Below are 121,896 nucleotides of genomic sequence, written 5' to 3'. Positions count from 1 at the left end.
TATATACAAGGAGATTTGTTTCTATGCAACCACATTGCAAAATGTACAGAATTTTTTTTCCAGCCAGTTAAAATAATATTTTTTATATGTTTTTAAAAACACTATTGAAAAATCAGTCAAAAAAATTTAACCAATGTGTATCAAAATAATTTGCTAATTACAGGAAAGATTATTGCTAGTTGAGCTCCAATATTTTTGTATTCTCTATAACTAATACTTAAATAATAGCCTCATGAACAAATGAACGATCAAACAAACAAACAAATTTTATTAATCAACCTTTTTCTCATCAGGAGTGAATTGGATCCTGAATGTGGTTGGAAGTCCTGGTCCAACTTTGTTCCCCACATCATGTGGACTGATAATTTTGAAGTATGGTGAATTTGCCTGTGTTACTTTCATCAGTCGAGGAACCTATAACATACAATTATTGCATGTTATTAAATACATGTTTTGTATTGAAGACTCTCTAGTAAATGAGACTGATAAAATTATTTTATAATGAAAAATTTGAAAGAAGGAAAAATAAAATAAAATATGGTTAAAAACAAAAAAGCAGTTAATTTCATTAATTTGGCAGTTTAAAGCAAACATTTAAAAAAAGAAAAAAAAAGGTTTCCCTTATTATTCAGTGTTTACACTTTCTTATTAAACAGTCTATGACTTTTCATTAAGTTTTAAGACATCTTCAATTACATTTTTAGAATTTTCTACGATTTTTCAGTGATCATCAGCATTGGTAATGTAATAATATTACAACTTTGTTTATTGTGTCTTCTGTTGTTTTAAATGTGGAAAAAGTAATTATCAACCAACTGGGTTTTTTCCAATTTAAAATTCCATTTCTCTTAGGCCTGAAATTTCCAGTGGAAAATAAAATTGCAAATTCCATGACTGTGTAGGATTTCCAAGACACCTATGAACCTTGTTATTTCTCTGAAAAATGAAATTCAAATTTCATACCTGCCCAGATTTTCAAACTGTCCAGATTTCCAAAACTTGTATGAACTGTTATTTTTCTAACAGACATCATCAAATTTACCGTATTTTCCCATGTATTATGCACACTTTTGTCCAAACAATACAGGTTAAAAATGGGGGTGCACATTATATATAACAATAATAAAAAAAAAAAATTTTAAAAATGTCCAGCCATCACCCATAAAAAATCGTTGATCGGTAGTTACAGGTTATTGACAGTGTTCATATGCCAAAACACCGTAAAAATTCGCTTTTCACTTGTGATGGTTGTAATAAATGTAAAATAAATGTACAAAAGCATCCATACCTCGCCAAAAAGTGCATAAACATAAACCATAAATATTTTTCATTTCCATGAGATTTAATTTGGCCATTTCCGTCAAACTAGGTTTCATGAATATACCGCTGCTTTCGCGTTTAGTTAATTTTGGTGACAGGTGGAAAACGGTACATCTTGCATTCACCGTTGATTTTGTGGTTTAAAAAAACAGTGCGCATTATATTGTGGTTCATGTTTTTTTCTTGGAATAAACGTTCAAAGTGGGGGGTGCACATTATACATCGGTGTTCATAATACATGGGAAAATACGGTAACACATTTTTGTGTGAACCTGATGTTAAAGAAAAAAGGTAAACAAATATATATAAAAAATACATATAATTTACTTTGTCATTATTTCGTAGAACCAGTGGTACTTCGTAAGTCTCATACGGCTCAAAGTTCTGGAAGAAGATCTCGGACGGGAAAGGCTGGAACATGGGCTCATCAATGTTGACTTGAGAGAACTAAAACACAATCAATGTACAGTCTGTATGAAATACAGTGAAACTAATCAAAACGGTACCCTCTGTAAACTGGAATTCACACAAAACCGGACCTTTTTCATGCTAATGATGTTTTCGTTGTTGCTTAGATCCCGGAAAGACTCTCTGTGTGTGTGTGTGTGTGTTTGTGTGTGCATGCACACGTGTGTGCATGCGTGTGTGTATGTTTTAGGGTGAGTGAATGAGAGTGTGAATGTATGCATGTGCACATGACAAGAATATTAAATAATTTTAGTAGTGGGGTGTGTGTGTGTGGATTTAAAAAACCAATTTAGAAGGGGAAGGGGGTACATAATTGTTGAATGGCGCAATTTCACAGCATTTCCAGTTTACTACATGAAAATGAAATCAGGGCCATAGCTAGTGGGGGTGGTGTGGGTAAATCCGGAAAACATTATAGAAACTTGAAGAAAATTCTCTTCTTAACCGTTTAAGGTGTTTTAGACTATTAACTACTCAGTTGCCTCCCCCCCCCCCCCAAAAAAAAACAACAACAACCCAACAACAACAACAAAAAACCCCACAAAAAAACCCATCCTAGCCAAGGCCCTGGAAATCAGTTGAACAATAATTGCATTCCTGATGTGCAGACTGAAGCAAGGTACAGTTGAACATGTTATAAAAACACATGCATGAACAAGACAAAACTAATACTGTGTGTATTTTAATGTACTTTCTTTCTTTTTCTTTTTTTTCTTTTTTGACTTTTTTAAAAGTTTCACTTTTTACTTTCATGTAGCACATTTATTTTCATAGTATACTTGTACTTAAATTAAATGTTCTCCACCTCCTTCCCATAAATATGAAGCTAAACAGTAATACATTGTTTGTTTGTTTTTGACTTTCAATAATTTAGTACAAATAATTGCTTCGTTTTGCTCTGGCTTTATAAATTTAAGACAGATTAAACATATATTATATTTCAAAACCTCAACTAAAATATAAGATATTCCTAAAATAAGTTAATATTCAGTTGGAATTTAACTAGCAAGTGCTTAGTGACATCAAAACAAAACAAAATACTGGCAATTCAAGGGAAATTTCCTCCCATTAATAACAGGTAAATGCATGCACCACAAAATCACATCACTAATAACCAGTTAAAAATATATATTCAGTTATTAATTTTCTACACGGCCATACCTGTATTTTATGGAGTGGGGTGAAGGTAGGGTGTAGGAGGGGCAGTATAAAATTAAAATTCATGGTACAATAATACCAGCTCTTCTCCAGTTAGACCCCCTCCCCCAACCTGCACAAAAAAAGAAAGAAAGAAAAAAGACAACAGATGCATCTGTTCATTGTGTTTTTTGGAGGGGAAAGCAAATGCCCCCCCCCCCCCCCCCACCCTGTGTATGGCCCTGTTCTAAAGAGATTTACCTTCTGAAGCGATGTCTCTGCCATGTCCAAAAGCGCCACTTTTCGCGGTATTCGCATCACGTGAGTGTTGGCCAGTTTCTGCTCCGTGTTCATTTGCATATCAAACAGAAACTTGCTCGGCGTCATCTAAAGAACAGCATGAATATAAAGTAAAAATCAGATGACCCACCACTCCTAATTTCTGCCAAGCACTTTTAACGTACTTAGGGGTTTTGCTGGTAAAGAACTGAGTTTTTCTAACTCAAGACTGTGTAATGTAGTTTATAATAGCAGATAATTTAGTCGGTATCTAATAAAAACTTAATATTATTATATAAAGAACAGGAACATGAATTGAGTATAACTCTTTTCGGGGGCGGGGGTGGGTGGGGGTGTTTGGTTTATTTTTAAATATACACTTACATGCAACTGTTCACTGTTAATCAATTTTCAAATTGTGTGCAAAAAGAAGAGGGTAGTTTGTTTCATTAGTAGAACATGGCAGACCAGAAGAAAGATATAAGGTTTAATAGTAAGGCCTGATAATGTAGTCCATTTCAAAAGAAACTGTCTTGGTGTCCTTGTAAAAAACATGAATATATTAATTTAATTTAATTTGATAAAATAGTCTTACGTCAGATAAAAAACAAAATATTCTTGGTGTTTGTCATTAAATACTATTTTGGTTCTTTTCTTCAACATCTTTTGTCATTTGTTTGTAAAATATAACTAATCTAGAAGTCCCCTTTACATATGCAAATATTTTGTAATATGCATAACAGGGTACACAAACGTTTTATCAAGAGAACTGTCACTTTCAATACTGGTTTCACAGAATGAACCTACAGTAGTTTGCTCTACTTTTGCCCATAACCAAAGCAATTAACTGTATACTGTGCCTACAGTTAACTTACCCGGTAATGGTACTTATAACAACCTACAATTAACTATTAATAATATTCTAATCGTTGATACCATACATTGTATGTTAAGCAAAACATGGCAATATGATTGTTTCGATGAAACTAAAATTGTACTAGGCAATAAACTAAAAGTAAGACCAATAAAAAGCATTCAACACTAAATATTCAACTAACATTTACAGAAAAAAGCATTATTGTATTGTTATTATAACTGAAGGCCTACTATCGACATGAAAGCTGGGATTACTTAGAAACTACTTTAAATATGCTGAAAATCAAATCATTAATTATTATCCATGTTGTTTTCAAAATGTATAAATTATAATTACACCCAGACTTAAAAGACTGGCAATTTTACATACAGGTTCCATTTACAGAACGGTTTCTGCAAGAGGGTATGAAGGTTAAATTTACATACCCTAAAGTCTTGGAAATTAATGTAAATATTTTTTTTATAATTTCAAGAAAGATTACAGTAAGAGAATTGCTGTTTATAATTTGACATAGTAAATGAAATGCAGAGTCTAATTATTTTAAAAGATTTCAAATCCATAACCATATAAATGGGGTACCTACATGTATATGACCTTTTTTTAAAAATGATGTGCCCTCAATTTTCCTGGCCAAAAGTCTTCAGACTGGTACTTTACATAAGTTTGTGTCTCAGACAAAAGGACTAGTTTGTTGAATAACATCCTAGCACACTGTTTATCCAGTGGATACGAATAACATAATTAAAGGGATGAATTTACAAAACCTGGGTTTTTTGTCTTACATGCTTGTATATTCATATGTAGAGGCAGGTATATAGTTTATTAGCTTTAAACCTTCCGGCTCATAGGCATTACATTTTATATACAAATCAACAACATTTGACAAGTGGTGCATAATTGGAGGATAGGCAATTAAATATGTTGAGAACGTAAACATAATGCATTTTTAAGATATTTACCAATATTACATAATTCTTTTCTGTTTTGAACAGACAATAATTGCACAAGTTTAGACATAGATGATTTGCTCCAGTAGTATTTCTTAATATATATTGAACATAACTGCATGTACAATGGACAAATCAAAATAAACTGACAAGTAACTACATGCATGTACATTTATAATGCTTACATACCTGTAATCAAGAAAAACAGACTTACTAAATTGACATGTAACTACATGCATGTACATTTATAATGCTTACATACCTGTAATCAAGAAAAACAGGCTTACTAAATTCAGCCCATGGTAATTGCGATACTCTGTCTAAAGAATAAAATAAAAGCCCAATGCCACTACATATTAATCTTTATAAATACAACATTTCAAATCTGAAATTAATTTTTGTTTGTCAATACTGGGTACTACATTATTTAATTAGTAATGTTACTAATTTCTAAAATAATTTAACTAAAGCATTAAAGGTCAGTGATCCTCTTACAAACTGTAAGGTATTTACGACTAAAATTTAGTAAATATAAATTTCTTCAAATCTGGTTACGTGGATTCCTGACAGGGCTATATATAGCTCCTGGTGAGAAAAAACATTGCTCCAAATTATCTATTAAACTTAAAACAATTAGGAAAAACTAGCTGTTTAATATTATTTTACCAAATTAAAACAAAATTCACCAATTGTTTATAAAATTTGCAAATGGCAATAAGTAGGCCTGTCTGGGTGCACAGTCAATCTATAAATTTGTCTAGTATCACCCCCCCTGCCCCCCACCACCACCACCCCCTGCTCCAATATAAGATTCTCACATCTCATCTGGAAATGATTAAAAGATGCTTATGTTTGTGATTTGTAAACATGTTGAACAGCTAAACATGTTGAACAGCTAAACATTTTGACATTTCAATAAGATGTTACATGTATATTTTTATTTTTACAAAACCTTAGCATAATTCAAAATATTGTCTTGAGCTCTGACAAACATTCAGCCAATTAAGCATACAGTGGAGAGTACAACAGATGTACAGAACTGAATATTCTCTGCAGTTAAAAAGGTAAGTTTGAACCCAAAACACCATATACTGTTGCAAGACGACTATGGACCTTTCACCAACAAGCACTAAACTGAGCATACCTTGTGTTCCTCTGCAACCTGTAACAAGACACTCAACACTGACATATAGGTATTGATCAAATTGACAGCTTCCATTGGATTATTACTTACATTATTATTTACAGTAAAATAAATACCCACTGCATATATACTTAAAAAACTAACTATGATTCACTCATTCATTCATACATTCATTCCAACTTATATTCGTGCTTATATCCAATTAAGGTTCAAGCACACTGTTCTGGACACATACCTCAGGTATCCGAGCTGTCTGTCCAGGACAGTGTGTTGGGGTTAGTGAGAAAGACATCGGTGTAGTGGTCTTAGATCTACTCATGGAGTCATTAAAACACGCTCTGGATGGGAGCCGGTACCGGGCTGTGAACCAAGTACTTATGGCTTAACCACAACACCACCAAGGCCAATAATGATTCCCAAGACATGGCCTTTGAAGGATGTGTTTTGTTTAAAGACACCACTAAAGCACATTGATTAATTAATTATTGGATGTCAAACATTTGGTCATTAATTCTGACACATAATCAGAGGAAACCTACTAAATGCTTCTTAATGCAGCAAGGGATTTTTTATATGCACTTTCCCACAGACAGAAAAGCACATACCACAGCCTTTGACCAGTTGTGGTGCCCTGGTTGGAATGAGAAAAAAACCAATCAGCTGAATGGATCCATAGAGGTGGTTCAATCATGCGACGCAAGCACCTCAAGTAAGTGAGCTAATTAAGTCCCACCCCTGGTTTAATAAAGAGATGTACCTTATGCAGTGGATCATCGTCTCTGAGCACCTTGGGATTCCTTGGAGCAATCACTCTGCTCTTGTAGTTCTGGGTGGCAGGACTCAGGGCATCCAGTGTGCCCGTGGTTCCCACCACCTCACCAAATGGCCCCAGGGGCATTTTCAATTATCCTGAAAAAAAAGTTTTCTTTAATGGCATGACTATAACAGTAACACATTGATTAATTAATCATCTGTTATTGGATGTCAAACATTTCATACGGTCACCCCTCTTGAAAAATATTAAATATTGCCCCCCACCCCCCCAATATAAAATCCTGGCTACGCCAATGGTGCAGATATGCATGTCTTGTATAAGCAGGTAGAGCACATTGATTTATTAATCATCAGCTATTGGATGTCAATCATTTGGTAATTTCGACATATAGTCTTAATGAGAAAACCTGCTACATTTTTCCATTAGTAGCAAGGGATATTTTATATGCACCACCCATAGACAGGATAACACATACCACAGCCAGTCGTGGTGCACTGTCTGGGACGAGAAATAGCCCAATGGACCCACCAATGGGGATAGATCCCAGACTGACCGCGCATAAAACGAGGGCTTTACCACTCGTCTAAAATATTCATAATCAAATCATTTTAAAAGTTGATTTATGTGTATATATAGTACTTTGTATTCTGGGACTAATGTAGACTAATCACTGTTAACCAGCCAAAAGAAGACAAAAGAATGCTGCTCCTCACATCCGATATTAAAATGTCCACTTCTATGGAACATTAGTTTCCCTTATGGGGCCTCTTTGTCAGTTGTTCAGACACTTGCATAGTATCCATTCTGGAAAGTCAGCTGTAACAAGATGACGTTAAGAGGGAATTTCCTTGATGACATCATCGAGAAATACCCCAACTTTTCTATCTCCATTTAATGAGAATTCCCATTTTTTGTTTACGACAAATATCATAAATCATGACACACTAAGAGAACTTTATGATACTTTCTTAAATCTACGACATTCATATTTTGCTCGTAAATAGCTATGATATGTCGTAGCTACGATGGCTCCGAAAATACGGGCCCTGATTGTCAACTCACCCTACACACATTAACACTTTGACTATTTATATTTGGGTTATAGTCTGAACGGACATAGAAAGTGTGATTCTTTCTACATCCGAAAATGGTTACATTATATAAAGCTGGTATTCAAAACTGTTTCTCAACTGAAATAGTGCAACAAATGGACATACAAACCAAAAATACTAAATACTAAATCACAACTGAAATAATTACATCATTATTAACAAAATAAATCTTCCGACATCCTTCAAAAAGTTCCCCAATCATTTCAAATTTATTAAATAGAGGGAAGCAACTCACCCTGCACACTATAAAAAGTGTTGCGAAAGAGTTCGAAACTACCCCTCTATATCAAAGTCTCTAAGACTAACCCTAACCTTAAAACTAACACTAACAATTGAAAGGGGGTATGGGTCGAACCGGAGCCTGGCGATCTCGCCCCGTGTCGATCTCGCCCTGGTGAACTCACCCGGGGCGACTTCGCCAGGACTTATTTTCATCGTTAGGCGAAGTTATCATACATATTAGACTTGCTAGAAGACATATATTACAACATATATTATAGTATATATCTACTGTCATTATCAGCATGTTTTTGTGCCAAAACTACAGGGTTATACCACTTATACTACTAGTTTTGTGTTGGGACACGCTGTGGCGAGATCGCCATATTTACTTCCGTGTTGCATGTCTGTTTAGCGAAGTCGCCAGTACATTATAACTCAACAATATTCAAGTTACAAGCTGTTTTATGTTTACTTCATTAAGTAAATACATGTGCAGTAGTCATGTTTTGATTTTCTTGTTGTAAAATGTAATACATTGGTAGTTTACATTTCTGACGATTTCACTTGCAAGCCGGGGCGAGATCGCCAGGATTTTCCAACGGAGCCTGGCGATCTCGCCCTGTGTCGATTTTGTTTTTTCTTGTTTAAGTTTACAGTTTACAGTTTATTATAATAAATACACGTAAAGTACACATTTATGGTTTGTTTCATCATGTAATGTAACATTATTATTTCACTTTTTCAGGCTGTGGCGAGATCGCCAGGATTTTCTCAGTGTAGCATTTTTATGTTGGTGAAGTTGTCACACGTTACTACGCAACTATTTGTCATAAGTGCACACTTTGATGTTCAATTTGGTATAATAAATATATGAACAAGACAACAAAACAATAAATGAATGTTGTCTTGTTCATATATTTATTATACCAAATTGAACATCAAAGTGTGCACTTATGACAAATAGTTGCGTAGTAACGTGTGACAACTTCACCAACATAAAAATGCTACACTGAGAAAATCCTGGCGATCTCGCCACAGCCTGAAAAAGTGAAATAATAATGTTACATTACATGATGAAACAAACCATAAATGTGTACTTTACGTGTATTTATTATAATAAACTGTAAACTGTAAACTTAAACAAGAAAAAACAAAATCGACACGGGGCGAGATCGCCAGGCTCCGTTGGAAAATCCTGGCGATCTCGCCCCGGCTTGCAAGTGAAATCGTCAGAAATGTAAACTACCAACGTATTACATTTTACAACAAGAAAATCAAAACATGACTACTGCACATGTATTTACTTAATGAAGTAAACATAAAACAGCTTGTAACTTGAATATTGTTGAATTATAATGTACTGGCGACTTCGCTAAACAGACATGCAACACGGAAGTAAATATGGCGATCTCGCCACAGCGTGTCCCAACACAAAACTAGTAGTATAAGTGGTATAACCCTGTAGTTTTGGCACAAAAACATGCTGATAATGACAGTAGATATATACTATAATATATGTTGTAATATATGTCTTCTAGCAAGTCTAATATGTATGATAACTTCGCCTAACGATGAAAATAAGTCCTGGCGAACTCGCCCGGGGCGACTTCGCCAGGGCGAGATCGACACGGGGCGAGATCGCCATACTCCGTCAAACCCATGCCATGTATTGACTTAATGTGTGCCCTGCACTAATTTGGATTATAGGCCGAGACATAATAATAGGGGCATCTAGTCACTCATGATACTGATAGACAAACCCTGTTCATTTATTTTGTAGTACGCCATTAATAGAAAAACATTCAGATTCATTATTTTGACTTATATAATCAACTTGTTTTGGAGCACTCTTTGCAAAAAAACCAAACCGAAAATATGTAATATATCGAAAATATGTTTAGTTATGTTACAAAGAGTAAAAACAATGATTGAAACTAACACTTTCAGCAATATGAAATACGGTGGAAATATAGTGTGCCAAAATAGTGTAATCTCACCTTATCTCACAACAAAGTATGATTGTGTTGATCAATATTTGTTCTGTACAAAATTTACTCGTCTCCAAACTCCATTGTATCGAATTTACCAACTTATCAAAGCTATCCTGTAACCATGGAGTACCGCCAAGTCCTTCAGAAAGCTTAACACACATTGGTTTATTCTAGCCAATCATAATGCGTGTACAACAGATATGACATGAGCGGTCGTGTTGCCTCAACTAAATCGGGAACGTTCGAGGTGCACCGTCACATTTTTATAAAAACGAATAATGTATATATGTTATGCAATTAATATTAGCGGTTTAACAAACACAGTTTAAAATACAATAAAAATAAGAGTAAAACTTGTTGCAGTTACGCGACGCCCCATTTTCTTGCAGATTAAATAATACAATACAATACAATACAATACAATACAATACAATACAATACAATACAATACAATAACCTTATTTCCATGTTCATATATGAATAATAAAAACATAGTCTGGTTGACCAGCAAAAATAAAGTACATAAAATATTAATCGCTAACATCAAAAAACTAAACTACAACTCTATCTAATAAAGTGCATGTAGTGTAACAGATTCTATTGTCTTTTGTCTGATCTTCGATATTCGGTAAATTAAAATAAATATTATTAAAGGAGCTCAATCACGTAAGGTGTACTGTATTGTAACCATTATAACATGTATTGTTTTCTTCTTCTTCTTTTTCTTTTCTTAATGTTGATATTATTATTCATGTCTGTATAAAAAAAGAAAGAAATGTTTTATTTAACGATGCACTCAACACATTGTATTTACAGTTATATGACGTCAGACACAAGTGTTGAAAAGGTTTCTTTGTTCTTGCTGATTGTTAACAAATGACAGGTAGTACAGTCAAAGAGTAATCATGTTAGTTTAATCTGTGGAGCATAAAAAGGATACCGGTACTTTTAGTTTCCGGAAAACATTGTCACCTTGTTAATTAATATTAATGAGCGGTGTAATGCACTGATTGGTTGTTTTCATACTGCAGTCAGTCAATTCAATTCTTTATTGCCATAAGCATTTTCTTATTGGTACAAACAATATACATGTACATGAGCAAACAATCATGACAGAAGTATGGCTAGTGAAGAATATAAATAGACAACTGAAGCATGATATATTAATAAATTATCCAATTACACGATTTCTGCACTTAAAGGCTTTGACCAAATATTTTCCTAGATTACAAAGCATTTTAACATTTACATTTTTACAGTAAAGCAACTCTATAAATTTGAACATTGAAGGTCTAAACCAATAATAGCGTTTAATATTATATATTTCTTATATTACTAAATGCAGAACAACATAACAAAATGATATTCATCTTCAACATTTCCACTATTATATAACAAACTCTCTCAAATCTATTAATATTTCTATATCGGCCAGTTTCAATTGTTAAGTTATGTGCAGATAGTCTTAATTTAGTAATACATACTTTATACACTTTTGGGATTGATTTAATCAAATAATGCTGCATATTTAAACTATCCGTGAAGAATTTGTACAAAGTGGAACATTTCGCAGATATATTCAGCTGATAAAAAAGATTCTGCCTTGCTTGATTAAATATCCTTTGCCTAATTAATTAACTTATATTAGATTTTAGGGTACATACATATATATTCACACTCCTATATAAGGACATTTACGCTTTAAAAATGTATCATGTATACAGAGAAGATTTGATTACAACTAGTTTTAGTATGCCTTTAGAGGTCTATTGTGATTTTGTTTTAGTCAGTATGTGGATGTAACCTATTAATGATACAGATATTGTGTAATATTGCCCAATGAATGGTTCAATACTACCCTGAATACCCATCATATACTACTCAACCTTTATATATACCAAATATATGTCAGCAATTTGTGCACATTTAACATTTATGCAACTATGAGACTATGTTGTTTGGATGGTGCCCACAATTATGCACGACTGATATACAATAAATGCATTTGCTTGATATGTTTTTCCCAATATCCTTAGCGAAATTTGAATCTTTAAAATCATTGGCAGTATATTGTAGTGAAAACAAAACACAGTGCCTACATCCATCCATCCGTCCATCGTTTCGAGCGAGACTTGTGTGGACTACTGAAATTTTGGTTTGGTTTTTCATTTATTTCTAAATTATAATCACTATAGACAACTACACATGAATAATGGGACACACATTGGGTTACGTCGAGGGGCCTTAAGGGCGACATGTGAATATTATTATTAGTGTTTATTTCTCTTCATCTGTACTGGATTCATCATCATCATCAGTGTCGTCGCCATCGTCATCCAGAAATTCGGTGATCCAAGAGCAATACTGGTTCACTTTGGCATAAATTTGCGGTCTCGCGTCCCTTTTAGGGTCCACCGGCACCGACTCCAGAATATTTCTCGATTTTGGGCCCTTATCAAAGTAATACATGTAAGTAAGAAAGTGTGTGTACGTATCCCTAAGCAAATTCCACCGTAGTTTCTGCGCGGTGTTTGCTATGGCATCGTGGCACATGTTCTCGTGATAACGTCTTTTTTTTTTTCTTCAAATAATCCCGGTTGATGTCGAATTCACGTTCGTTCATCAGACGCATGTCTTCGTTTTCCAAATCGTCCGAAGGCTCTTCTTGTTTCTCTTCACACGATTTGAAACGCAGGGCCCGTATTTTCGAAGCCATCTTAGCTACGACATATCGTAGCTAGTTAAAAGCAAAATACGAATGTCGTAGATTTAAGATACGACAGATTTTCGAAAGTATCGTAAAGTTCTCTTTAATAGTGTGTCATGATTTACGATATTTGTCGTAAACAAAAATGGGAATGCTCATTAAGCAAAAATCTATTTTACAGAAATATATATTTTTTCAAAGTGAGATCACCGTGAGAATTGTCCACAGTCATACCTTCGTAAGTTTTGTAGTATTTAGAATATTTAATAAAGGTTTTCCTATGTAAAAGTTACATTTGTATAGGGATACAAAGGCTTGTTATATAGTTGTGTGTGTGTGTGGGGGGGGGGGGGGGGGGGGGGGGGGCTCAGATGTTTAGTTCTTAGGCCAGCAGAAGGAAATGTTTTAATTAATAACGCACTCAACACATTTTATTTACGGTTATATGGCGTCTGACATATGGTTAAGGACCACACAGATACTGAGAGAGAAAACCGCCGTCGCCATTTTATGGGCTACTCTTTTTGATTAGCAGCAAGGGATCTTTTAAATGCACAAGGATAATACATACCACGGCCTTTGATATACCAGTCGCCGTGCACTGGCTGGAACGAGAAATAACCCAACTGTCGATGCATCTCCTCAGTCTCTCTCTCTCTCTCTCTCTCTCTCTCTCTCTCTCTCTCTCTCTCTCTCTCTCTCTCTCTCTCTCTCTCTCTTACACACACACACACACACACACAAATCACACGTGGATTTTATATATATATGCCTGGCATAGACTGAATGAGTCTCTGAATCCAGGCACGTGGAATCCTAGCCCATTCTTCCTGCAGTGCATGTGACAGTTGCTGAAGCGTCTGAGGCTCCGGGTCACGTTGGCCAGTTCGTCCCATAGATGTTCAATTGGGTTGAGATCCGGCTATCTTGATGGCCATGGCAGCACATTAATGTTCTTATTCTGTAGGAAATCCATTGTTACACATGCCGTATGCGGCCTGGCATTGTCCTGCTGAAAGAGTTCTCTCTGTCGATCCAAAATGGGAAGTATGTGACGGCGAAGAATTTCATCCCGGTAGCGTACAGGTTGCCTTCTACGAACAAAAGTTCACGTCTGCCGGTGTATGAGATGGCTCCCTACATCATGACACTCCTTCCACCGAATCTGTCAACTTGGGCGACGCAGTTGTTGGCAAAACGTTCATTGCGGTGTCTGTAAACACGTTGTCGTCCATCACGTCGCTGTAGAAGGAATCGTGACTCGTCACTGACCCATACTCACCGCCGGTTTTCCAAGTTCCACCCCTGTACATTCGTGCACCAGCGAGCACGTAAATGTCGATGTTGACGTCGTAGGACGGGGGCAACATACGGTCTCCTTGTCCGTAAAGCAGCTTCTCGAAATCGGTTCCGAATGGTTTGTGCAGACACCCTTCTCAAACCAGGTATGCGTCCAACAGTGTTCGTTGCTGTGGCAGTTCGGTGACGCTAGTGCAGAACCCGGATGTAGCGATCTTGTGCTGCAGTCATTATGCGAGGTCTTCCACTTCTGCGCCGGTCTTCAGCTGATTGAAACTGCTGGTACCTGTCCCAAAGACGTGAAATGGTGCTCTGATGGACGTTCATGTGGCGTGCGACTGCTGACCGCGATTCACCTAACTGGAGGTGAATGCACCTGTAATAAGCGGTCACCTGTCTAACGCGGTCAGCGGCCACCTAAACTGGATCCCAAATCGCTAAAATACCTGTATTAAGCGGCCACAGGAAAGTTTTACTATTATATAAAATGGGATATTTAAAAACATTGATAAGGTGCAGCAAATAACCGATCTTCACACCTTCAGGAATACTAGTACCCATTCCGTCCCGACATTTCTACTGTGTATCAGTATGACTGGAATGCATCTAATTGCCACTGGGCAGGCTACGCTTGACATTTGTAAGTTCACTTACTATGACAATACACCGATGAAATAGGAATTAAATAATTAAATGGAAAATTAAAGCAAACTTGTTGGGAACGGTTAATTTAATACATTCCATTTGCATTTCCATTTCTAAAGGAGACGACATGTCAAAAGTTGATTTATAGTCAACTGCGAAGCACGTATCCGTTGATTAGCAGTACAGACGGTAAAACAAGAAACAAAAGCAAATGTTTTAAAGACTTTATAATATGTGGCAACCTGTACTCAGCGGCCACCTGGATTAAGCAGTCACTTTTATCTAATCCCTTGTGTGACCGCTTAAGACAGGTTTGACTGTGTGTGTGTATATGTATATATATATATATATATATATATATATATATATATATATATATATATATATACACACACACACACACAAACACACATACATTGACACACAATGAAAACGCAAAAACAACTTTTTATTGCAAATAACGACAAACTATTAATGAATTGATGGATAATGTAATATGACATTAATGACTGGTATTCATGAGATACATTCACATGGAAACATGGCCAGTTATCATCAGTAATCGAGTTGCATTCGTAATCTAAAAGTTCACCCCCCCCCCCCTACCTTCCCACCCCCCATATCAAGGTCAGTATCTGGTATGTCCACCATTGGCCCGTGAGCATACGTGAAGACGACGTGGAAAGGATTGGCACAAACATCTCAAATAAGCCACATGAATGTTCCTCCACTCCTCCTGCAACGCCTGTGCAAGCTCAGCGACGTTACGCGGTGGTGGCTGGCGGTGACGTACACGACGTCCTAACTCATCCCACGTGTTCAAGTGGGTTCAAATCCGGTGAAACGGCGGGCCAGTTCATAACGGTGATACCGGCTTGTTGCAGGAATGCCTGTCTAATTCTTGCAGTATGTGGACGGGTATTGTCTTGTTGAAACAGAAGGGGACCTCCTGGTCTTCGGTGACGGCGCAAAAGTGGCTGGAGAACTGGTCTTAGAATAACGTCAACATAACGCTGGGCTGTAAGGGCATCGTGAACAATGATGAGATCACTCCTGAAATCACAGTTGATTGCCCCCCATACCATCAGACAACCGCCGCCAAACCGATCACGTCCCCTCACAAATCCTTCAGCGTACCGTTCATGGAGTCTCCTGTACACACGTGTTCTTCCATCGGCAATGGAGACTGAGAAACGGGACTCATCTGAGAAAACAATGCTCCGGTAAAAGGCTGGTGGATGATTACCATTCTGGAGAGCAAACTGTAGTCTCGCAGCACGATGTCGCGGTGTCATGGTGTTACCGTTGTACGGGCGTCTGCATCTGAGTCCAGCCATTCTGAGTCGACAGATGACCGTCATCGGATGGATATGCCTTCCATGACGTCCTATCGTGTTGCTTGCTGTCATCGTCGCAGTTCTGAACCGGACACGGACGTGGTGTTGTCGAATCTGCCGATCTTGGCGTGGGGTCGTAACGGGACGTTGACCAGGTCGAGGTCGATCATGGACACTCTCGGTCTGTTGATGACGTTCAACAAGTCGTCCAATAGTTGATGGATGGACTCTGAAGGTCCTAGCAACTTGGCTTTGCGAAGTCCCCCCTTGAACCATGCCCAACGCTCGCTCCCTTTGTTCTTCTCCGAGTCGTGGCATTCTTAATGCGACGAGGAATATGACACCGTTACGTGACTTTTGTGTCCACATACTAACATTTCACGTGCATTGCATGCAGCATGATTGAGCATGTAGTGAACGCATTTCACACCATTTTGTGTGTTTCTGCTATTGTATGTGTAACGAGAACAAAACCAGGATTAAAACCCAGACAAAAGTATCAATCAATGGCTTCCTCTCATAAATTGTTATTTAAGTCCAATAAATATATTTTTCATTAATCACAACAAAATATTGAAAAATATCTGTTTTACGTTTTCATTGTGTCAGTATACACACACACACACACACACACAAATTGTATATATACTCTTCAAAAAAAGTAGGGAAACAAGAATTTACAATTGCCAAAATTGTAAGGTATATTAGCAGTGGGGAATGGTTATGTGATAATAGTGAATTAATTGGGCAAACATTACAACCGGTAGGTTTTATGACCACCAAAGATCTTGAAGGACGATTGGGATCAGAAGTGAAATTTAAAAGTTGACGTTTTTTTATCAGTAAATCGCAAATTCAAACAATAAAAATTACTAAAAATAAAACAATAACAACTGTATGATCAATCGACCTTCCTGGAAATGGTCAAAATCGAGAACGACACCCCACGCACGTGTAAGGGGCAACTGCGTGATACACGTGCAAACTATGGAATGTGTATCGGTGTGTTGATAAACAGACCTGAAAGTTCTTTACTAGGATGTCTGTGGTCAAAATGTATGTTCGGGCTAATAGTTGATATTAACATTGATATTTAAATTCTATTTTCAAAAACAACTACGGGTTTTGGGCCGCCTCTATTAAAAAATCCACATCTGTAACGCCGTTGAATTGTAGAACATCTTTAATTCAAAGTGTATCAATACATAAATGTAATGTAAATATTCTCACCTACACAATATATGGCTATATAAAATACATATACCCTCACCCAAAGAAAAACAAGCATTCTATTCTTAACTCGAGTATATCACTATATAAAATATACATTACATAAATCGTTATATTATTAACTTCGGAGTAGGCCTGTGTGTGTGTGTGTGTGTGTGTGTGTGTGTGTGTGTATACACACACACATGTATACATATACATACCTATATACATGCATATACATATACATATATATATATATATATATACGTGTACACACACACACACACACACCACACACACACACACACACACACACACACACACAGACACACATAGATATATATATATATATATATATATATATATATATATATATATATATATATATATATAAACATTATGTTACTAAATAATATATCAATAAATTAATTTCTGAAAAGTTCGCCCACCATGTAAAATACACTTGTAAAACTCCAACCCAAACAATAAAATAAACAAAAAAGAAAAAAGAATTTTAAAAAGAAAATTAAAAAGAAAAAAAGAAGAAAGACATCGTGAGAGTACACCACGGTAAAATTTGGACTTCAGTGCTGCTCGGAACTGGCCAGCTGAAGCTAAGCAACGAATGTATCTGCCACGTCTGGCATCTTTTTGGGGGTCAAAATGAAGCTAAAAAAGATAAACAGCTCAAAAACCCCACACATCATTGATTCCTTATTATCAAATACATCACAGCATCACTGTATAATTTGGACTTCAGTGCTGCTCGCAACTGGCCAGCTGAAGCAAACCTTTGGCAATAGGGTGTGACGAACGAATCTGCCACGTCATGCATCTGACGCTTCCTCCCATATGTGACAGCTTCCCAGTGTCCACAGAAACCACCTTCTTGCTTGTATTGCTCCGAATAATTGACATAACCTCCTCGTTGTCTTCGCCAAAACGAGGGATGTACACGCAATCGCTGGTGACCAGACAGTTGACGTAGGATCCAACAGCAGACGAAATGCCTTTCCAGGTTTTACCCGTATCTTTACAGGGAAGCCTGACGATCTTCGTATCTGGGAACCTGGATCGTATGATGCATTCTAATTTTTCGTATTCATCCTTGTTGCCATAATCAGCCAGTAAAAGTGTGTCTCTTTCAATGAAAGACACCATCCCATCAGAATGTCCAGTTTTGTCGCCAGGATCTGGGATGAGGCAAACATTTTTCTTCAAAAGGAGCTCTACTTGTTCTTGAAGGGCAACAGCTGTAATTTGTCTATTATCAGCCAATAGTCTTTCGGTTATTACAGCTTTATCATCATCATTATCAACTACATTCCCTCCATCGAGAATTATATTATTTTTGGTCGTGTCAACCGATGCCAGCGTTGCAACTTCAGACAGCAATTTGTCAAAATTCTTAGAAACCCAAGAAGCATCTTTAGCCTTGATGTAATTTGGATTGTACGTGAACTGCACTTGTAAACTTGGAATGACACGCGTGAAGTCTCTCATCCACAGGTCTAGAGGCTGACGTACGGATATACATTTCGCATGGGTGAATGTCACACCTTTCAGGAGTTTTGTGTTCTTCTCATGCACTACGATTAGGTCATCAGTCTCGGCAGTCTTCACATCCAGTTCCTTCACGAATTCCGCAATGCTAGGCAGTTCTTTCTTGTAGTAAGACGCATCTTCTCCGCCTGGGATGGATACTACTATTAGATGTTTGTCTGTCATGTTATTTATCCGCGAAGCTGTGTTTGTAAAGGAAAGGAATGTCTTTCAATGATTCCTTAGCACAGCGGGGTATCTAACATTTGTAGTTGCCAGTCTATTTAAGTGAGAGAAGAAACTTCCACGAGATAAACAGCAGCTGTACTTGGAATCAGTATATTTAGACAGCACAAACGTTTGATCTGCAAATATAAAAATAAATATTATTTGGTGCCACTATGTTATTACATAAAATTTCGGTTATGTTTTTTTATTGTTTTTTTAATAAATAGTTTATTGCCCCAGAAATATGTTATGATAGTGTCAGGGTTGGGGCCCTGAATTCACTACCTTACAAAGTACATAGCAAACAATATACTAATATATAAAAAAAGAGCAGTGACAAAAGTGGAAATAAAAAGAAGATTGAAAAGAGAAAACTTAAAATGACGTTATAGATATACTTCCAAACTGGCGTCATACACATTATACACATAACAAAAGTACTAAGTGTCTCAGTTGTGGCCTTCTACTAGTTCTAGAACTTTTAACCATGGTTCCCAATTGTCGTCGAATTCTGTATGTAAACAGTTTTTGTAATATATGTATTTTTCTATTTGTAAATTATCGTTAATAAAAATTGTTGATACCAGTTTCATTTAGTGTACTCTTTTGTAATTTTGATTTGTATATGTAATATTTTACGTTAACAATTAACTAGTTTACAAATATATGTTTACTATTTATAATTCCAAATAAGACTGTGTTCCTATTCAACTGGGTATAATCACCTTTTTGTAATAACCATTTTTCTATAATACTCCAGAGTTCAACGACTTTAGGACAGTCATAAAATAGACGCTGCAGTGTTTCTGGTTCGTGTGAACAAAAGTTACACATACTAGAATCAATCAGTTTTATTTTATGTAAAAAGGTATTTGTTAGTATAATTCTATGTCAAATCTGGTACTGAAACCACAACAGCGTTGGGTTTTTTAAAGAGCAAAATGGTAAACTATAATATTTCGCCCATAATGAAGAGGTAAAACCACACCCTTCCGCTGAATATTTCATTTGTGATGTAGGAACTATAGATGATTTATTTAGTATTTTGTAAAAGGTTTTACTTCCCAATTGGTCTTTTAGAAAGAATTTAATTTTCGATGGAAATATTGGATTTTTGCCTAAATTGAATGTTTGGTTATTTGTATTTATTATATCATGCATAAAGGATTTGACAGCCATTAATAACGAGGTATATTCTAAAAAAAATTGATCCTTATGTTATATTTTGCTTTAAAGGTATCAAAGTTCATGTATCGTCCTTCGTCATCTAATAAATCTTTTATAAATAATAAACCTTTTTCAATATAGTGTTTATAAAATATTGTTTTTTTGTCTATTAATATGTTATTATTATACCAAATATTAGAACTTAACAAATCATCATTATTAAAGCCGCATTTTTGTTGAAGTATTAGCCAGCTATTTAATACATCTTTCCAAAACAAATTAAGTATGTTCCTTTTCTTAATTTGAATAAAATTATCCCCATATATTATTAATTGTTTAGTTGTTAAGCCTGTTACAGATTGAAAGAGAGTTGTCCAACGTTTAATTTTATCTGGTTTATTTTGCCATATAAAATTAAAAATGATTTTGTTTGTTTCTTTTAACAATTTTAGTGATGGATTTGGTAATGAAATTAATAAATGTGTTATTTTGGAAATAATGAGAGTTTTTACAACAACAATTCTGCCCATAACTGTAAGTTTTCTCGTTAACCACTGTTTTATCGTTTTTTTCATTTCAAGTATTTTTGGTTCAATATTTTAAAAAATCGTTTCGTCCAAGTTTAGCGAAAATTTTACACCTAATAAAGTGAAGTGTTCTTCTCCCCCATTGTAGCTTCCACTTTGCTGGATGGAAAACCTTTGAATTTTTTTTACTTCCTATCCATATAATTTGGGTTATGTATTTTAGGCAATTTACTAATAAGCTTAGCTGTGAGCAAAGCTTCAATAAAATTATTAGCAATTTTTGGTAATTTTGACACAAATCTTTACCCATTTTTAATTCATCAAAAAGCATAAATTTTTTAAATAGATAATAATACACGAGCGGCCGTTAGATACCATTTATCTCACGAGTTGTTTTAAAATGTATCTTTGGGCCCCCACCTGTATGTAGCGGGTTTTCTCATCTAATATCCGATGATTAATTAGTCAATGTACTCCAGTGGTATCGTTAAACGGAACAAACGTCATTTGTTAATTTCAATTAACAGTATTAAAAACAAATAAATATTCTATCACTTATGAATGAGTATATATTTATGTACTTAAGAATGGGAAATCCTCCCCACACCCACCCCCCAAAAAAAAAATGTCCCACCCATTCCCCCCCCCCCCCCCCCCCCCCCCGCAAAAAAACCCATACAAAATTAGTAATTTTTCAGTATAGGTACTTTGTTATATTTACCTATTTCATGATATTGTGTAATTAGTTATTTTTATTATTTATTTATTTCTTGCAATTTATGTGATATTTTATAAATTAAATTAATAATTTACTCCTGGACCGTTTTGCAACATACATGGTGACATGCAACCTTTAAAAACTAATAAAATAATTCGCATTTTACGCTTGCACTGTACTACTATTAACATTAGAGTAACAAATCTTTGGGTACCAGTGCAAATAAGAACATGGCGGCAAGCAATAAAGTTTTTTTTTTTCTTCAGTGTTTACACTTTATAACTTGAATAAAGTTACATCGGTAGGTATACTGATGTCATCAATGGGTCAAAGATTACTGGTTGCCAACTATTTGTTAGTAAAATATCGCATGTGATAGCAAATCGAAAGAAATTACTTGTAGATGTTTTTTTTGTTTTCGTACGAGCCAACTCCAAGCGTTGTACCTTGTAGATTTTTTTTTTATCACTTGCCATCGGGATCTCACAAAGTAACTTTTACTGGCCCGAATCCAAAAACCACTGGCCTCGGGCATCTGGCCACCGTATTCTAGAAGCCCTGGATACAGTTGAACAGTTTGAACTTTACCGACCATCACCGATACTACGACACAGTCCCCCCCCCCCCCCCCCCCCCAAAATCAAACTAAAAAAAAAAAAAAAATGAAATTCAGTTCGACGCTCTGTGATACAGTTGAACAGGTTTGAACTTTACCGACCATCACCGATACTATGACACAGTCGTCCCCAAGTCAAACTTTAAAAAAAAAAAAAAATATTAGATTTTTAAGCCCTCTATTGTTAGAATTTGTTTTCAATTATTATATTCGATCTGTAAAAGGTATGCAGGGTTTCTGCCAGAGGGTAAAACGGGTATGGCGCCATACCCAAATTGTTTTGCAGATTTTATTATTTTTTAACTTGACCTTTTGACAAAATAAATTATTACTGTGTGATTTCCTTAACCCTAACCCTAACCCATTTTGTTTCGGGGGAAGGGGGTACCCCATACCTCCTATCGACTGTGGTTTCATTCAGCACACACATTGTAATATTAAATATATAATATTTCACAGCGCCATACCCAAAATATCTTTCTGGCAGAAAATCCATGGTACAGCTGAGAACATAGTGTGCGTTATTTTTTTGGCCAGTTTATACTTCGGATGCGGCAAGCGTTGCGGAAAACTGTTTGTCGCTGAACGTTGAAGTTAATAATATGACTTCCGCATTTCAGGCAAAAGTTTGACAGGTCACCATTTGTTTATTCTTCCCGTAATTTTCTCCACTGGTTTGGAGCATCAACAACGAACAGAGAATGACTAAGCCTCCAGTCTTTCCCGAGTGCATGCCAACACAATTGTTCAAAGTTTCAACAAGCTATGTCTTGTGTAGGTTTTGATAATTTTGTGTCGCCAGACAGGGAGTGGCAGTCCTACAATCAAAGCAGGATGTATCGTCGTAGCAGTTCATCTAATGACGAAACAAATGACAATGACTCATGAATGGAAGCAATCATATTGTCAAAATGTCTCTCAGTTGCCTGGTCCAGGGATACGGTTTTGAAAATAATGGGCAACTATTTCTCGTTCCAGCCAGTGCATCAATACTGTATGTCTAAGGCCGTCGTATGTGCTATCCTGTCTGTGGGATGGTGCATTTAAAAGATCCCTTGCTACTAATGAAAAAATGTAGCAGGTTTCCTCTAAGACTATGTCAAAATTATCAAATATTTGACATCCAATAGCCAATGATGATTAAATTAATGTTCTCTATTAAACAAAATAAAATAACAGTTTTTTCCGCCCAAATTTTGTTATGTTAAATTGCTATGTAAGTTTTAAAAATTCTAAATTTTAAATATATTTCCATGTTAGTTTCTGGAGTTTAACTTCGAACAATAAAATCTTCTATTTTCATATTTTGTATGTATATATAGATTATTACTATTAGAAATATATTTCATTTTGTATTATTATTATTAGACCTTTTTCGTTTTGATATTGTACATATAAATTTTCTCCTGTAAACCCCATCTTGTCACTGTCATATAATTATTGTTAATGTACCTCATATGCCGCTGAATAGCGGCCTGAGTGAAATAAAGTTCTGTTCTGTTCTGTTCTGTTCAGTAAACGAAACAGGTACCAATCGTAGATATATGTAACCAAGTAATGATTAGACTGACGATGAATGCGCCTTGTTTAATATCTTTAATGATGGGTTTTTTTTTTTTTTTTAATATTTAATGTATGTACGTGTATTTGTTGTTTTTAATAATAATTGCAATACATTAATTATTTAAATGCTATCCAGTCATCAGTTAATATTAATTAGTATTTTTTCTAACAAATATTTTTCCTACATTTATTTTTTTAACATATATAAATGCATCGTGCCAAATATGAACAATGTACACCTGGGCATTAACATTCGTGCTTTGTTTTTGTCACCGGGCTCCGGGCTGCAAATAGGCCTAGGCTGACCGCATTTGGCTCGACGAATCATCGTCGGTGTACTCCGGTTCAAACTGATAGGGAAGTACCCCTAACGGATTTTCTCATTCTTCCTTACCAGTCGAGGTAGCATTAGAATAAATAGACAAATGCGACAAGTCCGAAATGTCCAAACTAACGTCCGATAAGAATGAGCTATTTTCCGAAGAATCACTACTAATGAATGAGTGGAATTCACCTGATGCTACATAACAGGTCAGATGCAGGTTAAATCGACTGGATCAGTGTTTTTTCCCCCGAGCGTTTTACAAAAAGTCGCTTTATTAATAATTGGGGTGGTATTTTTGTTTTTTATGGTTAATAATGTAATCTTTATGTATTTTTTTTTATATACTGTGTATTAATAATGTGCCATGAGTGTTGACCTTTAAGAAGAGTTTGCAATTATTATGCTCCAAATTGCATAGAGACTCATTCTCTCCTCAATTATTACATGAATTCAAAACTACTCGCTCTAAATATAAAAGATTGCTAAATAAAAAGAAGAATTTATATCGACACGGTATACTAAATCAACTTGAAACTTTGCACGACGTAAACCCCCATTATTTCTGGAAATTATTCAGTAAACTAAAAGATTCGAAAACCAGCACTAATTTAAATCCAATTCCTATCGATGAATGGGTTACTCACTTTACTCAACTTATGGAGAAGAAATCAAATCTTGACAGTGACCTTTCTTCACATATGGAGGAATACGTCAATTCAAATAAGAATAAACTATTCAATGAATTAAATAAATCTATATCTATACAGACAATTGTAAAGGCTATTTCAAACTTAAAATACAACAAAGCATGTGGTCCAGATCCTATTTTAAATGAAATGCTAAAAACTGGTCAATCACAAATGGCTCATGTGCTGTGTAAGATCGTCAACCTCATTTTGGTGAACGGCATTTTTCCAAATTCAAGGAGATGTAACTTATTAACACCCCTTCATAAAAAAGGAGATAAATATAACCCAGGTAATTGCAGAGGTATCGCTGTAGGAAGCAATCTTTTTAAAGCTGTTTTGCAGTATCTTACATAATAGGCTCTGTGATTTTGCAGAGTCGCACACTCTAATTCCAACTTCTCAAATTGGTTTCAAAAACCAAAGTCGTACAGCTGATCACATATATGCATTAAATGTACCAAGGGACCAAGTAAATATTTATTCTGTAGCTTTGTTGACTTTAAAGCTGCATTTGATTCTATATCAAGGGACGCGTTGATGTACAAACTTTTACTTGCAGACATAGGTGGTAGTTTTTCAAATACTTTAATAAGTTTGTATTCTGATGTCCAGTACTCTATTAAACTTTATAATTATCACAGCAACAGTTTCCAATCTAACGTAGGAGTTAAACAAGGTTGCGTATTGAGTCCACTACTATTCAACCTGTGTGTTCGTGATCTACCGAATATTTTACACCAAACTGTGACCTGGTGTCTTTATAAGATACGCAATTAAGCAGTCTCATCTTTGCTGATGATTTTGTTTTATTGTCAAAATCTCAGTTAGGATTACAAAACTCTCTCGACTATCTTAGTACCTATTGTACAAAATGGGGGCTTACCGTTAACATGTCAAAACAAAGATTATTGTATTCCACAAAGGTGGCAAGCTCATAAAGAGATTTCGTTTTGCATACGATACAATTGCTATTAACATTGTTCAGTCTTATTGTTACTTAGGTATATTGTTTACTGCCTCCGGTAATTTTAAGAGCGCATGTGACAGACTTTGTGATCAGGCTACCAAAGCCATCTTTAAACTCAAACAAATTGATGTTAGAAACAATATGTCGACAGCCTTAACGTTATTTCAGTGCTTAATTTGTCCCATTTTAATGTATTGCGATGAGGTTTGGTGCCCCTATTATCTCAAAGGAGTAGACCGTTGGGGTTTCAAAAATATATGTGACAATACTTCATTCGAAAGTGTTCAAATAAAATTCTATAAATACCTACTTGGTGTTAACAAAAGAAGCGCCCACGATGCTATACGCGGTGAACTTGGCCAGCACCCACTTCTTATTACATGCTTACCCCTTGCAGCAAAATACTGGTTTAGATTGGGAACACAATAGTGCATACGGCATACTTGGAATCATACTATTATAATAACTCGTCTAATTTAAACTGGTCATTTTATATAAAAATGATGTGGATCAATTTTGGCTTTACTCAAATATGGGACAACCAAGGCTCTTTATACCCTCACAGAGATACACGTACGTTGAAACAAGAACTCGAGTCGAAATATATAAAATTCTGGTCAGTGATTCTAAACTCAGAACATACAATCTATTTAAATCAGAATTTAAATTAGAAAACTACCTGCTCTGCACACCAAACTTCGAACAACGCAGGCAATTTACTAAAATGAGAATCAATGCGCACAATCTTCATATTGAACTTGGAAGATTCTGTAAACCGACAAAACTAATTGAACACAGGATTTGTTTTGTTTGTAATTCTCAAGCTGTGGAAGATGAAAAACATTTTATTTTAGACTGCCCTATTTATTATGTTGAAAGGCAACAACTATTTGATAAGTTAAACTCCTTTTCCGACTTCTCTACTCTAAATAGCAATTTACAATTTATATTTATTATGTCATACAATAATGGTGACATTGAAGTTCTTACCCATGTATTAACATTTATTGACGGCTGTATTTCTAAACGTAAAGTTCTTGTTCCAGCTATCAGTGGGGCAGTAATTTAATTTAATTATTTTCCATGTACTTTAACCATTTATTTTTATAATATACTTTATTCCTACAAATATAATACAAATTTTGTTTCTCCTTCTGGCATGTACATTAATATTGTTATTATTATTAATTGTTGTTGTTGTTATTTCATTCATTTCTTATTATTGATGTTGTATGTTTGTTTGTTTTTATCTATTTGCTGACACCAGCTTGTTTGGTAATATGCAATAAATTGAATATCCAGAACTGACACCTCGACAGCATCAACAATCTGCGTGAATGTATCATAAAACCACATCATGCGTATGTAGAAATCGTCTAGCCCTCGGGTCGGACAGATTTTTCTCCAACCCCTAGCCATGCAAGACGGGCGTATTCCATGACGTCAGCCCATGCGGAATAAATCGGTATTGCATGACTACGTGACTTTTCTTGTTTGAGCTGATATTAACATTGGGTGACGTCACGTAAACGGCAAAATAACGCAAGAAATGCTTTTATATTTGACAAAAACAAGGAAACCTGCTGTCATAATGAAATTATTACACCATTTTCGGTTTATACTTTGAGTATAAACCATTTTTGGGTACGGTCTTTTCAATGGTTATGATTATTTTATTGTAAGATAAAAAATAAAAAATGTAGGTTTTTCACCTTTTCCCCAAATGCTTGTTTTTCATCTACTGGATGGAAGAAAAATAATCCTCCATTATGAATCCATGTGGGACAGGGCTATTCCACCTTCGGGTACATAATATGATGTCCTGGGACTCGGCAAGCCTCATCCCTGACATAGGGAACAACTGGTTACTGTCTTAAGATATCGGCTTTATCCTGCGAATGTTAGAATGGCGAATGCAGCAAGGCTCTGCCAAGCTGCATTCGCCATTCGACCTGAGCAGGATAAAGCCCATATCTAAAGACAGTAACCATTTTTTTTTTTTTTAATCCTTCAGTCCTACAGGGATATTCAGAAAATCATTATTTATTCTAGTTTTGTGTACGCATGTTAAATATTGTCAACCTAGCCAGGCTTTTGCCGTATGACGTCATACAAGGTACATGACGTACGTCATTATTTGTAAGACGCTAGCTACATTCTGTCACATTAAAGCCGCACACCCTAGTTCCATCCAGCGAAAATAAATTATAATTTGGTTAATCTACAAACCTGTAACACACTTAGATCACGTTTTTATCAAATGGAGTGAAAAAGCAGGTTTTATATCGATAAATACCATGGGAATCCTCATGTCCCAATTGCTTGAAATAATTTTGAAAGTTAGTATTCTGATGTCACCGGTAGATGTCGCTCGAAGCACAACAATGCCTACGTCACGACAAATTTCACAGACTTGGGGTGCGTTCGTTTCACCTCTCCTGGACGTGTTCCAACTGTTCTGTCCTGGTTGTATCCCCTCTCCAGATATCGTAAGACTTAGCAAAATTATTGGTTTTAAGGGTTTGTAACGTTTTGTATTGAGACACTCACTTGTCTGAACTTTATTGTTACTGAAAATGTTCACGAACTGTGAAGAAAAATCTCACAAATGAACAACAACAAATCGGATGTTGATTGCGCGAACCGTGCACGAGAAAACAAACCGAACCAAAATGATAACGGTCACGTGGTATACCAACGTCTGTGACACTGAAATGGAAATATCCCCTCTAAAAATAGATTAGACCTTGTCTGCTCAACGGTTTTTTCTCAGAGGCCCGTGCCATTTTATGAAATACGAAAAATGCATTTTGTGGTATTACAAAAACCAGGATTACCAGGATTACCAAAAAACACTTCAGGTGAATGGAAATGTATATTCTAAATAATAAACGGTAAGTAAAGTGCAATTTTATTTGTGAAAAAATGGGTTTAATAGCGAAAAACAACGCCGTAATGGTTAACAACTAGCCGTAACTAGGGTGTGTCCCTTTAAAAAGCGTTTCTAAACTCTAATTCATAAATAAATATATCAGATTTGTATTGTTATCGAAAAACTAAAATATATTTGTATTTACTGTACTTCAACAAATGATTTAAAGAGTATGTTTACTGAAGAGTGCTCCGCAAGGCTCAATGGGTAGGTGTAAACCACTTGCACCGACCAGTGATCCATAACTGCAGGCGCGTGCGCAGGGGGGCGGGTGGAGGGGGGATTGGGGTCGAAACCCCCCACTCCCTGCTCAAGGCGAAACATTTTTTCATATCCCGATTTTTTACATTCCTGTGAAAGCAGCTCGGCTAGCCAGCAGAAAACACCTCAGATTAGCCCTAGAAGGGGTCAATTTTTCAAAATTTTCGGGGGTGGGGGGCCAGACCCCCGCCACGGGCTTCGCCAGACACCTCCACCCCCCCTGCAAAATTTCCTGCGCACGCCCCTGAACTGGTTCAACAAAGGCCATGGTTTGTGCTATCCTGCCTGTGGGAAGCGCAAATAAAAGATCCCATGCTGCTAATCGGAAAGAGTAGCCCATGATGATGTAGTGGCGACAGCGGGTTTCCTCTCAAACTCTGTGTGGTCCTTAACCATATGTCTGACGCCATATAACCGTAAATAAAATGTGTTGAGTGCGTCGTTAAATAAAACATTTCTTTCTTTCTTTGTTTACTGAAACTACTCTGAAATACTCGAGTCGAGTCGGGCTTATGTCACGTGACCTATATTTTTGGCCAGCGACCGAAAATATAGAGATATATCTAGTCATCATATCTTTCCAATATATACAGTGATTGCTGATAAAACAAATTAGGTACCCTCGGGTGGAATACGAATAGCCTTGCCCCACATGGACACATATGAAGGATTCTTTTAATCTAGCCCTAGACTGCCTAGAGTCAGACAGATTTTTCTAGCACCGTGCAAAAGCTGGATAACCTTGTCCAATGGGCAAGAATCTCTAGTGGTGTCGTTAAACAAAACAAACTTCTTCTCTTTTGTTTTTAACTAATTAAAATGTGTTGAGTATTTCTTTTTTCCTTAAAACCTTTGGCCATTAGGTGTATGCGGAAGTTTACACGCATTGATTATTGACAGAAGCGACCTACTAATGCTGCCGCTTATGTCAAGAAGTAATCATTAAGATGGGAATTGTTGACGTGCTTCGGAATTTAATGTTATAATGGATCATTGGGAAATTTAATCACTTTGTTATAACCATACATGATAACGTTTCGTCATGGCTACAAGAAGTCTGACAGAAGTATTCATATTAATGCGAAATAATGCGTTACAGAGCAGGCATATTTTTTCAGAGCAAGTGAGTTTTTACCTTTTAATTTAATTTTTTTTTAAATTATTATTAAAGTCCAAACCACATTGTTAAAAACTACGATAAATTGGAAATATTTCCGCCTGTTATGCCCCCCCCCCCCCATTATATTGATACATGTATAAAGAGGGGACCTCACCCTAATCCCAAAATTAACCCTAAATCATTAGTAAATGACACTAAATGATAAATCTAACTCTAACTCTAACCCTAACCCTAAAACTAACCCTGACCCTAACAATAGAAGGCAACAGTGATATTTTTCCGCTAAATTACTCTCGTACCTTTAATTAGTGTTCGGAGGCTGCATGGTGAGCATAAGAATTTGTTCTAAAGTATATCAATATCAGGGGTCAAAATACTGTCTTCCCTATCCTCAATGTCCCTAACTGCGTTATGCTTCCAACTCCATTCAACTTGTTTTCTCATGCACGGTTCACGTAATCAACATCCGATTTGTTGTCATCTGTTTGTTCATTTGTGAGGTGTTTCTTCACAGGTCTAGAACATTTTCAGCCCTAGCCCGAGTACTCTGACTGTAAGAGAGCTAGACGGACATTTGGACAGTTATACACTCTCATTACAGTCAGAGACCAACCTATGTATATTTTTGGCAATTCCTGACAACCAAAAAGTTGGCAGAGATTCCCACTCTAATACCACACCAATCTTATGTTTGACGTCAAATACCTTTACATCGATCATTTTCGAGTTAAGTGATAGAAAAAAAAGATGGCCCCTGTAACTGCTGCACAAGGCGGAATCGCCCAGTGGGCGATCACATGATCTACGTCTCGAAATAGATCGCCGAGCTTTGTAATTATGGCGATGGAGTGTCACGAAGTGTAGCTGAATGTGGGTGCTGTCGGTTTTCTTTCTGTAGTATGTGTATTAGTGATTAATATGTGGATTTTTTTTATCAGTTAACTCAAAAATGATCGATGTAAAGGTATTTGACGTCAAACATAGGATTGGTGTGGTATTAGAGCGGAAATCTTTGCCAACTTTTTGGTTGTCAGGAATTGCCAAAAAAATACATAGGTTGGTCTCTGACTGTAATGAGAGCGTATAACTGTCCAAATGTCCGTCTAGCTCTCTTAATTACAGTCAGAGTACTCGGGCTATTTCAGCCCATCAGATTTAGAAAAAACTTTGTATTTTAGACGCAGTAGCTTGCCACCATTTGGTTGTTGACGATTGCCAAAGCATTACATAGAGTTTCCTCTAGCCTTACCCTACATATCAATATCAATAAGAGGAGGGCTGGAGGTGACTCGAGCTATAGTTTTGAAAGTTTGTTTTATTTAATGACACCACTAGAGCACATTGATTTATTAATCATCGGCTATTGGATGTCAAACATATGCTCATTTTGACACAGTCATAGAGAGGAAACCTGCTACATTTTCGATTATACACCATTCCATAGACAGGATAGCACATACCATGGCCTTTGATATACCAGTTGTGGTGCACTGGCTGGAACAAGAAATAGCCCTATGAGCCCATCGACGGGGATCGATCCTACATATAGTTTTCAGTATTTATAATATATATCTACATCAAAATATTTGTTAAACTGATTATGCGACAAATGTAAATGATTATAAACTACAATTATTAGAATCAGACATAAGTTTTCAGAAATGGGGTGAGCAGGAGGCTCTGTCTCCCCCCCCAAATTCCTACGCTGGAGGGATTAGCCCCCTCCCCCCCAAGTTATAAGGGGCCGTCCATAATTTTCACGAGCGTACAAACCGTATGCGGGTGGAGGGGGTTAAGGGGCCAGCGTACACTTTTTTTGAAAATGAAAAATTCAATCAACATTTTTCATTTGGGGATGTACACTTTTAGGGGAGGGTGTGTGTGTGTGTGTGTGTGTGTGAAAAGTGTACGGTTTGTACGCTCATGAAAATGTTGAAAATTATGGACGGCCCCTAAGGTGGTCTAGATATATATGACCATGAGTTACTAGCACTAAGGCGGTCTAGATATATATGACCATGAGTTACTAGTACTTTTCAAAAGTTTCACAGACGATGGGTTTGGTGGGCATCACACTGAAAGTCGATACCTTCGATCTCCACCCCTGTGGCTGAACAGGATCAATAGTAAATAGATTTCATACCATATCCGTTTGTAATTAAAGCTTTTGCAGAAACACTGACCACATTGATGAATGTTATAGTATTTATAAATAACTTATATACATGTACCATGACATTGTAAATGTAATAATGATAAATACTGGTAAGTTAGTTTGTTTGTTTTGTTTAATGACACCACTAGAGCACATTGATTTATTAATCATCGGCTATTGGATGTTAAACATCATTTGGTCATGTTAACATATAGTCTTAGAGAGGAAGCCCACTATATTTTTCCATTAGTAGCAAGGGATCTGTTATATGTACCATCCCACAGATAGGATAGTACATACCACAGCCTTTGCATTCATATTTGTCACTAGCTGAACTGAATACACAAATACATTATACATATGTATGTAATACTAAGAGTACAATTTACGTTTCTGATTCACACTAACCAAAACATAATACCAAAACACAATACCGATTTGATTGTTTTGATATGTCCGGACCAGTTTTGTAGTAGATCAAGTACATAGACCAATCCATTTTTATTTAAAGCATTGGACTGGTACCCTACGTGTACCTTTATTTCACTTCTGTCATAAAAACACCCATGATTAATCATTTAAAAAAAAAAAATACTGTTCTTTCTTTCACTTTGATACCATAATGAAAGTGAAAAACTTTTTCACTGTTGTATTCATGGACATGAATATATATATTCATATTCATTACTTTATATTCATGATATGTATCATATTCGCCACCATGTGTATTCGTTATACACCACTAGTTTTAACATAATTTTTATCAACATTTCTATGAATGTGACAGACTTTTGTTTACTTTTCACATGCAAAAGTCAAAGATGTCAGAAATCTTTAAATGTACATACCGGTACTATGTAGCAACACATCCACCTATACAAGTCCTTTACAGAAACAGGGCAGTGGACAGTGCTGTTCTATTTCCCCCACATTTTGTCCAGACACAAATCATGGAAAAAAACATTAAAATAACACAGATTCCACATACTAAAGTCAATGACAGTCACTTTTTGCACAGTTGTTTTGGCTGCGTATAAAATATATATCATATCTTACTATAATTTCATTTCATATATATATTTCTTAAATACATGTAGTATAATTTTTTTAATACAAGGTTTTCTTCAGTCAGGTGAATTAGTAATTTTTGAACAACTTTGAATTGGAATTTTCCAGTGTTCTAAAAATGGAAACATCATGTACCAAGTTTATTGTTATTGTAAGGAGAAGAAAAGTGACGTCATTCAAATTCTATATTAGCTGTATTATTGCAATGCTTCACCATATTAAAATTAAAAACTAGTCTACTTACCTTGACCCCTGTCAAAAAGTTCCTTGTTCTATATTGAGCAGCTGTTTACAGGTCTATATGTTTTTATTTTTAGACAAAATACATACTGTTTTAAGTTTATGTTTTAAAAGATTAAATAAGTAAAAAGTACCATTTGTGAAATACATCATCACAAAATTACAATTGGATATGTTATTTATTGTGTACAAAGCCAAAACAATGTCAAAGACCTGTGGTAAGAGTGTCTGTCAGTGACTTGAGATTGTAACCATGTCACCTATATCGCTGAGATCCCTAGGACGAAAAGCATGCAATTTTTTGCCTGCAGCCATTTTGCTTTGTTATGGAATATACTCTTCAAAAAGGGGTGGAAGGATATGACATAATCTAACAACTAAGATATAAAGCAATCAAGACATTACATAGTACTCTGTGGAAGCCCAAAATCCAATGTTTTTGATTACAGTTATCTCTGATGGCAGAAAGTGATTAAGCATACAAATATCCATCTAGCTCTCGAACTGCAGGCTGACCAGTCCTTGACAGCTGAGATGTACAATTTCATCTCAGGAGTGGGTTTTTTTATCCTCCACCTACATGTAAAATATGGTAACAATGTTCCTTCCACTGGATGTTTTAATAGAAGCTGGTTAACCCCAACCAGTCTGTGTAGACAACTCACCCTCCACCCTCCCTCACAAGTTGTGAACTCATCCCAGTGCTTGCATGGTCAACTCGACTCAATGCTTGGTCATTTCAGTTTAATTTTTAATGTGTTCAAATGTAATCAACACTGGTGGAACTTACTTATTGGTGGTATTATTATAATAATTTAGTGTGATAATGATTACAGAATCTTCTTTTATATATTAAATTACTTTTAATTAATATTAAATATATATCACCTTAGAATGTCCATGACAGAGTTGGAATGGCATGTTATCAATGTAATTAATGTTATATGCACTTAATTCAGTAGAATTCTTGTTAATATGCTGAACACATATCCTAATGAATATATTAGTCATCTGGGAAATTACAAGTACATGTGTATATTTATGTGTTGAAATCTGACCATCATTTTATTGTTTTATTTCTAGACTGCCGATGACAGAGTTGCTCTTATGTCTGGAGCTAATGTCGATCCAGAATTAGGAATTGCTTCTACTCGGTCATCACGTTTACCACCAGATTGGTAAGCTGACAGAGAATTGATCATGAATTAACAACAATGTCTAGATATATACAATTTGTATATATAATATTATGTGTGCAGAAGTATTTGACAAACAAGGGTTTGAACTAATTAAATAATAATATTTGTATCTCTACATGCACATTTATTAATGTCTAAAATTAGCAGTTACAGATCTGATGTACATGTAACTACATGTATATCCCAGTAGATGTATCCATAGATAGAAATAATACATTAAATAAATGATACAGTTTTATGATTTTTAAATATATATATTTATATACATATAGATGTATGTATATATCAGGGCTAGCTCTGGGTGATCACCAAATTTGACAAATTATCTAAAAAATGCCAAACCTATAGCTATTTTCCAACAAAATATAAATTATAACAATATTTTTTCACCAAATTAAAATAAAATTTGCCAATTCTTGTCAAAATTCGCAATTGGCGAATTTGGTGAGTGGCAGAGCTAGCCCTGTATATATATATACTCGCGGAAAAAAGTTCCTGTGCACCAAATAATTGCATATAGAGTATAATTTACTTGAGATCTGGTCATAAAAAATTCAGTAAATAAACGTGTAACCATTTCCTTCCATATCCCAGCAGTGCCCAGTCAATTGCACGAGCTATTCATGCTTTGTAATCATAAGTTGCATTACTAGCATTCTTGGTCACGTGCTCGTCTTTGACGTCATTTTTCTTGTCATTGGACTCTAAAACTATTGTATGTATTCTCATCACTCAGAAAAATACTTTTGTTGGTATCTGATGCCACGCCTCCAAGAAAATGAACTTCTTCGAAAGATGGGCATGATTGCAGTTAGAATGGCACAAACGTTGCTGCTAGTAATTTTGGTGTTCATCAGAACACTATGCAGTGTCTGCAGAGATATTCTTGACAGTTTAGGAATACTAGGGATCTTCCATATTTAGTGAGTTGACACGTGACATCACGTTAACCAATTTTCAGTATCAAGTGGGTACACATGTGGAATCATTTGGAAATGACAAGTTTAACATCCCAGTATATCCCTGTGTTAAGGCCAATCAATGGAAGAACTTTACGCAACCGATTAGGTGATTACAAATGAATGAATAAATGTTTAACGACACCCCAGCACGAAAAACACATCGGCTACCGGGTGTCAAACCATGGTAAATGCAAAAACAACTGTGGTGATGACAAAGTACGACCATGACATGACATCAATATGTTGTTCTGTTATATCGTCACCGACGACGCACCAAGCATTGTGTAAACCGTATTTCAGGTTCAGAAGACAGGAGGGGATCACTGTACTTTTGATAGATAAATAGTACATCTATGTAAAACACAATATTTTAAAAATTTTATAAATATATATGTCTCACTGAAATTTTAATGATGCACAAGAACTTTTTTCCGTGAGTATATATATGTATGCAGGTAAGAAAGTTGAGTAATCTGTTTTTATTATTCATGATTATATAATAAAACGTGTGTGTATGTATATATATATATATATATATATATATATATATATATATATATATATATATATATATACTCTGTCAAATAAGAAATGCATAGGTGATAGGGAAAGAAAAAAAGTGTTTGATTTTACAAAATGTCGGGTTTTTTGTACAGTGTTGCTGAATGACCATGTTTGTTAATGTTTCTGTAATGGGACAGCATACCCAAATGCACCCTAAAACAAATTTAATGCACGTTGTGGCACGTTCTACGACAATTGCAGGAAATCGGTGTGAAATGGTCAGATTTTTGCGAATGCATGTGAAACTTGGAAAAAGATTGGGGTAGTGATGGGTATTTAAAGCTGCAATGCTCGCAATGATGCCTCATTTCCATTTCGATGTAGATGAGTTACAAGATGCCAAGACTAAGCCTGCTGAATCGAAACATTGCAATAGGCCCCTTCCAGTTAGGTGAATCGCAGTCAGCAGTCGCACGCCACATGAACGTCCATCAGAGCACCATTTCATGTCTCTGGGACAGGTACCAGCAGTTTCAATCAGCTGAAGACCGGCCCAGAAGTGGAAGACCTTGCATAACAACTGCAGCACAAGATCGCTACATCCGAGTTCTGCATTTGCATCACCGAACTGCCACAGCAACGAACACTGCTGGACGCATACCTGGTTTGAGAAGGGTGTCTGCACAAACCATTCGGAACCAACTTTGAGAAGCTGGTTTACGGGCTAAGAGACCTTGCGACGTCAACATTGACTTTTACGTGTTCGCTGGTGCACGAATGTACAGGGGTGGAACTTGGGAAACTGGCAGCCAGTATGGTTCAGCGACGAGTCACGTTTCCTTCTACAGCAACGTGTTTACAGACACCGCAGTGAACGTGTTGCCAACAACTGCATCACCCACATTGACAGATTCGGTGGAGGGAGTGTCATGGTGGAGGGAGTGTCATGATGTGCGGAGCCATCTCATACACCAGCAGAAGTGAACTTGTGTTCGTACAAGGCAACCTGACAGCTGTACGCTACCGGGATGAAATTCCTCGCCGTCACATGCTTTCCATTTTGGATCGACAGAGAGGACTCTTTCAGTAGGACAATGCCAGGCCACATACAGCATGTGTAACAATGAATTTCCTACAGAATGAGAACATTAATGTGCTGCCATGGCCATCAAGATCGCCAGATCTCAACCCCATTGAACATCTATGGGACGAACTGGACAGATGTGTACGTCAGCATGACCCGGAGCCTCAGACACTTCCGCAACTGTCACATGCACTGCAGGAAGAATTGGCTAGGATTCCACATGCCCAGATTCAGAGACTCTTTCAGTCTATGCCAAGGAGATGTCGCGCAGTGATTGCTGCTGCTGGTGGCCACACACAGTACTGATTCCAGCACCCTTGTGCTACGCTGTTTGGTGACGAAAAGGCCTCCATTGCCGTCATGTCAAATTTGACTTTGATATGATCATAAATAATGAAATTATGCCACTTTGTATTAAAGAGATGATTCCATGAATATTTCGCCTATGCGTTTCTTTTTTGACAGAGTATATATATATATATATATATATTTATTTATGATTCTTGGTCAGAATGGTAGTTGTTTAATTAATAATGTTCAAACAGTACTACAGTGAAATCACTTTAAACCAGACACTCTCGGGACCTTGTGCAAAATTTGATTTTAAGAGGACGTATTTGCTTTAGAAAGGTTCTGTTCTGTCCTGATATTTGTTTTAAAAGGGACCGTGACAACCATCCTTTTTTTTAGGTGTTTCACTATATTATTATTGGATGACATTTTAGAACAATAAGCTGCCTCTAAGATGTAACACTGCATCAGACATGGCCACATCTGGGAACCATGAAAACAGGTTATGTTTTTATTCATTCAGGTCTGTGTATGATAATCATGACATACAAATATGTTATAACCTTAATCATCCAGCCTGTATATAGCAGTGGTAACCAATCATATCTTTACAGGGTGGATGGTGTGGAAGAAATCCAGTATGACATATCCAGAATAAAACAGAAAAGTAAGTCTTTTTCACTTTCATTATTGCACAATCAAAGCATTTGTCTAACACACACTGGTATAAAAAGAACTACAACTAATACAAAATATTACAATACTTAATTTTAAATACAAATCCAAACCATCTTTATATGTACATGTACTAAGATCACATACATGTATTTGAGAAATTAAAAAGAAAATGGACAAAAGAAATTCCTAAGTGTATTGTGTGACACGTAATATAAATATAGAGATTTATGAATACTGGCACTTAAATTAACTGAAATAAACTGTCTAGAACAACAAAATTGTGTACAAGATAAAGACACTGACCCAAGTTATTAGGAAGTCAAAATTGTGTACAAGATAAAGACACTGACCCAAGTTATTAGGAAGTCAAAACTGTGTACAAGATAAAGACACTGACCCAAGTTATTAGGAAGTCAAAACTGTGTACAAGATAAAGACACTGACCCAAGTTATTAGGAAGTCAAAATTGTGTACAAGATAAAGACACTGACCCAAGTTATTAGGAAGTCAAAATTGTGTACAAGATAAAGACACTGACCCAAGTTATTAGGAAGTCAAAACTGTGTACAAGATAAAGACACTGACCCAAGTTATTAGGAAGTCAAAATTGTGTACAAGATAAAGACACAGACCCAAGTTATTAGGAAGTCAAAATTGTGTACAAGATAAAGACACTGACCCAAGTTATTAGGAAGTCAAAATTGTGTACAAGATAAAGACACAGACCCAAGTTATTAGGAAGTCAAAATTGTGTACAAGATAAAGACACTGACCCAAGTTATTAGGAAGTCAAAACTGTGTACAAGATAAAGACACTGACCCAAGTTATTAGGAAGTCAAAATTGTGTACAAGATAAAGACACTGACCCAAGTTATTAGGAAGTCAAAATTGTGTACAAGATAAAGAACACTGACCCAAGTTATTAGGAAGTCAAAACTGTGTACAAGATAAAGACACTGACCCAAGTTATTAGGAAGTCAAAATTGTGTACAAGATAAAGACACTGACCCAAGTTATTAGGAAGTCAAAATTGTGTACAAGATAAAGACACTGACCCAAGTTATTAGGAAGTCAAAATTGTGTACAAGATAAAGACACAGACCCAAGTTATTAGGAAGTCAAAACTGTGTACAAGATAAAGACACTGACCCAAGTTATTAGGAAGTCAAAATTGTGTACAAGATAAAGACACTGACCCAAGTTATTAGGAAGTCAAAATTGTGTACAAGATAAAGACACTGACCCAAGTTATTAGGGTCAAAATTGTGTACAAGATAAAGACACTGACCCAAGTTATTAGGAAGTGCAAAATATTTTCAACAACATGTATTGCACATTTTTACTATTAATTTAAACATTTAATACTTACAGCTATTTGCTTTTATAATCAATTGTAATAAAACCGTTGTGTTTCTTTTGGTTCCAGTGTTTGTAAGAGCTCCAAATGCATTTTATGTGAAACAAAAGAGGTACACGACTTGGAAACTAGGATTAATGACTTTAATTTAACATATTTTAACATGTACAGTGTGTCCTTTCTAATTCTAGTCATGCCCCCGATCCTATTGAAGGTCGGACTCAGGATGGCATGTTCGAAACCCTAGTGGTATATGAGCACGTTAAACTAGTTACCTATCATGTAATTCTAGTATATGCTGTAAAGAATTTCATTTAATGTAAATTTGTTTATTAAGTCTTTGTTATGTTTTGTTTTTTAAAAAAGTATTTTGATTTGTACAGTGAAGGAATTGTCAGCTTTACACACAAAACACCTCAACAGACCAACTCTGGATGACAGTGTGGACGAAGAACATGCCATTCAGATACAGACTCAAGAAATCACACAGGTGTCATTCAGCTTCACTAAAAACAAACTACAGTGAAACCTGCCTGAACCGGATCACACTGGGGAATAATGTTTATCACATTTAGACAGGATCCAGTGTTTAGACGGTTGCGTTTTAAAATTTAGAAAATGTGTGGCCATGGAACTTTACCTTTTTTGACAGGATTCCGGTTTGTTTATGATTCGGTTTAGACAGGTTTCACTGTATTTACTGCTGCCAAAATAACCATTATGGTAGTGAGGAGGCTGGGAGGTATTTTTATTTCTTAACCTTCTGACTACTTCCCGCGAGATATCTCGCCTGACGTTACGCCAGTCGACATACTGTACACTGTGTACAGTGTATTCCGCAATGCATATTTCCTGCCATTTTACACACGACACTCACAGGAAAAAAAAATTCTTAACAGGACACAGTTTATTTTACACCATGCTAGCTTTTGTTTGTTGTTTTTCAATGGGAAATAGCTTGGAATTTTTAGTTCAAAACGTGGTTTTCGGCAAGTATTTTCACTTGACAACAATGGTGGCAGGTCGAGGTTATTTTCAGTGATCAATAGCTGATTGTGACAGCTAATTTGATAATAAATTGGATCGTTTTACCAACTACGAAAATAACAAAATATTGGGATATGAATCATAGTTCATTTATTAAACAAAATTCTGGTCAGAAAACCACTATCATCAGGAATAATGAACATAAATACTGGACAGCTGGTCACAAGTGCCAGTAACTAAAGGCAACTTTTTCGATATTTTGGCTAATTTTAATCGCCATTAACTGATCTAAAATATAAAAATTACAAAAACCCATGAAAATAATACTTACCGATTCAAAATATGCAAAAATTTGTGTTAAATGTACTGTATTTAGTTTATTCTTTTTTGTATTTTTATAGATGTTTACAAGGTGTCAGCGGCTAGTACACCAAATAAGTTCAAAAAGTTTTCGAGGATCTGACCAGGAAAAAAAACTTTCTCACAACATAGTGTCATCTCTCGCAAGAACGATTCAAGAGATGTCTATCAACTTCAGGAAGAGTCAGTCCAACTACTTGAGACGTGAGTCAGTATGAATTATCGGTTTGCATTTGATTAAGATTTTTCGAGGCAGGGAGTACAACTTAAAAAGGTTACCTACATAATACTAAAGTACACTAATATGCATTATATATAAAACAATCTATACCCAAAACATCGAGCTGACCCAGATGTTAGTCCCCCTGCACCACCCACTCATACTCCAGTTGATAATTTCAGTAACAGCTCTAATATAGTTCTTAAAAACTTCAAGATATTAAATACCTACCGGTCATTCTATGTGTCTGTCTGTCTGTCTGTCTGTCTGTCTAACATATAGTTTTCCAGACTTTTTTTTCGCAATGCCTCAAGATATGGAGCTGTAATTTTGTGTATACACCTTTACCATGTACATGTAGTTACAGATCAGGGGCTGGTTGTTCAAACATTAAGTTAGCTTAACCAGTGGTTAACAGAATGTTTCAAAACCAAGGACTGAGTCAGTTCAAATGACAATTGAAGACATAATGTTGAAACTTGTTTTAGAACAACCAAAGGTATCCACACATAATCAAATCTAATGTTTATTTTGTCTTTGTGCAAACATAATTAACAGGACAATATTAGACTAACCCAAGGTTAATTTAACCTATGCTTTGTACAACCAGGGCCCAGAGTTATGTCCAGATATAGTTTGACTTTCTTAGGAATTATTTCTAGGGCCATAACTCTGTCATAAATGGATTTGATAAATTTATGAAGTTATGACATTTGAACTTAGGAGATATGATATGTTTGGGAACATTTATTGCTTTAGCAGCACTTTTAGGATACTTATTATATCTGGTGCCCTCAATATTTTTTCTTTCTTTTTCCATTATCAGGCCTCCAAAGCCGAGAAGAGAGGTCGAAGCAGTACTTTGATACCAGTATTGGCTCAGATACAGGTCTCATGGAGGAAGTGAATATCGCAGATGATGACATGTACGACAAGGTGAGCAGTATTTTATTAGTACACAACAGGTAGGAAACTGATGAAGCTGTTGTCCGTGATTCAGCGATTTTCAATCATTGATTGTAAGTGTCAGAATAGGGAGCACTGTCTGCCATCTATGAAGCTGAGGAGGCCAGAATATGTGATAGTCTACCCATTTGAAAGACAATTAAACAACTGCCACCACTCCTTAAGTTGCTGCCTATGCTGAACCTAGTTTCTAGGATTACATACTTTGTTGTTTCAGTTAAAATAAAATTTGAGCTTATACGAACACCGAAGTGACCTAAAAACACCAGGGTGACCTAAAAACACCAGGGTGATCTAAAACACCAGGGTGACCTAAAAACACCAGGGTGACCTAAAATACCAGGGGGACCTAAAAACACCAGGGTGATCTAAAACACCAGGGTGACCTAAAAACACCAGGGTGATCTAAAACACCAGGGTGACCTAAAAACACCAGGGTGATCTAAAACACCAGGGTGACCTAAAAACACCAGGGTGACCTAAAATACCAGGGGGACCTAAAAACACCAGGGTGATCTAAAACACCAGGGTGACCTAAAAACACCAGGGTGATCTAAAACACCAGGGTGACCTAAAATACCAGGGGGACCTAAAAACACTAGGGTGACCTAAAAGCTAAAAATAGCAGGCCAAGAGAAATATGTCCTGCTAAGAAAAAATATGGCCTTCTGGAAATAAGACGGCATATGGTTTGGGATGGTACATGAACATTTATGATGTGTTTTAGAGTATTATGAAATTAAATTATAACTGAATCTTGAAAACTGACATGCGATTTTTTGGTGGCTTTTAGCAGGTGAATTTCCATTTTACCTTCTATGTGTAAAAAAAATTTGACTTCTTTTCACTTTTCACAGGCCGCTATTTCAAGACCCACCTTATTAAAAAATCCTAATTAATTGACAAAAATGGAGTGGGTGGCAATGTTAAGCATCTTCGTCAAAAATGCAATTAATCTGTAATGTAATCTGTAAAACAGCCTGCGTGGAAGTTACAAAATAGTAAGTGAAAATTGCCACTTGTCTGAGTGTGCATGCTGAAAAGTGTTTGTGTTTGTCATTTCTTACTCCTACAGTTTCCCATTATGTAATATGTGGACTAACTAAGCCGTAGAGATTCGTGTTATGACTGGCATACCGGTATACCGCAATATAAATTTCAAACAATAAATATTGTGATATTTTTCTAGCATACTGGTGTATTGTGCTTATATTTTGTTCACAGATGGGGTGATTAAGTAATCAATTACAATTATGATTACTTAAGAATGTCATGATTACGATTACAAGAAAATTGAAAGTAATTGATTATGATTGTGATTGTCCAGTAATCATGATTACATTTCCACAAATATGCACAAATAGTGAAATGATGTTACCAACATTAAATTATTCACTTTATTTCACAACCATGCTGATTTCATTCATTGAAAGACATAGTGGATAATTTGGGATTATTTATTCAACGATTTCAAAAATTTATGAAAGTATGTATACTGCAGGGAGGGAATCAGTTTCCAAAACCAGATTTATTATTCCCATAACCATATGAATAATTATTGTATCCAATGCATAAAATATTCTTTTTAATTATTGAACTAAGCCATAATTAGTGATCACTATTATTTTTAGTTTTTTATTGTTTGTAGAACGTATATCATTTAATACCATCCACAAATTAAAATAAATATTTCTTTTTTAAATCTATAAATGAAGAAATAAGGAAAGAGCGAAAGAAAAGAACAAATAAGTAAATAAATAATTAAACTGATATCTGCATACATATACATGTATATGTGCACAAGTTGCTCATTTTATTTAATTGTTGACACTTTAAAAATTATTATGATTAATCAATCGATTTTATTAACACGTTTTTGCAGTCATGCTTTTATTAAATTACACATTTATACCTACATACTTCACGGAAACAGTGTTGCTAGTTTGCTATGTACCATATTATAAGAATCCAATTATATCGGTGAAAATTACAAGTATCTTGGTCTGGGTGTGTTTATGTTGGAATCATTCGAAGTGTCACGTTTCATAGAACAACATGTCTAAAATCAATTAAAATCAGCTTTCATGAATGTTTATTAGAAGTGTTTATATTTTAAACTAATTTAAAGGAAAGTAAACAAAGGTTTATCTTGATGGACTACTTTCATTTCATTTCAACTTTCGTGCTTATATCTAATTAAGGTTCAAGCACGCTCACTGTCCTGGGAACACACCTCTGGGCTGTGTCCACTGCGCCACTGAGGCCAGTGGACTACTTTGAACTGGGTGTTTGTCTAGTTAGTTACGTTATTTGTGGTTGTGTCTGTGACGATGACTACCCATGAAATCAAGCTTAATACGACTGGCTGGCTGCCCGTCTGCAATTGTAACCACTAACAAAAGAAAAGAAAGTTTGCCACTGTACCAGTGGTGGACTTTCACACCTGTGACAAAACGAGATATTGTCAAGCGTTTCTTAGTTGAATTCAGACCCGTGATAACGCTGTATGTGCACTGAGAAGAAGGCAAGTGCTTTAGTATTTCTAAAATTTTTTTTATGGCATTGAATTATGAAACAAAACTGGGGCAGGACGCAGCACCCTGCTATATATTGTGTTAGCTAGAACACTGTATTCATTCAAGTGGTTTTATAGTAAACATAAACAAGATAGATGCCATTATGTGAATGTGTGGATTTATCCCCTGGGTTACATTCATTTGATAACCCAGTCATTATGACCCCCAGTTTCTCAAGGCAAATGATAGTTCTAATACAGTGGAAACATTAATTACTTGCTCACAATGTATAATTGTATTATACTTTACCTCATGGTCTGAGCAAATAAAGAATTTGAATTTCAATAATACTACTAGAGTAGTAGACAATGGGAGATCAGTTCTATTGTCTACACTGAATGACCAGTACTGCTACTAACTATAGGCAATGTTACTGGAGTTGATGCTAACATATCAAAGTTTAGTAAATTATGAGTAATCATGAAAGTAATCGCTGATTACAATTACATTAGCAATGTAATCGATTATGATTGCAATTACATGGCATTCTTAAACATTGTATGCAATTACGATTGCAATTACATGAAAATATGTAATCGATTACAATCGATTATGATTACTGATTACGATTACCCCATCTCTGATTTTGTTTGTGTTTTAGGTCACACGTATTATATTTTCAAACAAAAACTGCTAGTTTAAGAAAAGAAACAATAGCGTCACTTGTTTGGAATGAATCTTGATTGACTGGTGTATCATGTTATTAAGTTAAACAAAATGTACATGAAATTAGAGCACTTTATAAATTCTAGTAATTGAGATTTGTTCTTCTCTATATCGTGGTACGTATCGCAGTTCAGATTCCTGTGTCGCAATATATCGCAGTACGAAAATTTTGGCAGTACCCATCGCTACTAAGCAGCATGTTAAAATCTAGATTATGGTATGAAGTTTCTAATGATTACCCCATCTGTATTGTGTTTTTTATTTTTATTTTACTGCAGGGTTTTACCCAGGCTCAGCTGGAGCTTGTAGAAGACAACACATCAACAATACACCAGCGTAGTAAAGAGATTAACCAGATTGTCAAGTCTATCCTTGACCTTAATGAAATCTTCAAGGATCTCTCCACCATGATTGTAGACCAGGTATAAGAAATATATCCTTGAATATAGATCAGGCTACAGATTTTCAAATCTGTTTTAGAGCCTCGACATCGTAAAATTGTCATAAGCTTCAGGGCTAGCTCTGGCAATCGCCAAATTCGCCAGTTGTTAATTTTAAAAACAACTGGCAAATTTTATTTTCATATGGCGAAAGAATTTTGTGTATTAATTGATATTTTGTTACAAAATAACTGGGTATCTATAAAATTTGGAAGTTCAAAAGATAATTTGGCGAAATTTTCTGCTGACCAAAAGCTAGCCCTGAGCTTTGACGTCAAAATGATGCATGCAATAGCCTACAGTGGTTTTACAATATCGTAGTGCTAAGATAGGTTCTTATAACTGGACACAGTTTTGGAAATATTTTTCTAATATAGTCATGCATTACAAATTGCATGCATGTATGTGATATCATTAAACATTTTAATCTCAACTCAAAGTTTTATAAGCTCGGGCTCAGCTGTAGGTATTGGCAATATTTTCTTTATTAGTCCCCTACCATTCCAACCAGAGGGGACTATAGGTTTCATCTCCGTCCTTCTGTCTGTTTGTCTGTCTGTCTGCCCACCCCACATAGTTTTCCAGATGTGTTTTTCAGAAGGCCTTGAGATATTGACCTGAAATTTTGTGTATAGCTTTGTCATGTACTGTTACAGATCAAGTTTGACTTTCATAGCGATTTACTCATTTTTGACAGAGTTATGGCACTTGAAATTAGGAGATGTGAAAATTAGGGGTTTTTTTACTTTTTTTTCAGAATGCCTCAAGATATTAACCTGAAATGTTGTACTGTTACATGTCAAGTTTGACTGCCATAGCGATTTACCCATATTTGACTGAGTTATGGCCCTTGAACTTAGGAGATGTCAAAATTTGTTTTCTGGAAAACATTTTCACAAAGCCATGACATATTGAGCTGAAATATGTGTATAGCTTTATCATGTACTGTTACAGATCAAGTTTAACTTTTATGACATTTTACCTATTTTCGATGGAGTTAAGGCCCTTGAACTTAGGAGATATAAAAATTTGTTTTCCAGACTTTTGTTTTGCAATGCCTGAAGATAGTGATGTGAAATTTTGTATATACCTTTATCATGTACTGTTACTGATCAAGTTTAACTTTTATAGTGATTTATCCACTTTTCACAGAAGTATGGCCCTTGAATTTAGGAGATACGAAAAACATTTCAGTTCAGTAGGGGACAAGTTTAGCAGTACTCTTATAATGCTTGTTGTAGATCAGGTTTGAAAAATATATTCTTAATTGTAAAACGGGCATGGGTATTGGAAATATATCTTTGATTGTAGGCCAGGTTTGGGAATTAATTATTGAATGACTGTTTTAACGACATCCCAGCACAAAAAAAAAAAACCTTCAGTGTGTCAAACATTGGTTAAAAATCAGGTTTGGAAAATAGAGCCCTGTTTCTAGATTAGATATAAAAAATCTATCATTAATTGTAGATCAAATTTGGGAAATAAATCCTTGGGTGTAAACCGAGTGTAGGTATTGGAAATGTGTCCATGTTTGTAGACCAGGCATGGGAAACATCCTTGATTTTATGGATCTCAGTACCATGATTACAGACTTAGTGTGGGTATGGGAAACACCCTTGATTTTAAGGATCTCAGTACCATGATTACAGACATCGTGTGGGTATGGGAAACATCCTTGATTTTAAGGATCTCAGTACCATGATTACAGACATCGTGTGGGTATGGGAAATACTTCCTTGATTGTTGGTCAAGTTGGAAAACTTAGCCCCAATCTGTTTGTTTTTAAATGAAATTAAAAAAAAATTCAGTCAATATTCTTGATTGAGGATTAAGTATGGGAAATATATACTTGATTCTGCACTGGGCATGGGAAACAATCTTTTGTGATCCAGGTTTGGGAAATACAGCCAAACTTCATTATCTTGATGTTGAAAGCACTGAACCAATAAGCTTGACATATTGGTGGTTCAAGACAAACATAATAGCTTTTAAAGTCATGCCATAGGACAACTTCTTGACTTTGAGATACTCTGGGCATATGAAATAACAAGAAGTTGAAATAACTAAAAGAAATTAACTGTACATCCAAGGACAATTTTAATGATACTCTCTACAATGATTGTAATTCAGGTTTAGCACTATGCACATGTAATGGAGACACATTCATATTTTCTTATGTGTGTGATTTTTTTCTTTCTGTTAACAGGGCACAATCCTGGACAGGATAGACTACAATATTGAGCATGCCAGTGTCCAGGTGGAGAAAGGCCTGCAGCAGCTACAGAAGGCACAGAAATACCAGAAAAAGAACCGGAAAATGCTCATCGTCGTTGTTCTGGCATGTGTGATTATATTACTGATCATAATATTAGTCGCTGTGAAAAGCTAGCGTTAGCTATGTTTAGTTCTCTGTACATATATATGTATATCGTTGTGTAATATTTATGACAGTCTTAGCATCATCATTTCCATCTGAAGTAATCGCAGGTCTTGTGTTTTGAAATATGCAGGCAAGTTAAGAAAAGCCTCCCTGGGCTAGACATGATGTCCGGAAGTGATCGGTCAGTTAAAAACACATGACCTGTAATAAATGGCTTCTAGTAAACACTTCACTGGGACCAGAGCGGAAACAAAGGCAAGGCAAACATGCTAACTGACCATGGCATTATCATGACGTACAAAGTAAGTTGTGTGCTTCAAAACATATGCAAAATGTATAAGACTGCTGACAGGGACCCTAAAATTAACATTTGGTCCGGCTGTCCTTTTCCTAAAGTTGTTGTCCAGGGCACCGTTCCACAAAGGTATCTCAGCACTACTATCACCGAAAATAACTACTATTGCCTCCTTAATTATTTTCAACGATTGCCATTCCATTCCACGACACGGCATAGCTTGCTATCGTCGTAAATTACAGTGAAAATTTACAATAGGTACGAGGCAGTTGTAAGCCATTAATGTAGATGTCAAATGGCAGTTAGATGATGATTTGATCATTTTCCAAGATGGATTCTAACTTTTTGTGTAAAAATGGATCTAATATATACCAAATATTCTACATTCTACGCCATACGACCTTCACACGAAAATACGGGAGATAACTCATGTCTTGTACATTCTACTTCAAAGCTACTTCATGGATGTCTGATACCATACATCCAAGATGTTCCAAAAAGTATGTTACTAATTTATTATTTAACTAATTTGCATGTCTTCGCAAAGAAGATTTTAATCATTAAAGGGCACTTACGACTACCATACGGTTGCTTTGTTGAATGGCTGTAAAATTTACGGTGCCAGTTGTAAAACTCACCTTATGTCACTACAGTTAACCTTAGCTACAATTCTTTCGTGGAACGGGGCCCTGGGGCCTATTCCACAAAGTGATCTTAACCCTAAGATCACCTTCAGTGCAGAAGGTAAAACTGGACCCAGAGTTTGTATTTATATGGATTTTTAGCATTGTTTTGAGAATATTCTTAAAACATTCTTAACATGGTCAACATACTCTTGAGTGGAGAAATATTATTAAAATTACTTTTAAAATTCGTCTGACACAAACTTTTAGTTAAGTCATAATTATTACTTTGAGGAAATTCCCATATGGAATTCCCATCATAGTTGAGGAAAGTCCTGACTATATTTAACATCACATGGGAAAAACAATCAGACAATCTGTCATCGAGCTGTAATAGAGCTAAAAACGTCTTTTCTTTCTCTAAACATTCGAGGGCAGTGTCCACCGAAGTGCTACCATGGCAGCCATTTTGTTTGAGATAAGAATTCTTAACCTATGTTAAGAGTCCTCTATGTGACTCTTAAGTGCTTTTTTAGCTTTGATATTAATCTGAGAGCAATACTGACATTTAATAGAAACTGTTATGGATTTTAATTTTTTTTTTTTTTTTAATTCTTATATTTAGGAGCAGCTCTCAGGCATTTGAAGAATTTACTTATATTTAAGAATTCTTTGGCACTTAAAAATCTTTATAAATAATGTCCCTGAAATAGGAGCAGTGGGTTTCTCCTCTCATTTTGTAAACCAGATCTTGCAATAACCACTTGAACGACACATAACAGCTGCTGATTAAACAATGTGCTGGGGAGTGGGGGGATTAAAAGCAGGATCACATGGCAGTTGATGTACTAAAGGCAGGAACACACAACTTATGTTATACTATGTGTACATTCCTTTTTAAAACAGTTTTTTTGCAAACATTTAAACAGCTAGAATGTTAAAGGTTAACTGTATAATAACGTAAAGAAAAATAGGAACATAATTTATTATATACATAGCAATGAAATATATAGATATACAGAAACCAGAAAATTAATATCCGGTGAAAAGTCATATTTTCACTGTATTTTGGCTACAGTGAAAATATAGAAATCGTATTTACTTTTTTGTAAAAGTTCATGATTAAATTATCTCCTTTTGTCTTGTTTCTTTGTATTTAAGGTTGATGATTATCAATGCATCTGATCGTATTTGAAAAAAAAGAGTAATTTAAACAACTGTACCTATAAAAAAGTGATATGAAGTGCAATTACGATAAAATATCTAAAATGAATTGAATACGAAGCTAAATAATGATGACACAGTGTCCTATCAGTGAGTCTTAAGTTAAAATTTATCGACATTCGATTTGTTTTGTTTTTGTGGGGTGGTTTTTTTGAGGATTGCTTTGTAAGGTAGGTTTGTACAGCAGTATTATTAATTAAATGTTAATTTAATAATTAAAGATAATTTTAGTGATATAGTCCAGTAAATTTTGTGGATAAGTTCCATCGGAAGAAATATATCATGGTGTTATGTGTTTTTGATAGGATAAGCAAAAGATATTAACAAAAAGCAAAATATATTGTCAAAAATTAGGAAAGATGTATATAATTAATAGAACATTTCATGATGTTTTTTCGAATACGATTTTTATGTCAACTCATGATGTGTGAAAACCATATTTTCGCAACATCACTCGTTGACATAAAAATCGTATTAAAAAAAACCCCATGAAATAGCCTCTATGTATTGTTAAGTTATATGTATAGTCAAATGTTAGGAAATGACATTACCTATGTTTTTATTTCCAATAAAGGCTATTTTATTAAAATTATTGAACATCCTTTATTGAACATCCTATTTTATTAAAACTATTGAACATCCTTTATTGAACATCCTAGTTTATTAAAATTATGCATGAGAAAAAGGGAAAAAAATAAACTAAGTTAGCTCCCTTGAATAGTATTTTTATTCACGTGATTTTCCCCATTTGCAACTGTGTAGTGTACATACTGAAATGATAAAAAAATTACATCACATATATAAATAACAATGTGATCCTTGCTTTTGAATAAAATTTACAATGTTTAGCGTAGGTAATTACTAAGATGCTTTTCTAATATAAAATTAACGCCATGTGGCCTTAATTCAGTTAAATAACAAAATATTCATAAAAAGTGAAATCTACTCACAGTGTATGACTTTTCACAATGTACTCACAATGATTCAAATCACTTTGTGGCAGCAATTTAGTACAGATTAATAATAAAGAAAATACACAAGTATTATTTTACAAAATGCAGTCTGAAATCAGATTTGCAGCAGCTTTTACTGTGGCACTGTCATTTGCCACAGCAAATTTTGATGGGTGATAACTGTTTGGGTGTCAAAATTACGAAGCCTGTTTTTCTTAAAAGCAAGTGTTTAAGCGGAATAGATGTATCTAGTTACACATGCAGGTGTAAGGCTAAAACAGGCTTTATAAATTCGGCCCATATAGTTATTTTGTGTGTCATTTAGTAGGTGAAATCCCGGGTCAAGCCGCCTTTAAACAACATTCCTATATTTCTTTGTCTTTTTCTTTTTTCATATCTTCATCTTATTGTAGTAATTGTAAAGTGGGCACTGCAACATAATCAATATTTTGGTGTCATGTTTTGTTTATTTCTAAGACTTATCACCAGCTTAATATAAATACATGTGTGCCAAAGTGTTACTGTACCGTGATTGTTTCCAACAAGCTTCAATTTCCTTCACGTGGATACTTGTGACATCTTATTCCTAACCATAGTAGTATTACCAAGTTACGGTATTTGAGATTTACATAATTGTGAATGCTAAAACTTCATATGGTTATCTTCTAATTGTGTTGTCCTAAAAATTGACTACCATTTTAGTAATGTTTTTGCTTTTCATTAGATGATTTATTTTAGTTTAGGGAAGCCATTTGTTTTTTGGTTTGGGTACTTTTCATTAGGGGTATAGGACATTTGTGGAAGCATTCATTCATTTTAAATACTACTGGACAGTGCAGAACACAAAATGAATTTATTCTGCCAGACCATTAATCAAATATTTATATCTGTCCATTAACTTTGTCCATAAGTACTTGTCTGCTATGAAAGACAGATACACCAATTCTTTGTGTTTGTTGGATCACTGATCACAACATCATCATTACTAGCTTTATACCGTAATCAACCAAATATTTGTTAATTTTTGTGGGGGTATGACTGTATGTTGATTTATTATTTGCCTGTTTAATGGCTTTAGGTGTAGTACAGATTTGTACATGTTTCTCTGACATGACATTGGATCATACTTCCTGTGGATAGGGCTTATGAAACTTTTAGATTCTAAACTCAGGATTTTAGTTTTCAACATCATGACAATGCCATACAAATTGTATGCATTTAAGTAATATTATTAAAGATTTGAGTTTAGACTAAAGTTTTATAACCTGGGGCCTTGAAACTTTTTCCTCTCTTGCTTGAATTCCATCTTATTTCTTCCCAATCGGCAGCTTGTCCTATCTTTCAGAATGTTCTCTGTGCGTCTCCCAATCCTTGTCTCTCCAGTCCATGACAGGTTCTCGTCTCTTGTGGCCATTGGTGCCATACATCTGCTATTTCACATGTCCTTTAGCTGTGGGATTAGTCTGTCCACTTCGGAGAGTGTTCAGTGGTTATGTTTGGTATTATTAAGAGGCACCTGTAATCACCTGCTACACCCCTACTACCAGCGGTTGTTAGTTAGTGTTATGGGTCAGGCCAGCTTTATTAGTGGAAGAGGACTGGGCTGGTGCTGAATTCTGGCCAATGCAGGATCTGGGAGAATATATCTTTGAGGGAGTACTTAATTTTTTGTAATAAATAATAAGTATTAACACTAAGGTTGCATTATTAAAACGTAAACATAAATAATAAGAACAAGAAACCAATATTGAGTGCACTGTTCATAGCGTTTTCTTGTAACAACACTCCAGGGATGTTTTGAATCTCAAAGGTTGTACTATTCTCAATTAGTAAAATAATGAAATTGTTATGGCTAACACAAAAAGAAAATGAAGGGTTAATTGGTCTCACATTTAGAGAGGAGGGTTATCAACATTTTGGAAATGTTAACAAAGCTTAAGAAATTAATATGGCATTCAATGTTGAAATTTATAAAAAAAATCTTCTTTTTTTTATCACTTACAAACATTTAGGTTGGTCACTAACTTTTATATTCTCGGCCCTAGAGTCCCAAATTGAGTGCAGTGACGCCTACCCTAAAGTACTGGTGCATTAGGCATTTTTCAGTGTTAGATGAGAAATGTATATCTAAAAATCAAACTACCATGTGTTGAGGATTTGGTAGGTTGCTTTCAAAATGGGTAAACAGACAAGGTCAACAAAACAGAAGATTGAGACATCGCATAAAGTCAATTACTGGCTCCAACTTACATCAAAACATATGGCCTAATTCAAAGTTGGTAGAAAACGGTTAACCACCAGAATGAATCAACGTGCCAATACGTTTACTCATTCAATAAACTATAGGGGGGGGGGGGGGGGGGGGCTAGTGAATTGGGGCATTATTCTGTTGAAGAGTAAGATAATATAACATTCTGCTTGCATAATGTAATGATAGATAGGCGGATCCAGTTCTTGGGATATGCATTCCATTAGTGTGAAAGTGCCAAAATGACCCCAGCTTTGCAACGACGTGATGACCAAATGACCGTCCAGTGTGCTCTTTTTGAGTTGCAGCCCTACCCAAAAGCTAGGATCCGCTCCAGTAACATGTTAGTTTGCTGCTATTTTGGACAATCACACCCAACTAACTTATCCTTTTAGCTGTTCACAGTTTATCAAATTCAACTGCCATGATTTGAAAACGTAAACAGTGATATACTGTTTATATTTTGTTCATCAAGTTTTTAATTTTGGATGTATTGCAATAGTCATAGTTTGCAATGGAACCCTTTTCCTGAAATGCACTTTATTATGTATAGCAAATTATGTTTTTGAATTTGATTACCGCATATCGGTCATATTAAATGGTCACAGCACAATCTATGCCGTGAAAATTGTCTTCGATGCATTTTCCACAGGTGTTTTCCAATTAATATGTAATAGAGAAGTCTATTTTGTGAGTATTACCGTAAATAAATAATTTAATAGAAAATTGAATGTTCCATGGCAAAATAAATACCATGGCAAATTAAAGAGACCGCGGCACTCACGAAGGCATTTCTGATTGTATTATAATGTGAAAGTAGTTTAGAGCTAACATCAAAAATGCTTAGGATTTCACTCCTTAATTACATATCAGTTACCTTGTGAAGTTACCGGACAGAGTAATATGGAGGTTGTTTCATGGATGTGGTGTTATACACCCTTGATTATATGTTGCTATAAAACAGGGCTATACTTAACCAGCTGATGCTCTGCTGCTCCATATCAATGTTCCAGTGCGCCGTTCTATGAAGCTATCTTAGATAGCTCTAAGATCACATTATGTGCATAACTACCTAATGCACCTAGGGTAATCTTAGAGCTAAGATCGCTTCGTGGACGGGGACTAGGGTTGTTCAAGATGTTCGAGCAGCGTAACCATCCACCCTACAGCACTCATTTGGCCCGAGCGATTATCTGTACGGGAATCTGAAAGGCTTTTTTCGTGGTACACAGTTTGAATATGACCAACGTGTAAAGGCTGCAACGGAGGGGTCGTTAACATTTGATGTGCCAACCAGAAGAGTTCCAGTTTGCTGGCATCAGTAGTTTGAAAATTTAATGGGCCAAATGCAATGAGGTTAAGGGTGATTATCTTGAAAAGTAATGTAGAAGCATATGGAATCATATCACAATCAATTTAAAACAATAATTAATTAGGCTGCGGCCCCGCTGTTTTTTTTCAATCAATCAACTATATGATATGTGCTTATATCCACTGAGGGTCCATGCACGCCTGTCTTGGACACGCCCCGGAAGTTACCTCAGATGTGTCACGGGTAAAGAAAACCCATGAGTCTTGTTTATGAATGAACTATGTTATCATCATAAATATTACTGGTCCACAATATTAAAATTTACATATTATTTTTTAAGTGGTCATATGTAACATGTTGTACGCAATATATGAACCTAGTCCTGTGTTTATAAAACCAGTTGGTGACTCAAGACTCAATCTAACTCATGTTCTAACGATACAGCAACTTAGTCGCAACTGACGTCATTACTGAAGTTTTGAGCTGCGAGTCTAAACTAGGTTTTACAAGCACGGTTTTGTAATGGGGATTTAAATGTTTGAGCTACATGTATATAAATATCTTTGACGACTATATCATCTTTATGTGTGCAATACGGACGTGTTTGTCGTGTGGTGTAAATATTGGTGTATATTAATGTGAATGTCACTGAAAGGAAACATTCCCCAAAGAAATAAAAACAATTGTGATAATGAGATACTTGTTTGTCCTGTTTGCTGTAAAAAAAAAATTTTTTTAAATATTAGTATGCGTCTTATAAATAAGGGTCCTTTACTTCCGGTGGAACAGGTTCTGTTCATACGCCTTTAATTTTTCTGATAAAACACAAACACTCTACTGGAAGATCCGAGTGACAACAACACTATAGTCAAGAGTTTTGTTTTATAATCATCGCTTACTGTTCATGTATTGGAGTTATAAATAACAACCTATAATCCACATTGTTCATTTATTTAAATAGCCAGAAATATGAAACGAAAAGTTGCACGATATTAGTATCAGGCATTTTACAGCCAGTTAAAGCATTTGGTTGACATATGTACAAATAAATGTCATTAATTCTGATTGGGTTTTTTTTTTCTGTGAAAGAAAACGTGTTTTTTATTTATTTATTCATTTTATTTTATTTTTAAATTTTGGGAGGGGGGGGGGAGAGTTGTGGGGTGACGAGAGGGGGGGGGGATTACACAGAAAATGTGTAACTTTCAGTCAGACGTTATTATCTCTACCATATAAAATATGAAGAAAGAAAAACAAAACAATTAAAATTCAACAATTTGTTTTATTAAATAGCATACAAGTACTTTCACAGTCTCCATAAATCTCACAGTATAGCATATTATGTGGAGGTATTAAAATTATGCATGTGTATATTTAATGTATGTATATCAGTCTGTTACGCTTTAAAAATATATAGTCTACATCTTATCTAATTATGTTTCTTGTTATTACTTATATAAATAGTGTATTGTAGAAATATAATATGTTATGACCCTAAAACATTGCACATAATGAAATAAATGACTACAAACAAATACATAATTTATAGATATTGAAAGACATAGTTACGCGAATACGTTATCTTAATGTGTAAACAATATATACTATATTTATATCAAATACGATCAAGTATATTACTCTTTATTAAATCTTGGTTTACATCCAGGATTGGCGGGGATGGGGGTGAGGTTTGTTCTATACTATTGTATATAAAACAATACTATAATCCAGGCTCCGTATTCATAAACGTACTTAAGTCAATGTATGATACTTATCTATGTACTTTAAGTATGTATTTAGGTATCATACATTGACTTAAGTACGTTTATGAATACGGAGCCAGGACTACCAAGTATGCTAAAGCAGTATGATGGTAAAGTTTGTTTTTGTTTTACGACACCACTAGAGCACATTGCTTTGTACGTAGACATGTTAAACGTTTGTTTGTTTTGTTTAACATTACTAGTAGAGAACACTGATTGAATAGTCGCCGGCTATTGGATGTCAAACATCTCGTAATTCTTTAGAGGAAACCCGCTACACTTTTTCCATTAGCAGCAAGGAATCTGTTTAGATGCTCTTTCCCACAGACAGGACAGCACATATCACATGACTACAATGGGAATCAGTTAAAGTTTTTTTTTTTTAACGACACCACTTGAGTACATTTACTGATATAGTCTTAGAGTGGAAGCCCACTACATTTTTTTCATTAGTAGCAATGGATTTTTTATATGCACCATCCCACAGACAGGATAACACATACCACGGCCTTTGATATACCAGTTCTGGCCTGGTGCTTATAAAACTTTAGAGTCTAGACTCAAGACTCTAATAGAGTCTGAGACAGTAATGTCATGTCAACGCCATACAAATTGTATGCGTGTGACGTCATTAGAGATTTAGTCTGGACTCTAAAAGTTTATAAGCACGGGCCCAGGTGCACTGGCTGGAAAGAGAAATAGCCCAAAGGGGCCCACCTACAGGGGTCGATCCTAGACCGACCGTGCACCAGGCGAGGACGTTATCAGTGGGCTACGGAATCGGTTAAATAATTCACGAACGTTAGCCTGCTCTTTACTGAACGCAGTCACGTCATATAAGCTACTCTTGCCTAAAAAAAAAACATTAAAAAAAACCCTGAATCCGCAAGTGCCTTTTATATAAATGTGGCACTTTTTCAGTCAGGACAGCACATACCACGACCGTTGAATCCACTGATAGCGATCGATTGTATGACCCATAACAGCTCAGACGAGTGTTCTACCAGCTGACCGCAGCCCCTTGCCAACCTAGGATGTGGTCACGGTGGTATATAGTCTCCTAATGTAGGTCAAGTCATTCGTAAAGTTTTCCATCAGAATATTACATGATACTGTTAGCAAGAAATCACTAAATTTCCAATTCCAAACACTTTTTCGTTTTATCACGCCATGTCAATCCTGAGTCCAGTCTCTGGCATGGCCAGTGGTTGAGTCCAGGGAAGAATATGAAGTTAACAGCCTAAACACGAGAAATAGATAGGACCTGCCATATTGGATCACATGACCTCGATACGGCGTTCTGATTTGCTTGTCACTTTCGTGAACGATTCAGCAAAAAATGCCACTTTTGGTGCACACAACATTTGATTATTGAATTTTGCAACTAAACTAACTGATTTTTAGAAATTTAATATGTTACTATAAACCAATGTTTTCTGCTATCGTTTTCACAATTTTTATCGAAATGATTTTTATCGGTTTTTGCGCGGAGTTCTTTTCTCTCTTAATCCTTACAATATTGTTTTATATTCTTTCTTCAACAACAGTTACCCTTTTAAAGTTTATACAGCTCTGTTGAACGTATGTGCTAAGTAGTTGTATGTTTGTAATGTGATAACTCAAATTGTGATATGTGATTTCCTTTTTTCTAATCCTCGGGGTTTATATTCCTCACACCATTTGTATGGGCTTACGTTCTCCAAACAGATAACGTAGAAAAAGAAAATATCTTGCAAAGCTGCAAGCAGAAACTGTGCTAAGCTAACTTGTAGATCTTCTAATGTGATGGCTCATATGAAGTAGCAAAATAGGTTTTAAGAAACTAGAAAATGCTAAAAGTATGCAGGGAATGAGAAAGTGTGAAAGCAAGTAAAATAATATGGCTAAAAATTGTTCGCCTGAACACAACTCATATATATATATACGCTTGGAAATTAATTAAGCACCAGCTAGTTATCAGCATATGACTTCTATTTCTAAAGTAATTGTGACAATTTCAAAGATGTAGAACAATTACATTAATGTTCTGTGTACATTGTATACAGATGCACAGCAAGTAAGACTGTCATTGCATCAATATTTAATGTAGTCTTAGGGGAGAAAAAGATAGAAATCGTATAAATATGCATGTCAATGTATAGTGATTAACTATGGGGCTGGAATCACATTGGTGTGCTTAATTATTCTCATAAGTAATTTATCCATGCCATCTCGGTAAATACGCAGTAGATACAGACTATATGTAAGAAGTCAATATCTGGTTTACACTCCGTCGGCACGGACGACTACTTCTAGGCGCTTTTTCTGGCTGAAAATACAACTCGGGTGGTGCTTAATTAATTTCCAGGGGTATACAAAGACATGTTCAGACGGCCGAGCGCTCGTGGTCATTTGCGAGTCGGGTTTCAGTTGCGCTTAACGTTAAATGAATGTAACTGGATTATAAGAAATGATGGACACCAGTCAATTTGTTCGCGCGCGCTTGCCCTCCTGAACACGCCACTGGTTTGCGTTTCAGAAGAAAGGTTTGTAGCAGGTGCGTTCTGTTCTGTCCGACACCTTGATGGCTCGGTACACTGCCATGAACATGAAGGGAAACTTGGCCAGGAAATACTTGCACGGATCATCCAGGGCCTCTCTGGAAGCACGAGACCTGAAACGACATTTTGGAATATAAAGGGGACAGGACGCAACCCAATGGTAAAGCGCTTGCTTGATGCGCGGTCGGTCTAGGATCGATCCCCGTCGGTAGGCCCATTGGTCTATCTTTCGTCCCTGCCAGTGCACCACGACTGGTATATCAAACGCCGTGGTATGTGGTTTCCTGTCTGTGGGATGGTGCATATACAAGATCCCTTATTACTAATGGGAAAATGTAGCGGGTTTCCTCTTTAAGACTATATGTAAGAATTACCAAATGTTTGACATCCAATAGCCGACGATTAATGACTCAATGTGCTGTAGTGATGTCGTTAAACAAAACAAACGTTTAACTTTTTTAGAACATAACAATGAATCGTCAGGCACATTTCTGTTTTAACTAAACCAATATACTCCTACATATAAACCAGCTGTTTAAACAAAATGAATGATAAATTTCAAGGAAATGTGTGCATTCTTACTTATGATTCATGTTATTTAAAAATATTTATTTGTTATAATTATATCCAATCTATATTATACTAGACTACATCACATTTTTCATTTATATGTATAGGCTTATACGTTTGTAAATCCCCCCCCCCCCCCCCCCCCCCCCCCAGTATTGGTATCCATAGTTTGTAGCACAGTTTGTAGTTTGTGGACACAGAGTTGTCGTAACCTGTAGGCTTACCATCTAACAAACGACACAGAGTTGTGGTAACCAGTAGGCTTACCATCTAACATACGACATTGAATTGTGGTAACCAGTAGGCTTACCATTTAACATACGACACAGAATTGTGGTAACCAGTAGGCTTACCATCTAACAAACGACACAGAGTTGTGGTAACCAGGAGACTTACCATCTAACATACGACACAGAGTTGTGGTAACCTGTAGGCTTACCGTCTAACAAACGACACAGAGTTTTCGTAACCAGTAGGCTTACCATCTAACATACGACACAGAGTTGTGGTAACCAGTAGGCTTACCATCTAACATACGACATTGAATTGTGGTAACCAGTAGGCTTACCATCTAACATACGACACAGAATTGTGGTAACCAGTAGGCTTACCATCTAACAAACGACACAGAGTTGTGGTAACCAGTAGGCTTACCATCTAACATACGACACAGAGTTGTGGTAACCTGTAGGCTTACCGTCTAACAAATGACACAGAGTTTTCGTAACCAGTAGGCTTACCATCTAACATACGACACAGAATTGTGGTAACCTGTAGACTTACCATCTAACAAACGACACAGAGCTGTGATAACCAAGAGGCTTACCATCTAACAAACGACACAGAGTTGTCGTAACCAGTAGGCTTACCATCTAACAAACGACACATGGTTGTCTTAACCAGTAGGCTTACCATCTAACAAACGACACAGAGTTGTAACCAGTAGGCTTACCGTCTAACAAACGACACAGAGTTGTGGTAACCAGGAGGCTTACCATCTAACAAACGACACAGAGTTGTGGTAACCAGTAGGCTTACCATCTAACAAACGACACACAGAGTTATGGTAACCTGTAGGCTTACCATATAACAAACGACACACAGAGTTGTGGTAACCAGGAGGCTTACCATCTAACAAACGACACAGAGTTGTGGTAACCTGTAGGCTTACCATATAACAAACGACACAGAATTGTGCTAACCAGGATGCTTACCATCTAACAAATGACACAGAGTTGTAACCAGTAGGCTTACCATCTAACAAACGACACATGGTTGTCTTAACCAGTAGGCTTACCATCTAACAAACGACACAGAGTTGACGTAACCAGTAGGCTTACCATCTAACAAACGACACAGAGTTGTCGTAACCAGTAGGCTTACCATCTAACATACGACACAGAGTTGTGGTAACCTGTAGGCTTACCGTCTAACAAATGACACAGAGTTTTCGTAACCAGTAGGCTTACCATCTAACATACGACACAGAATTGTGGTAACCTGTAGACTTACCATCTAACAAACGACACAGAGCTGTGATAACCAAGAGGCTTACCATCTAACAAACGACACAGAGTTGTCGTAACCAGTAGGCTTACCATCTAACAAACGACACAGAGTTGACGTAACCAGTAGGCTTACCATTTAACAAACGACACAGAGTTGTCTTAACCAGTAGGCTTACCATCTAACAAACGACACAGAGTTGTCTTAACCAGTAGGCTTACCATCTAACAAACGACATATGGTTGTCTTAACCAGTAGGCTTACCATCTAACAAATGACACAGAGTTGACGTAACCAGTAGGCTTACCATCTAACAAACGACACATGGTTGTCTTAACCAGTAGGCTTACCATCTAACAAATGACACAGAGTTGACGTAACCAGTAGGCTTACCATCTAACAAACGACACAGAGTTGTCGTAACCAGTAGGCTTACCATCTAACAAACGACACATGGTTGTCTTAACCAGTAGGCTTACCATCTAACAAACGACACATGGTTGTCTTAACCAGTAGGCTTACCATCTAACAAATGACACAGAGTTGACGTAACCAGTAGGCTTACCATCTAACAAACGACACATGGTTGTCTTAACCAGTAGGCTTACCATCTAACAAATGACACAGAGTTGACGTAACCAGTAGGCTTACCATCTAACAAACGACACAGAGTTGTCGTAACCAGTAGGCTTACCATCTAACAAACGACACATGGTTGTCTTAACCAGTAGGCTTACCATCTAACAAACGACACATGGTTGTCTTAACCAGTAGGCTTACCATCTAACAAATGACACAGAGTTGACGTAACCAGTAGGCTTACCATCTAACAAATGACACATGGTTGTCTTAACCAGTAGGCTTACCATCTAACAAACGACACAGAGTTGACGTAACCAGTAGGCTTACCATCTAACAAACGACACAGAGTTGTCGTAACCAGTAGGCTTACCATCTAACAAACGATTAACATTTAATGTTGATGACTTACATTATCAAAGTGCAGACGATTTCCATGTCATCAAAGTGAAGAAACTACATTAGCTGATCAAGTTTGTTTAAATTTCAGCCAACGTTTTACCAATAAATGAATGAATAATGTTTAACGACACCTCAGCATACATTTTATTTATAAAAATTAATGCAGAATACATTTTATCAGACAAAACATTTTATAAACATGCAGAAAACTAACATTTTATCAAAATGCAGAAAACTTGAATGCAGAGGACTTACATTTTAATGAATTGCAGAAAACTTACATTTTATCGAAGTGCAGAAGACTTACATTTTATTGAAGTGCAGAAGACTTACATTTGTTTGAAGTGCAGAAGACTTACATTTGTTTGAAGTGCAGAAGACTTATATTTTATTGAAGTGCAGAAGACTTACATTTTATCGAAGTGCAGACAGCAGTTGTAGACGAAGAGCACCAGTTCAGACAGACTGTGTTTGTACTGGCGGAAAGCTCGCATCTCTTTCATAACTGACGGGTGTATTTCAGTGATCTACAGCGCACACAAATTAAAGCATTAAAAATGTTGGGGTTAGGGATTCTCCTTTTTGTTGTTTGTTTATTTTGTTTCAAATTAAAGAGTTATAAATAATTAGGGTTATGAGTCAATATGAGTCAAGTTTTGGATTAGTTAAAAGACAATTTCTTTTTAACATGTAATAAGTACGAAATGTAAAAATAAAAATGAACCAGAACTCAAGCTTTAGCGTGAAACTAGAAAAAAATCCACACCCAAAACACAATTAAAGAACTCCCCCCCCCCCCACACACCTTTGTGACGTGGATCTTTGTTACCTAATTAGTACGTAGAGAGAAAAAAAGGAAATAATTTTATATGTATGTCATGTTTTATGAGAAAATCGGAACTGTCAAACTTCATCACCACATCCCGATTACTGATAGGACAGTCTTAAAAAAGAAAGAAGATTGAACACAGAAGAAGAAGAAGAGAAGAAGAAGAAGCCAGCCAGCTAATCAGTAAGTCAGCCAGTCAGTCAGTCACTCAGTCAGTCAGTCACTCAGCCAAGTCAACTAGCTAGACAGACAGACAGACAGACAGACAGACAGACAGACAGACAGTCACTCAGCCAAGTCAACTAGCTAGACAGACAGACAGACAGTCACTCAGCCAAGTCAACTAGCTAGACAGACAGATAGTCAGTCACTCAGCCAAGTCAACTAGCTAGACAGACAGACAGTCAGTCACTCAGCCAAGTCAACTAGCTAGACAGACAGACAGACAGACAGACAGCCAGCAGCAAGACGGCTATGTAGACACTAAAGGATATCCAGTCTGCATAATTATGTTGTGCACGACCTATTTACACACATAGGCCTACCCAGTTGTCACTAACGGCTTGGTTTGGAACGACGTTCAGAAAGTCTGTCATCTTGGTCCCACCATTCCCAGTCAGTGCCACGCTACAAAGAGAGAAAGAAAGAAAGAAATGTTTTATTTAACGACGCACTCAACACATTTTATTTACGGTTATATGGCGTCAGACATTTGGTTAAGGACCACACAGATTTGGTGAGGGAACCCGATGTCGCCACTACATGGGCTACTCTTTCCGATTAGCAACAAGGGATCTTTTATTTGCGCTTCCCACAGGCAGGATAGCACAAACCATGGCCTTTGTTGAACCAGTTATGGATCACTGGTCGGTGCAAGTGGTGTACACTTACCAATTGAGCCTTACGGAGCACTCACTCAGCGTTTGGAGTCGGTATTTGGATTAAAAATCCATGTGGAGCACTGGCCTGAACGAGAAATGGCCCAATGGGTCCACCGGCGGGGATCGATCCTAGACCGACCGCGTATCAAGCGAACGCTTTACCACTGCTCCACGTCCCGCCCCTATTATTTCAGAGACTGAATAATGAAATGAACTCACCCAGTTTTCATCTCTTTGAGTACGTCAGACCCGACGATCAGTATGAGTCGAAAACGTTTCTCGTCCGACCAGAAATACGGATGTCTGGACAGTGGAGGGAAAGAAACAGAAACAAAACAAACATTATTCACACAGACAAACGGACAAACAGACAGGCAGTTAGGCAGATTTGTATTACGTTATGGATGGAGTGGGTGGATATATGAATTACGTTATGGATTACGTTATGGATGGAGTGGGTGGATATATGAATTAATGAGTCGATGGATGGATGGGCGGATGAATGAAAGGATGGACGGACGGATGCGTGGGTAAGTGATGGATAAATAAGTGGATGCTTGAATGAATGGATGGACGGATGGACGGACGAACGGACAAATAGGCAGGTGAATGGGTGGATAGTCAGCCTGAAGGATGAACGAACAAACAGGTTCGATGGATGGACGGAGTACGATTTTCAAAGTCTCCTAGTTTTTTTATTTTAATTTAAGCGATGGTCGCAAAAGACATGTGTTGCGGTTGGAAAGACAAGGATTGGGATGTGCAGGTGGGACAGCAAAATAAATTAAAAGACAGGAGTTACCAGATCGGGAAGAAATCATATGGAATTCAAAGGAGAGAATGGAAACTCATGGGGCCAGTTAAAAAACAAAATTATAATTTTGTTTTTAATTTTTTTTTGAAAAACGTATCACCACCTGAGGCAGAGGTCAATGGACGGGCGAGCCTCGATGTCTGAGAAGAGCATGCCGCAGATGAGGTCGTTGGCCTCCTCGTTGAGGTAGGTCAGCTCGGCGCTGTTGAGGCAGATGTTCACCTCGATCTCGTACGGGTTCTGGCCGTACGGGTGGTGACCGCCGCTCAGGATGTAGTACAGCAGCATACCCACCACCTACAACATAAACAACACCAGCATACCCACCACGTACAACATAAACAACACCAGCATACCCACCACCTACAACATAAACAACACCAGCATACCCACCACCTACAACATAAACACCAGCATACCCACCACCTACAACATAAACACCAGCATACCCACCACCTACAACATAAACACCAGCATACCCACCACCTACAACATAAACAACACCAGCATACCCACCACCTACAACATAAACAACACCAGCATACCCACCACCTACAACATAAACACCAGCATACCCACCACCTACAACATAAACACCAGCATACCCACCACCTACAACATAAACACCAGCATACCCACCACCTACAACATAAACTCACTACAGGTAGCAGCAATCTAATTAAAATTAGTTCCACTATTACATGTGGATCTAACAGCAGCCCGTCGGAGCTCATGTCCAGTTGACCTTTCATTCGACCAATCAAAACCCTACTTACAAAATCATGCCAGTGATTTGAAAAGAGTTTGAAAACATTCGGGATTATGCCTAGGGTATACGAAATGATTCGGGTGAATTACGAAGTATGCCGGAAACTAATTTCAATATAACATTTTATATAAAATTCATTTCAAGACCAAAAAAAAAAAACGTGATGGTATAGCCATAAAATCTGCTTATACTAGTATACAATCCAGAGTATATTACTGCACTTTGCCCCCCTGTTTTTTCAATGTTGAAATAGACCAATAAGTTCGCCTATTGCATACATAGTCTCGCCCGATATATTTAGAATTTGTATGCTCTCGAATAACGCTATAAAAGGCGATGTGTAATTGGTCGATATTTAAATTGTTATTTATAGATGAAATGTCACCTGGACATGGGAGTCTACGCAATGCTGTTAGATCTACTGGTAGACCTGTAGAGCTAATTTTAATCAGATTGCAGGTAGCAGTACCCTAAAACAGTATCTCATCGTGTTCAAGTTCAAAGTGCACCCAACTTTTAATATAACAGTTAATGCCAACAGTCCTGACATTGGTGATAAATGTGACGGTGTTTGTTAATTGTCATAAAATGTAAATGTACCTGTAAATTCCTGTAAATTAATTTGAACTAGTACTACTAGTGTCAATGTACCAGCTACTATTGTGACTGAAATGTGTGCGGGGTCCTACTAAAATAGGATGGCAATTTTCGTGCGCAATTTACGCGTTTCCTATTATGTCTCAAACTAACAGCTTAATCCCTTTTTTTTTACTTTGAGGGTCAGAGGTGATATATTCAAGGCAGACGTGTGTATTGGAATTTCATCAGTGTATTAATACAATTACTTATCGCTATAAAGCTGTCTGTAGGGTGTCTTAATATAGTGTATTGCAATTCCCACTTGGAAAACCACCAAGAGATGTTGAAAACCACCAAGAGATGTTGAAAACCACCAAGAGATGTTGAAAACCACCAAGAGATGTTGAAAACCACCAAGAGATGTTGAAAACCACCAAGAGATGTTGAAAACCACCAAGAGATGTTGAAAAAAAAAAAGGAACACATTTTAGGAATTAATTTTATTTTTATCTTGGCACACAACAGAAGAACAAGCGTCACACAAACGCACACGCAAACACACACACGTACGCACACATACACACAGACATGCACGCACATACACACACAGACATGCACGCACATATACACACAGACACACACACGTATTTACGCACACACACACACACACACACACACACACACACAAACACACACAAACACGCGTACATACGCACGCACACACACGCGTAAACTCACACTTACCTACCTGTATGTCTGACGTCATTGTAGGCACGGCGTCTTCATCATTCTCCATCAACATCTCCGTGGCCTGCCAACACCGACTTCCACCTACAGGAATATTTAATACTTACGTATAATAAATAGCCAGATAAACATACATACATACATAGGGAGACTGACAGAGACACAATCAGAGAAAGGTGAAAGACATATAGACAGACAGACAGACAGACAGAGAGATACTGATAGACTGATAGATAGATAATCAGACAGATAGACAGATATATAGAAAAGGATAGATAAAGACAAATACATGCACGCACGTATGCGGGTCATTCACCCAAAATGTGTTACCCACCCCTAAAATTGATGAAAATAAAAGAACTGAGATAATCACTTAGATAATTAAATTCAAAGAGAAATATTTATAGCACAAAGGCACGTGAATTTCATCTTCATAAATCAAGGCTAATATTCGTTCCTCGTATTCAGCCTTGATACATGTAGTCAAGATTACTGATATCCACTACTAGCGCCCTCTGTTGGAAGAAAATTTGTAACACCGATTATGTCCCTTACACGATGACATCGCTGACCAATCACAGCATCGGTAAGATGTGACAATCTTGAAAGCAATATCAAAAATTAACCGCCGAAACCTTTTTTTTTTAACATATCGTGACATACACGACACGTTTCCACGGACGCTGACGCTGCCATCTTTGTTTACAATAACAAGGGAATCTATAAGGAGCGTTGCGATTCGTTGCAATCAGATATCATCGCATCCAATGAAATTTAAGCATTTTGTGGCACGATTTCTTGACGACATGTATCAAGGCTGAATACGAGGAACGAATATTAGCCTTGATTTATGAAGATGCGTGAATTTATGAACAAATGTTTGATTTAATAGATTAAAAAACCCGAAATTGCCATGATACAAATCAAGGCCATGAGACTGAACCCAAATCAAAATAACCCAAAACTGATATCATTCAGTATTTTATAACAATCAGTCGATTAATAAAGACTTGAAGATGGAAAACATGTATTCTCACGCTGAAATTTCACTTATAGTTTATTTTACAAGATATCCTTCTCTGTTACTCATTTTGCAAATAACACGTCAACACCGTAACATGATTTCTTCTAAGTAGACATAACCACATCTTTTTAAATGATATTGACGAAAACTGCCGTCAATTTCAGTTTTCTACAAATGATCAGGCAAAAAAGGGATGGGTCACTGCGTGTGTTTATTCTCTGTCAACACCGTAACGGACATACTTAATATATTGATGTATTACATGAATCATATTCATTTAGAGATCATTATAAATGGATGTTTCGAAAATAGCTTGGCAATTCAACATAACTAATCAAAGCTAATGAGATGAACAATTGTTTTTGTTAAATTGTGTCAACGCCGTACCGACCAACATGTTAACCACATGTTCAACATGAAATAGCTTTGAAATACACTAAGGTGCTCGCTAAACAAATGTTCCTTTGCACTCATATTGTTTCGGCCATTTAATTGTGCGAACATGCAATAACTGCGTTCAACATTCTATTTTCGTGACAAATGGAAGTTTTTTCAGTGTTCCCTGTTAAAACAAATGAAATATGTTCATGCTATTTTGCTTTTTTGATGGTCTACTAAAATATGAATCAGTACAAGTTCATCACGTATAAAATATTTAGATTTTTTATTAAAAGAAAACAAAGTAAGTCAACACCGTAACATGGCAGCTATTGCTATCAGACCCTCTTTCGGAAAAACAGGTTGATAAAAATAATAAAATCCTATGTAAAGATCGCTGCTTGAATTTGAAATCCATTCACCTGACCTCAGAGATAAGACATGACCATAAAACACATTTTTTTAATATAAAGGTACTACTATGCAAAGTGACAACTTCTGGGAGAATGGCCCATGCACGCACACATATATACATACAGCACCATGTATTTTGAACGATGTGTGTGTGTGTATATATATATATATATATATATATATATATATATATATATATATATATATATATATATATATATATATATATATATATATATATGAATATGAATACTGCATACCTTTTTGAGACTGACCAAGTGAAAATCGACACATTCTGTCTTTGGCGACGATTCCATAGCCACCCACTCGAAGTTTGCCTTCTGAATCCACAAATATGTTGTCGGGCTGTGAAAATAAAAGTAAACGGATGTATATTTATACAAAGGCGTTAATGCAGTATATTTGGTACAGAATACAACATAAACGATTTGAATTAAGTTTGACCTGTTATAAATAGTAAGACGATCAGAAACACATTGGGCATGCAGATATTGATGTTGTGGAGCCAGTTTCACAACACACCGTTAGCATCATTGCGTTTTGTTAAAAGCCAATATTATTATTAACATTTCCATAAGACAACCATGAGTATAGGCTGTATAGTACTACTATACTCGTACGAAGTTACCAGCCAGTGTTACCAATAACATGGTCTATAGACTATACCGTCTAGACACTTTGTTTTATGTTTTCTGTGTTTACAAAAATAAACAAAAAAAAAAAAAAAAATAAAAAAAATAAAAAAAAATAAACAAAACGTCGAGTTCACATTATTATTGTGACTAGAATCTACCCGCACGTTTGACGCGTGGTTTGGAATTCAGTTTATGAATTTATCCTTACGCTCAATGTACGCAACTATAATGTTAGAAGATTGAGTTAATTTTAATTTTCAGACTTGTTAAGCAGTTATCACAGATATGTGCAAACTATCTGCTCCTGTCTCTGCAAGTGTCAAAAACGGTCACTGACAGCGCTAGCGATTCTTAATCGACGGTAGGCCTACTGGTAGTACTAAACCAAATAATTTCCGGCTGGGTCAAAGTTAGAAGTGAACCAAACTTTTGATAGAGAAGTTAACACCACAAGTCCTGTGATTGGTTATAAATGTGAGTGTGTTGGTTGTAAAAAAAAATAGTTTCATCTGGGGTAAAAATGTATACAATTTTAATTCATCTAGTACCACTGTGTCAAGTAGCCTTGTGCTTGGAACATGTATGGGGTACATGTAAAAAAAAGTACTAAAATTTTGTGCGAAACTAGGGGTGTTGTAAAAACATCTGGTTATACCGAAAATGAGCCATGAAAGGTACCATTTTCTGCAGTTAATACTTTGAGGTAGGGGTTGTAGTACTGATATGTATGGGTCATAGTTTGGTTGATATATTGCATATAGTGTTTTTAAACACAAACGTTAACATGGTCGCCTATGGGATTTGAATTGGTATAGTCCAACCTACTACAGCATTCGCCGGTGGCAACTGAAAAACTGGAAAACAAGACCGGACAATTCAGGTGTGTAATGTGTATTGGCGTCTTTTGGCGGGGGGTGTCGGGACATGCACTACACCCCACCACACCCCACACCCAACAATGTTTTCAATTTGAGTCCTAAATAGGTATATGTCTATGTCCTATAGTTAACTATTAAAATCACACCTCACCCCACGTAATTTAACGTCGTTGAAATAGTTTATGATGAGACTGAACGAGAAGTCAAACTGTTGTGTTGAAATAAAGTTTCACAAGCGCATGTGTTCGCCATTTTCCGAGTTGTTACACAGACTGAAAACTGGAAATTAAACTGTAATGATCATATTATGCTTGACAGCCCATAGCCGATGATCATGGGCGTCACTTGGTTGGGGACGGGAGCATATGCCCCTCCCCTCACGTTTTAGTAGGCTCTTAATTATATATGCCTACAACACGAGTTGGTCTAATTAAAATTCCAAATAAAACGGTGGCATGATAGCAGTTATTGTAATTATTATTATTTTTTAATAAAATGTATACGGCTTTCTTCAGCCGTAGGATTTTAACCACTGTAATCTATACAAATGCTATATCATGCTTTACTTAAAAAAAACAGATACTGAGCACACATATTAAAATACCGGTTAGTTGTTACAAATGAAAGATCGTTTGCGTCACATATAATAGTATCTAATGATACATTTAAATCGTATACATAAATCTGTGCAAATTATAAAAATGCTAATTTTCAGTAGGTTACAATGTATTTTAGTATTATAAGTGACACATTATCAGGCAGTAAAGTATTGCGACCAGAATGCAGGGCCGTAGCCAGGAATTTTTTTTTTTAATTATTATTATTTATTTGTTTTGTATTTTTTTAAGGGGGTGGGGACAGATGAATTCTTGGAACGAACGAGTATGAATTACGCAAGACACTAGGGGTTCCGGAGGCAAGCCCCAACCATCTAATACACATTTCAAGTAATTTCATGGAAGTTGCATACTTAAAACCAACAAGAGGATTTTCTTTAAGTTTCTATAATTTTTACCGGATTTTTTATAGTTTTTTTTGTGTTTTTTTGTTTTGTTTTGTTTTGTTGTTGTTGTTTGTTTGGGTTTGGATTTGGGTTTGGCAACTGCCCTCCATACACCAACCACCAAGTTAAAAGGCTATAACTGTGAGTAATGGGTAAATCGCCATAAAAGTCAAGCTTGATCTGTAACCATACATGATAAAACTATACACAAAATTCCAGTTCAATATCTCAAGGCATTGTGAAAAAACCCGTCTGGAAAACTATATGTGGGACAGACGGACGGACAGATGAACGGACGAACTGACGGACAAACAGACAGACAGACAGGACGGAGATGAAACCTATAGACCCCCGGCCACCATCACTATCACTACCACCACCACCACCACCACCACCACCAGCACCACCCACGGTTGCACTGGTAGGGGACTAATAATGGTTGTACTCACCTTGAGGTTGCCGTGGACGATGCCGATGTCGTCGTGCAGGTATTTGATGCCCTTGAGGAGCTGCCAGGCGAGTCTATTGACGGAGAGGGGGTCGTGCTTGTGGTCGAGGTGCACGATCTTGATGTACTCCTGCAGGGTGTAGTCGCACAGCTCCATCGCCAGGAAGTGTCGGCTGCCAACCTCGGCCAGCGCCTGCACGGGGCATAGTAGCAGAACAGGAGAGGAAAGGAAAGGAATGTCTGTTTAACGATACATCAGCAGAGAGAGAGAGAGAGAGAGAGAGAGAGAGAGAGAGAGAGAGAGAGAGAGAGAGAGAGAGAGAGAGAGAGAGAGAGAGGATGATGGAGAGATGGAGAAAAGGTGTTCGTGTGTGCTAGCGTACATGCGTGCGTGAATGTGTGTGCGTATGTATGTGTGAGTACGCGTGTGCATGTGTTCCACCACAACATGCTACCTGTACCACTAAACGACAAAAAGGATCTCATAATATATTATGCACTTTTTCATAGGACGCCACGCTTCATGGTCTTTTTTGAACCAGTCATTGGGGATGGAAAAACAAACACGCACGAACACACGCACGCACGCACATGCACACACACACACACATACATAAAAAGACTGTGTGACAGCAAACCTTGTATCTGAGGAGAAAGTTAAAATTCATGTCAGACTGAGCCAACTGCTTCACCACCTCTTTGTTGACGGTCATGCGCGTGCCGTCCATGACCTTCACGGCGACCTCTGATCCGTCTGTCAGAAATCCCAATACAACTGGATTACCACTTCAAATAGATAGATATATAAATAGATAGATAGACAGACAGACAGAAACCGAGAGACCAACAGAGAAACCAACAGGCAGACAGATAGACCAGACAGAAAGGCATACAGACACACAGACACATGGGGGCCCCAATGAAACCTCCTTTTACCCACCACTTTTTATATGTGCCTGTCGCCCTAAAACATGACTTATAGGCAGTGTGCAAAATGAATGTGGGTGACCCCAATGTGGTGCCCCCTCCCCTCCCTCATATAGAATCCGGAATAAACGTAATTAAATAGCTAGATATATAAGTAAATAGATAAATAGACAGATACACAGATACATAGATAGATAGATAGATAAATAGATTGATTAATTAATCATGAAATCATGAAATATATTATTTTAATGACAATACAAGACTACTAACTTGGGGTTAATATTGAAATCCTGTGTCCGGATAGGAATTACAATTTTACTGTACTGCGTCCGCATCGTCATCGGCAGTTCCAGAATCTTGCGCAGCTTGTCTTTCCACCTCCGGCTCCGAGCCGACCACTTGGCCTCGGCCAGTTTGTGCGGGCTGGACGGCCGGTTGCCCTGGACCACCGCGTTGGCATCGGACGAGTCCACGTCGTCTTTCGGGGCGATATCGTCTTTCGCCTTCTCCAGAGCGTCCTTCGACAGACTGCACAGTTGCCGGGGTTGAAACTCCTCCAATTCGGCCTGCGAGTAATGCGAGCCTGAAGGCGCCGGAGCGATCTCGTCCTGCAAGTCTTCCGTTTTTCCGTTCTTCGTCGAGGCGTACTTCTCCAGGTCCTCCATGGTGAGGCCGTACAGCGACGCATAGTAGTAGAAGTCGTGGAAGTAGACGTTGTCTTTCAGCGAGTCGTTACCTGCCAAGTACTTGTAGTGCTCGAGGACCTGCTGTTTCGCCAGGTCCTCAAGAGACAACGCCAGCACGCCCTTTCCAACGACGGAATCGTTGCAGTCATAGAAGCCCGGGAACAGTTCCCTCGTCTCTGGATAGGGCAGCAGGTCGTCCTTGCTGGAGTCGCCCTTCTCACTGTGGTCGTCGTCGCGCAGGTCTGCTGGGAACAGAATCTTGTCTGACCTTCCGCCATCCAGGTCGGTGCTGCCACCAATCACTTTGCTGAGAAAGGAAACCATGTTGTTTTGGTCTTGCTCTTTGTTGCACGTGCCCTTCCTGCTGTTTTCGCATCTTTTGAGGTACTCTTGAACGGAGCTATTAGAAAGGGATCCTTGTACGTCAACATTCGGATTCGAGATCTCCTCCTTCATTAAGGCTTCCAACTCCGCAACAGAGTGACAATAGGTTGCTTTTGAAAACAGATCTCTGTTGGTAATAATTTGCGTCTGCGATTTCACATCTGCTGAACAGTTTGGTTTGTAATTGCAAACCTGGACTTGCTTGGGATATATCACCGACTGTCCAGGGCCGTTTAATGAATCCATGGGTTGTGGGCGTGACAATGAATTTGCAATGCTGTTTAACGATTCCACTGGTTTTTGAAAACAAACCTGGTCAACAGCTCGCGGCATACAGTAAGGAGGAGGAGGAGGAAGAGGGGGCTGCGCCTGATGTATGTAATAGTCAGGGTTTGCTTTTAAGGTAAAGTCTGCCCACATTGGGATGCCATAGACGCCGGAATTAGCGTCGGTGAACGAGTCACAGACGTCTGCCCTTTGCTGACCGTCGTTTTCCTCTGCCGACCGCTCGTACTCCCAATTCTCCGTCTCCTGGTCGAGTTCATTCTCAAAGTCGACCGTCATCCCCGAGCACACGGACTCGGAAGCAACGTCAGTCATTGATTCAAAGGAAGTCAGTACGTACCCGGCGTCTGACTTGTCTTTCCCGTGCAAGGACGGGAACTCCTGCTCGTAATCAGGGATGGCCGTGTCGTTCTCGGGTTTCATCTCCACATACACGGACGCCTGGCCCCACGTCTGGTTGTTGGGTATGATGTTTCCCTTGGCAACGTCGGACCACTTCATGTTGCTGTGCAGTTTGACGGGACTAGACTTCTGGCTCGACTTCTTCTTACCCTGGCCATTGCGTTTCTTGCCGTTGTTCTTTTCCAGCGACCCGAACCCTTTCGCGGTCTTTGATCCGGTGACCTTGACCTGAACGGACTTTTTTGATTCCACCGTTATCCAGCTGCTGGAGTTCTCCTCCGCCGTGAAACTGAAGTTTGACTGATGGGCAGGTTCTCTTTCCTGAGACACAGCGACGACAGCGGGGTCAGGGACGTGGATGTACTCACTATGACAAGAAGTATCTCTCATCTTAACCTCGACACCGCCGTCGTTACAGGGCATTATCCCTCCAGCGTCTCTGTTACCCACATGCTGCTTTTCAACACCCATGTCGCCGTGGTAGTCCTGACTCGCGTGAAGCAGCACCGGCTCCGACCTCTGCTCCTGCGGAGCGTAACACTCGGCCATGATGTCGCTGTCGGACGCGCCGCCGGTCGTCTTCCACTCCTTCTGCTTCTGCCGCTTCTGCCGCTTCTTCTCCTTCTTCTTCTGCTGCTGCTCCTGCCGCCTCGTCTCCTCCTCCAACAGCTCGGCGGCGTTCTGCTTGTGGTATTTGTTCTGGATGCCCTCGAAGTAGGCCGAGAACCGGTTCCACATCTCCCGGCCGTGGAAGCTGCAGCACTCGTCCACCGACTCGATGCCACTGTTCGTCTTGAGGAACTCCGTGTAGCGCGCCACCGACAGCCAGTTCTTCTCTAGCCACTGCTCGCCCTCCTTCGTCTCGCTGAGCGCCACGAACGGCAGGAAGATGCGCGCCACGTGCTCGATGCTCACGCCGAGGTGCTCGCGCTCGTCGCAGTACTTGAGCGCCTTCAGCACGAGCTCCTGGCCGTGCGCGCGCATGAACTGGACAACGAAGCGTTCCTCCACGAACGTGTCCGGGTCGTACATGACCATGTAGCACAGCGCCATCACCCAGCCCACGCATTCCGTGTCCTCGATGTGCCGCTGGGACATCTGGATGAGGTTGGGCACCAGCTTGAACTTATAGTACGTGTCCTTCAGCTCGGCGTGCGCCGCGATCAGCACGTGGAACACGATGCCGTTCGCGAGGTCCTCGCTGAAGTTGGCGCGAAGCTTCTCGATTCTCGTCTGCAATAAAAGCAACAATATATTATACATTTTTTAAAACATGATCTTCTTTTTTCTTTTTTTCTTTTTTAATCAGACTTCACCATTTACGGTGAGCTATCACTCTAGTTCCCTATCAGTCCCCTGAGACTAGTAGAGTAGCTCCCTAAAGACGCTTATAGATTGGGTGCCGCGCATGCGTGCGGTACGGGTGAAACAAAAAATCTAAATATATTTGTTTCAATGAGAGCGTGAGTCTACAAAATGCAAGCGGCCAGCCGCAATGAAATAATCGTATATGGTGTGTATGCCCAAAACACAAGCGTTAGAAGCATCACACACAACAGCTGGACCGCACGCATGCGCCGCATCGGCTAAATGAGCCTTTGGGTGACCCATCACTCTCCTGAACCTGGTTCAAGTTCCCCTCAACATGTGAATTCATAGGGGAAGAAAAGAAAGAAATAGTTTCTTTATAACGACGCATTCAGCGCATTTTAATTATGATAATATGCCGTTAGACATATGACTAAAAAGCACAAAGATAATGAGAGTGGAAACCCGCTGCCACCACGCAATAGGCTACTCTTTCCAAATAGGAGCAAGGTATCTTGTATTATTTACAAAAATATATTTGTAGGAGAATGGGACGGACAATAGTTACACAATCGTCATATCCCACCTGTCACATAGATCACTTACTAGGGCTTTGTCCTGTCCGAACAAGTACCCCACGACTGCCTGCCTATGTGTTGGAAATGCATATAAAAGATCCTTTGCTAGTTTTTAAACACACACACACACACACACACACACACACACACACACACACACACACACACACACACAAACCAAATAGCTGAGTTGAATATGTCCAGGATAGCGTACTTGAAGTATAACTGGATATGAGCACGAAAAGAAGATACAATTATGAACGTGTGTTATCTAACCTTTACGAAATAGTCTCTCTCTGGAGTGCTCAGCTTCCGCAGTAAGAAATTCCCTATTTCATGCTTCTCCAAATCCACTGCCCTACATATCGCCGTGTACGAGTTCTGAAAGACAAATATTAGAAAAAGCATACAAACGTCGACAGATAGGGATTATTATTATTATTATTATTATTATTATTATTGATATTTCGTAATAAAAATCACGAATGAATAAAATGTGCTCGAGATAAGCCAGATACTCAAAATTAGCGTGTTCGGGGTGAGTAAAAAAATTACTTAATAAAGTTTGTTTTTTGTTTAACTAGAGCACATTGATTTATTAATTCATTATGGATGTAAACCATTTGGTAATTTTAACGTAGGCCCTATAGTCCTTTCCACAGGGAACGCCTTTTTTCATACTATGGAATTTACTACAAGTTATTTATTTCTGAACCGATTGTTGTTTAAAATGCACACAAAAATAATGTTTTTATTTTCTTATTATTTCTAAAACATTTTTACTTTTCTTCTTACGTCAAACCAAACTGAAATTAATGGGGAAATGTAACAGGTTTCCCAAGACTATAATGTCAAAATTGCCAAAGGTTTGACCTCCTATAGCTGATGATTAATACATCGATGTGCTCTAGTGGTGTCGTTAGACAAAACAAACTCTATATCCGTGCACTGACCTCGTCCTCCAGAAGGATGTTGCAGTGGTTGGCCGTCAGTCTCTCCACCGACTTGATGTCGTCGTTCACTACGGCGATAAACAGCGGGCTGCAGCCTTTCTGAAACACCCAGGAACAGTTCAGTGATAAACTAAAGGAAAGGAATGTTTGTTTAATGGCGTCCTAACACATTTTGATATTATACAGCTATTTGGTGTCTAACATAAGGTGCCGTAATTTCGACATTTGGTAGCGAGAGAAAGAGAGAGAGTGAGAGAGAGAGAGAGAGAGAGAGAGAGAGAGAGAGAGAGAGAGGGGGGGGAGAGGGACAGACAGACACGGATGCAGGGTGAGAGACAGACGTAGGGAAAGCGGGGAGGGGGGGGGGGGTCTTGCTATCACCACATAGGCTACTTCTACCGATAAGCAACAAGTAATCTTTCATATGCACTTTCCCACATAGAAAGTAAAGTACATATATAAATCTTTATTGAAAGACCAAACTCAAGACTTTATCAAAGTATTACGCGCTGCTAACGCTTCGTCTACGCTATATAGTCTGTCTCCGGCATAACGTTATTGTAAGCGCGGGGGTCTCAACTCTTGGTGTTTTGTTTTTATGGTTTTTTGTTGGATTGTTTTGTTTGTTGTTGTTTTTGTTTGTTTGTTGGGGGGGGGGGGATTTGGGGGTGGGGGGGGGGGGGGGATAGGTTGTTGTTTTCTTTGTGTGTTCGTTTTACAGTCTTACCTTGCACCGCTTGTTGACGTCGGCACCGTTCAGGAGAAGAAACTGAATGCAGCTCTCCCAGCGCAACTCGGCCGCTAGGTGGAGCGCGGTGTATCCGATCTGGAGAGCACAAAAATAGACAGCTGTGTTCACTGTTCAGCACTATTGAACTGAAATACCGAACAACTTAAAAGAGACAGCTGTGTTCACTGTTCAGCACTACTGAACTGAAATACCGAACAACTTAAAAGAGACAGCTGTGTTCACTGTTCAGCACTACTGAACTGAAATACCGAACAACTTAAAACAGGCAGTGTGTTCACTGTTCAGCACTACTGAACTGAAATACCGAACAACTTAAAAGAGACAGCTGTGTTCACTGTTCAGCACTACTGAACTGAAATACCGAACAACTTAAAACAGGCAGTGTGTTCACTGTTCAGCACTACTGAAATACCGAACAACTTAAAACAGACAGCTATGTTCACTGTTCAGCACTACTGAACTGAAATACCGAACAACTTAAAACAGGCAGCTGCGTTCACTGTTCAGCACTACTGAACTAAAATACCGAACAACTTAAAACAGGCAGTGTGTTCACTGTTCAGCACTACTGAACTGAAATACCGAACAACTTAAAACAGGCAGTGTGTTCACTGTTCAGCACTACTGAACTGAAATACCGAACAACTTAAAACAGGCAGTGTGTTCACTGTTCAGCACTACTGAAATACCGAACAACTTAAAACAGACAGCTATGTTCACTGTTCAGCACTACTGAACTGAAATACCGAACAACTTAAAACAGGCAGCTGCGTTCACTGTTCAGCACTACTGAACTAAAATACCGAACAACTTAAAACAGGCAGTGTGTTCACTGTTCAGCACTACTGAACTGAAATACCGAACAACTTAAAACAGACAGCTGTGTTCACTGTTCAGCACTACTGAACTGAAATACCGAACAAGTTAAAACAGACAGCTGTGTTCACTGTTCAGCACTACTGAACTGAAATACCGAACAACTTAAAAACAGGCTCACATATCTCACAGAAACGTATGTTAAGGCTCATTTTGTAATAAACGACCAATTGTGTAATATGTACCCATTATTGTAATTCTTGGAACAACCCAAGCGAGTTTTGCCAAAGAATAACACATTCCTTGGAAGAACTACCATATTGATAACTAGTACCTTAGAAGTCAGTATGTTTTAATATACGCTCGTCGTCAAATAAGTTTCTTTTTCTTTTTAATTCTCTCTAATCAATTCTTTTTCTTTTCTTTTTTTGGCTGAGCTTTGAAGAATTTGACTTTTCAGGGTACTTAAATTCTCGAACGTAGGAAAACCAAAAGAAAGATGTACAGGAAGAACGTACTTCGTTGGCGTAGTTGATGTCGAGATTTCGTCGGTATGGCCAGATGCCGTTGAGCACCTTGGCGTCGCCTGTAGTCACTGCAACCATAAATGCATTGTTTCCTTCCTACAAAACATAACTGTATGGACAGCACTATCTAACTGATACATTATAATGTACGAGAGAGAGAGAGAGAGAGAGAGAGAGAGAGAGAGAGAGAGAGAGAGAGAGAGAGAGAGAGAGAGAGAGAGAGAAGACAGCAGACAGTTCCGGTTGCCTTCACCATAGTTCCGGTTGCCTAGGTTTTAACTCGTATGAAGGAGGGGGGGGGGGGGGGGGGGCAGTCGTATGCTATCGAAGAATTGTAAAGAGATAGACAATACTTAGGCTTCATCGTTAGCTTTAAAATGATTGTACACACTCATGCATTACTTACATTGTTAGCTATGGAAGGATTGTACACACTCATGCATTACTTACATTGTTAGCTATGGACGTATTGTACACACTCATGCATTACTTACATTGTTAGCTATGGAAGGATTGTATACAATCATGCATTACTTACATTGTTAGCTATGGAAGGATTGTACACACTCATGCATTACTTACATTGTTAGCTATGGAAGGATTGTACACACTCATGCATTACTTACATTGTTAGCTATGGAAGGATTGTACACACGTGTATTACTTAAATTGTTAGCTATGGACGTATTGTACACACTCATGCATTACTTACATTGTTAGCTATGGAAGGATTGTACACAGTGTATTACTTACATTGTTAGGTATGGAAGACTTGTACACACCCATGCATCACTTACATTGTTAGCTATGGAAGGATTGTACAATCATGCATTACTTACATTGTTAGCTATGGAAGGATTGTACACACTCATGCATTACTTACATTGTTAGCTATGGAAGGATTGTAAGGATTGTACACAGTTATTACTTACATTGTTAGCTATGGAAGGATTGTACACAGTGTATTACTTACATTGTTACACACATGCATTACTTACATTGTTAGCTATGGAAGGATTGTACACACGTGTATTACTTAAATTGTTAGCTATGGAAGGATTGTACACAATCATGCATTACTTACATTGTTAGCTATGGAAGGATTGTACACAATCATGCATTACTTACATTGTTAGCTATGGAAGGATTGTATACAATCATGCATTACTTACATTGTTAGCTATGGAAGGATTGTACACACTCATGCATTACTTACATTGTTAGCTATGGAAGGATTGTACACACGTGTATTACTTAAATTGTTAGGTATGGACACACTCATGCATTACTTACATTGTTAGCTATGGAAGGATTGTACACTCATGCATTACTTACAGTGTTAGCTATGGATGGATTGTACACACTCATGCATTACTTACATTGTTAGCTATGGAAGGATTGTATACAATCATGCATTACTTACATTGTTAGCCATGGAAGGATTGTACACTCATGCATTACTTACATTGTTAGCTATGGAAGGATTGTACACACCCATGCATTACTTACATTGTTAGCTATGGAAGGATTGTATACAATCATGCATTACTTACATTGTTAGCTATGGAAGGATTGTACACAGTGTATTACTTACATTGTTAGGTATGGAAGACTTGTACACTCTCGTGCATCACTTACATTGTTAGCTATGGAAGGATTGTACACACGTGTATTACTTAAATTGTTAGGTATGGAAGACTTGTACACTCTCGTGTATTACTTACATTGTTAGCTATGGAAGGATTGTACACAGTGTATTACTTACATTGTTAGCTATGGAAGGATTGTACACAGTGTATTACTTACATTGTTAGGTATGGAAGACTTGTACACTCTCGTGCATCACTTACATTGTTAGCTATGGAAGGATTGTACACACGTGTATTACTTAAATTGTTAGCTATGGAAGGATTGTACACTCTTGCATTACTTACATTGTTAGCGTGTATTACTTACATTGTTAGCTATGGAAGGATTGTACATAGTGTATTACTTACATTGTTAGCTATGGAAGGATTGTACACAGTGTATTACTTACATTTTTAGGTATGGAAGACTTGTACACTCTCGTGCATCACTTACATTGTTAGCTATGGAAGGATTGTACACACGTGTATTACTTAAATTGTTAGGTATGGAAGACTTGTACACTCTCGTGTATTACTTACATTGTTAGCTATGGAAGGATTGTACACTCATGCATTACTTACAGTGTTAGCTATGGAAGGATTGTACACACTCATGCATTACTTACATTGTTAGCTATGGAAGGATTGTACACTCTCGTGCATCACTTACATTGTTAGCTATGGAAGGATTGTACACACGTGTATTACTTAAATTGTTAGGTATGGAAGACTTGTACACTCTCGTGTATTACTTACATTGTTAGCTATGGAAGGATTGTACACAGTGTATTACTTACATTGTTAGCTATGGAAGGATTGTACACAGTGTATTACTTACATTGTTAGGTATGGAAGACTTGTACACTCTCGTGCATCACTTACATTGTTAGCTATGGAAGGATTGTACACAGTGTATTACTTACATTGTTAGCTATGGAAGGATTGTACACAGTGTATTACTTACATTGTTAGGTATGGAAGACTTGTACACTCTCGTGCATCACTTACATTGTTAGCTATGGAAGGATTGTACACACCCATGCATCACTTACATTGTTAGCTATGGAAGGATTGTACACACGTGTATTACTTAAATTGTTAGGTATGGAAGACTTGTACACTCTCGTGCATTACTTACATTGTTAGCTATGGAAGGATTGTACACAGTGTATTACTTACATTGTTAGCTATGGAAGGATTGTACACAGTGTATTACTTACATTGTTAGCTATGGAAGACTTGTACACTCTCGTGCATTACTTACATTGTTAGCTATGGAAGACTTGTACACTCTCGTGTATTACTTACATTGTTAGCTATGGAAGGATTGTACACAGTGTATTACTTACATTGTTAGCTATGGAAGGATTGTACACAGTGTATTACTTACATTGTTAGGTATGGAAGACTTGTACACTCTCGTGCATCACTTACATTGTTAGCTATGGAAGGATTGTACACAGTGTATTACTTACATTGTTAGCTATGGAAGGATTGTACACAGTGTATTACTTACATTGTTAGGTATGGAAGACTTGTACACTCTCGTGCATCACTTACATTGTTAGCTATGGAAGGATTGTACACACCCATGCATCACTTACATTGTTAGCTATGGAAGGATTGTACACACGTGTATTACTTAAATTGTTAGGTATGGAAGACTTGTACACTCTCGTGCATTACTTACATTGTTAGCTATGGAAGGATTGTACACAGTGTATTACTTACATTGTTAGCTATGGAAGGATTGTACACAGTGTATTACTTACATTGTTAGGTATGGAAGACTTGTACACTCTTGTGCATTACTTACATTGTTAGCTATGGAAGGATTGTACACAGTGTATTACTTACATTGTTAGCTATGGAAGGATTGTACACAGTGTATTACTTACATTGTTAGGTATGGAAGACTTGTACACTCTCGTGCATCACTTACATTGTTAGGTATGGAAGACTTGTACACTCTCGGGTATTACTTACATTGTTAGGTATGGAAGACTTGTACACTCTCGTGCATCACTTACATTGTTAGCTATGGAAGGATTGTACACGTGTGCATTACTTACACTGTTGGCTATGGAAGGATCTGCTCCCCTCTTCAGGAGTATCTCCATGGTGTTATAGAACTTCCCAATGGTCGCCTGCATCAGTGCTGTACCCCCGTCCTAAAACACAGCACGAATACCAACTGATCGTAAGAAAACTGTTGTCTGGGTAAGGGTGGGGTCGAAAGTGGATAGGATGTGTGTGTGTGTGTGTGTGTGTGTGTGTGTGTGTGTGTGTGTGTGTGTGTGTGTGTGTGTGTGTGTATGTGCGCGCGTGCGCGTGTGCGTGTGTATGTGCGCGCGCGCGAGGGTTGGCGTGGGATGTTTCTAAGGGTGGGACCTTTGGGAATCTTCAGAATTAACTTGGTCTACACGAAACGAACATCACATACTATATAAACCAGTGGTTGCAGACCAACAGTGATCAATGTAGGGGTGAAATCCCTACTGCAGTCAATCAGTATGGAGGTCCTTAAAAATTATTTTAATTTTTATTAATAATTTTTCTTTAGCTATAACTGATTTCACTTACGTTTTGATTATATTGTTTGCTTAACTGAAATTTGTATTTTCTCTACGGATGTTTTGAACAAATGTGTTTGGTTCCAGTTCAAACCTTGAAGTATGTAACTCCTATTCAATGTAACTGTAACGTATTGCGGGCAACAGAAGAAGAAAAAACAGTGTGCTAAGGTCCGTTACACAAATATTCGTTAGTTCCCTCTCTTTCCAACAGTTTTTCCTATCTTGAAAGGGAGACAACTACGTGTAGCTTACGCTTGATTGCTCATTGACGTCGGCGTTGGCGGCCAGCAGCCTGATCACGGCGTCGATGTAGTTGACCTTTGCTGCCACCGATAAAGGTGTCAGCCCCATCTGTGGGGGAGAAAGAAAACAGTTCGTCAATTACCATATATCTCGCCTTTAAGTCGAATTTTTGTTACCAGAAAAATTATTTTATAATTTGGGGGGTTGACTTATAAGAGGGTCAGAAAATCTGACCGAAAAATATTACCGTTTTGGGGATGATTTTGCAAGTTTTATGTTATAGATAGATGTATGAATATCTATTACATCATTGGCGTAACGATAATTTTATATGGGGGGGGGGGGGGGGGACCATATTGGGGGGGGGGGGCACACTATGTATGTATGCATGTATGCATGTATGTATGTATTGATGTATTGATGTATGAATATCTATAGCTAAATCCCACCTCTTCGAACACAACTAAGTAATCTGCGTATAGTTTAACTCGTCACTTGCCAAACACGATCAATGTGAAGCATTAGACCGAAATCTGGAAGTCTTACACTGAACATCCAGTTTTAATAGCATCAAACAGACGAAATTGTACACATCAAATTATTAATGTTTGCATATATTCTAAACGTGTCACAACATAAATTCTACTAAAATATCCAAAAGTGTTTACAGTAACTTAAAATTAGGTTATAGTACTTTGAAATACATTACAGTAATTTAAATAAGTGTCAATACTTTTAATATAAATATATATGTATGTATGTATATATGTATATGTATGTGTGTATGTATGTATGTATGTATGTATGTATGTATGTATGTATACATGTATACATGTATGATTTTATAAAATTTTATACTTTTTTTTTTAAATGTTTAATTGGTGGCATGGCCCCCGTGGACCTCCCTCCCCCTCGCTACGCCACTGCTATATATTGTATGTATATCTGGTTTTACTAGTACTTACACATATATTAACGCACGAACAGGGGATAAAAATCCTTTTTGGATTAATAAATTGTCTTTCATACTGATGGTAGGACTCGAACTTATGGCCGCGAATCGACCCCAGTTCCCAGACCACCACAATGACCATTCTCCCACCGAGATGCGTACGTCTGTCAGTACGTTATGTATATGTAGATATCTATAACATATTATATATGTTCAATTAACCGAGTATATATGCAGGGCCTACGAACTATGTGATCAGCATGAACGTACCTGAACTTTTGGGGTGCACCTGGTACTGTCAAGTATATATAGATGTATCTGTATCTATATACTGAAGGCCACCGAGACAAGGTCATTTTTTGTTGTGGATGAATTGTCTGGAGTTCATCAGAGGACAGATTTTTGGTGAACGGATCGTCCGTGGACAAAATGTATTGTGGACGAATTATCCGCAAGAGGGAATTCAGTGGAGATGTTGCTAAGGGTGCGCAAACCCAGTGGCATGCCCTCCCCCGCCCTCCTCCCCCCACCGTCCCCTCTCCAATCAATTTTTTTTTCTTTTTACTGTATTAAATTTTATAACATCAAACATACATAGTGTGGGTCCCCCCCCTCCCCCCCCCAAAAAAGAAGAAAAAAAGTTTTTCTAAAAATAGTGGGTTGCTCCACCCCTCCCCCATATAATATCCTGGCTCCGCCAGTGAGCAAACCCTCGAATGTAAACGCATTATTTATGCCTGGTGAGGAGAGGTGGGAGGGGGACATGTTATACGCCTATTTTCGTCAGCTTGATACTTTCGGGGTGTATTGCCATATATAATGTGTGTTCTAAAATATTGTACTTCTGAATATTGTAGATGTTCTTTCTAAACGTTGAAATCCTCGCTCACTACTGTAGGTGTTCCTTTTTAAACACTGTACCCACTAATGAAACAATGTTTGCATCCGTCCCTAAACAATAGCTTAATTAAACAGATCTTGGAATACTTGCTATACAAATTATTTTAAAAACAGTGTTATTGGGGGAGGAGCAGGCTCCCCAATAATGCTATTGGGTGACAGTGCCCCTGCCCCGCCCAACAGGTATTCCCTGCCCCACCCAACAGGCACCCCCAAACAAACCCCAAGTACTAACAGTATAGTTACATATAAAAGAGTTATTATATAATGTAACTATAACACATTCGGCGTTATTGGTTGGGGGGGGGGGTGTGTGCAATCCACCACCGCCCTCATTTTCTCACCATATCATGCTAGGCTATAAATATAACAGATTAACGTAAAGTGTATGTGTTTTTACCAACTCAGGTCTTGGACCAAGCTTTGCCGTTTCCAGGGCATTCTGCTTGAACAACATGTCTAGGTGTCTGCAGGTTTGGTCCAATTTCGTCTTTATATGGTCTGCTGTTTGTGATAATGAACCACCTGCCTCTTCTTTCTGGGTCTTTGTAGGATTGTCACGTTGTTTTTTGGACTTCTTCTGATTCCCGCCAGGCATTTTCAGAGAAATAATAATTTTTGAAATACATATAGTCCAATCGCTGAATACTCCTTAATTAAATTTGTTGATAAACAGTCGTATTCAGTACGCAGAATTACAGGTGTAAAATATAACGGCTTAGACATCCATTGACGTCACCGTCATGACGTCATTACCCATGTATGAACTCAGTAAGGATCGTATACGATTAATATATAATATATGGTATAATTTATGCTGGACTCCCCCTAAAAACATTACAAACAAAAAACATACAAACAAACAAACAAACAAACAAACAAACACAGGCCTGAAAAACCGGAAAACCGGGACCGGGGGCACAGGCACCCTGCCTACTATATATTAGAAGGAAAATGTACAAACAATTGTCATAGTTTATAATAAAACATAAAAAATCAAGTTTGTGTACCCCCCACTAGAGATTGTACCTACCACACACACACACACACACACACACACACACACACACACACACACATATCCACACACACACACACACACACAAAAAACCTCATTTTAGGTATTGTTTCTACGAGCCTGAAAATCTATTAGTTACAATTATTGCAATAAAAATTAGTGTTGACGTTTAATAAGTAATCAGATTTTAATGCTCCTGTTTCCTTTTCCCATTACATATCATGAAATCGTGGGGGTTATTGGTTTAACTAAATGTAAAACACAACTGGCGCATTCACTATGAAATCGAATACTAGTAGGTCACAAAGAGGTTGTGAACTGATGGGCGCGGTGGGGGTGGGTGGGTGGAGGGGGGGGGGGCGACGAACGGGTCATTCTTTAATAGGTATATAAAAAAAAAAAATCTTATTCGCAGATCCTCTGTTTTTATTTATATCTCAACTTACTTTCAGGGAAGAGTGGGGGGAGTTTGTTTTGTTTAACTACACCACTAGAGCTCATTAATTCGTTAATCATCGGCTATAGGATGTCGAACATTTGGTACTTCTAACAGGTAGTAATGAGAGGAAACCTGCTACATTTCTAACAGGTAGTCATCAGACGAAACCTGCTACATTTCTCCTAGTACAGCAAGGAACCTTTTGAATGTACTTCCCCACAGACTGGAAAACATATACCACAGCCTTTGACCAGTCATTAATCGATACCAGTAAAGGATCATTCTTAATTTTACAATAATATATACCGGGTAACGTCCAAGTCATCCATACTATAATATGTTGATTAATGTAGATTTCCTCACAAGTAATAGCAATTTTATTTACTGGTTACATAAGTTTTCAATTAATGATACATTTTCGAAATTCTAAATTTCGCTGCCATATGGACTGGTAAAACTATACAGTCAAATAAATTTAGTTAGTACTGGATGGAAATATTATGGCATCTACCTTGTCGTAGAATGGAATACATAGCTTTTTTTGTGTCTACGTATATTTTTTTTGCCTTAGCAAATCTATTTGATTTGTGAAAAATAATATTAATATATTTTTAACTTTTTACGTTATCAAGCTTTGATTTTTCACGGTAAAACACCTGTAATATTTCTTGTTGCTACTAAAATTTAAGACTCGTCTTTTTACAATTAACTGTTAGTTTCCATTTTGTGCAATAAGAATCAAAAACATTTAGTGATTTTTGCATATTCTGGTAATTATCTGCAAGAAGCAACGTCTCATCGGCATAGAGTAAAACAAAAAGAACAATAAACATATGTCTATTATACCGTTGATACACCAAACTTCAAATAGTACCAATGCGTTTTCATCCGAATTGGATACGGGTCGTGACATTCCAAATACGGGTACTAAACCGTATCAATCCAGTTTGGTCTCTATTCATATACGTATGTGGATTGAGCAGCATTCTTACGGGTGAGTTCGGTTTTGGATTCTGGTGTGTCAACGGTATTAATGAGTCACTGAACAATTCGTCTATGCCTATGTCACAGCAGTCATTCATTTCAAATGTATCTTCTATGTCATTAAGAAATAAGGAGAATAACAAAGGAAATACAGTTTCACCTTGTCTAACACCAACACAGTAGGGGAAATAATCTGTCACGGACTACGCACCGTAGCAATTCTTTGTCCATCATCGACCAACTAATAATGTCATATTTCCCATCCCAACAACAAGGACTGGACTGATTTATAATATATTTCTATAACAGTATTATCTTTTCCGTGGAATATAGAAACCATCGCATAAAAATACCATGTTTAACTCAAACCAGAATACTTTCTTTATGATCACACAGTTAGTTACAATATTTATGGCCATCTAGGTAGCAATAAATTGAGAGAAAACAATGGTCAAATCAATGTATTACTTTTGAGACATATTATTTTTGAACCACATGATGTACAATCTTCAGCACAATATCTCAAATGAACATTACTTAAATTTCATTTTTAATCATCAATGACAACTAAATGACAATTTGTCGGGTTTCTGTGATTTATTGCGGCGTAGTATTAAAAGTTAAAATTTCATTTTTAATCATCAACGACAACTAAATGACAATTTGTCGGGTTTCTGTGATTTATTGCGGCGTAGTATTAAAAGTTAAAATTTCATTTTCAATCATCAACGACAACTAAATGACAATTTGTCGGGTTTCTGTGATTTATTGCGGCGTAGTATTAAAAGTTAAAATTTCATTTTCAATCATCAACGACAACTAAATGACAATTTGTCGGGTTTCTGTGATTTATTGCGGCGTAGTATTAAAAGTTAAAATTTCATTTTTAATCATCAACGACAACTAAATGACAATTTGTCGGGTTTCTGTGATTTATTGCGGCGTAGTATTAAAAGTTAAAATTTCATTTTCAATCATCAACGACAAAACTAAATGACAATTTGTCGGGTTTCTGTGATTTATTGCGGCGTAGTATTAAAAGTTAAAATTTCATTTTTAATCATCAACGACAACTAAATGACAATTTGTCGGCCTTCTGTGATTTATTGCGGCGTAGTATTAAAAGTTAAAATTTGTTTTGTTTAATCACACCACAAGAGCACATTGATTTATTATTGGATGTCAAATATTTGGTAATTTTGACGTATTGTCTTAGAGAGGAAGCCCGCTACATCTTTCCATTGGTAGCAAGGGATATTTTGATATACACTGGCTGGAACCTGAAATAGCCCAATGAGCTCACCGACGGAGATCTAATCCAGACCGACCGCACATCAAGCGTACACTTTAACCACTGGCCTACATCGTACATTTCACCACGCCATATGCTAACGTAAACTTTGTTTTGTTTAAAGACACCACTAGAGCACATTAATTTATTAATCATCGGCTGTTGGATGTCAAACATTTTGTAATTCTGACTACATCGATCCTAGACATATAAGAAAAGAGCACCATACCAATACGCACTATAGTGGTGAAACAAATGTATATAATAACCAAAACACCTATTAAACAAACATTCCTTCTCTGTACTCTACTGATCCCTAGTAAAACATTCTTTGTATCGGTCCCTGACATGGGCGTACATAGGATTTTGAAAAGGGGGGTTCCAATACATAGGATTTTGAAAAGGGGGGTTCCAAAATAGATTGCAGAGATATTGGACATATATTTCTATGTTGAGTAAATATAATAATGTCAGATATCAATGTCAGATATATTAAATTATAAAAAAAGCGATTTCAGAGGGGGTTCGGGCGAACCCATCGAACCCCCCCCCCCCATGTACGCCCATGCCTGAGACCGCACGTGACCTATCACATGATACAAGCACCGCATTGCTTCTCTGACAGACAGACAGACGGACACACACACACGCGGAGCTCGTTTTATCTCTACTATCAGGGGTGGAACGCGATATCAAAATCAAACTCAGAGATTGGAAGCAGACACTGGTATCGTGTTCGACAATATCAGCCCAAAAATCGGCGAGTGAGGTCGGAATGTTCACTCACAGGTGATCTATTGATGCACTTTGTAGAAACGTGAGATCTGGCAATTTAAAAAAAGTTGAAATCCTCTTTAAGTACAGATTTTAAAAGAGAGAGAGATAGGTTTTGGATATGTGTGGATATCTCAAGATGTTGGGGATAAGTCATTATTTTTAGCCACATTCAAACAAAGAGTAAGAGATATTCAAACAGAACACTGGATTACGAAAATTAATTCTAGTAGTAGGTATGATATATATTGTAACTATCAATTAAATCTAAAACCTGAATTATATCTTACATCTTCTGCACTTGACATGTATAAAAAGGATATAGCACTGATTAGAATGGGAGGAGTGGGTCTAGCGGTGGACGAAGGCAGAAATATAGGTTTAAATAAAAGAGATAGGATTTGTAAATTATGTAATAAAAGAGAAGTAGAAAACGAATTCCATTTTATTATAAATTGTCCACTATATGCAACTTTAAGAGAAATGTATATACCTAGAAAGTTTTTGACAACTAGATCCTTGTATACTTTTAATGAATTGATGTCTACAAGAAATGAAAATATACTAAAAGGTTTAGGTATTTATTTAGCTAAAGCATTGCAGTTAAGAAAGGAAAGAAGTGGTGAAAGTTACAGATCTGGTGTGTAATGTAAATGCATAGAAGATTATAACTATGATGTTCATATAGTGGTACTTTGGAATAATGTCACCTGCACAAAGGTCCAGTTGTTCAACAATCATAAGCTGACTACATGTTGATAAAGAGTGTGTATGTGGGTGAGGGTGGGGTATGGTAATAAAGGAAAATAATAAATACGAGAATAAATTATATTAATCAAAACTATAATAGTGGGATATAAGTTAATTTGTAGACCTATATGAGATAATGTACACCAAAAATAATTGTTAAAAAATACAAATATCGTTATTCTTCCTAAAATCTGTATACAAACTAATTGCAGTTAAATAATATTTAGTTTGCTATTTGAATTGTTGAACAACGGGTCCTTCAAATGTCACCTTTTGTTGTCTGTAAATGGGCTATGGCCTAAAAACGGAATAAAGAATTGAATTAAATATTTACCCTACGTCGCAGAGGACGGTCAAGCGTTCTCATTACATGAGCTTGGTAAATCGTTTTGACACTGCGGTTATTCAGGGAATGCCCGTCACGTGATTCAAAATAATACGTCACACCTCTGCACTCCAAATAGCCGTTATTTTTCTCAGAATTATGGACTGTACCCATAATTCAATTATTTTTATAAAATATCAATAATAAGTGTGATATGGTGGTCATATAGATGGTTCAATAAAGTACTTTTAGGTACAAATCAAATGTATATATTGTCATATAATACCTTGTTGGGTCAATAATTAGGTCAACCATCTGTGAGAGAGCGCGTTTAATCAGTTCTTACTGCCCCTTATTAATTAACATGCTGATAACTTGATGCAGTTTTTTAATGGAGGGGTGCTTAGCTTAATAATTGGTTTAACGTGTCCATATACCACTAGGGTTTCGAATACGCCTATCCCGAGTCCGGCCTCCGATATGATCGGGGTCTGACACGGGATAGGGATGATGGAGGGGTGCGACATTTAAAAAGGGCAACTACTGCATTCAAATGTACACTATTAAACATGCAGTATAATTGAAATAACCTCTTCACTAAAACAAAATATTCATTGTATTAATTTGCTAAATACTGTCTTTCCCTCCTTAATTTTTTTTTTTGGTTGTTGTTCGATAGTCGAGGAATGCACACCCCCAAAAGCCCTCCCCATGTATCCGCGCCTAGTACTGCCTCTCAAAACGTATTATGGTCAACAATTTATAAAGTACTGCTGTGCATGTATTAACCCGGATGCGAGGTTCCATATAGCGGTGTTGATACACGTGGCATCAATATATGTGGAACAAACAGGAAGAACGACGATTATGGAGGAAGTGAATTCAACTATTGTTATACAAATATTTATTTTCTAGGAAACTTACGATTTTTTCCCCCGATTTAAATAAAGTGTATGAGGTAGAGATAAATGTGTTCAAGCGGTCACCTAATAACACGCGGGGCGGGATTTAGCACAATCGTTTGAGCACTCTCTTGAGATGCTTGCGTCGCAGGATCGAACCACCTCAGTGGATCCGTTCAACTGATTGGTTTCTTTTCTCGTTCCAACCAGTGCACAACAACTGGTCAAAGGCCGTGGTATTTACTTTCCTATCTGTGGGAAAGTGCATTAAAAAAATCCCTTGCTGCATTAAGAAAATGTAGCGGGTTTCCTCTATTGACTACGAGTCAGAATTACCAAATGTTGGACATCCAATAGCCGATGATTAATAAATCAATGTAGGCCAGTGGTTAAGTGTACGCTTGATGCGCGGTCGGTCTTTAATAGATCTCCGTCGGTGAGCTCATTTGGGCTATTTCTCGTTCCAGCCACCAGCATCACGACTGGTATATTAATGTTCGTGGTATGTGCTATCCTGTCTGTTGGATGGTGCATATAAATGATCCCTTACTACTAATGGTGAAATGTAGCGGGTTTCCTCTCTCAAATTACCAATCAAAATTACCAAATATTTGACATCTAATAGCCGATGATTAATAATCATTGTGCTCTAGTGGTGTTGTTAAACGTAACACATTTTTAACATTGGATGCGGCACATTTCTGCCTAGAAAAACTAAAATCCTAATGTATATTAATTATAATATATCCCCCTGAATGTTTTTGCCAAGTTCTGTCGGCCCCTCCCCCATCCCGAACATTTTTGTGTTCTAATTTGATAAGATTGGGAAGATCCCCCTTTCCTCCGACTACCCGTTCTGTATGTAGTATAAAGTAGCCATCGTGAAACAACTTAAACTTTAAAGAACTCGAACTAAGAAGCCAATTTGCTTCTTTTCCCATTCACTAAATTTAATACAAACGGGTCGCTTTGAATATAGTATTTTTCCATTTCATCGACTGTAGTACAAAACTGCACTGTAACCTAACAGCAAAACCACCTGATTTATTTTTGTCTGTTATAGTACGTTTGCGTCAAAAGGGAACCGGTGAATTTGCATATAACCATAAGCGTGCGAGACGGGGGGGGGGGGGGGGGAGAGAAGTGGGGAATCAAGGTCTTGGAGAAAATCCTCAAATTGGGTCAAAAACAATAGAAAAATTCGGTCAAAATTAGCTGGTCTGAACACTTTTAGCCATGTATTTCCATCATTCTACCCACAATATTAGGTGTAATCCATGTAAAAAATGCGTGGCGATTTGTTTGCAACCCTATATAGCTGTTTGGCTGTAATACTAATATGAATAAGCATTGTAATCCAGATTCGGGCATTTTTGATTAATTCGGGCAAAAATCGGCCTGCCCCCGCCGCCCCCCCCCCCCCCCCAAAAAAAAAAAAATTAAAAAAAAAAAAATAATAATAATAATAATAATAATAAATGGGAGCCCGTACGCTTATGCATATAGGAGCCTAACTATATAATGAAAAAAGTTAAAATTCATATTTATATTCATATTTACACATTATGAAGTTTCAAACCCATACCAACTGAAATAATATACATGTATCTTTTTTAAATCAGTGTAAATATAAAAGTTTCTTTATAAATTACCATCAAATTGCATAGGTTAAATCACTGTTTTATATACGGGTGTGAAGACAACCGATGGAACAGCAAAGGTAAAGCACGCGCAGTTTGTGTATTGCATAATCAAATACTTCGGTACTAAAGTCCGAACCAAATTGTTAACAATTACAATAAATTACTCTCCTACCTTTAATTACCGTTACATTTCCCCCAAATTTTGTCCAGACACAAGTTGTGAAACAAACCATTACAGTGACACAGATTCCACATATGAGGCGGTAACGATGTCGCCAGTATCGACTTCGCTGAGATAGCATAAGGAAAAATACATGCAGTTTTCTGCCGTCTGCCATTTTTTTAATATTATTTTTTACTTTTAATTTTTTTATGGAATATGCTACTCTTCAAGAGTATGTGACATAATTAATATAAAATCAATGATCTCTAGTGGTATCATTAAATAAAATAAAAAATAATAATAATAAAATTAATATGACGTCATCACGTTTTATAACATGTTATGACGTTGTTTAATTAAGTTACATCCTTGCACCCCTCTTAGAGAATATTCCATAAAAAATCAAAATGGCAGCCGGCACAAACTTACATGCTTTTTGCCCTATGCGATCTCAGTGAAGTCGATATAGGTGACATAAGTGATATAGGTGATATAGGTGACATGGCTGTCATCTAGTATGTGGAATCTGTGTCATTGTAATGGGGTTTTTTTTTCAAGATTTCTGTCTGGACAAAATGTGGGTAAAATCTAATGAAAAATAAAGGCAGGAGAGCAATTTTTCGTAGTTGTTAACATTGTGGTTCAGACTTTAGCTGTACTAGCATTTTGTCTTCAAAATGAGGTTAATCTATATAATTTGTTATGAAACTTTTTAGTATAAAAAAAAATGTTAGTTGAGTTGGTATAGGTTTAAAACTCGATAATATGCGTTTTAACATTAATTCATTATCGAGTTATTTACCAATTCATCGGTTCCCTTTTTAGGCAAAAGGAATATACATTATAACCTATATACTTGTACATATAATTCTAATACAATTTTCATATAAGCCTTTTTTCCATTGGTTAATTTTCGTGATAAATCGGACGATACATGTACGCTGTCATGGGCAACCAGCATTTATCACGACAAAAAAATTCTGAGAACTCGTCCAATGTGCTGTTACTTAGCCTCATGGTGTTTCTTTTTAGTTAGTAATAGTATATTAATTCCGCGTCTTCCATTATATTTAAACGTCAGTATAAATAATTTTCAACAAAATTATTAACTTCAGATAAAAACGATGTTATTATTACTATTTTGTTATTATTTCGTGCCACAGTAACTTTTAACACTTCGTTAGCAGCAATGAACGTGCACCCACCCACCCAAAGTTAGGTCCGGTCCACAGGCACTTGACACAGATTAGTATACGGTACATGAATAAAATTCAAAAGTTGTTGTATATCAGTAAATTTGATATATTTCCGCAATATTTTGCTCATACTCTCTTCATATATGACAAATTTATTGCCACTTAACGTGTATTTACATATACCAAAAATTTCGATCCCTACTTGACATAATTATTGTATAAATCAATGTAATATATTTGAAGATGAGTATACCAAATTGAAATGTGTATAATGTTGATTTATCTAAATTTTCACAATATTTGAATGTACTGTGTTAATGCATGACAAGTTTATTGTGATTTAACGAGTATTTACATATACCAATAATTGCGATTATAAGGAGAATAGATCATTAACGGCGCAGACCCTAGTTTTAACCCGTAAGAAATGCACACTAAGTTTAGTTAATGTACAAATCTGTAACTCATTTGGATAAAGTTACAATAGAGAGAACGAAGAGTCTGTAACGTTGAAACCGGGAAATATCCTTAAAAATAGATTAGAATTCAAATCCATAACCACTACTTCTCAGACGTACGTGCGTTTTTAAAAATATGAAAAATGCATTTTTTTTTTTTGTATATTAGAAACACCAGGATGACCAGAAACACTTCAGTTCTACGGAAATGGATAATCTAAAAAATAAAATATAAGTAATGTTTGATTTTAGTGATCATAAACAGCTCTAATAATGAAAAATATGCTGTAGTGTTTAAAAACTGGGGTCTGTCCCTTTAATTGTTTTATGTTTGTGGGATTTCTTTAATAAAAACACAATAAAATGTCTTACAGATACTCCTAATAGGTGTAGTATTAGAATAGGGATAATATCACTTCGTCTCGTCCTTTTGTGATAAATCCTTATAGTGAATAAGGAAACACAGTGATATTATTCTCTAAATATAAAGCTATTTCTCTTTAATATGAATCAAATGTTTCTGGATAGTGCAACACGGAATACTTTACTTTACATGATTTGCATAATTTATTATATAAATATGACGCCAAGACAAAATAGTTTTTATTACTGATTAAAAAAAAACTAAATTTGAAGCGAGTTTGATTTGTATTGTGAAACTCAATACATTTTAAAGGGGTTATGGTTTTTTTTTCTCTAAAATGTCGAAAGCATATCCAAGACATTTCAGTGAGAATTCTGATATTGTTTGCATTGCCTATGTCTTACCACAGAAACTAAACGTCATGACAAATAATTTTCAGTCATATTATTTTATTTTACTCTACTTTATTTTATTACATTTGGATTTGTTGTAAAATCTGAAGTTTGAAATTAAAACAGTTGCGAGTGCATCGCGCGTTCTTGACGTTTGCAGCAGTCTGGCGTTATGGGATACCATTGTTGACGGGTTCACGTCATCACGCTCTTACAGCGCACCACACGCAAACACCAGTCGAAGACCGAGCTTCATTCAACGTTGGGCGAGTAGAAAATATACTCAACTCCATTGAAAACGCAAAATTCAAAGTTTAAAACGTTAAAGTTTGTTTTGTTTAACAACCCCACTAGAGCACATTGATTTATTAATCATCGGCAATTGGATGTCAAACATTTGGTAATTCTTAGAAAGGAAACCCGCTACATTTTTCCATTAGGCGCAAGATGTCTTTTATATGCTCTATCCCACATACAGGATAGTACATACCACTATCATTTGATATACCAGTCGTGGTGCACTGGCTGGAACAAGAAATAACTAAATGGGCCCACTGACGGGAATCGATGCTAGACCGACCGCCCCCTAATTTGAAATGGGTGATGTCTGTGTGTGTGGGGAGGGGGGGGGGGGGTCGATATATTTAGGGGTACGAGGGCATGCACTCCGCGATTGTTTTAATTAGTTTAATCTTTAGATAGCGAGCGCTTTAACACTAGGCTACGTCCCGTTCATGAACCATTGTAATGGCATCCGATTATTGATAAATCAATATGCTCTAGTGGTGTCGCAAAACAAACGAACTTGTTAGTGGTATCGCATGTGTGAGACTGCTATAAACATACAATAACCCTAACACTTGTATACACTGTTAATGTTATTTAGCGCTCTACCAAAATGCATCTAGTTATACAAAACTAGTTCAATGTTGTTGTTTTTTTCTTCTTCTCATATCCTTTTTTTTTACGACTAAAAATCTGATCGGTGCGTTTTCAGTGGAGCTAGGTATAGTTTCTGCTTTCCCATCTCTGCATAGTTTACAGCTGGAAGCCAAAGTTATTGGCGTAGCAACTGGGTGACGTTGATAGCAAAGGAAAGAAAAACGTTTTTTGTTTAAAGCTTCGATCTCAAATATTTTTTTTTCCTTTTTCTACCGTTTAGAATAAACTATCAACATTACTGTCTTAACGCCGCACGCCATTGCACGATATCGTTTGTCTATACTCACTATCTATATCTAAAAAAAAATCGTTAATAAAAAAAGTAAAGTTTGTTTTATTTAACGACGTCACCTAGAGCACATTGATTTTTTTATCTTATCATCGGCTATTGGACGTCAAACATATGGTCATTCTGACAATGTTTTTAGAGGAAACCCGCTGTTGCCACATAGGCTACTCTTCTACGACAGGCAGCAAGGGATCTTTTATTTGCGCTTCCCACAGGCAGGATAGCACAAACCTTGGCCTTTGTTGAAACAGTTTTGGATCACTGGTCGGTGCAAGTGGTTTACACCTACCCACAGAGCTTTGCAGAAATCGTTATTGTTCTTCATTTAAAAATTGAGAAGCAGGCTACAATTGCACTGGTTTATTTTTAAAATTATTATAAAGCATGGTGACAGACATAACATATAAACAAGGGGGCGGGACGTAGCCCAGTGGTAAAACGTTCGTTTAATGCGCGGTCGGTCTGGGATCGATCTCCGTTAGTGGGGCCATTGGCTATTTCTCCTTTCAGCCAGTGCACCGTGTACCAAAAGCCGTGATATCCTGTCATTGGGATGGTACATATATATAAAAAAAAATCCCTTGCTACTAATGGAAAAATGTAGCGCCTTTCTTCTCTGAGACTATATGTCAAAAGTACCAAATGTTTGACATCCAAGAACCGATGGTTAATAAATGAACGTGCTCTAATGGTGTTGTTAAACAACAATACAAAAAGGAGCTTTTTTGGTCTATACTCACTATCTATGTCACACACAAAAAATCATTAAAAATTGTGAAGCGGGCTGTAATTTCACTGGTTTGTTTCAGAAAGTATTATAAAATATGATGACAGACTGGTATGACCTACCATATAAACAGGGCTGGACTAGAGGCACTCGAGCTATGTTGCATGTTGAGATGGTTAACACGTCAGTTATATATAGTGTTTATATTTTGCAGTAGTAAATGATATAATACGGCCAGGCGAACGTGAAACTTTAATGACACTTCAGCTACATTATAAACAACGGCTATAATAGCCTATTTGGGGTCTCACGTCTTTGGACTATGGTACCATAGAAATGATGATGATAACTAGTTTAACGTGCCCATATACCACTATGGTTTCGAACACGCCCATCCCGAGTCCGACCTCCGATAAGATCGGTGGCCTGACTCGGGATGGATGGGGGGGGGGGGGGGGGAGGGGGGGGGGGGTGGTAGAAACTGGGCAGAATTTTGAAAATAGCAATTAGTAAAGAAGTTAATAGATAAAAAAATAAAAAGGTTACAAGCCAAAAATATTTGGTCGAATATTTATATAATTTGGAGCATTTTAGAAGGACAGTCCAAAATTAAATAAGACAAAGAAGAGAGGATCGGACTATTTAATAATATTAAAAAAAAAAAAGTAATTTCGACATAAAATTTTGAACGCAGATCTAAAAGTTTTAAGTCCGATCGATAGCACAAACCATGGCCTTTGTTGAACCAGTTATGGATCACTGGTCGGTGCAAGTGGTTTACACCTACCCATTGAGCCTTGCGGAGCACTCACTCAGGGTTTGGAGTCGGTATCTCGATTAAAAATCCCATGCCTCGACTGGGATCCGAACCCAGTACCTACCAGCATGCAGACCGATGGCCTACCACGACGCCACAGAGGCCGGTCCCCTAATTAAAGAAAAATGACCGAATCTGAATAACATTATTTATTCATATTAGAATTACTGTCAAACAACTATATAGGGAAGGGACAGGACGTAGCTCAGTGGTACAGCGCTCGTCTGATGTGCAATCCATCTGGGATCGATTCTCGTCGGTGGGATATTTCTCGTTCCAGCCAGTGCTTCACAACTGGTGTAACAAAGGCCGTGGTATGTACTATCCTGTCTGTGGGATGGTGCATATAAAAGATCCCTTGCTGCTAATCGAAAAGAGTAGCCCATGAAGTGGCGACAGGGGTTTCCTCTCTCAAAATCTGTGTGGTCCTTAACCATATGTCCGACGTCATATAACCGAAAATAAAATGTGTTGAGTGCGTCGTTAAATAAAACATTTCCTTTCTTTCCTTTGCTATATAGGGTTACAAATGAATCACTACGCATTTTTACATGGATTACAACTAATATTGTAGGTAGAATGATGAAACGTTTTTGCCAGAATTTGAGGATTTCTTACAGTACTGGGGGGGGGGGGGGGGGGGGGTAGTTGCCTCACCCTGCCTCCTGTCTCATACGCTTATGAAAATAAGATGGAAAGCAACAGCTGCTTATGAAGCTGATTATCAAAATATTGACAGAAAGCATATTGCGCATTTTGAGTGGTATTTGATTGCTACCATCTTGACAATTTCGAGCCTTAACACACCATGGCGACTGACTCGGATTTGTTTTCACTAGGTATGTACAAAACCCCAGTATCATTGGAATTTTCGCGATTGCCAAACCGGACCCACCAAGCCAATGTGTCGAGCTTGTGTTGACGACATCAGGACAACCAAGAAATACCGAAGGTACAGAAATGAATACTTTGAACTGTTTCAACCAGTTCCACACAGTACTTTTTAAAATGTTTATATTTCATAGCAGACGTGAATAAAAAATTTCAGAGGGAATCCGCCATTATATATGCAACGTTTGTGCTATCGGAGCGGGACGTAGCCCAGTGGTAAAGCACTCGCCTGATGCGCGGTCGGTATGATTCCCGTCAGTGGTAAAGCGCTGGCCTGATGCGCGGTCTGTATGATTCCCGTCAGTGGACCCATTGGGCTATTTCTCGTTCTAGCCAGTGCACTACCACTGGTATATCAAAAGTCGTGGTATGTGCTATTCTGTTTATGGGATAGTGTATAAAAAGATCCCTTGCTACTAATGGAAAAATGTAGCAGGTTTTCTCTGTAAGACTATATGTCACAATTACCAAATTGGTTGACATCCAATAGACGATGATTAATAAATCAATGTGCTCTAGTGGTGTCTTAAAGAAATCAAACTTTAAACTTTCCCATTATATACTAGTATGCAACTTTCAGACTGCATCTCTTAAAGGGACATTCCTGAGTTTGCTGGAATGTTTAAGATGTTATCGACTAACAGAGACTTTTTGACGACTGTAATTACATATCAAATATATTTTTTTGCATAAAATATTAGTGGCTGTATATTAAACGTGTTTCTGATCGTCCTAATATTTGTAGTAGGTTAAATTTCATTTTATTTTCATTATACTTAAGCCCAGAGGGCCAGACTTTATTTTCTAAAAACTATTTTTTCGTACGTACGAAATTATTTTAAGACAAACTTCAGTTTGGGCTTCTTACAAATATTAAGACGACCAAAAACACATAGAATATACAGACACTTATATTCTAAACAAGAAAATATATTTAATATGTATGTTTAATCGTAGAAATATTTTATTAGTCGAAAACATCTTACAATGCAGCAAACTCGGGAATGTCCCTTTAAGTGCTAAATGCTATTTATTTATCTGTTGTTTTTTAATATACGTATACATACATATTATAACATAACATAACGTGACGTGCCGTAACCTGCTATGAGATATCGACATAATACTGTATATTATTAGACACATAAAAGCATGTTAAATGCATGTGTGGCTCTACTAAGGTGTTAACGCAATTACTCCTGTGTTAATATCATCAGCTATTAAAAGAAAGGAGAAAAAAAGGAAGATATACACGCAAGTTTAACTTTGGTGAAATACGTACACCTGTTCCGTGTTCCAGTGAATGGTAATGAAAGTCGTAAGAGAATACTAAAAGTGATGTGTTTTTTCTGCCGATGAAAGAAGAATCTGGTTGTCTCCTACTCATAATCTCACCCAAGTACTGACCTCGTGACCTCAGCTCTTCAGTACTCTCTGTTTGTTGCTTGATGTCACAGGAAGTGAGGATTGAATATTTGTTTAACGACACTACAAGGTATTTTATACTACGGCTGTTTGTTCGACATCAGTCGTGGGGATCTGAATAGGATGGAAAAAAAACGAGTCCACTAAGGATGATGTAAGGATCAGGATGTGATAATTATAGTGTAATCATCAGGATAAAATCATTCAGGATAAGGATTTGACGTGCTTACATCAAATATTTAGTTTAGCTTCTAAATCTGAACGACAAAACAGTAATACGTGATCAGAGCCGTATCTCTGCAAAATGCAGAGTCGAATGGGCATTTTTGCAAAACAGTGGTTGAATCCATGATCCTCTATTTAGTGCCTAGTCTATAGAAGGACAGCCAATCCCTTAGAGATCCTTTCCTGGAGATTTCATCCCTCTTGTACTACCACAAAGAAGACTGTCACTCCCAGACTATTTTACTAAATGAAAACTGGCATGGGACAGAGCATGGCATCAGGTATGTTATCTTTAATTACTATTTGTAGCGGTTTCAAATGTTAGCGTCTGTCTCTTTCTATCTCTGTCTATCTCTTCTTTTCTAGCGCTCGCTTAATGCGCGGTCGGTCTGAGATCGATCCCCGTCGGTGGCCAATTGGGCTATTTCTCGTTCCAGCCACTGCACCATGACTGATATATCAAAGGCCGTGGCATGTGTTATTCTGTCTATGGGAGTGTGCATACAAAACATCCCTTGCTACTAATGGAAACATGTATCTAAGACTATATGTCAAACTTACTAAATGTTTGACATCCAATAGCCGATGATTAATAAATCAATGTGCTCCAGTGGCGTCGTTAAACAAAACAAACTTCCTCTTCTTTTCTCTCTGTGTATCCATCTATCCGTCTGTCTGTCCGTTTGCCAGTATATCCATTCATCTATCTATTATTTTGTCTATGGGCATCCAGAGCTAAATATCAGATCTATCAGAGATCTAAGTCGTCATATAAGAAATCAGTCCCCAAGCACCCCGGGTGCCATCAAAATATAATGAAATGGATGTTAGTTTTATGTTTCAAAGCATTGGGCAATACAGCAATGCTACAATAAACCTTTTAAATCGATTCAAAACAGTTATTTTTATCTCACCCTTCATCCGTGTCTGTCTCTGTCTCTCTCTCTCTCTCTCTCTCTCTCTCTCTCTCTCTCTCTCTCTCTCTCTCTCTCTCTCTCTCTCTCTCTCTCTCTCTCTCTCTCTCTCTCCAAAAGAGTGTCACAATTAACAGTCATTCCTTTCTTTTGTTCCTGAAAATCACAGGAATGCATATCAGCTAAAAGGGAAAGAAAGCAATATTTAAGGACACCGCGATAGATTTGTAAACTATGGCTATTTTGGTGTCTTACATATGAGAGAGAGAGAGAGAGAGAGAGAGAGAGAGAGAGAGAGAGAGAGAGAGAGAGAGAGAGAGAGAGAGAGAGAGAGAGACAGACAGACAGACAGACAGACAGACACGGATGAAAGGTGAGAAACGGAGGTAGGGAAAGGGGCGGGCGGGTCGAACAGCAGCAAGAAGGGCGCATAACGATTGACATAGTCATACCCCGCCATATAATGTTTATCACTTGAAGGATCTCTGTTTTCAGTCGGATTACAGTCAACCTGCATTTAGCGTTAAAGGGACAGTCCTGAGTTTCCTGCTATTGTTACATGAACCCAGCACCCATACCGTGATATGAACCCAGTACCCATACCGTGATATGAACCCAGTACCCATACCGTGATATGAACCCAGTACCCATGCCGTGGTATGAACCCAGTACCTCTACCGTGATATGAACCCAGTACCCATACCATGATATGAACCCCATGATATGAACCCAGTGCCCATACCGTCATACCGTCATATGAACCCAGTACCCATACCGTGATATGAACCCAGTACCCATACCGTCATATGAACCCAGTACCCATACCGTGATATGAACCCAGTACCCATACCGTGGTATGAACCCAGTACCCATACCGTCATATGAACCCAGTACCCATACCATGATATGAACCCAGTACCCATACCGTCATATGAACCCAGTACCCATACCGTCATATGAACCCAGTACCCATACCGTCATATGAACCCAGTACCCATACCATGATATGAACCCAGTACCCATACAGTCATATGAACCCAGTACCCATACCGTGGTATGAACCCAGTACCCATATCGTGGTATGAACCCAGTACCCATACCGTGATATGAACCCAGTACCCATACCGTGGTATGAACCCAGTACCCATACCGTCATATGAACCCAGTACCCATACCATGATATGAATCCAGTACCCATACCGTCATATGAACCCAGTACCCATACCGTCATATGAACCCAGTACCCATACCATTATATGAACCCAGTACCCATACCGTCATATGAACCCAGTACCCATACCGTGGTATGAACGCAGTACCCATATCGTGGTATGAGCCCAGTACCCATACCGTGATATGAACCCAGTACCCATACCGTGATATGAACCCAGTACCCATACCGTCGTATCAACCCAGTACCCATACCGTGATATGAACCCAGTACCCATACCGTGGTATGAACCCAGTACCCATACCGTGATATGAACCCAGTACCCATACCGTGATATGAACCCAGTACCCATACCGTGATATGAACCCAGTACCCATACCGTGGTATGAACCCAGTACCCATACCGTGATATGAACCCAGTACCCATACCGTGATATGAACCCAGTACCCATACCTTGATATGAACCCAGTACCCATACCGTGGTATGAACCCAGTACCCATACCGTCATATGAACCCAGTACCCATACCATGATATGAATCCAGTACCCATACCGTCATATGAACCCAGTACCCATACCGTCATATGAACCCAGTACCCATACCATGATATGAACCCAGTACCCATACCGTCGTATGAACCCAGTACCCATACCGTGGTATGAACCCAGTACCCATATCGTGGTATGAACCCAGTACCCATACCGTGATATGAACCCAGTACCCATACCGTGATATGAACCCAGTACCCATACCGTGATATGAACCCAGTACCCATACCATACCGTGATATGAACCCTGTACCCATACCGTGGTATGAACCCAGTACCCATACCGTGGTATGAACCCATTACTCATACCGCGATATGAACCCAGTACCCATATCGTGGTATGAACCCATTACTCATACCGTGGTATGAACCCAGTACCCATACCGTGATATGAACCCAGTACCCATACCGTGGTATGAACCCATTACCCATACCGTGATATGAACCCAGTACCCATACCGTGATATGAACCCAGTACCCATACCTTGGTATGAACCCATTACCCATACCGTGATATGAACCCAGTACCCAGTACCCATACCGTGATATGAACCCAGTACCCATACCGTCATATGAACCCGGTACCCATACCGTGATATGAACCCAGTACCTATACCGTGATATGAACCCAGTACCTATACCGTCATATGAACCCAGTACCCATACCGTCATATGGACCCAGTACCCATACCGTCATATGGACCCAGTACCTATACCGGCATATGAACCCAGTACCTATACCGTCATTCGAAGCCAATACCTACAGCCTTAAACTCTGTGGGTTGGTCAACGCACCATTGACTCCGGTGAACTAAAAGCAGTATCAGTTTCGCACAAGCTCTTTCAGGTGAACACGTTTTATTTTTTCCTTCAAGAAGTCTTCTTGGGGAGATCTCCATTATCGTCTGCTTCGCTTGTTGTGAATGGACCGTGGCATCGCTAGCTAAACTTTGCGTTGAGGCAGAAAGCAACGTGAAACCGACAATCATAGTTTTTTGGCAGCGGAGTTTCTAAGATGACACGTGCATCGTTTTCTTGACACAATGGTTTACTAGCATCATAGCTCTTTTCTCGGGAATGGTTACCTCCTTTATCGTGTGTGTGTGTGTGTGTGTGTGTGTGTGTGTGTGTGTGTGTGTGTGTGTGTGTGTGTGTGAATGTCTGTTTTGCTTTGCGAGTGTACGTGGGTATATGTTTGTGTTTGTGTGTGTATATCTGTGTTTATGTATGCGAGTGTGCATGTGTGTACGTATATGTGTGCGTCTGTGTTTATGTATCTATCTCTGTCTGTCTGTCTGTCTGTCTGTCTGTCTGTCTGTCTGTCTCTCTCTCTCTCTCTCTCTCTCTCTCTCTCTCTCTCTCTCTCTCTGTGTGTCTGTCTCTGTCTGTCTCTGTCTGTCTCTGTATCTCTGTCTCTGTCTCTGTCTCTCTCTCTCTCTCTCTCTCTCTCTCTCTCTCTCTCTCTCTTTCTGTGTCTGTCTCTGTCTCTCTCTGTATCTCTGTATCTCTGTCTGTCTGTCTGTCTGTCTCTCTCTCTCTCTCTCTCTCTCTCTCTCTCTCTCTCTCTCTCTCGCTCTCTGTGTGTGTGTCTCTGTCTCTCTGTGTGTCTGTGTGTGTGTGTGTGTCTCTCTCTCTGTCTCTCTCTCTCTCTCTCTCTCTCTCTCTCCTTCTCTCAATCCTCGCTCTCTCTGTCTCAGTGGCTCCTCTCTCCTCTCTGTCTCTCGTCTTCTCTCACTCTCTCTCCTCTCTCAGCCTCTCCTCTCGCTCTCTCTCCTCTCTCCTCTCACGCTTTGTGTGCGTATATGTGTGTCTGTTTATGTGTATGTGTGTGTTTATGTGTCCGTGTAATATGTGTTTTGTGTGTCTGTGTTTATGTGCGTATGCGCGCTTGCAGGTGTGTCAGTGTAAATATCTATGCGTTTACATGTGTATGTGCGTATGTGTGTGTGTGTGTGTGTGTGTGTGTGTGTGTGTGTGTTTGTGTATGTGTGTGTGTGTGTGTGTACACCAACATACGTTAATGGCCCATTCGTTTCCATTTGCCTAAAGTATTTGAAAATCTAACGATAATACCGTTTTGGCAGGTAACTTAAACCTAATGATAGCTTGTGTTTTTTGTAGATGTAACTGTAAACGTAACATGTCTCAATTCACGCGTAGTGTATTCTAGCTTGAAGAGATGCGCGGTGTTACCGGTATACCGATAATGTGTAATCCCACGGTACATATTTTACTTCACTTGTTCAGTCGACACGATATGAAAACCTGCCACAGGTGTTCCATAAGAACCGTCGGGTTTGGTTTTTTGGGGTTTTTTTTTTGTCTCTGTCTCTCCCTCACTATCGTTTTCTGTCTCTCCCTCCTCTCCCTCTCCCCTATCTCCCTTCTGTCTGTCTGCTCTCTTTTTCTATCTGTCTGTCTGTCTGTCTCTGTCTGTCTGTCTGTCTGTCTGTCTGTCTGTCTCTCTCTTTTTCTCTCTCTCTCTCTCTGGTCTGGTCGAACAGCAGCAAGAAGGGCGCATAACGACTGACATACGTCATACCCCGCCATGTAATGTTTATCACTTGAAGGATCTTTGTTTTTAGTCGGATTACAATCAACCTGCATTTAGCTTTAAAGGGACAGTCCTGAGTTTCCTGCTATTGTTACATGAACCCAGTACCCACACCGTGGTATGAACCCAGTACCCACACCGTGCTATGAACCCATGACCCATATCGTGGTATGAACCCAGTACCCATACCGTGGTATGAACCCAGTACCCACACCGTGGTATGAACCCAGTACCCACACCGTGGCCCAGTACCCACACCATGGTATGAACCCAGTACCCATACCATGGTATGAACCCATCTGGATTACAGTCAACCTGCATTAGCTACGATTACATATTTTATACATTTTCTTGTTTTCACTATCAGTGTCTATATATATACACAATGTGTTTCTGGTGTCAGTGTTTGTAGTAGCTGTAACTTCATGTAACTTCGTGTTATATATTTTCTAAACAAGAACATGTCTTCAGTATGAAGTTTTAAAAATGCTCTATTTGCCTGAAACATCTTACAGTGTCAACAAACCCGTGACAGTGTCTTTAACAGTCGCGATATGTGCTGCCCCACTTTAACCATTTTGTTGTGATAAATTATCCAAGAACAAGATTCCTCGAAAGTAAAGTGGAATTCAAAGTAAGAATAGCATTCCAGGGTAGCAAAACAAAACAAAACACTTCCACGTCAACCATTTTGTGCCGCTACAAGTGTTTCTGGTATCACGGCGTGTTTTAGACGGATTTCCGGATGCTGTTTTCCTCAACGTTTAAACCAGTTCCTTGTGAGACAATTTTTTCTCACTTTTTTTTTCTTTTCTTTTTTTCAAATTATTTTTTTAAGAACAAATTTTAGTATACATAGTAAACAATGTGATGTAGGCCTAGTGGTTAGGGCATCGATTATAGAGATTAGTAGGTTTCTGTATTTGAACCGTCAATGGTACCGGCCTCGGACATAAGGCTGGTAGGTACTGGGTAGGTACTGGGTTCGCAGCCCGGTACATGCTCCAATCCAAAGCGAGTTTTAACGACTCAGTGGGTAGGTGCAAGACAACTACACCCTCTTCTCTCTCACTAACAACTAACCCAATGTCCTGGGCAGCTGAGGTGTGTGTCCAGGACAGCGTGCTTGACCCTTAATTGGATACAAGTACGAAAATAAGTTGAAATTAAATGAAAAGGTTCATTGGTAAGGTGCATGCCCATTAAATTGACTTCTCTCGCACTAACCATTCGTTTTTATTCTGGACAAGTAGCTAAACAAAAATGATCCCAGAACAGGCTTGTATAAAATTATAAACGTTGGACTGGTGGTTGTCCATATTTACTATGTCTGTTAAAAAAACACTCACACACACACACAAACACACACACACACACACACACACACACACATATAGTGTTCTTCTCATAATCTTCGTCTTATAATAAAACGCGGCATTTTGACGCTTGGGTAATCTGTTTAAAGTGGAAGTAAGCAATTTATTTATAGTTCCAATCTCACCTCGCCAACACTTCAAAAATGGACTTTTAATGTAAAACACAGCTTTAATTCATATTTGTAGACAACTATTAACAGATATTGTCAGTATACAACGTACAAGAAACTGAACTGAAGAGAACTGAAGTGTCGTTGGCATATTTCAATACAATGTACAGTTAAACTGATCAGGCAGACACTTCACTTACCCGTGACAATTTTACACACTATCACAAGAAAGAAAAGGAAAGGGATATTTTGCTTAATAAATCTCAACATATTTTAAACTACGGCTACTAGACGTGTGTGTATTGTGTGTGAGTGTATATTGTGTGTGTGTCTACGTGTGTGTGTGTGTATGTGAATGCATGTGCGTGTGTAGTCTGTGTGTGGGTGCGCGTGTGTGTGCGCGCGCGTGTGTGTGTATGTATGTGTGGTATCTGTGTGTGGTCTGTGCGTTGTGTGGTCTGTGTAATTTTGACATACAGTCTTAGAGAGGAAACCCGCTACATTTTTCCATTAGAAGTAAAATATATTTTATATGCACTATCCCACAAACAGGATAGCACATACCACGGCCTTTGATATACCAGTCGTGGTACACTGGCTGGAATGAGAAATAGCCCAAATGGGCCCACAGATGGGGATCGATCTTAGAGTTATCGTACACCAGCCGAGTGCTTTACCGCTGAGCTACGTTCCGCCCCGTTGAAGAAGAAATACTTATTCCACAAAACGTCAAACTGTTTTCGAAAAATATGTCAGTAATTCGGCGTTGTGCAACTCAGTACAAGCACTTATCGTGTTTATCATAACACGGAATGTACCGGAGCCCAAATTAGTAGCAAGCAGACGTCGCCAGATGCAAGTCGGGTAATCGAGACTTGGGTATAGATTCTTGTCAAAAATATTGCATTATGTCTTTGACGGGCTTTGTTTTCATTTCTGAATTATGTGCAGTGATTCAGAAACGAACTACGTGCAGCAGTCTTAATGTGAGTATCTTTTGCACGGCGTAATGTCCTGAAGATTTTTGGAATTTCTCAAGAATTCTATTGTCAGTTCTCAAAATGTTTTACTGGTGCACACTGAGTCCTTTATTATGTTTATGCCTCGTGGGTCTGTTCAGTTTGTTTAGTTATGGTTGGTTTTGACAGCATTAATGTTATACCTGGTGCGACTGCACTTTTTTCTTCTTTTCTTTTACTCTTTATTTTTCTTTCTTTTCTTTCTTTTTAAAAATATTTTGGGGAGTTGGATTTTTGTGCGTGCGTGCGTGCGTGCGTGCGTGCGGCGTGCGTGTGTGTGTGTGTGTTTGTATTAAGATATAGGGGCTACATTGAAATATATTTTGTAGCTGGCTAAAAATTCATTAATTTCAATCAGTGGTAACTGGTATTAAAATTGTCACACACATACCGCACGCACGCACACACACACACACACACATAGAGAGAGAGAGAGAGAGAGAGAGAGAGAGAGAGAGAGAGAGAGAGAGAGAGAGAGAGAGAGAGAGAGAGGAGAGAGAGAGAGAGAGCGAGAGAGAGAGAGAGAGGGGGGGGAGCGAGGGACAGGGTGGGAGCAGACACACACACACACACACACACACACAGGGGGAGCGAGGGACAGGAGGGAGAGCAGACACACACACACACACACAGAGAGAGAGGGAGAGAGAGAGAGAGAGAGAGAGAGAGAGAGAGAGAGAGAGAGAGAGAGAGAGAGAGAGAGAGAGAGAGAGAGAGTGTGTGCGTGCGTGCGTGCGTGTGTGTGTGTGTGTGTTTGCATTAAGATGTAGGGGCTACATTGAAATATATATTTTGTAGTTGGCTAAAAATTCATTAATTTCAATCAGTGGTAACTGGTATTAAAATTGTCACACACATACCGCACGCACGCACACACACACACACACACACACACACACACACAGAGAGAGAGAGAGAGAGAGAGAGAGAGAGAGAGAGAGAGAGAGAGAGAGGGGGGGAGCGAGGGACAGGGTGGGAGCAGACACACACACACACACACAGGGGGGAGCGAGGGACAGGGAGGGAGCAGACACACACACACACACACACACACACACACACACAGAGAGAGAGAGAGAGAGAGAGAGAGAGAGAGAGAGAGAGAGAGAGAGAAGAGAGAGAGAGAGAGAGAGAGAGAGAGATTAACTAACTGATTAGAAATTCGTCATAGATGAGGTTTTATTATCACATTTGTAATATTCGTGAGGGGGAGGATCACACCTCGATAATCCCTACCAGCAACTCATTTCCGCCTCTGAATTCGTCACGGCAGTGTACTTGATATGCCATCAAATAAGCATTCCTTTCCTCTCCATATGGTATCTTGCAACACATGCGTGGATCATGTTTTTACTTATATCATAGGATGGTATGATCAAGGAGCAATAACTGTGACAGTCGTGCCGAGAAAAAAATGTCAGTTGTCGGCAGAGCTAATGAAAAGATGTATTCTTGTCTAGACTGGTATGCATTTGTGAGCGAATACTACATTAGTGGATCGGTGTAATAAATGGCGGGGAAAGATGGCGCATATTACAAACACTTGGCGCGTCAGTCAAACGCCGGAAAGGTACAACTTGGTATTTTTGTAAAACTTATAGAATCGGAGAAGTGAGGCAAAGCCAAAATGAAATGTCTATTTTAAAGCAGTATTGACGATAGTAAATTTACTTCAGTATCGACTAATGGGGCGATCACACTGGCCCGAATGAGCTTCCGTTTGTTTTCCGTATACGAAAGTGGTGTGATTTTGTAAACTGGCCGAATGTCCCTCCGAATGTGTTTTCCCCAATGTATCACCGAATGCTTTCCGTTTGTTTTCCGAATGTTTTCAGTATGGTTTCAGAATGCTTTCAGAATAGACCGAATACTTCCCGCATGTTGACTTCGAAAGGTTTCCTTTCCGAACGCTTTCCGTATGCTTTCCGAATGCTTTCAGAACACGGCGAATCGACCTAGAATGGACCGAACTCTTTCCGCATGCTTTCCGCAAGGGTTCGGAAAGCGTTCGGAAAGGGTTCGTCATGTTCTATGTCCATTCGGGGTGTTCGGAAAGCATACGGAACATACTGTGCATTCTGGAAGTGTACTAGCAGTTCGGAAAATGTTCTGAAAGAATACTGGAAGGGTTCTGGCTATTCGTTATACATTCGGCGGCATTAATGAAAAAAAATCCGGAAAGGATACTGAAAACGTTCGGAAGGCATTCGTCATGTTCTAGGTCCATTCGAGGTGTTCGGAAAGCATACGGAACCCAGCACCTCCAAATTTTCATTCCGAATGCACCAAGAACTAGACGCATGCTTCCCGAACGTTTTCCGTACATGCCGTATGCTCCTAGAATGCTTCCCGAATACACATGGACGCCACATTCGGATGGTCGATGAAAATTATTTTGAACATGCACAACAAATTTTTGGAGCTACCGAATGCCGTTCCGTATGCATCCGTACGGAGCCGAACAGCCAGTATGCTCCTAGAACACACCGAATGCTTCCCGAATAAGATCCGTTCGCTCCCCGAACACCCAAATTCCTATTCGGAAAACAAACGGAATGGCATTCGGGCCAGTGTGATCGGGCCATAAGGAAAATTTATTTCAGTATCTAAAATGGTAACCTGATTTCAGTATCAACAATGGTAACCGGATTTTAATATCAACAATGTTAAATTGATTTTTGTATTGACGATGGTAAATTAACTTCAGTATCGATAATGGTAAACAGATTTCAGTATCGACTTCGTAAAATGATTTTGCAGCATTGATGACGGTCAAACAAAGTTGAATAGCACCTAAATGTACATCCCAAGGTTTGATTCCGTAACCGGAACTGACCCGAGTTTGCAGCCATTGATGTTTCCTACTAATAAAATATTGTAACGACAAATTTACATACTAAATATTGTTTCTTGTTACAAGGAAGATCAGATACACATTTATTACACAGCGAAAGGTATTTAACATGCAACTTTAGTCATTAAAACGTCTTTGTTAGTCGGCAACATCTTAACAATGGCAACAAACTCGGGACTGTCCCTTTAACGTGCTAATATGGAAACACGCGAGGTGTGGACTCGGTCACTCTGTTCATGTCGGAGACCGTGTCTAAAATAACAAGAAAGGGGACGAAGCTAGAAGGGACATTTCCAGTTTATAATACATTAGTACTACATTATGTCACAGTTTTCACCAATGGCAGGCATGGCCTTATTTTATGCGGCATTCAAAGTTTGGTGCAATTCGTACTTCGACCTAGTGAGATGCTATCTGATATATTGCTACCTACTGTGATACGAACACAGCACCTACGGTACTAATCGTAAACCCAATGTCGCCCTGCTCCATGAAGCGATCTTCGCGCTAAGATCACCTTGTGTGCTTAAACGGGAGGACAAGTGATAGTTTTATTTTCTTTGGGACTAGGTAATTGGTCAGTTGTGTGATTTTAAATGGGAACGTCTACTTAATCAAGAGTTTTACAGAATTATTTACAGTAACATACCATGTAGGCAGATAATGTCCATTACCATTTTAGAAGTAGCAGGTTATTTGTTGGAGAACGTTTGAATGTTCTACAGCAATATGGTGACACGGGTCCTGATCCACTGCATGCTAATAACATAAGTGTCTACATTTTCTCCATACCATTAAAAAAACCCTAATATTAGGACATGGCATGACGCATTATATTGGTAACAAATAAGCTACATCACAATACCCTATGATGTTAATAATACAGGAAGGCCATACGTCTTCATTTTGTGTCTAGACTGCGGCGATTGCCATGTCTGGTTACCTACCAAATATACACCTGCCAATCAGGAATCACCGGTGGATACACCTAAAAGAATAGACCAATCAACTAAGAAAAAACTCCGTTTATAATTTCAGTACGTAAGTTAATGAATGGTCATAATATGATACATCCTTTGACAGTTATTTCCACTTATTTTGTAGCCACTTTGACAATTTTGTAGCCACTTTGACAATTTTGTATAGTTAAATAATATATACTTATTGCTGGCTTACTGGGATGGATATTATTAGAGAACATTGCGATGCAGAACATTGTTTCACCATCCAACAAAAATCAGGTACGTTTGTTTCTTCAGTCCTAAGACTAATTCCTATCGGCTCACCAGAGGGCGTATTCATTGGAATGGAGCACAATCGTTGCGCCCGTTATATATAACAGCCGCCACATTTAACCGTTTTATTAATTAAATATACCAATATACTTGTTGATATTAAGCAGTAATGTGCATTATATAACACTGAATATGCCAGTCCAAAAGCATTGCACGTGTATCCCTTTAAGGTAGTTATGCGCTTAAGGTGGTCTTAGCGTTACAATTGCTTTGTGGAACAGGGCCGTGATCTCTACGCCATGTTGAACTAGTGTTACCACATGGAGTGATCAGAGAGCAGCTGATATCAGTGGTGTATAAATTGCGGTTATTACATTAGGCTTTAAAGTTGGAACGTGCTTGGTTCGCGTCCTAATACCAGTTCCCCTACACAGAGAGTTTTACAGACAGTTTTCTAACGACTCATTTCGGACTTTTCGCTCACTAATCACAAGCCAACTGTAATAGACAAATTGCCCAAAATAGAGGTGTGTATGCCCAGGACAGCGTTCATGAACTTTAATTGGACATAAGCTCAAAAATCAAGTTACAGTAAATAAAATGTAAAAATTGAAAGTGGAATTGAAAATGGTCAAAGAGCTGCCAGCGAGGAAGAAGACTCTAGAATTCACCGTAAGAGTACCTGCGAAAATAAAACTTAGCCCACTTGATTGACAGATACCACGCTGATTTGCCTATTACTGTTCCGGTGTTTTATTCTGTACTTCCGGATCGGTAGTAGTGCTATCGCTGTGCGCATGACCACTAGATGAAGCCAATCGTCTTTCTGCTTTGTTGATTCTCTGCTCGGGTTTCGACCATGATCCTGATAGCAACACTGAAACAACACGATGCGGGTGTCTGATGTCCCGGTGTCCATGCTGGCTCAAATATACAACAACACGCTTCATTCTGATAATGCAGTTGTTGCCTTTTTGTTCTATAGGTTTTAAGACTACGCTGGTTATTTATAACTTCTTCGTAGCGATGTTTCATGAATTTTTGTTTTCTTGAGATGACTTACTTATTATATATAATCTTTGTAATTACTCACTGTTTGAATTTTTTTATTATTATTATTATTTATTTTTGTTGGGTTTTTTTGGGGTGATGGTTGTTGTTTTTGTTGTTTTTTTATTTGTGTTTTGTTTTGAGGGGGTTGGGGGTTCCTCTTTGGTATATCATTCTTGTAGCGATAGTATTATTAAGGGCTGAGAACGTATTGAAAATTAAATCTTTAAGTTTATTAGGATGAAACGTCCTGTTACGTATCTCCTAGGGTTGTAGCGATGCTCCTAAGGACGAGTGGATCATGGAAGCAATCACGATTTTCTAACATCATTTCGACTCTGCCTTGTGCCTTGAAATACGGTTTTGTTTATTCACCTATTCTTGCTGCTGGCCAAATGATGCAGTTAAGTGATCTGAAATATTCTTCCCGGGTACTAATATAAATATTATCAGATGAGTCCTGGGCCATTAAGATCACGTTTACTGTATAAGGTAGTTATGTACTTACGGTGATCTTGGCGCTAAGATCGTTTCGTGGAACGGGGCTTAGATCATTTGAGTTTGTGATTTAAAATTTTCAATACACATGTATTTGGATTTGGCATCTATGGCCTTTTTACGGAATAAACACGCAAACTGAACACACACAGACACGCACACACACATCACACACAGTAACATACACACGCACGCACACATACACAAACAGTAATACACACAAAAACACACTCACACAGTAACAGTAACATGCACGCGCGCGCACACACATACAGTAACACACACACAGTAACAAGCACGCGCACGCGCACACACACAAACACATACATACAGTAATACACACACACACACACACACACATACAGTAACACACACACACAGTAATACACACAGACAGGCACACACGCAATTGCTGTTTCGACAGGGAATAAAACTTTATGTTTAAACTGAAATTTTATTAGCTTTTCTAGTTGACGAATTGGTTTCAAAAGAAGTGTTAACAAACGACATATAAGGTGTGATCAGCCTTGTTTTTGTGAAAGGTTATTAATGAATTTGCACCTCGCCATCGTTTGTGAAAAACCAGTCATAACAGTAAAGAAAAAACAGTTTTCCCCTTTTTAACTACATTACTCTTAAAACCTCTTGTAGGGAGCTTTTTTTCCCTCTGTCATAACAGTAAAAATACCCACCTTTTTCCCTTTTCAACTACATTACTCTTAAAACTTGTTGTAGGCATCTTTTTTTTCTTTCTGTTTAGTTATGTTATAGCTCAGTCTGTGTTACGACTTGTGGAATAACAACGTCAATGACCCAGCAAATAGACCTATACAACGGTAATCGTGTGTAGACGGAACAACCACATTTATTTAGATGTCTCGCTTTTTCTCGCGTATACTTTTTCCACTCTCGCTATTGTGAGCGCTGTATTGTCTGCGTTTCGGCATCACGTGATTGACAGCGCCACACGCGGAATTCTTTATGGAATAATAAGCGGAGGCAGTCCATAAATTAACACCAGAGTGGTAGGAACGAGAAACCTGTCTGGGAGACTGTGCAATGGATGAAGGTTCCAATGTACCAAATCAATTCCTATTTCCGATAATGTTAATTTTTATTAATAAAACTGATATAAGCAGCGTATCCAACAAACCCAGGCAGTACAGCAAAAAAAAAAGTGTGGCACCTCACATTTAATCTACTTGCAAGAATAAAAGAATCCTTCATATGTGTCCATGTGGGACAGGGCTATTCCACCCGAGGGTACATAATTTGTTGTCACATTATGTACCCGAGGGTGGAATAGCCCTGCCCCATATGGATACATAATGGAGGTTTATTTTTCTCCCATCCAATAGATGAAAAACAAGCATTTTGGGAAAACGTGAAAAACCTACTCTTTTTTTTTCTTTTCTTACAATAAAATAATCATAACCGTTGAAAAAATCGTACCCAAAAATGATTTATACTAAAGAAAGAAATGTTTTATTTAACGACGCACTCAACACATTTTATTTACGGTTATATGGCGTCAGACATATGGTTAAGGACCACACAGATTTTGAGAGGAAACCCGCTATCGCCATTACATGGGCTACTCTTCCGATTGGCAGCAAGGGATCTTTTATTTGCGCTTCCCACAGGCAGGATAGCACAAACCATGGCCTTTGTTGAACCAGTTATGGATCACTGGTCGGTGCAAGTGGTTTATACCTACCCATTGAGCCTTGCGGAGCACTCACTCAGGGTTTGGAGTCGGTATCTGGATTAAAAATCCTATGCCTCGACTGGGATACAAACCCAGTACCTACCAGCCTTGTAGACCGATGGCCTGCCACGACGCCACCGAGGCTGGTGATTTATACTAAAAGTATAAATCGAAAATGGTCGTATGATTTCATTATGACAGCAGGTTTCCTTGTTTTTATGAAATATAAAAAGCATTTCTTGCGTTGTTTTGCCGTTTACGTGACGTCACCCAATGTTAATATCAGCTCAAACAATAAAAGTCACGTAGTCATGCAAGACCGCATGGGTGACGTCATGGAATACGCCTATCTTGCACATAGGCACTTGATGACAGGATACTTTAAGTGTTCTCAATATACCACAATATACCCCCCCCCCCCCCCACCTCAAAAAAAAAAAAAAAAAAAAAAAAGAAGAAGAAGAAAAAAAGAAAGGAAAAAGAACCCTCTAAGGCACGCACTAGCCTACATACAAACCCATAAAAGTATTGCTATGGTCAAAGAGAAAGAAAAAAGAAGAAAGATAACAATATTTACAATAATTATTAGAAAGCTTGTTTTATTTCCATAAATTAGCACTGGCGTAGGAAGCAGGAGGGCAAGGTGGGGGGGGGGGGGGGGGGGGGCAAGTACTTTCAGATATTTTGCTTTATATTTGCTTTATAATAGTGTAACAGTGTGTAAATATAAAAGTGTGGCCCCGCCCCTCCCCCTCCCATGGGCGTCAATCCAGCTTTAAAAGTAGGGGGACGTGTGTGTGTGTGTGTGTGTGTGTGTGTGTGTGTGTGTGTATTGTGTTTGTGTACATTGTGTGTGTGTGTGTGTGTGTGTGTATGTATGTGTGTGTGTGTGTGTGTGTGTGTGTGTGTGTGTGTGTGTGTGTGTGTGTGTGTGTGTGTGTGAAGTGTTAAACTTTACTTCCATCTAAGATGGTCGGAGTTGCAAACCTTGTTTTTTTATGGTCCTGATGAAGTGTTTTAAATACCTGATTATATCAACGTCATACGGTATTTTTCAAGAAGCATATGATGCAACTTAAGCTGTAAAATTAATTTTGTACTTATTTTTACATTTTTTCTCATGTAATTTCGTGTTTTAAAATTTGCATTATGGGCGGGGTAAAATCCTCACTTCGTCCTGGCCGGGAATAAAACGCGTAGGATAGGGTGATGTTAAAAACAAAACAATAAAACAACAAATTAGTACTGAATGTTTATCGGACATGGGAGTGGGGGGGGGGGGGGGGGGGGGAGAGGAGTAGGGGTCTGCTATTTTAACAAAACGTTATTTAAAAAACAATAGTAGACATTTATTAATTACAACGGGCTTTCTATCAGTGGGCCGGTAGCTAACTCAATGCAGTAACCACCGTATCATGTACTAGTGTCATTGGGTAATGCTTTAACTTTATTATCTAACTCAATGCAGTAACCACCGTATCATGTACTAGTGTCATTGAGTAATGCTTTAACTTTATTATCTAACTCAATGCAGTAACCACCGTATCATGTACTAGTGTCATTGGGAAATGCTTTAACTTTATTATCTAACTCAATGCAGTAACCACCGTATCATGTACTAGTGTCATTGGGTAATGCTTTAACTTTATTATCTAACTCAGTGCAGTAACCACCGTATCATGTACTAGTGTCATTGGGAAATGCTTTAACTTTATTATCTAACTCAATGCAGTAACCACCGTATCATGTACTAGTGTCATTGGGTAATGCTTTAACTTTATTATCTAACTCAATGCAGTAACCACCGTATCATGTACTAGTGTCATTGGGAAATGCTTTAACTTTATTATCTAACTCAATGCATTAACCACCGTATCATGTACTAGTGTCATTGGGTAATGCTTTAACTTTATTATCTAACTCAATGCAGTAACCACCGTATCATGTACTAGTGTCATTGGGAAATGCTTTAACTTTATTATCTAACTCAATGCAGTAACCACCGTATCATGTACTAGTGTCATTGAGTAATGCTTTGACTTTATTATCTAACTCAATGCAGTAACCACCGTATCATGTACTAGTGTCATTGGGAAATGCTTTAACTTTATTATCTAACTCAATGCAGTAACCACCGTATCATGTACTAGTGTCATTGAGTGATGCTTTGACTTTATTATCTAACTCAATGCAGTAACCACCGTATCATGTACTAGTGTCATTGGGAAATGCTTTAACTTTATTATCTAACTCAATGCAGTAACCACCGTATCATGTACTAGTGTCATTGGGAAATGCTTTAACTTTATTATCTAACTCAATGCAGTAACCACCGTATCATGTACTAGTGTCATTGAGTGATGCTTTGACTTTATTATCTAACTCAATGCAGTAACCACCGTATCATGTACTAGTGTCATTGGGAAATGCTTTAACTTTATTATCTAACTCAATGCAGTAACCACCGTATCATGTACTAGTGTCATTGGGAAATGCTTTAACTTTATTATCCTGTCACCAAGTACCTATGGTCTTGCAGGGCTAGAGATGGGAGAAAATGGTGTGTGTGTGTGTGTGTGTGTGTGTGTGTGAGTGTGTGTGTGTGTGTGTGTGTGTGTGTGTGAGTGTGTGTGTGTGAGTGTGTGTGAGTGTGTGTGTGTGTGTGTGTGTGTGTGTGTGTGTGTGTGTGTGTGTGTGTGTGTGTGTGTGTGAGTGGTGTGTGTGTGTGTGGGGGGGTCTACATACCATTTAAGGGATTTGATGAATGGTTTTGGGTTGTTTTAGCAATATTTATATTTTGCTAAAACTCGCAGTTCTATGGATAATAGTACTAGTATTTGCAAATAATCACTGTCGCATATTAGTACCAATCACAGTTGCAGCTGTTTTTACTTCGTAAATATTTGACGGTTTACCCTGAACTTTGACACGGAACTTTCTTCTTTAGTACGGTGCAATCTGGAGAGTTGTTTTTAGTCTGTTTGTGTCAAAAAGGAATCGATGAATCGGCATACAACTCTGTAATTAATCAAGTTAAAATTCATATCACATCATATTATTACGTTTTAAGCCCATGTTCACTCGCAAGACATTTAAAAAAAAAAAGATTTCAGTGTAAATAGAAAGGTTTTTGTTACCAACAAAAAAGAAAAGAAATGCTTTATTTAACGACGCACTCAACACATTGTATTTACGGTTATATGGCGTCAAACATATATGGTTAAGGACCACACAGATAATGAGAGAGGAAACCCGCTGTCGCCACTTCATGGGCTACTCTTTTCGATTAGCAGCAAGAGATCTTTTATATACACCATCCCACAGACAGGGTAGTACATACCACGACCTTTGATATACCAGTCGTGGTGCACTGGCTGGAACGAGAAATAGCCCAACTCCCTACTAAACTATTGCCGACAAGAATACCAGCATCAAATTCTCCATCTTCACGCTGCCCACAGCTGTTGGTGAGAAATCACAAAGCGCGGTACAGGGAGGGACCCAGAATGATGCAGCGTTCTGTGTAGGAAGACGTATCTCGTAGTTTTGAATAATGTGGGCAGCGGCGCGCGTCTGCTAATGTAATTACGGGAAGTATGTTGGAACATCATTCCACTTAACGCCAGCGCCATCTAACGCACGGCTCGGAAACAAAGTGTGCTTGTGGGAATACACTCGCGGGTTGTCGTTCTTTCACCAAATAATTCAGTCTGGTCATAAGTGTTGATATGTTGTAATAAAGGTGATCCAATAATTCCAGAGGTCAGTCATAAGAAATGATGTGTGTGTGTGGGGGGGGGGGGGGGGGGGGGGGGGGGGGATTTTCACTAAGAAAACATACATTAGTGTAGTGTGCCATGTTATTGGGTGATTTAGCGTTCCATGACCCAGTTTTATGAAGTGATCTTAACGCTAAAATCACCATGAAAAAAATAGTTTGTTTTGCTTAACTACAACACTAGAGCACATTGATTTATTAATCATCGACTATTGGATGTCAAATATTTGGTAATTTTTTTACATACAATCATAGAAAGAAAACCTACATTTTTGAATTAGTAGCAAGGGATCTTTTATATGAACTATGACACAGGCAAGATAACACATACCACGGCCATTGAGTCGTGGTGCATTGGCTGGAACGAGAAATAGCCCATGGGGCCCACCGACGAGGATCGATCCTGGACCGACCGCGTATCAGGTGAGCGCTTTACCACTGGGCTAGTTAGGCATTTAATGTGATTTTAGCGCTAAGATCACTTTGTAAAAAGGTCCAGACATGTCGGTACTAAATATGATGTCATGATAAATAAACAGACATGCGACATGACGTCACTGCCCATCTAAGTAATTCATATATAATTAGGGCGACACCTATCATTTGTGCCATGCTATATAGAACTTGTATCTGTACATAAACCGTCATCCTACACAAGGATTGGATTTCAGGAACCACCTCCACCCGCCACACTAGCAATTCTCTTGATGAACCTAACAGTAACATACAACGTTATTACGTGAATCTTTACAATCATAAATAATATCAGTTAAGATAACGTCAGTGAACGTTCCGATTATAATCGAGTTTTCTGGAGATAAGAGTGACTGTTCTGTGTTATTCTCGATTATCTGGCAGGAGTGTTTTGTCACATCGTAATGGAATCTCGTTCTCCTTGATGAATGGTTAACAGCGGGGAGAGACGATCGTACACGCATGTACGTTCGTGTCTGCACTACAGTATTTAAAACGTACCTGACTGAACATGAGCTCTCGCAAAATCCTTCATCTTCTTTTTCTTCTTCTTTCGTCGTCGATGTTGTCGTCGTTTTTTCTTTCCCTGTTCCCCCTTTTTTTCTTGTTTTCTCTTTCCCCTTTTTTGTTCTCTTTGTAGTCCAGTGGTAAAGCGTTTGCCTGATGCACGGTCGGTCTAGGATCGATCCCCGTCGGTGTGCCCGTTGGGCTATTTCTCGTTCTAGCCAGTGCAATAAAGATTGGTATACCAAAGGCCGTGGTATAAGCTATCCTGTCTCTGGGGTGGTGCATATAAAAGATCCCTGGCTACTAATTGGAAAACTGTAACGGGTTTCCTCTCTAAGACTATATATGTAAAAATTACCAAAGGTTTGACATCCAATAGCTGATGATTAATAAATCAACGTGGGGCAGGACGTAGTCCAGTGGTATTTAAAGTGTTCGCTTGATGCGAGGTCGGTCTGGGATCGATCC

The 121,896-nt window shown here is 37.9% G+C and overlaps 3 protein-coding genes across 7 annotated transcripts; 1 reads left to right on the top strand and 2 right to left on the bottom strand.

The window, feature by feature from the left end:
* Positions 1 to 17,935: 17,935 nt before the first annotated feature.
* On the bottom strand, positions 17,936 to 22,921 carry LOC121388586 (putative agmatine deiminase). Of its 4 annotated transcripts, none has more exons than XM_041519985.1 (2): positions 22,815 to 22,921; positions 17,936 to 19,379 (listed from the first exon to the last, which is right to left on the bottom strand). In XM_041519985.1, exon 2 carries the CDS (start codon positions 19,198 to 19,200, stop codon positions 18,229 to 18,231), a length of 972 nt encoding a protein of 323 aa, XP_041375919.1. In that variant the 5' UTR covers positions 19,201 to 19,379; positions 22,815 to 22,921; the 3' UTR covers positions 17,936 to 18,228. The 4 variants fall into 4 exon arrangements, with proteins under 4 accessions (XP_041375919.1, XP_041375917.1, XP_041375918.1 ...); XM_041519983.1 differs by having other exon boundaries at positions 22,738 to 22,912; XM_041519984.1 differs by lacking the exon at positions 22,815 to 22,921 and adding an exon at positions 22,052 to 22,267.
* A 7,044-nt stretch (positions 22,922 to 29,965) lies between these two features.
* Positions 29,966 to 55,611, top strand: LOC121388523 (syntaxin-16-like). Its single transcript, XM_041519888.1, has 8 exons — positions 29,966 to 30,130; positions 34,674 to 34,768; positions 38,245 to 38,297; positions 40,050 to 40,156; positions 41,055 to 41,217; positions 42,060 to 42,169; positions 45,720 to 45,863; positions 48,088 to 55,611. Exons 1-8 carry the CDS (start codon positions 30,050 to 30,052, stop codon positions 48,268 to 48,270), a joined length of 936 nt encoding a protein of 311 aa, XP_041375822.1. The 5' UTR covers positions 29,966 to 30,049; the 3' UTR covers positions 48,271 to 55,611.
* Positions 55,612 to 57,302: 1,691 nt separating this feature from the next.
* On the bottom strand, positions 57,303 to 86,331 carry LOC121388655. Of its 2 annotated transcripts, XM_041520094.1 has the most exons (17): positions 86,016 to 86,331; positions 83,773 to 83,871; positions 83,017 to 83,115; positions 79,308 to 79,412; positions 77,950 to 78,048; positions 77,223 to 77,321; positions 76,546 to 76,650; positions 72,897 to 75,616; positions 72,335 to 72,482; positions 71,698 to 71,889; positions 68,972 to 69,077; positions 66,897 to 66,979; positions 64,904 to 65,097; positions 64,206 to 64,289; positions 63,651 to 63,732; positions 62,688 to 62,803; positions 57,303 to 59,332 (listed from the first exon to the last, which is right to left on the bottom strand). In XM_041520094.1, exons 1-17 carry the CDS (start codon positions 86,211 to 86,213, stop codon positions 59,194 to 59,196), a joined length of 4,668 nt encoding a protein of 1,555 aa, XP_041376028.1. In that variant the 5' UTR covers positions 86,214 to 86,331; the 3' UTR covers positions 57,303 to 59,193. The 2 variants fall into 2 exon arrangements, with proteins under 2 accessions (XP_041376028.1, XP_041376029.1); XM_041520095.1 differs by lacking the exons at positions 57,303 to 59,332; positions 62,688 to 62,803; positions 63,651 to 63,732; positions 64,206 to 64,289; positions 64,904 to 65,097 and adding an exon at positions 65,123 to 65,442.
* Positions 86,332 to 121,896: the final 35,565 nt, after the last annotated feature.

The sequence above is a fragment of the Gigantopelta aegis genome, chromosome 14 (genome assembly GCF_016097555.1).
Source record: "Gigantopelta aegis isolate Gae_Host chromosome 14, Gae_host_genome, whole genome shotgun sequence".
Classification (NCBI taxonomy): Eukaryota; Metazoa; Mollusca; class Gastropoda; order Neomphalida; family Peltospiridae; genus Gigantopelta; species Gigantopelta aegis.
This window is presented reverse-complemented; position numbering and strand designations above follow the sequence as displayed.

What these genes read in the sequence shown, in the direction of transcription:
- LOC121388586 (XM_041519985.1), bottom strand. Translation starts at nt 19,200, where the DNA reads ATGACAGACAAACATCTAATAGTAGTATCCATCCCAGGCGGAGAAGAT.
- LOC121388655 (XM_041520094.1), bottom strand. Translation starts at nt 86,213, where the DNA reads ATGCCTGGCGGGAATCAGAAGAAGTCCAAAAAACAACGTGACAATCCT. An exon ending in ACGTCAATGAGCAATCAAGC is followed by an intron (nt 83,116 to 83,772) that starts GTAAGCTACACG and finishes GCTGTGTTTTAG; the next exon opens with GACGGGGGTACAGCACTGAT. An exon ending in ACGTCAACAAGCGGTGCAAG is followed by an intron (nt 77,322 to 77,949) that starts GTAAGACTGTAA and finishes TGGGTGTTTCAG; the next exon opens with AAAGGCTGCAGCCCGCTGTT.
- LOC121388523 (XM_041519888.1), top strand. Translation starts at nt 30,050, where the DNA reads ATGGCTACAAGAAGTCTGACAGAAGTATTCATATTAATGCGAAATAAT. An exon ending in TCACGTTTACCACCAGATTG is followed by an intron (nt 34,769 to 38,244) that starts GTAAGCTGACAG and finishes ATATCTTTACAG; the next exon opens with GGTGGATGGTGTGGAAGAAA. An exon ending in ATCCAGAATAAAACAGAAAA is followed by an intron (nt 38,298 to 40,049) that starts GTAAGTCTTTTT and finishes TGATTTGTACAG; the next exon opens with TGAAGGAATTGTCAGCTTTA.